This window comes from Leucopleurus acutus (genome assembly GCF_964270905.1).
Source record: "Leucopleurus acutus genome assembly, chromosome: 1".
NCBI classification, from domain to species: Eukaryota; Metazoa; Chordata; class Mammalia; order Artiodactyla; family Delphinidae; genus Leucopleurus; species Leucopleurus acutus.
In genome coordinates this window covers 186,720,819-186,864,997 of record NC_139142.1, presented here as the reverse complement: position 1 = coordinate 186,864,997, position 144,179 = coordinate 186,720,819, and positions in this window count along the sequence as shown.

Here is a 144,179-nt window from a genome sequence, read left to right as displayed (position 1 = left end):
AGTTCAGATGGCTTTCTGAGTGGGGGCCCAGGGGAACCTGCAAGAAACAGCGGGGCTGAGAACGTGGCCTCTGCTGGGACAGAACGAGAAGGGTCCTCAGAACTTCCACTTGCTCTGAATGGCATTTGTGGGGACGTGCCACCCCCGTGCCCCCTGCTCAGTGGTGGTCTCTCTCTTAACCCTTCCTGATAGCGTGAGGGATTCCCGAGAGGAGAAAGGGGTAACAGCTCCAGTCACATATAACGTCTGAGCCAAAATAAAGAGAGATGTGTTGAAAATGTGCGTTCTCTGAAAGTGAACAAACACAACCGGTATATACCTTCTAACCTAACACTTTGAATAGATGTAGGCTTAGGGTGTTTATAAAGATTTTTAAAGAAAGATTTCATGAAATAACTTCCAGAGTTGCTCTTATATATATTACCTCATGGTATTTTTCGTACACAGAAGGACTAATACGTTAAGCTTGCCTACATCTCAATGTGCTACATGTTTTACTCATTTGCTTAATTTGCTGGAGATTTCAACGTCACGTGGCTGCTAGAAGAAGGACATGGAAACGTTTAGAAGCAGGACTCAGGGTTTTAACTTCAAATGCCCACTCCCAATGCTCCTGCCAAGAAATAACAAAATATTTGTCTCTGAGATAGCTAACCTCCCTTCCACGCACAATCTACAACACATTGCGCTGGCAAGCTTTACGCATCGCCCTGTCCTATAGACGATGGAAATCTTTTTGCCTAGGTTTTCAGTTTTTGTCACAAAGATGAGAAACACCAGGAACACACACACTGTTCTCCAACAAATTAGCTTGTCTTGAGATGATTTTTCACCTACTTTAAGGGTAAGTGTCAGAGAAATGTTTCACTAAGAGCTGAAATTTCAAACGGAGACAAAAAACGTGGTTTGTAACTCCAGTGAGCATTAAGATTTATCTGCATAGAGCTCTCTCCCAGTCCCCAGGATTCAATGTCCAGAGGAAGAATAGACATCTGAGCTTGTCACCCCGGGGTGACAGAGTTGAGCATCTTCTTTTGTTTTTCCAGTTCCTTTCTTTCCCCCACGGACTCTGGATGCATTACGTATAAAACCAACCCATGGCTTTTCTGACATATTTTGCCCAAGCTGGCATTATACACACCTGCCAATCACCAATGAAAGGTGATTACTTATTCAGGAGAGAGGAGCTTTGAAGAACAGTGGGACATGGTTTCAAATAAATGACACATTTTATCTGTTTTTCAAATAATTCATGGAAAATACTGACATAAAGTGCCAATTATTTTTTGCCCTTGAATAGGGCTGGCAGTCTTATTGTATGCTTTAAAAGTCACTTACAATTTGCTCACAATTTTTTTTTTAAATTCCCCGTGGAAAAGGATGTACTTTCTTTGCTCTAAAGATTAAAGTTCAATTTGACTTCCTATTTTATGAAAGGGATTCTTAAAGACATTGCAGTCTCGTCCCCTCCTAGATATTACTACAAGTCATAAATTTGGTGATTGATGTGTAGAGGATAGCCTCCAGAGGCTGCACGCTGGTTAAAATAATAAAGTGCTCATTATCTACTGGATGCATTCGGGAGAATAGCGGGTGGTCATTGTTTACAGCGCTAACGCCAGCCACTCCATTGGAGAAAGCTCATTTTGGACCCAAGCTTCACGCCATGCCTGAGTGATTAGACTTCTAACAAAGCCAACAACAGACTTATTCTCTTTGTTTAATCTAAATGAGAATTAAGTGCTGCTGCATGACAGCTCAGGACCCTGTATTATAAAATGGTTTGCTAGATATGTTTATTGAAGTCTAGTGGCTGCAAGATTTTGGAGGGGGGCAGGAATGATACCCAGTGGAAGCACACTCTTCATTTTCCACCTTCCCAAGCTATGTTAGACTGAAGCCAATATGGCAGATAGGAGAAAGAGAGGTGGCAGTGTCCTTTGGCTTGTGTCAGGGGCAGCTGTGTCACTTGGACTCCCAAGGAAGCACACGGGCTCAGGAAAACAGTGGCCCATATATTTTCATTAAGGAAAGAGTATGCAACTAGTCCATGAGCCATCAGGGTAATTGACACAGAGCCCTTCTCCAAGAGCATTGTAGCTACACAAGCATAGGGCTGGTCCATGCATTAGCTGCTGACGTTCCAGTTGAGAGGGTCAAACAAACAAACAAAAAACACAAGAAGCAAAAACCTGTGCAAGACACTGTTCCCTAAAGTAGCCTCCTGGATACAGTTGAACAGGACTCTTTGGGACGAGCAGTAATTGTATCCTGGACACTTGGCAGGTCTAGCCACATACAACATAGACCATTCTAGCCTTGTACCTTAAAACATGCATTTTAGATGTGATCTAAAGAATCTGAGTTCAAATACACAAGCGTCAGAGTGCTTTAGAAAGGACTCATTGGGGTCTGGTGTAAGGACCAAGGCCAAAGCATTAACCAAAATGCTGGCTTCTAAGCCACTGCTCCCGTTTTAAGGACCAGCTTGTTTTTATGTATTTATTTGCGTTGCTGCTCTCCAGTTTCTGCTCAGGACACATTCAGTATCATATTTTTCTTTGAAAAAGATAGGTCATTCGTCTAAGACCAGAGGAGAGCCAGAGAGCTCAGGGTGGTCACAAAAATTATTACTGAAGTACAACAATCAACGTATTAATACCATCGGTATTGTTACTAGAAGAATAAAACAGATGCCGTGACCCAGGGTCATCATGGCAATCCTCATTGACTTATTAATTTATTGTTACTTCAAAGATGTTTTTCTTTTTTTTTTTTTTTTGCGGTACGCGGGCCTCTCACTGTTGTGGCCTCTCCCGTTGCGGAGCACAGGCTCCAGACGCGCAGGCTCAGCGGCCACGGCTCACAGGCCCAGCCACTTTGTAGCATGTGGGATCTTCCTGGACCAGGGCACAAACCCGTGTCCCCTGCATCGGTAGGCGGACTCTCAACCACTGCGCCACCAGGGAAGCCCAAAGATGTTTTTCTTGACTCAGTCAATGCAGCCTTGTGAATACCGATACTTTGTTTCTCACACATTTATCTGCTCATGCAATGGTTTCTACCAATGATGCTGGGCATTTTCAAGGTTCAGTGTAGAGATGTGTATGGACAGGCTGTTTGTCTATGACTTTCTGCTGGGATAATGGAGTTTCCAGGAGTGCAGGGCAGCATAAGTGGGAAGCCCACCCATTTCCTTACAAAACAATTCTCTACCTCTGTTCTCCAGTTTCAATAGCCTTAACTATACTTACCTTTTTTTCCTAAGACTTATCCAATCCCTCTTCATTCTGACTAATCTCTTTGGGATTCCTGCACCAGGTGTATAATCATTCTCTTAAGCCTTCAAGAATCTCTCAAGTTTCAGTCCATTGGTGGCAGATCTGGGTAACCAATTAAGAAATCTTTTTATACTTTCTGGAATCACTGTATCTTGTTTTATGATCCCCATTTTCTCAGAGTCTGGCTAACTTAGGAAGTGGGTAAAAGAAAACATGTACCAAGTCTCAGCTAAGAACAACATGAAGCTCATCCTCTTGGAGGAAGTAAAAAAATACCAAAAATAATAGAAAAGACAGTTGAATCGCTTTCATTTATTCCCTCCCAACAAAGCCTAGAACAAGAGCAGACTCTAGCTCCCAGGCAGTGAGGTGTAGCTCTCTTTGCCATTTTTGTCATGAGCCTTTGATATTCCACAGGCCAGGAAGGAAGTTAGAACCTGAAATCTGCAGAATCCGGGCCTTTAGAAAGCAGTGGAATCCTCCCAGGTGAGAAGTCAGGAGTCAGAATGAAGGGTAGCAGGTACAATAAGACAGAGGCTCAGCAGCTAGGAAACATTTCCAGAGTCCCATGCCCAGGTTTTAAGATCAGAAACCTGTCGACATCTAGAAACTCCATTCGTGATGCACGGGCGACAAGACTTGCCACTCTGCCTCTGGTGCAGACCCTTTGTATGGTTTTTCCTGCAGCAGGAGTCATTCTGGGTGTATATCCTGCCAAGGACAAGGGCTGAAAATAAAGGCTGCTGCTGATGGGAGTACAAGGGAATATATAAATGGCTCTACTGGGCAAGTATATTTGTGATGATATCCATTACCTAATATAGACCCGCTTCTTGTTATTTGTTCATTTATCCTTTGGCTTTACTGAGGTATAGTTGACAAAATGGTGTATATTTAGGTTGTACAATGTCATGATTATGTGTATATGTGTGTGTGTATATATATATGTGTGTGTGTATATATATATATATATATAAAATTATGAAAGCTCAGAATACATTACTACAGATTTCCAACTTTCAGTGATCTTTAAAGCCATCTGGAAACTTTGGCTATAAGTCACATCCAATCTTAAAGCACTTCATCCATATCAACACGTTAAGTTCTGCTGCTGGGTTTCTTCAGCTCCTTCTGAGCTTCAAGGTACAGGATATTTCCAATACTGTATCTGTTAGGTGAGCCGACGCTGGTTGTGAAACAATTCAAAGAAAAATTAACAAGGGAAGAAAGGAAAGTTTTTATTCACTTTCTAAGGGAAGAAAGGGGCCAGATGCACAGAGTGGCATCGGCACCGAAGAGGGGGAAGGGTTAGGTCTTTTACTGGGCTTCAAAGGGCAAGATGCTGGAAAAGGGGGTGGGTTTATGTCTATTCTGATCCACAGAAGTACCCGGGCTGGCGCTGTATCTCTATAGGATGTGGTTTTTCGGAGAATAGACTTGCAGTCTTTAGTGACTTTCCAGTTCTTGGGTGTCTGAAAGAGACTTAACAGTGGCTCTTGACAGGCACTACTCTATTGTGAACAATGATGGATGGTTTTACAGTATCATTATCTTAAAAAAGGCTATTTCTTCTCTAGAGCTTTGCCTCGTAATGACCAGGATCATAATAACCATTCCTGTCTAGAAGAGAGAATCTAGAGAGGAAGAGGGTGAGACAGAGCTCAAAAACAAGAAGTGGCTGGTATTGGAGATAGAGTTTTAACAATATGAAAGCAGAGAAAAATTAAAAGAGACAATAAAACATGCATGTACCTATGCAAACATACATTGGGTGGTTTCAGTGAAAATAAGAGCACCACAGAGAGATTCCTGGGCATCTCCATCCAGGCTGATGGAGGATGAGAGCCTGAGGAGACAGCTTGGGCTGCTGTAACAAAGTACCATGGACTGAGTGGCTTAAAGACAACAAAACGTTCTTTCTCACAGTCCCGGAGGCTGGAAGTCCAAGAGCAGGGTGCCAGCGTGGACGAGCTCTGATGAGAGCCCTATTCGGGGTGGAAGCCGTCTCCTTCTCGTTGCTTCTTCACATGGCAGAGAGAGAGAGAAAGCAAGCTCTCTCATGACACTTATAAGGGCACTAATCCCATTCAAGAGGGCTCCACCTTCCTGACCTCATCTAATCCTAATTACCTCCCAAAGGCCCCAACATCATCACACTGTGGGTAGAGTTTCAAATTACAAAATTGAGGGAGTGCACAAACATTCAGTCCATAACAGTAACTATAAGCTCTACTATTTCATAATGAACTCCAATTTCAAACAGGTTAAAAAATGGACATTAGGGAAAGCAAGATAATAAACGTATTACAATGTGCAGCCCTGTTGTCAAGAGGATAACTGTTTAGACTAAGCTTGTCAGAAATCAGAGCCTGATTTCTTCATTAGGAGCTGCAATCCCAAGTTGCAGAGGGAGGGAAAAGGGAAAAGGGAAGAGGGTGAGCCTATAATTGTCTCTACCGACTGTGACTGATTGCTAGGTCCATCTTTCAAGAAGCTGCATAGACTGTATCTGGTCAGTAGGTCTTGGGGAGAAAATGAGAATATTTATCCTCCATCTCCATCTCTCACCACTGAATGCTCTGCCCAGGGTGCATAAACCCTTCCACTCTTCAGGTTGTACTTATGTGGACTCTGGGCAGGGTTTCCCTTGGATGGAAGGTGAGAGGCACATGACATGGGAATGAGGGAAGGTGACATCAAGGTTGTGTAAAATAGTCCAAAACTGTGCAGAAAAGGATGATTCTCCACTTGATGGCTAGAAAAAGAGACAGATGAGGACGAGCTCTGAAGTGTTATTGAAGAGGTATCTGATTTAGTAACTAAACACAAAGGGCAGTCAGTCGTCTTTGAGGTCTTCTGTTTATTCATTCAGAAAGAGCTGTGGAGCACTTGATGTTCTTGACACTCTTCTAAGATCTTTGCACATATATTTCCATGGTAGTCTTGCAAGGCTGGCACTATTACACTGTCATTTTACAGACTAGGAAACTGGTATTTAAAGAGTTTTAGTACCTTGGTCAAAGTCTTATGCTAGTAAGGAGTATATCTGGCATTTGAATCCAGCTCTGTCTAACTCCTAATCCCATTTTCATTACGTGACATCAGCACCTCATACCAGACCAATGATATCAGAGTTTACTGGGAACGGATCTATCTATTGGCACTTAAAAAAAATCCCCAACTAGTTCCAACGTGCATCTAGGCTTGGGAATAACTGCCCTATCTTAAAAACAAAAAACCCTTAGAATAATTACCCACTGATTTCAAATATAAGTTGGCCTTCACTTGCACTCTGCTTATTTTATTACTGTGAAGATTTGTTGTATTTCAAAGTTGATAGGATAAGGGCTTCTGTGTAGGTTAGAAACCTATACAATAGTCAATATGCAGGCAGAATATTTATTAACCCCCTAACATTCAACACTATGTTGTGATCACATCTTTAACTTTTGATAACAATCTTTTGTTGTACTTTTCCTGCAGTGTAATCTCCTGAACTGTGTTGCTCCAACTTGGAATAAAAAAGAAATGCCTCTAGATTCTCCCTGGCAAAGATAAATCTTAGAAAATCGAATTCCAACTAGAGAAATCTGGTTTGGATCAAAGTAACTAAATCATTAATCTGGATCTTTCCCCCAAACTGGAGCCAACCCAAGTCCAAGCCATGATAAATATGTAAGAGGCCAGATATTTAGAAGGAGATTAATTCTTCCTTATTGTTGATATGTTTTTCCTGACAGAGGGGACAGAGACCAATGATAGAAGACTGAAAGGCTATGTTTGGGTATTTTTAGCCTGATTAAAACAAGGAATAATTCAAAATGTATTTCAAACGTCTTTTCCCACAGAATTCTGCAAAACTTCCAGCCTGATTTCTGGATCTGAGAAGCTTGGCCAAACGGTCTGGATACTGATGAACCTCTCCCATTCGGACTGAGCCTCCTAGTCAGAGGTCACACCCCATCCGTCTAAACAACATTTTTTTGTGAAACACACACAGACCACAGATGGGACTTGTATTTGGTGTCTTGGATGGGAAATGCCAGCAGTTCTCATGGATTGGTTGAAGACATTAAAAATCACACTGCAGTTGGCAAAGCAACTGCTTACCTTCTGAGCAACTCTCTCAGGTGACAGCAAACACAGGCTGGTTCTGAGTCACGGGACGAGGCGAATGTGCACCAAACGTGCACTCCCGGAAGGAAACGCTTTTTTCCAGCCCCCTGAGGCTGCTGCATTTTCAAAAAGGTTGGCTTTCCTGCCTCCCATAGCTGGGGTTGGATGGAGGGCAGAGGGAGGGAAGGAAGCTGGATGACAACTCAAATCCTGCAATTTCTCCACTGGATTCCTAAGAAAGCCTGGACTGATGAGCAATCTGGGGGCTGATAAGACAGAAACACAATCGCTCTCCTGGGCCCTTGTATCTTGCAGGGTAACTTGGACAACACACCCAACCCCATTTTGGCACCTCTGCTATAGTCTGACTCACTTCCTCTACCCAGAGGAGAAACAAGGACTCCTTGGACAAAGCCTTGACCTTCACAGCCAATGAAGCCAGCAATTCTTCAGATTTTGAGAATTTGGGGGGGACAAACCCCTCCAAACCTGTTCTCAGATGACGTTCTTTCACTATTAGCTCTGGGTCCAGTCTGAATTTCATTTCAGTGTTTTGGCTAATTCAGTGCCTTAGATGTAAAAAGGAGCTGAAATAATTGGGGAATAAAAACAAACAAACAAATGCACCCCTCCACCAAGATCTCCTGTTCCTTCCTCGGCCCTGTGACTCTATAGGTACAAACAGAGCCCAGGCGAGAGGCCAAGGTGGCCCACCCATGGCAGAACAGAGTCAAACCCATTTTATTCAATATTTATGAGCAAACTCTGCTTGATAAAATTGACACACTTGGCAAAGCAGATAGAAAAGCTGAGCAGAATTCTGTAGAAAGAAACTGGACCTACCCAATCCCTTACTTCAGCTAGGAAATGTTCTTCCTCTGAGTCACCCAACTGCCCAGTTACTGGAAGGCCCCAGTGGTCACTCCTGGCACACAGGGAATTCTGAACCAGTAACACTTCTCTGGCTATGAATTCATATATTGGGTTTAATTGTGACGAAATTGATCCCAAGTGCCTCTTTTAATGGCTTTTCCTCCTTTCTAAGTACACACTCCACCCTGTAAACTTGCACGCCAGTCACCCACACGTAATGCTCTCTCTTCCTTTAAGAACTGGCAATACATCATTTTTACTTGAGTCAGTGTGGATGACAACCCTTGGGGACAGGAAAATCCAACCAGAGATTGCCACTGGGGTCGCTGAATTGTAACTCAGCGGACACGTTTGGGACAACCAGGCATTCTATCTGCCACACTTTGGGGAGAACTACTAAGCTTGAAGATTCAGGAGGCAGATCTCAACGTTCAAATCCCAGCTTCACTATTTTATGTCCAGGGGCAAATTACTTAACCTCTCAAAACCTTAGTTAGTTCATTTAAAAAATAATTATAAAATCGTCGCTGCTGTGAGGATTAGGTGAGATCAAGTCTGTCGGGTTCTTAGCATCCTGTGTGTGGCAAGGGGTAGGTATGGCTCAATAAATAGAAGCTAGGATTATCATTTTATTATCATTATATGTCTTTAATCTTGACGGGATGCTACACAACTCAGTAGCATTTCCTGGATTCAACCAGATTTTCAAAAGGAAACTTCTCAATAATTCTCCTTATGACATTTAAGGTTGCTTCTCTGAGGTTTTAGGAAGATCTCCCAGTTTTCCTAACATAAAGGAGATCCTTTTCAGACTCCCTCTGACACCAGTATAGTTAGAGGGTAAAAACTGGGCTTCTTTATTACCTTATGATCCCAGAATCAGCCTGGGTAGTGTCGAGGGTCTGAGCTGAGATGAAGGGGCAGGCGTAGGCTCTCCACAGCCTCCAATTCTTGTGTTTCTGGGCTTTTTTGGACCTGCTGAGGGTTCCTCCCTGGCTGCAAAGTAGTGCCGGATGGTGACAACATCATCAGCTACGTTAACTTGCTTCCATCCCAAGGTTGCCTGATGGGGATTGTGAATGTCAGGACTCTGGGTTTCACGGTTAATGGATCTAGCTAAGTAGATGGAGTGAGTGAGCTTAATTGATTTTGCCCAAGTTATGGGGTGTGGGGCAGGGGCAAAAATGGGTTCTAGAGAGGAGTAAGCTTAAGGTTATCAAAAAGAGATGAGGCAACCTATTTTATAGAGGATGGATACACAGCAAGGTCCTACTGTATAGCACAGGGAATTCTATTCAATATCCTGTGATAACCCATAACGAAAAAGCACATGCAAAAGAAAGTATACATATGTGTAACTGAATCACTTTGCTGGACGGTAGAAATTAACACAACACTGTAAATCAACAGTACTTCAATAAAATTTTTTTTTTTTAAAAAGAGATGAGAAATCTAAGGATTTTCATTGTTCACTAAAGAAGACCTCAGCGAGGACACCCTCTAAGCAAACAACGAAACAAGATTAGAGGAAGGCCAAGAGATGGCTCTTACCAAAGATAAATGAGTGGAGACATATTGGGTTTGAAATGTTTGGGTCTTTCTTGGCAAGAGACATGCTCCCATCTTGCTATTGTCTCCTTCCCCTTTCAGCTCTCATTTTTCAAAGACAGAGATCATCCCCAGACCTGATTTGAATCTGATTTGCCAGGATGTGCCCTGAAAACATTTTGTCCCTTTCCATTTTTTCCCTTCTCTTTAATTTTTTTTAAATCACAGGTATGTAATAGAATCTTCATTCCTGAAAGTGATTTATTTGTGCTGACATCATCAAAATGTCACGACATGAATTCAACTTTGTGTTCAGGATGATTAAAAATACATATTTCTTATCCTTAAAAACAGGAAATCATGTTTCTCCTTTAGAAATGGACCTCATCCCTAAAAGAGTTGGACTCTGTTTGAAATTCCCAGCATATGATTTTGAGGATCATCTGAAAGAGTCTGTTCTTTTTTTTTCTTTTTTCACCAAAACGTTCCCATAAACGTTCACATTAAAAGCAGAAATGCCCGGTAAATAGGACAAAAACCCTGAAAATTTGACTCACATTCTAACTGTTTCAGTGTATCCAGAAAACATCTGGACCAAAGGTTTTTTTTTTTTTCCTCTTTAGAAAAAAAAAAACAAAAACAACCCACTCATTCGTTTATGTCTTTACATCTTAAACAAAATGAATTAATGGCTTTTAAACCTTTTGCACTAAAAAAGGAAAGTGCTCCCAGCTTGACAACTTAAATGATAAGTTGCAGCCCAATGTGTTTTGAAATAGACCAAACATAAATCCATCTTCAATAGGGAGTTTTAATTGGAAGCCACACTGACCCCTCACTCCAGCGGTGCTGCCACACAGCTTGTGATAATGAAGACGGACAAATTGTCACAGCTGCATGTGGCCCTACAGGATCTCCCCTGACCGCCTTAGCCACACTGAGGAACGTCAGGAAGGAGATACACGTTCCCAGGTGCAGGGAATCTACAGAGATCCAGTGCGAGCTGCTGCACCAGGGCTCCCTCCATGGGGGGTTGGGGGGGCAGCCTCTCAACAATGGGAAGAGGAAGGGGCAAAACCCATCTGAACAGCGGGAAGCCCAGGAAAAAGCCTCAGAAATTCAAACAAAGGAGGAGGAAGGAAAAAAAAAAAGTCTCTTCTCCTGGAGAATTCCCTTTTTTGCAGCTTGCTTAGGGATTAAGTTATAGAATCTTCTTGAGCTTCTAAGATTGGTATAGGAGGGGTTGCAAATCTCATCCAGAGCCCTGATGATTTTTTTTTCTGAAGAAAGTAAACCAGAAAACGAGTTTCTACTTTCAAGTGTGCTGTTGAACAGAGATTGTGAGATTGAGACCATTCCAGGAGAGGAAGTTTTAAGGCCAAAATTAAAATAGCACATTTGTTCCTTGCAATTTGACTTCAGAATCCCCCAAGGCTCCTTCCTTGGGAAGCCTTATTTTCATTTGAGAGATGTTGTGCACCATATGGATTTTTCTTTTTTTTTTTTGGTTTACATACGGCATTTGCCAAGAATGTCTTATGCGACACAGCACCTCATTTTCCATGGGGGTCCCAAGAGAGACAGATACCTTCAAAGCTCTATTTGCTTGGTAACTGTAAACATGCAGAATAAAACAACACCATTTAGCAAATAAAATGATACTCCTAACTTTTAAGCTGTGCGAATCATAATTACAACAATCTCAATAATTATTAGCCCTTAATGTTCAAAGAACACCAACTTTCATTTACAAGTGAACTAAAATTGGAATCCAGCCTTGGCATTAGCCTGTTAAGAGTCAGAGCCTCAACAGAAGGCATATACGTGCTTGAACATTTTGACTTAATTTCCAGGGGAATTCAATCAATGTGTCAGTTCCCACTGAACTTACAAGATGATTGACTGAATTGATTGGGCAAGTTGACTTGTTGTACGGTCACCTTGTAGACTTAGCCTCTGCGCAGATCTGGAAGTGGGGAGTTAGCTATGGGAAGATGGGACATGAAACAGGAGACAATCTAAAGTAGCTGAGTGTTCAAAAGTACCTCCATGAACAATAAAGAAATCCAGCAAACACTAGGCATTGGTGAAATACCTTCTAGAACCACATGCTACCCATTTTAGAAATATTTCCAGCATAGAGATGTGAGTATCTTATCAGCATACTCTCGGATAATCTTTATGGTTATATATATACATATATATATATATATATATATATCTTCAAAAGCGTGTGAAAGTAATATTCAAATTTCACTTCATATCCAGCTAAAAGCTTATGATCCATGATAAAAACAGGAAACACAATTCTGACAGAGAAAAATAAATAAATATCTTACAGTTTTGCATACCAATTATACTTTAATAAAACTGAAATTTAAGAAATATAGTAGTTAAGTGTTGTGTTATTCTCTGTAATTCTTCATATTTGTGGCTGGTATATTTGGCAGTTCTCAACGGAATGTAATTCACTAAAGTGGACTTAAAATGGAGTTGTGGAAGTGTTGAGTTTAAGAGGAACACATTCAATCCTCCCCGACAAGTTCCTCTAGACTCCTTTGTCGCTGGCAGTCTTGGAATAACAGACTGTCTCGTGATCTTTCAGCATCTTCTCTTTGGCACTCAGACTGAGTGCGTATTGCAGTTTGAATCTGGAAGACTCTTAGTTGTGTGGATCTTGGTTAAAGAAGAAACTGTCTTCTCTTCACTTACTAAATAGTCTTCAAGTTGAGAACAATTACTCTCGCTGTCTGACTTCATCTGCTGAATCACTAAAATCTCATCAGCTAAACGTGCTCGGAATGACAGAACACGCAGGGAGCCCGTACAGGGGCCCCGGCCCTCTGAAGATCTTGTATTTTGTTTGTTTGCTTTTGTAATTAGAGTACTCTAATCTACATTTCCTGAGGAATACTCCAGGAAACATCAAATATCACATATATACGTGCATACACATATATATACACACACAACAACCTTTAAAAATTATCTATATAAATAAAAAGTGCACAGTGTCTTATAACAATCATATTCACAGCACGTTATTAAAATACTCAGAAACCGGGCTTCCATGGTGGCACAGTGGTTGAGAGTCTGCCTGCCGATGCAGGGGACACGGGTTCGTGCCCCGGTCCGGGAAGATCCCACATGCCGCGGAGCGGCTGGGCCCGTGAGCCATGGCCGCTGAGCCTGCGCGTCTGGAGCCTGTGCTCCACAACGGGAGAGGCCACAACAGTGAGAGGCCCGCGTACCGCCAAAAAACAAACAAACAAACAAAAATAAAATATAAAATACTCAGAAACTTACTGTATTCGTCACAATAACTCAAAGAAATAATGGGAACAGGATGGGGGGCCAGGGTGGGGAGTGACAACAGCCAAACAGAACATACGAGTGTGAAAAGCCTTGTGGCAAACTGTCTCCCCAGTATTCTACAGGAAGTGTCTTGGGCCATTCAGTTCCTGTGTCGAATTTGTTGGCTTTTGTAACTACTAGCTTGATGGAAGCTCTGGAATGGTGGCAAAGTAGATGGATATCTAGCAAAAATAGTGGCACAAACTCAAGAAGTTAACACACACCTGTTTTAATTCACTTACCATGTGCCAGACCCCAGAGCAAGTGCTTTACGTATTCGACCTTATGATTTTCCATAGAGCGTGGATTCTGGGGTCAGAAAGAACTCGCATCCGTATCTTAGCTGTGGCATCGAACTAGCGGCGTGAACATGGAGAAGTTAGTCCAGTCTCTCCAAACGGTTGTTTGTTCACCTGTAACCAGGTACGGAACGCTGGCCGTTCCTGAAGAAAGCTTTATACACGCGCATGTGTGTGCTGAATCTCTATGGGCCACATTTCACTACGTGGGAGGGTTGTGTGCCTTAGGCTTCACAATCATCTTTCTATCCCCCAAATACCCCAGCTTCCTTGGTTTTCTCATGGAATTCATTTCGGAGGCATCAAATTATCTTCACTGTTCTTCTGAATTATGTCCAAATTCTCCATAATTCATTTTAGTTCCGTTCCAAGAGAAATACAGCTCCCTCACGCAGGCCTGTCTGAAGTTGAATTAAAGGGAGGGATGGGCATGGGTTTCTTGTGTGCAGCGCATCAGCAGTCTGACGCCCAGTACACCCCCGGGAAAGAGGTACCCTCTGTTTCAAATGGAGGCGCTGAGACACAGAGAAAAGAAACACCTCGCCCTCACATCACGTGGGCCCGGCAGCAATTTGGCCTTCCTCCGACCTAGTGTTCGTTGAACACCAACGCTCTGTCTCTACTTGCCCTCCTGACAAAACTACAGAACCACGCTCTTTGTAACATTAGACTAAGACGCTGGCTTTTTGTTTTATAGATACGTCACCAGTGTTTGAATTTTTGCGTCGCTAAGGGTAGATCGGCCTGGGGCAGCGTGCTGGGAGTGTCATGATTAGAACCACATTGAAGTAGAAATAAAGTACACGTGGTATTTTGCAAGCAAAACTACTCATTTCAAGTTTTTTGGCAAGGACTGGTTTCTGATTCCTTGGAGACTTTTATTTATTTATTTTTAAGAGATTTATTTATTATTTATTTATTTAATTTATTTTTTGGCTCCGTCAGTATCAGTTGTGGCACGCGGGACCTTCTCTGAGGCATGTGGAACCTTTCGTTGTGGTGTGCAGGCTTATCTCTAGTTGTGGCATACGGGTTTTTTTTTCCTCTTCTCTAGTTGTGGCGCACAGGCTCCAGGGCACGTGAGCTCCAGGGCACGTGGGCTCTGTAGTTGTGGCTCGCGGGCTCTAGTTGAGGCACGCGAGCTCAGTAGTTGTGGTGCGCCGGTTAAGTTGCCCCACGGCATGTGGGATCTTAATTCCCTGACCAGGGATTGAACCCATGTCCCCTGCACTGCAAGGCAGATTCTTTACCACTGGACCACCAGGGAAGTCCCTCCTTGAAGATTTTTAAACCAGTATCATCAGAACAACTTAAAACAGAATAAAAGAAAATTAATTCCTTAGTCATGTTATATTGGGGACCATTTAGGTGAAGTAAAGAAAGACAAATGTGAGTAAGGTAAAGGATCCTGGAAGCATCTGAATGCAATTCCTTAATGACATCTTGTGTCTATCTTTCATGTTCCAGTTTTGTATGTGTTGGCATGTAACATCCTCTAATGCGATAATTTACCTAGTAAAACCCTCTGCTCAATTTAGAGTTTGTTTTTGAATGAGGAAGATGAAAATAAAAGGTATCTCACTGCATCCGCACCTAAGACATCAGCAGAAGCCTGCTTTTACAAGTATCGTGCATATGAAAAACCACTCCAAAGGATGATGGTTTTATTAAGACATAAGAGGAAAGTTCCACGTTGTGACCAGATTTCTTCCGTGTCTCCAGCAAATATTGTTCAGCATCTTCCGGGTGGTTACTCCAGTTACAGATTTACCTCTGCCTTTGGAAATCTGGCTTTTCCCCTCTTTTGGTGGCATTACTCCCCGGAAGGCTGTGCCCACACCGTGATCTCCCCATGAGAGTGAAAGCAGCAGTTTCTTGTTTTAGAAGAAGCATTTTTAAGGTTTCATCAAGTCTGTCAAAGATAAATCCCTAGAGGTAAAATCTTTCCTCCACAAACAAGCTAATACCTACCCATCTCTGATCCCTCCAACTTCCCTTGGAGATAAGAGAATGTGGTTCCTTGAGAAGCAGGCCTGTCCTCAGAGGAGACCACAGTGCTTCAGGGGTCAGTCAAAAGGCTGAAAGTTCAGCCTCCAACTCCTCTGAGCACTTTGCCCTCATGTCAAGCTTCTCAGCGATGGTGACAGCTAACAGCCGGATTCTTGGTGACGTGGAAACTTGATCACCACATCAGCACACAGGCCATCAAAAATGTGACCCTGAGGTGAAGCCTCCATGTCATGTTACCTCTCCCCTCAGCCAGGCCACTACCCTCCCAGCACTGCTTTTCAATTTATATTGATATTCTTCTTCCCTCCTCTCCTGTTCCTTCACACGCGGCAGTTGACAATGGTAATAAATGTGTCCACACTCAAGGATGGGGCTGTGACAGGCTCAATAAGAAGTGGACTGATTTGTTGCTTTGGGGTTGAAAGCTCAGACTTTCATGAAACAAAAATATTATATTCAGGGTAATGATTTATGGCTCAACTCCTGTTTGATTGCAGACAGTAAATACTAGCAAACGGTACTTACAGCATCTCTAGAGGACATTAAGAACATACTCAAGTTTATTTTATACAGCAATTACTGATTCAGTATAAGCATGGACATTATTTGAAAGACATGATTTTTCCCCAATACCCCTTTGGAGATGATAGGGTTCAACAATGATTTTCACACGCTCCCACTTTATCCATGTGCCTCTAAAGGGCTCAGAGAAATCCAATGACAGGTCAGCTGGTGACGCAAAAGCTGATGCCCATCAACACTGTGACAAGGATGTCATTTTTTTTTTTAACCCTGTAATAACCAAGACCCCAGCCTCGAATGCATGGCCTATGACTAGCATTATCCCATTAAAATTTAGAAGCTACCAAGTCAGTCACCTCAGTATAAACTTGCTGACTGGGCTCCCAACGTGAACCTTGATGGAATCGCTTTGATTTCCTTGTACCTAATTTCTTCAGTGGTGAAGCAAGAACCGTCTGTTTCAACGGATAGTTTGGCCCTTGATCACACCATTTCGATCTGCTGGCCTTTTGGGGTGTCATCTTGTAACTACTCTCATCCCAGAGGGGGGCCTGATTTCTCATGCCCTTTTGACCACCCCCAAGTCTTGGAGCGCGCAAATGAGGCACCATTAGCCATTTATAACTGAAGCCCATACCGGCCAGAATGGAGAGGAATGACTCGTGTAACGTTTCCTTTATACTACAGAAACATTTCAAACCCAGGAGGAACTCACTTATACACTCTATAGCCAGTGCGCAGTGAATTAATTTTAAAGCAGTGAATTATATTTTTCTAGGATACAGATTTGATCCCTACTTGGAAAAGAAAAAGACCTTTCTGAAAGCTTCTATTGAGCTGTAGAAGGTGGATCCCAAAGATGCTCCTTGAAGTGCAGTTCAAGCAAAGTCTCCAGCAGATGAGGGGATGGTTTAGGAGCTGCTCTACGTTTATTATTATAGTAGGCGGCCACTTTCACTTCCCCATCTTGTTTGAGAGACTTCCCAGAAGATAGAAACCAATTAACTCTTTATTTTGGCACAGATCGTCCTAGGTGTTCTTTTAATGGGTAATATTCTTGCTAAATTATGGATGAACTTGATAGTAGGACAAATGCCATTATCTGAGTTATTTATTCATGCGACGTTGTCTGTAACATACTCACACTGGTTTTTCTCAAACTTCAGTATTGATCAATTGCTTTAATCAGTTGTCCAGAGGGATGCTAAAAGACTCAGCAATCGCAGCTTGAGTACCAACATCTCTCTCTGGGTCTCTGCCAGACTAACAGTGAAAACTGTGGATATTTTCAAACTCTTGGTAACAAGAACACTGAGTAGAAGCGGCTGGATGGCTCCATACACTCACATGGGTGAATGTACATCCTCCCTCCAACGCCACACACAGGAAGGCATCACTTTGACAATCCCATCATATTTTTGCTCACACATTTTGTTCAACTGTGATGTTAGTTGGAATGACTACAGGCATCCAGCTCTGCCCTCTCTTAATGATACCCACATATCTTTTCTGCCTTTGCTTTCAAACCAAGGCACAAGCTCTGCTGGCTCCCCAGAAACACACGGCCAAGACCTCAGTAGACAGTCAGTATTCTGTCCAGAGGCAATTAAAGATGATGTAGTTGGGGCTCTATTTTTATTTATACTGTGTAATGAGCCTCCAAATTTAAGAAGTTATATCCTAATCTCTATTAATATAAGGAGTTGCAGTATTGTGAGAGCAGTGGTCCATATTAGGTGACAAATTGATCATTTTTACACTTTCTTTCAGTGCCAAGATTCAGCACTTCCCAAGGACTAGTGCTGATGCAAATAGCAGGAGAGCTACCCCCTCCCTCCTCGTGCTACTGTGGAAGTGGGTTTCATTTGAGCAATAAGACCTGACAGACTGTGCATTTGTGGGCAATTTTGGTACACCTTGGGTGGTATTAGAAAGCATACAGTCAAAGACGGGGGCTTGAACTTCCTAAGATGTGCAATCATGACCCTGAAATGCACAGTTGGGCTCCTTTTTACAATTGTGAGACGGAATACATTAAAATAATGAAAATACGGAACAAAGACATAAGTGGTAATTGGTAGATGGGGGTATGAAATCTATGTCAAACCATCATAAGTCTTTGTATTTGGATTTCTAAAGGCATTTCCAAATGGTCATCCCTTTACAAAGCTTCACTGCTGTCTCATGCACAATGAGACCCACCGTCTACAAAGAGCTTCTGACCTGTTTCTCTACATGTCTTTTTTTCTTTTTTTTTGCGGTACACGGGCCTGTCACTCTTGCGGCCTCTCCCGTTGCAGAGCACAGGCTCCGGACGCACAGGCTCAGCGGCCATGGCTCACGGGCCCAGCTGCTCCGCGGCATGTGGGATCTTCCCGGACCGGGGCACGAACCCGTGTCCCCTGCATCAGCAGGCGGACTCTCAACCACTGCACCACCAAGGAAGCCCTTCTACATTTCTTAATGAAGTTGGTAAGATCTGGAAAGGTTTTGTTTGAGAAGAGGACTTTGCCAAGTGGGGTCTGCATTAGTTTTTAGACTTAGGCCAGAGGTCTGAACGGGAAAGAGGCACTTGGGGAGGACAGAACCCCTTTGGGTCAGTAAAGCACAACTGAGTAACTGCTGAGAAATTCAAGACAGTCTGTAGAATGATGAGCTCTGTGGTAGGCTGAAAAATAGCCCCCCCAAAATACCCACGCCTTAATTCCTGAAACCTGTGAATGTTACCCTACACGGCAAAAAAAGAGTCTTTGCAGCTGTGATTAAGTCAGGGATCTTGAGATAGAGAGATTATTCTGGATTGTCCGGTGGGCCCTAGATGCAACCACGTTTCTTTGTAAGAGGGAGGGTCTACACACACACACACACACACACACACAAACACACACACACACACACACACACACACACACACACACACACAGGAGGCGATGTTGCCACATGGCAGAGATTGCCGTGATGCAGTCACAAGCAGCCCAGGCGCGCCCGACGCCTCTGACAGCTGGAGGAACAAGGAAGCAATTCACCCCCAGAGCCTCAGGAAGGAGCTGGATTTCGACCCAGGGATACTGACGTCGGACTTGTGGCCTTCAAGACTGTGAGGAAATACTTTTCTGTTGTTTTATGCCTCCCGTTTTGTGGTAACTTGTTACAGTGGCCTCCGGAGATGGATCCGAGTCCCAGTGGGTTTGGGGCTTCTGGTCTTTGAGCCCCTGTCCCCCTCCATGTCCCATGACTATTCTTCAAGTTACATTATGGAGTTATTTCTAGATAATACTCTATCTTCAAAGAACTCAGAAGAATAAAATGTCTTCATTCCCATTCAGCTGCCGTCTTCCTGCTTCAGTTTTCTGAGGGAACCTCAGACCCAGGTTCAAAGCCTCCCAAATACTCCTTTTATAAGCCCAAGCCTCTCCTCACCCTGTTACCCCGACCCACACGGCCACGGTTCTCCTTCCCTTTCCAGACCTGAGGGTCTTCCTCGAGGCTCCTACCCAGCAGCCTCCTCCCCCTTCAAATAACCTGTATCTATTTTAACCCTTCTGTGCCATTTGCCCCAGAGATATCCAGTTCTGTAGCCATCTTCTTGTGAGGGCATAACCCCATGGACAAAGAAAGAGCCTCTGTATCCTCCAAGGGGCCTGGACCAGCTTCACACCCTGAGGGACAGGACTTCTCTGAATACATTTTCCTTGACTGAAGAGCATGAGAACCTTGCAGAGGCATGTGGACCCCCAGGCCTGGAGTCTGGCATCTTATATGATGAAGAAGGGAGAGCTCGGGCAGCTCTACAGGTCAAAACTTAAGACATCGCCCCCAGGACTTTCAAGGTGCCAAGTAGGAGATGCTAAGGGGCAAGACCATGGGGAAGGTGAAGGATTGCGGGGAGGCGGGGCTGTACTAAGAGGGTTCTGACCTGTGTGTGCAGAGCTGGGGAGCCCACAGTTTGTGCCACTGGAACAGGCCACCTAGAGAAATGAGGTCCACAAGGCCATGAACAAATAGACATCAGTGAACACATGCACTGTTGCATGGATGGGGGTAGCGCACACTTGCCCACCTCTGTCCACCTGCGTCACATCTACCCAGGAGAGTCACAGCCACCAGGTACAGAGCCCGTTAGCTTTCCACTTACTTAGAGGTCAGGGGCCGAGGCTGGACTGTGGCGTCCTGGGGACTGTCTTCAGGGCCCTCAGTCCCACTCAGGCAATTCTGTAGACAAATCACTTGCTTATTTCACTCACAACCGTTACGTATTGTCACAACAATTCAACACAGACTCATTTCATAAACTGTCCTCCCAGCGTAAACCAGGGATGACAGTTCACAGACTCTTGCACCCACCTGCACTCTGAATTCCCACAGAATTGATCCGGCTCATCTCAGAGCACTCCCATATGTGTCATTTATAAGAAGGAATTATCCTCCTCCCTCCTCTATCTGGCACGTGTTCCAAGACCCTGAAGAGCCCGTTGGATTTTTGGGTATCAGAAATCTGATTCCCGTTGGATGGAAAAAAAGAGTTGGCTGGACTTGCTACCCTTAGAGCTGCCACTCCGACTTGGCTGTTGGGAGGAACTGCCCCTAGTCAGGACTCAACAAACTATTGAAAATCTAGGAAAAATCTCTTTCTCCCAGGAACACTTCCCCTGAAGGTGTTTGTTTCACATACAATTTAGTGGTCTCCTGGGGGCCGAAAGGAAAAAAGAGATTTTTGTGTATTTGTTTATCTTTTTAAGCCTATGATGAAAGAAAATCCGCAAATAACTAGGGTATCAATTGAAATTTTTTTTTAGGTATAAACCTCTCCTTCACATTTAGGTAACAACTGGGGCAGTTCTAGAATAAAACTATTTAAAAAAAAAGAAAACTATTGATAAATAATAACATTCATGATGATTATAATATCTGATATTTATTGAGGCTTGGCTCTATGTCAAAGATTCAGACGCTCTTGCTTCATTCTTGCAACAAGCCTGTAAGATTGGTATTGATGCTATTGTTCACCCCGAGTTTACAGGTGAAGAAACTGAGGTCAGGGAGGTTAAGAGACTTGCCAAGGTCACACACAGCTGGGTGGTCGTGGAGCTGGGGCCAGAGCCCAGCAGTCTGTCTCAGAGCACGTGCTTGTTGGGATACACAGGGTAGAAAGCTCTATACTTTTGTAGCAGGTATAAATTTTAGTTTATACAGTCTGGTGGTTTCCCATCCATCAATCACCTTCACATCATCTCTAAGTCATTTTCACTCTGGGCTGGAGGAAAGAAAGGCGGAGCCACTGCTGGGGCTTCCTCATCACCACCTTCAGCATGTCTGAGCAGGGTCTGGGGATCTGATGATGAGACCTCGGGTGGCCAAGGTTCCTCCGTCTGCCTGGTGGCACATGGTCCCAGGGCACGGGATGAGCTCTGCTCTGCAGCTTCTATGCGAAGCTTGGGGCCGCGAGTCTTGGGGGCATCACCTGCCCACCTCCCCTGAGGCCCCGCATCAGCCTCAAGGTGGTGCCCAGAGCAGGGAGCAAGCCCTCACCTGCCTGAACTGGGGAGATCTGAGTTGCTCAGAGGGAGATCACCTCCCTCCTTCCCTCCTTCCCTGCCCTCCCCCTGCCTTATCTCCCCGGAAGATGCATATAGACACTCTCTCCTGAGTCACTGCACTTCTCAATGGCTGTAGAATTTTGACAATTTTTGCTTTCTTCCCTGCTGCAAATCCCCAGCAGGCACGGATCTTGATATCTGCTGAAACAGGTGAAGAAGGTAAGGGCAGAATACAGAGTGAAAACTTCAGCAAATATTGCAAAATACACACCTGCCGCATCTCCCCTCACTTATGTTCACACTTGTGTGTTGGCCTCACCGCTGGCCCTAGCTTTCACACGCACACAATCATTCCCATGTGGGCATAGTTTCACATTCTTTTGATCTTTAATAACACTTTCTTCTCCTATCAGGTGAGGCTTATATTATCTAGGCTTTGTCTCTGACAATAAAGATGTGTTATGAAAATACATTAAACATTCCTTGATTAAAATTCCCAACAAGTTGTACATTAGAGCTGATGCCCTAGAGGTAGTGGTTGGCGCATAGGTGACCAACGTTTTCTGTATGTCAATTCATACCCACAGTAATTCTTAAATGCCTTATAATTTGTATTTTTTTGGGGGGGGGGGTGGTACGCGGGCCTCTCACTGTTGTGGCCTCTCCCGTTGCGGAGCACAGGCTCCGGACGCGCAGGCTCAGCGGCCATGGCTCACGGGCCGAGCCGCTCCACGGCATATGGGATCTTCCTGGACTGGGGCACGAACCCGTGTCCCCTGCATCGGCAGGCGGACTCTCAGCCACTGTGCCACCAGGGAAGCCCTGTATTTTAATTTATAATTATCTTGGAAGATCTGATTGTTTGGAATTCGCAATTAAGCTATTCCAGTTATTCAAATCTTCAGAAAGATTATTAAAGGAATATTTAAGTGTCTCATTTTATGGAAATCAGGAACACTGGGCTATAGTTAAATATAGTTATTCAGAAAGTTGGGGAGAAAATCTCTAGGGAAGATACAGTATTTACTGTCCATATTGGTTTCAATATTGCCATGTGTGGGGCTTTTTAAAAAATATATTGTTTCTATTTTATCTTGTGTTTCTCTACCAGGAGTAAAGCCCTAGGCTGTCAGTGCATACAGGACATATGTGGGGACGCTTTCTGAGTAGACCTCATCTTCAGGGATCATTTTATTTCCACAGTTTAGTGCCTCCTTACGAGAATAGAGCACTCCATAATTTTTTCTGAAGATTCTATCAGTCTTGATCCAACGTGTGGGGTGATAAATGACAGGAGGTTGGCCACAGAGGAGAAGGAAGGCATGAATCATGCTGTCTCCTAGTAACCAGTCAGTAAAGAGCTTCCAGCAAGCATGTTAAACTGTTAAACCCCAAAGTACACTTACCTTTGGTATCATCTTTAGACAGGCAGTCCTAATCTATATCTGTGCTCTCAGCCTTCTTTCAAAACTTCCAAGAAAACAGAAAAAAATGGGATCCAGTATGCATACGCTTACCACCTCCTTCCAAACCCAAATGAAGCACACCTACCCGGAGAGTCCTTTCCCCAAGGGCAAGAGCCCCTTGCCCTTGATTTGCTTTTCTGTATGTTGCTTGTTATGTTGTTTTGAAGCAGTGTTTGCTATGTATTCTTTTTTGTTTACAGGAACGTTCCTCTACGTACTGATACTTGGTTCCATAATTCAGAGTAAAGGTCAGCAAGCATCTGCAAAATTTCAGAATAGAAAGCTGCAGAGAAGTATCTTTCTTATGCATCCCATCAACTAAAGATTGAATCTTAAATTTATTAAGGTTGTGGAAAACATCAGCTCTCCCTAAATGACAGGTAAGAAGGAGGAGAATTAAGCATATTAACTGTATTCTCACTGTTTCCTCCAATCTTTAAGGATGGGAGTTCTCAGGAATATGGAGGAAAACAAGAGAGTTAGTGCTGGAGCTTGGAACCCAGGGATATAAAGGGCTGCTGCAAATCATCTTAGAAGAACCTCTACCGTGTGGTTGCAAGTCTCTGAATAAAACCATCAGTTCTATAATGGTAGGATTTATTCTGGTTCCTGTTTTCTTCAAAACTCTATGCAGAGTAAGTGTGCAGGCAATGTTTGCTGCACAAATACACTTCCACTTTAGGCAAAAAGAATAGGCAATCTTTAGACAGAAAAAAAGGACTAACAAGAATGTTTGGGGTTATTCTTAGGGACTGTCTTAGGGTTATTTAGAGGCAGCTCTGGGATTTTCCCAAGAAAACGTTTGGCTTTTGGGAAAGTTGTCCCCAAAGTTAGGCTGTCTTGTAAATAAGCTACAAGGATACACACATATGGAATATAGCCAATATTTTATAATAACTATAAATGGAATACAGCACTTAAAATTGTGAATCCCTATGTTGTACATCTGAAAATAAATATAAATATTGTATGTATACAATATAAACATTGCACATCAACTATATCTCTCAACAAATAAATAAATAATGAAATAAATGGGAAAAAAAAGTTAGGCTCTCTTGGATAAACTGAACCTCAATCCTTCTTAAAAGCATCTCTTTACATTGACAATGTAAGCTTCATTTATTAACGGGGAAGAGTCCTAAGGTGGCCGAGAACTTTGATGAAGGTCATACAGAAGAGTGAGCGGTGGTGCTGGAGGCTGATGTCAATGTCATTGTATTTCCTCCTCTGGATGGACCTATCTTATTCCAAGCTTCAGAAGGTAATGATAAGGTTGTTGGCTTCTAATTCTTATTACCGGTATAAGAAATTAAATCTAAACTAATAAGGATGCACTGTATAGCAAAGAGAACTCTACTCAATGCTCTGTAATGGCCTATATGGGAAAAGAATCTAAAAAAGAGTGCATATATGTCTATGCATAACAGATTCACTTTGCTGTACACCTGAAACTAACACAACATTGTAAATTAACTCTACCCCAATAAAATTTTTTTAAAAAGAAATTAAATCGATATGGAAGAAAATGTTTTGCTCGGTCTAATTTGGTCTTTTTATTAATAAAGTAGCCACCTAGCTGAGCGCTTATTTCACATTTCAAACATAACATGAGTTTTTCATAAATGATCTTTTTAATCCTCCCCAAAATTCCGTAAGATGGGTCTTTTCTCTACATTCATCACCTGAGTCTTGGAGAGGCAAAGCAATTCACTAGTGTCACGAAACTAAGATACAGAGCTGAGATTTGAACCCAAGCTCTGCTGATTCTGGAGCTGATTTCTTTAACCACTCCGCTACATAGTTTCCCTTCTGGAAGCCTCAAGCCTGAAACAGGTTGAAAAATAAATTTTAGTGTTTATTAATCTAGTTAGAGAGTAGTTGTAGAATTATATGACAATCATAAAATTGTAGCTATGCTAGGAATATCGGAAAGCATTTAATCTTGTGGTTTTCAGACGAGCTTCCAGATTGCCCAGAGGTACTCAGAGCTGCCCAAGGGGAGAAAGGGGTGGAGGAGATGGGAAGGCCGAGGGCCGGAGCTCCAGATTTTCAATCCCCTTTTCCAAACACAAAAACTTCCCTCTCCTTTATTACATTAGAGTTCTACACAAGATTTCATTTAGGGGGAAATAAGAGATTCACCATTCTGAAAAAAATGAGTGACAATCGCTGAGCTAGTGATTGTGACAATCTTTCATTTTATAGGTGAAAAGACAGAGAGCTAAACAGTCATTTAGCCAAAGCCACTCTGTTAAAATTATAGCATCTCTGAGATAGAAGCACCCTTGAGGGTCATCCAGTCCAAACTTCCCCCAGCACTGGCCTCCCCTAAACTATGTTCACCCACACTGGGCCCCAAGCCTCTGTTACTGAGAGCTCATGGTCTACAGAATCTCCCCATCTTTCCAGTCCTTAGAAAACATTTCCTTACAAGAAACTAAAATCTGCCCTTCCATATCCCTAGGAGCCAAGTAGAAGAATTAAAGTCATTTTTCTACATGACAACACTTCAGATATTTGAAGACACCTAACACGTCCCCACTGGGTCTGTCATCTCCAGGTACAACATCTCCATTTCCGTGTCTGCTTCTCAGACTACATGGATTCTTTCAAGTCTGGTTGCCCCGCTTCAGAAAGGTGTCAGTTTGTTTATATTCCCTTTAATGATTCGAGTGGCGAATTGCACATAATACTTCAATAATATTTTAATTTGTTCATTAAGTCTTCTTTGAAACTTCTACTCTTTACACAATATCTTCTTAACTTCTCCAAGTTGGGTGAGGATTGATAGGCAAGAGAAATAATGTGGACATACTATTATCTACAGGCTGGGTTCACCCACACAGACAAAAATTCATGCCCACCTTTCCCCTCTGTTTCTTCTCTTTCTTTCCTTCTTTTTTTTTTTTGCAATCATTTTTAAAAATTTTGAGATACTTAAGAGATTCACATGAACCTGTAAGAAATAATGCAGGGAACAATTCATGTGCCTTTTACCATTTTCCCCCCAGTGGTAACATCTTTCACAACTATAGCACACCATCACAGCCAGATTATCGACATTGGTACAGTCAAGGTAAAGAACAGTTCCATCACCAAAGGAACTGTGCCCTTTGATAGCCACCCTCACTTTTCTCTTGCCCCAGTTCACTCCTTAACTCTTGACAACCACTGATATGTTATCCATTTCTATAATTTTGTTATTTCAAAAATAATATATACATAGAATCATGCTGTGTATAACCTTTCTTAAAAACATTTTTATTGGAGTATAGTTGATTTACGATGTTGTGTTAGTTTCAGGTGTCTTCCCTTCTGTTTCTTAAAAGGAATTCCTGACACCAAAGTAACCCCGGTGGCTTTGTGCTCCTTCCTAAGGCAAGCCTTTACTCTTTGCCATTAACACTATGCAGAAGGATTTATACATTTGAAACAAATAATCAGCTGACTACGGGGCTATGTTGAGTCAGATTTAGATCACTCTGCTCAAGCCACATCCATGCTGGCAGCTATCCTGTCCACGTAATACATGCCGAGATCAAGCCACAGAAAGTTCATTTGAGAGCAGGAACCAATTTTAAGTATCTTGACAGATATACCTGCAGGTGAGAGGATAAAGGAGAAAATAATTATAATACACAAAAAACATGTTTTGAATTTTATAAAAGGCGTTATAATCGGCCCTCACATAGCTCTGCTAAGGGAGGGAACGTATATACGTAATCTCAAATGACAAGCAAAATGCCATTAAACCCTGGGTCTGAAGTGTATTAGGATTTATATTGTCAAAGCAATAGCAAATTACCTTTCTAATAATAGATGGTTTTATTAAATATTAAAAGTGGTTAGTGTTTCCTTGAGTTCATCCTGACTTGTCCTGGTACATCCTGAGTGGCAGAGGAGTCAACCTGAAATGGAACATTTCCTAGAAATAATCCACCAAAGAGTAATCCGTACATGGATTTAGAGATGATTATATTCAACAGTTACTGCTATTTTTGAGCTGCTCTAAGTGGTTTACTGATCATTGCTTTTCATTCAAGGAATTAAATGTGCTTTATGTGTATCACCTTGTTTACTGTCACCACTGCCCTAGTAAATATAATTAGCTCTATTTTGTATTTGGGGAAAACGAAGGTTTAGGATTGTTAAGGAGCAGTATTTCAGGAGAGGAAAAGCACAAACCTCACAGAGAATATTCAGCAAGATTTAGAATTCTTGAGTATTTCAGTTGGAGAAGACTCAAGGATCAACTACTCAACCCCATCATTTTAAAGATGAAGACAGGGAATTCCCTGGCGGTCCAGTGGTTAGGACTCCACGCTTTCACTGCCGAGGGCATGGGTTCAATCCCTGGTCAGGGAACTAAGATCTTGCAAGCTGTGTGGTGTGGCCAAAAAATAAAAAATCGAAACAGTAAAGATGAAGACAGTGACGGTAGAACCACTTCAATGTTCTATGTAGTGAACTTCAGTGTTCTTCCACTTCATTTCCATTTCCTGAATGTGAAATGAGAATACTTACATTAGTTTTTTTTCTAATAATAGAATTCTCATAACCATTGATGGGAGTGTGCCAAGATGAATGGAAATGTCTGGCTGTCTGACATCTCGCTAATGGGCAGTGTGGCCCCCAGACTGTTGGGCTGGGTATAGAAGCCTGGACCCCACCTCATCTATGACACTAACCCTGCTTTCAGCAAACAGCTCTCAGACATACGTTTGGATCTCAGCATCTGCATCTCTAAAATTAGGGGTTGGACTAAATCTTATAAATGTTCTTAGAGCTCTAATGCACCACGATTCTCACTTTCTTTATATAATTTTTTTCGAATGCATAATATATACGTATGTCAAAGAGATGTAAATTCATAGACACTATAAAGAGAGGAGGGAAGCAGAAATTTTAAATGGAAGATCACATTATATTTGACTATATTTCAAAGGTAAGTGATCTCTAAAGAGGAAGATGTTGATTTGACATATTTTTTAACACTACATTTGCTAATAGACACTAAATTTTGAAGCGACTTGTTCCTCTTAGGGTATGTTTATTATCTTCATAAGGTTTGGGGAGTCTGTGTTTTCAAATAAGCATCAAATTCTCTTAGTTTAATATGTTGTGGCTACCCTTGTCCATGAGAGTGTTTCGACACATCGACTCCTGCAAGTCAGGGAAGAAAAGGGCGGGGGTATATCTCTCCGGATGAGTCTCTTTTGGTTTGCTTGGAATCTGTCGGTAGCTGTAATTCTCGGCTGGCAATACTACCTCATTCCTCTTGTAACCGATTATGTCATCACAAACAGAGATTTATGAGCCCCGACTCTAAAGAAACAGAAGGCAGGATGAATTATGAGAAGTTCCAGGTCTGCAAACACTTTCTTCAATAATTAGCCTAAGGTGGGGAGGAGGGAGAAATTAACCTCACTAAACTCCCATTTTACACAACCCAAGTAATACACTGCTAGCATCTGACTGAGCACAGAAATTCATCTTAGGTGATCCAGTTTAAAACCCATTTGTAAATTCAGTCTGAAGGGCTTCAAGTGAAAAGAATGAAGGGCTGGCAAATGCACAGTGGGGAGCAGGCTGCCTCTCCCTAGAACAGCCTGGATGGCTTAATAGGGCCTCTCCAGCCCTGATGGATGGGTCTGTGAGATGGCCCACAGGTACATGGGAAATGGTTTTGTGTTCCAAGAGGGAAAAGGTGAGTTCATCACCACAGCCACAGGCTTCTGTGTTTTCCCAGTGCAAACAGAAAAACCAACATGCAGACGCAGTGATGTGCTCATAACCCTTCATTGTGGCAGCGTGTTTGCAGGCCACTGAACGTAAGGACTGCACACTTTTACTTAGTGTGCCATTACTCGTGGACATTCCATTAGCTGTAAAAAGGCAACCTAATAGTCAACGCATGGTATATTTGTCCCCTCTCATAAAGGAGAAGGTATCTTGGGGAAAAGGCAATAGGAATCTATTAATCTACCAATGAATATTTATTGTGTCTCCACCATTTGAGAGAGATTATTATGAGACCTGGTAAGAAATAATAGCTAAAAAATATATAGAGTAGGTCCAGCTCTCAGGAATCTTCTAATTTTTCACAGAAGTAGAACAATCCTAAAATTTGTCTGGAACCATAAAAGACCCCAAAAAACCAAAGTAATCTTGAGAAAGAACAAAGCTGGCAGCATCATGCTCCTAGATTCCAAATTATATTACAAAGCCATCGTAATCAAAGCAGTATAGTGTTGGCATAAAAATAGACACATAAGTTAATGGAACAGAGTGGAGAGCTCAGAAATTAACCCATATATATGTGGTCGATTAATGTTGACAAAGCAGCCAGGAATATACAATGGGAAAAGGACAACCACATGCAAAAGCAAAAAACTGGACCACAGTCTTACACCATACACAAAAACTCACTCAAAATGGATTAAAGACTTGAATGTAAGACCTGAGACCATGAAAATCCTAGAAGAAAACATAGGCAGGAAACGCCTTGACATTGGTTTGGTGATGGGTTTTTTGGATTTGACAACAAAACAAAAGCAATGAAAGTAAAAATAAACAAATGGGACTCATCAAACTAAAGAGCTTTTGCACAGCAAAGGAAACCATCAACAAAATGAAAAGGCAACCTACTGAAAGAGGGAGAAAATATTTGCAAATCGTATATGTGATAAGGAGTTAACATATGAAATATATAAAGAGCTCAAACAGCTCAGTACCAAAACCCCCAAACAATCCCATTAAAAATGGGCAGATAATCTAACATACCACCTGTTTTTCCAAAGAAGATGTACTAATGGCTATTTGAAACATGAAAAGATGCTCAACATCACTAATCATTGGGAAAATGCAAATCAAAACCACAATAAGATATCACCTCACACCTGTCAGAATGGCTTTTATCAAAAAGACAAGAAATAACAAGTGTTGGTGAGGATGTGGAGAAAAGAGAACCTTTGCCCACTGTTGGTAGGAATGTGAGCTGGTGCAGCCACTGTGGAAAACAGTATGGTGGTTCCTCAAAAAACTAGAAAAAGAACAGCTGTATGATGCAGCAATTCCACTCCTGGGTATTTACCATAAGAAAATGAAAACACTAACTCAAAAAGATAGATATACCCCGGTGGTTATTGCAGCATTACTTACAATAGCCAAGATATGGAAACAACCTAAATGTCCATTGATGGATGAATGGATAGAGAAAATGTGGCATAAAAATACAGTGGAATATTATTCAGCCATAAAAGAATCAAATCCTGTCATTTGTGACAACATGGATGGATCTTGAGGGCATTGTGCTAAATGGAATAAGTCAGAGAAAGACAAATACCACAGGATCCTCTCTTATATGTAGAATCTAAAAACAAAAGCCCAAACAAGAACAAAACCCTAAGCTCACAGATTCAGAGACTCAAATTGGTGGTTGCCAGAGACCGGAGTGAGGGCTGGGCGAAATGGGTCAAGAAGGTTGAGAAGTACAGACTTCCGGTTATAAAATAATTAAGTCATGGAGATGTAACGTCCAGCATGGAGACTATAGTTACTAACACTGCACTGCATATTTGAAAGTTGTTAAGGAAGTAAATCTTAAAAGTTCCTCATAAAAAAATATCCCGTAACTATGTATCGTGATGAATGTTTACAAGACTTATTGTGGTGATCATTGCTCAATGTATACAAATGTTGAATCATTATTTTGTACATCTGGAACTAATATAATATTGTATGTCAATTTTACCTGAATAAAAATAAATGGGATCTTCCATTCTAGCTCAGGAGGTAGGACACATGCACACCAGTAGAACCAGTGATACAAGCAAAGTGTGGCGAGTCAATGGGAGTGATGGAGACGGGAAGAGAGAGGGGAGCTCAAAGGGGGAAAGAGACTGAAGCCTGTAGGAATCAAGAAATGCTTCCAGAAATTGCCTTTGAAAGAAGTGATCCTCGTAGTTGGATGAAAGTGAAAGCCTGCAGGGAGCTGTAAGTAGGATTTCAGACTCACCAGGAAGAGAAACAGCGAGAGAGACAGAAGCAGGTGGAAAGCAAGAGAACAAGCAAGGTGGTTTCTTGGGAGAGTTAATTAAGAGAAAGGTATTGAGGAGAGAATAAGGAGACATTCAAAGATGACACTGGAGAAGATACTGAGAAAAGAGAACGGAGATAAATACTTATTAAGCACCTACTATATACCAGTCACTGTGCTAGGCACTCTACATATGTTATCTCTTTTAATTCTCAGAAAGTTCATAGGACCAAAATCATTGTTCTCATTTTACTGATGAGACACTAAGGTTCAGAGGTACTGAATCTTAAGTAAATGGAGTCAGAAGTGAACCCCAGGGCTTCCCTGCTGGCGCAGTGGTTGAGAGTCCGCCTGCCGATGCAGGGGACACGAGTTCGTGCCCCGGTCCGGGAGGATCCCACATGCCGCGGAGCGGCTGGGCCCGTGAGCCATGGCCGCTGAGCCTGCGCGTCCGGAGCCTGTGCTCCGCAACGGGAGAGGCCACAACAGTGAGAGGCCCGTGTACCGCAAAAAAAAAAAGTGAACCCCAGTTCTTCTGACTTCAAACCCCAGCTTTTTCTACTATTCTCTTCCATGTTCCTATATCTAAAGAGGTGCAGTTTCACCATCTGTCAAAATAGGGCACTAGACTAGAAAAGCTCTAAGGAGCATTTTAGCTTCAAAGGACTATAAGCATCATTCTAAATAGAGAAGAAGGGACTTCCCTGCTGGTCCAGTGGTTAAGACTTCGCCTTCCAATGCAAGGGGTGTGGGTTCGATCCCTGGTCGGGAAGCTAAGATCCCACATGCCTCGCGGCCAAAAAAACAAAAAACGTAAAACAGAAGCAATATTATAACAAATTCAACGAAGACTTTAAAAATGGTCCATATATATATATAAAAAAAAAAAAAACCTTAAAAATAAATAAATAAATAGAGAGAGAAAGGAAAGGCAAGCAGAAACGTTACTCCAGGAAAAAGTGGGAAGATGGAGAGCTGCATGGAGGTCTGGAAGACAGTGTTGCTGAGGAATTCTGACTCACAATAAATTCACTCCGACTCTCTTCCTTGCCATCTTCCTTGTCCTTGTCTCTAACTAAGTAGGGGCTGAGAAGTCCAAGCCAGTCAGAAGTATCTCAGAGAGAGATACCCGAGAGGTGCCTGCCCCCATCAACCATAAAGGTTCATCCAGAAACAAGGTGGGTAAACATCCCAGGATCACCTCAAGAGGAAGACCTTTTCTTGCCTGCCTGGGTCTACTGCCAACCTCTACCTCACGGCCTCCCAGAACTGGTGGGACTTCAACGGCCTTCCAAACAGACATGGCCAGAAGTCGTCACCAGGGCCTTGTTTCAAGCATATTTCACTCCCCAGAAGACGACTAGAAAGAATAAGCAATTCTAATGAGAGACATATTGAGGACAGAAAGGTGTGAAATGGAGAGTGACGTGTGAATCTTGAACGTATAAGGAAAAGAGGGGTGTAGTAAAGAAAGCACCCCAGGAATCCCAGACAAAGTGTAAAACAACAAAAAAGGATACCTATACACTTCTATAAGTGTGTCAAAAATGACCAACTTGTTCACTGTGAAAGTGGACAGAGCTGGAAGTGACAGCCAGAGGTAAAGCAGGGTGGTGCTAACGCAGTGACGGACGGCTCCCCCGTGACAAGGGCAATCCTTGCATTTCTCAGGCAGGGTTGAAGACGAGTTGTGTGTCTGCATAGACTTTGTCTATGTGCCCTGAGAAACTTCTGGCTACTGGAGCAATAAGAACTGAAGAATTTCCTCTGTAGCCCTGGGCCATTCTCTGCTCCACTTGTCACATCTGCAATGTTTTTTTTAAATGCCTGAATTCTGTGGAGAGGGAAACCTAGAAAAATCCAGGAATGCAAGCTACTCAAGGTTCTTGCTCTCATGGTGCTGAGTCGGGGCACTCGAAGTCTCTGCAAAGGGTGCATCGAAATGTTGAGACTAATAAATGACGATGAAGGATGAATCCATGATTTAGCCTCTAAATGCCTTAAACTACTGGGGCAAATGAAACTCCAGACAACAGTTCTTCACCTGGCAGGGGCTCAGGGCTGGATTTGTTTCCTCAGATCCCTCCAGTAACTTTGGAAGTTGGGTACTAATGGCTGAGTGTGCAGTGAGACGGAGGCATTCACCAGGACCCACCTTGATATTATGAACTCTTTGAGGATGTGGCCTCAATTCATCAGTGTGAATATATCCAGGAAACGCCCTGGAGCAAATATCTTTCTTTTTTTCCTTTTTCCTTAATGGACATTTGCTTTGTCAGACTTGCATCTCAGTGGAGTTATAAATATAGAAATGAAATATTGATGACTCGTCTCAACTCATCCACAACTTGTGCGAGATCACACACCGCAGAGCTGCAGAGACCGAGGGGTGGAAGATGCCAGCACTTTCAGGAACTAAACTCTCTTGAATGGCTCTTTGGCTGAAATTCACTTTCAAAAAGCATTTTCTCACTAGATTATTTCGAGAACCAGAAGTAAGGTTTGGGATAGACTTTTTCCCATGAAAATTAGGGCCTTGTTGTCTTGCAAATCTTTTCCTTCCCACCCACAGAGCTGGTCAACCTCTATTCATTTGGGCACCACAGGCATGCAGAATAATGGTGGTTGCCCAGACGGTGGCTGGGAGAGGCCCACTGCCACCCAGGCATCAACACAGCTCTCAGCCGGGAATAGCAAGCAAGCAGTAAAAGAATAACTCAAGCTTGTTTTGATTCCAGGCAGAATGCAAATAACGCGTTCCCTAGATGTTAGGTCAAAACAACCACCAACCTAAACAAAGCAAGAGAAAGAAATTTCACAAGAGCAAGCAGCTACTGATTCCCCCAGACTTGTTCTTGGGCAGAAACTCTATTAGTTTTGTATGGGTTAGCCTGTTGGATGCCCCCTGAACCAAGTTATAAAAACCGGTATTTGGACAAATTGACATCAAAAGACTCCTGATATGATTCCTTGAGAAGGACACAACATTACTCTTGTGGTATTCCTGCCAAAAATTCACAAGCAGAATCCAAGCATGAGGAAATATCAGCGAACCCAAATTGAGGATTTTACAAAATAATGGACTTGCATTCTTCAAAAGGTCAAGGTCAAGGAAGACAAAGAAAGGGCTTCGAAGCTGTTACCGATTAAAGATACTAAAGAGACACAAAACCTAAATGAAATGCATAATCTTGAATTGCAGATTGGAATATGGATTGTGGAACAGACAGTGGCATTATGTCAATATTAAATGACTTGACTTTGATAATTGTACTATGGTTATGTAGAATGTTCTCTGTTCTTAGGGAACACACAATGAAGTAGTAACAGAGCAAGCATGATGTCTTCAACTTAATTTTCAATGATTCAGGGAAAAAAACCGACCTATCTAGAGAGAGAGGAGAAAAAAAGAGAGACTAAGATAGCAGATGGGACAAAATGTACAAAATTAGGAAGTCTGGGTCAACAGTATAAGGGAGTATCTTGTACTATATTTTTGAAAGTTTTCTAGAAGTTTGAAAATATAGCGGAAGTTAAAAGTTCCAAACAGTGTCCCCAGGATTGAATCTATCAGTGTCAGGACTATAATTATTAGCTTTTCCTTCAAGAGTAAGACTTAAAAATCCACCAGCAAGTTTCCAGCTCCTCTGAGATGGAGGAAGCACTCTCCACCCTGTCTTGTCATGTGGCAGAATGCACGGAGCAGCTGTTTGAGGACTCTGAAAAGTCAAAAGCAGCTGACAGATTGGGGAATATGTCTAAAATTGAAGTACCACTGAACCGGTGGAGAGTCCACCATTTTGTCCATCTTTTGGCATATTCTCTGACCTGAACTCCATGCAGCCTGAAACCTGGAAGTGGGCCTCAGGACCAGACACAGAGAGCTCCAGAAGAAGACCTCCAGTTCTGTCTCCAGGAACCTGAAGGGGAGCTCTTAACTCTCAGAGAAAGCAGGGAAATCCTGTTATTCTTTTTATCTTCTTTGTTTTTATTTTTTTCTCTGTTTCCTCACAACCTGGCCCCAGAGCTGTTCTGTGTTTGCACTGGTGGTGGTGGTGAAGGGTTTGTGCAAGAATATAAAACTCTGAGGGAGGAGACTGCGATCCCCAGAGGGTAGGCCAGCTTGATTGCATTTTTCATCTCTCTGTCTTCCTGATAGAGTGAGCTGCCACTTTCTGACTTGAAGACTGAAAAGGAGAGCCCCAGGGAACTGGAAAGTCCCAAGGTGGTCATGGAGAGGAAGAAGCTTAGGAAAACAGCCTTGTAAAGTTGTCTGTGAACTCCTGGGTTCCCACTTGAGTGGCTCATGTCTGGATCTACACCTACACAGCAGAGGCAGGTAGACCTTGAGATCTGAACTGTGGGATAGACCACCACCCCTGACCCAGACTGGCCTCTAGGTGGTACACATGGGTGACAGTCTGAGTAGCCCTGCAGAGGTTTGGAAAACCAAACTGACATTGGAATGAAAACTCAAATAAGGGTAGTCATAACTAACCAGATAAAATTTTTTATCTGCTGAATCGAAAACATCAAAATTCTCCACAGAATTTTGTCAAGATTCACAGCCCTATCTTATTCATAATGCTCAGGATAAAATTCAAAATTATGTGACATAGAAAGAACCAGGGAAATATCAACTCACATGGCAAAAGATAATCAACAGATGCCCCCAAAATGAGATGACACAGATTCTGGTTTCTCTGGCAAAGACTTCAAAGTAGCTACTATAAAAATGCTTGAACAAGCGATCACAAGTATTCTTGAAACAAAGTTAAAATAGAAAGTATCATCAAAGAAAGAGAAGGTATAAAGGACCGCATGGAAATGTTAGAACTGTCAAATACAATAACCAAAATAAAAAATTCACTAGATGGCTCAATAGCAGAATGGACATGACAGAGTAAAAATTCAGTGCACTCAATGATGGAAGAATAGGTATTATCCCACCTGAACAACAGAGAGAAAAAAATCAAAATTGAAAACTGGTCAGGGACCACGAAACAATTCCAGAAAGTCTTATTTGCATGTCATCAGAATTCCAGAAGGAGAAAATCAAGATTCAGAAAAAGCATCTGAAGAAATAATGGATAAAAACTTCCAAAATTTGGTGAAAGACATAAACATATAGATTTAAGAAACTCACTGAGCCCCAAACAAGACATAGCAAAAAAATTCTACACTCACGTACATTATATTCAAACTGCTGAGAACTAAGACAAAGAAAAAAGCCAAACCAAAACAAGAAATTTAGCAGAGATAAGTAATAAAATGCTCATAGGGGGACACCAATGCATATGACTGTAGTCATCAAAAACCTTGGAGGCCAGATTAAAAAGGAAGAAATAAAACTATTTTTACTCACAGTTGATATGATGATTTTTTTTGGCCATGCCACATGGCATGCAGGATCTTAGTTCCCTGAACTAAGGGAACTTAGTTCCCCAACCAGGGATCGAACCTGTGCCCCTGCAGTGGAAGCATAGAGTCTTAACCACTGGACAGCCAGGGAAGTCCCAATATGATTTTCTTTATAGACATTTCTGGGGGATTCACAACATTACTCCTAGAACTAATAAGTAAGTTTGACAAGATTTTAGGATACAACGTCAACACATAAAAATTAATTGTATTTCTACATAAAAGCAACAAACAATTGGAAACTGAAATAAATAAAATATATCACAATAGCTCTGAAAAAAAAAGTCTTAGGTATAAAATTTAACAAATCATGTGCAGAATCTGCATGCAGAAAACGTGAAACTCCAGGGAAAGAAATCAAAGACCTAAATAAATTAAGGGATATATCATGGACTGGAAGGGTCAACATAGTAAAGATAAATTGATATACAGATTTAATGCAATTCCTATCAAGATCTCAGCAGGATATTTTATAAACATGGACAAGCTGATCCTAAAATTGATACAAAAATTAAAAGGAACAAGAATAGTCAAAACACTATTTAGTTTTTTTAAAAACCAAAGTTGAAAGAATCATACTACCTGATTTAAGACTGATTGTATAAAATACTAGCAAACAGAATCCAACAACACATTAAAAGGATCATACACCATGATCAAGTGGGATTTATCCCAGGAATACAAGGATTCTTCAATATATGCAAATTAATCAATGTGATACACCATATTAACAAATTGAAGAATAAAAACCATATGATCATCTCAATAGAGCAGAAAAAGCTTTTGACAAAATTCCACACCCATTTATGATAAGAACTCTCCAGAAAGTGGGCATAGAGGGAACCTACCTCCACATAATAAAGGCCATAAACGACAAACCCACAGCAAACATCATTCTCAATGGTGAAAAACTGAAAGCATTTCCTCTAAGATCAGGAAAAAGACAAGGATGTCCACTCTCACCACTATTATTCAACATAGTTTTGGAAGTCCTAGCCACGGCATCAGAGAAGAAAAAGAAATAAAAGGAATCCAAATTGGAAAAAAAGAAGTAAAACTGTCACTGTTTGCAGATGACAGGATACAATACATAGAGAATCCTAAAAATGCCACCACAAAACTACTAGAGCTAATCAATGAATTTGGTAAAGTTGCAGGATACAAAATTAACGCACAGAAGTCTCTTGCATTCCTACACACTAATGATGAAAAATCTGAAAGAGAAATTAAGGAAACACTCCCATTTACTATTGCAACAAAAAGAATAAAATACCTAGGAATAAACCTACCTAGGGAGACAAAAGACCTGTATGCAGAAAACTATAAGACACTGATGAAAGAAATTAAAGAAGATACCAACAGATGGAGAGATATACCATGTTCTTGGATTGGAAGAATCAATATTGTGAAAATGACTATACTACCCAAAGCAATCTACAGATTCAATGTAATCCCTATCAAATTACCAATGGCATTTTTTACAGAAATAGAACAAAAAATTTCACAATTTGTATGGAAACACAAAAGACCCCAAATAGCCAGACCAGCCTTGAGGGAAAAAAACGGAGCTGGAGGAATCAGGCTCCCTGACTTCAGACTATACTACAAAGCTACAGTAATCAAGACAATATGGTACTGGCACAAAAACAGAAACATAGATCAATGGAACAAGATAGAAAGCCCAGAGATAAACCCACGCACCTATGGTCAACTAATCTATGACAAAGGTGGCAACGATATACAATGGAGAAAAGACAGTCTCTTCGATAAGTGGTGCTGGAAAAACTGGACAGCTACATGTAAAAGAATGAAATTAGAGCACTCCCTAACACCAAACACAAAAATAAACTCAAAATGGATTAGAGACCTAAATGTAAGACCAGACACTATAAAACTCTTAGAGGAAAGCATAGGAAGAACACTCTTTGACATAAATCACAGCAAGATCATTTTTGATCCACCTCCTAGAGTAATGGAAATAAAAACAAAAATAAACAAATGGGACCTAATGAAACTTAAAAGCTTTTGCACAGCAAAGGAAACCATAAGCAAGACGAAAAAACAACCCTCAGAATGGGAGAAAATATTTGCAAACGAATCATTGGACAAAGGATTAATCTCCAAAATACATAAACAGCTCATGCAGCTCAATATTAAAGAAACAAACAACCCAATCCAAAAATCGGCAAAAGACCTAAATAGACATTTCTCCAAAGAAGACAAACAGATGGCCAAGAAGCACGTGAAAAGCTGCTCAGTGTCACTAATTATTAGAGAAATGCAAATCAAAATTACAATGAGGTATCACCTCACACCAGTTAGAATGGGCATCATCAAAAAATCTACAAACAACAAATGCTGTGGAGGGTGTGGAGAAAAGGGAACCCTCTTGCACTGTTGGTGGGTATGTAAATTGATACAGCCACTATGGAGAACAGTATGGAGGTTCCTTAAAAAACTAAAAATAGAATTACCATATGATCCAGCAATCCCACTACTAGGCACATACCCAGAGAAAACCATAATTCAAAGAGACACATGCACCCCAATGTTCATTGCAGCACTATTTACAGTAGCCAGGTCATGGAAGCAACCTAAATGCCCATCAACAGACGAATGCATAAAGAAGTTGTGGTACATATATACAATGGAATATTACTCAGCCATAAAAAGGAAAGAAATTGGGTCATTTGTTGAGATGTGGATGGATCTAGAGACTGTCATACAGAGTGAAGTAAGTTAGAAAGAGAAAAACAAATATCGTATATTAACTCATGTATGTGGAACCTAGAAAATTGGTACAGATGAACTGGTTTGCAGGGCAGAAGTTGAGACACAGATGTAGAGAAGAAACGTATGGACACCAAGGGGGGAAAGCTGCGGGGGGGTGGGGATGGTGGTGTGATGAATTGGGCGATTGGGATTGACATGTATACACTGATGTGTATAAAATTGATGACTAATAAGAACCTACTGTATAAAAAAGTAAATAAAATAAAATTAAAAAAAGAAAAAGGCTTATTCTATAAAGCCACAGTAATCAAGACAGTGTGGTATTGATGAAAGGATAGACACATTGATTGAGCAGAATTGAGAGTCCAGAATAGACACACACATATGGCTTATTGATTTTTGACAAAGGTGCAAAGGCAATTCAATGGGAAAAAGACAGTCTTTTCAATAAATGTCTTTAGAACAATTGAGTATTCATCTGCAAAAAATAAATTGAACTTTGACCTAACTCTTAGACTGTATAAAATATTAGTTGAAAATGGATGATAGATCTAAGAGTAAAATGTAAAACCAGAAAATATTTGGAAGAAAACATAGGAGAAAATCTTTAAGATCTGAAGCTAGGCAAAGAGATTTTGCACAAGACCACAAAACTGGGTCCATCCAATAAAAATTTGATAATTGGACTTTGTCAAAATTAAATATATTTACTCTGTGCACAGAATTCAACCATAAGAAAACAAACAACCCAATATTAAAAATGAGAAAAATACTTAGGCACTTCACCAAAGAAGATATAAGGAAGGCAAATAAGCACATAAAAACGTGCTCCACATCAATAATCATTAGGGAAATGCAAATTAAAAGCACAATAAACCAGAATTCTATACTGATTAGAACATCTAAAATAATACCAAGTGCTGACAAGGATACTGAGCTACTGGAACTCTCATACACTGCTGGTGGGAAGATGGTCCAGCTGCTCTGGAAAACACTTTGGCAATTTTTCTAAAATAAATGTATATTTGCCATATAATCCAGCAATCCACATCTAAGCATTTTACCCAAGAGAAATGAAATCATGTTCATACAAGACCTGTACACAGATTTTACAGCATTTCTGTTCATAATTGCCATATGTCAGGAACAACTCAAATTTCCTTCAACATGCTAGTGGATAAACTACAGTACATCCATACAATGGAATATTACTCAACATAGAAGGAATGAAGTATTAATACATACAACCACTTTGATGAATATTAAAGGCATTACCCTGAGAGAAAGAAGCCAGTCTTAAAGATCACATACAGTATTACTCCCTTGGTATAATATTCTTACAAAGACAAACTAGTTACAGAGACTACATCAGTGGTTGACAGAGGTTGGAGCAGTGTAGGGTGTGACTACAAATGACAGTATGAGGGAGTTGGGGAACTACCCTGTTTCCTGATTGTCGTGGGGCTTATATGATTCTTTTTTTTTTAATTGAAGTATAGTTGATTTACAATGGTGTTTAGTTTCCAACGCACAGCAAAGTGATTCAAATAAATATATATATTCTTTTTCAGATTCTTTTTCCTTAGAGGTTATTACAAACTATTGAGTATTCCCTGTACTATATAGTAGGTCCTTGTTGTTTATCTATTTTGTATGTAGTAGTGTGTATCTGTTAATCCCAAACTCGTAATTTATCCCTCCACCGCTTTCCCCTTTGGTGACCGTAAGATTGTTTCTTATGTCTGTGAGTCTATTTATGTTTTGCAAAAAATTCATTTGTATCATCCTTTTAGATTCCACATATACGTGATATCAAATGATATTTGTCTTTCTCTGTCTGACTTCACTTAGTATGATAATCTCTAGTTTCATCCATGTTGCTGCAAATGACATTATTTCATTCTTTTTTAGGGCTGAGTAATATTTCATTGTATCTTCTTTATCCATTCATCATTGATGGACCCTTAGGTTGCTTCCATGACCTGGCTATTGTAAATAGTGCTGCTATGAACATTGGGGTGCATGTATCTTCTCGATTAGAGTTTTCATCTTTTCCAGATATATGCCCAAGAGTGCAATTGCTGGATCATATGGTAACTCTATTTTTAGTTTTTTAAGGAACCTCTGTACTAGGGCTTACATGATTCTTACATGTGCTCAAATTCATAGAACTATACACAAAAATGTCAATTTTATTGTACATATTTTAAAATTAAATATCAACTATAATTTACTTAAGAATAAATTTAGCTTCTAAATGGAAAGAGAACATTTAAAAGAACCACCGACCAAGGATTGACATTATGATATAGGTGCAATTCATTTTTATTGTCATATTGCTTTAGGCAGTTTGGCAAAACACATCCATCAGCAAGAATTCAGTCATTTTGGAATTCAATCATTGCCACCCCTATTCAGTCTCCTGCTGGAAACAATCAACTTAACAGCTTGTGAAGGAGGAATCTATCTTGCTCTGCTATCGTGGGTATTCTGCTGGCTTGGGGTATGGACTCCTGCAGAAGAGAGGGCTTCCTCAGGTATAGAGACTGGAGATGTTTCAAATGGAGGTAGGTGATGAGGGTGGGAAGCTGTCAAGGAGGACAAGCTGCCAAGTTTCCAACAAGACGGTGTAATCTTAATGAGTATCATACATAATTGTACAGAGTACGGATGCTCACACTTCTGAGGTCAGAGTTTGATCTCGTCATTGCCTCCGAGGTGACTGGATGCAGAGGGTGTAGTGAAGATCCTTCATAGCCTCTATGTACCCTTACATTTGTGAGCTGACGCCCTTTCTTGGAATCATCCAACTCCCTTTGCCAGATTCATGCTCAGCAAGCAGCCTTCTGGTAGTTCATTCATTTATTCATTCATTCACTATACGGCTCTCGAGCACCATCACTGTGACAAATATCACACTCGGTGCTGGGCATAACCAAGATAAATAATGCACATGCACTGCTTTGAGCAGCTCATAGATTTTGCTGCAGGGTAGAGAGTGTGATGGCCAGCTGACAGGTATTCCAGACCCTGTGGCAATGATTTTCCACCTTGTGATTTAACAAGATAAGGTTAGATGCAGTCAGTCATTCTCTTGTGAATTTGCTTGACCAAAACCATTTCCTCGAATTTTACATTAAGAAAAATATTATAAAACCCCAAGATGGGAGCCCAAACCGATTATTCCAATGAGGAATTGCCCACCTGTGAGATTCCAGCCTGTATGATCCACCTTAGAACCCAAAGTGACATTTATCCTCAATCCACACTCAGCAGTTTTATTCCAACTCTGATTTCTCCTTGTTTACTACATTATAGCATCTGTAATACAACATGCCATCCTCAGCAGGCTGCAACTGAAGCTAGGAACTGAGCTTCAGGCACGCTTGTGTTCTATTGCTCCACTCCATCCTCAGCAGCTAGTTCAGTGCTTTGAAAATTATACTGCAAATGAATTGCAATTTATGTTTATGTGAAAGCGAAGAGTGAGAGAGGAAGAAAGAGAGCGAGAGAGAGAAAAGGAAGAGAGGCTTAAGCCACTTGGAATTTGAAGTTTAAGTGCCTCTTAAGTAAAGCATATTTTTAATAGACTAGTACAAGAAATACACTTTTCAACGGAAAAAAATGGGCTCTAATTTTGCCTGGGACTCGTTAGCTTTGTTATCTTTATAAGGTAATTATCACCTCCAGCCTTGGTTTTCTCAACCATAAAATGAAACGATTGGGTTAAAGGATTTCTAAATCATTCCAGTACCCGTTGATTCCAGTATTTCTCAAGACAAAATCCTCTCTTCAGATCCTTCTCTGTTTTTGTTTTGTAATTTGTTTCCCCATTTCCTCTTGACACTTAAAAGGACTTTGTGAAAACTACTAGTTTTCCTAGTAGATTTCCTACAAACATCATATCATATATGTTTCCTATTAGGGCTTCTGACATTCCACATGTTTTTCAAAGGTAATTGGAAATACTGGAGACAATTTAAGGGTCATTATTGGGTTAGCCAAGAAAATAGCTAATGATGACTTTAGCTACCGGACTATTGAGCCGATCATATAACCCATTAGCTCAATTACGTAAATCAAATAGGAAAAAACATTTAGACTTAAAAAGCCACCCACTACTACCTACTATTTGCCTTCGAGCTACTATTTCATGGTGAATTCAAATTGTTCCTTCTATGAAAAAGAAAATGACCAGATCATCTGATTTAGCAGATATAGTGATGCACGATCACTTAGCATATATAATCATGAACCAAAAATTACATCACACAGCAATTTTAAGAAAACGGGTAAGACTAGACCTTCTGTGTAAACAGGGCATGAGCCTCTCTTGAGTGGTTTATTTCCCTGTACTGGGGCAGGTGCGTGAGGGAAGCATTTTGTGGTCTTTGCTTCCCTTAAGGAAATTCTTTCAATCCTGGAATGGTCTGTAGGTTCAGATTTGTGGGAAGGCAAGGAACTGGCTTTGAGATGAACATTTATGACTGTAAACGTCCTAATTCTAGCAAAGTTTACAGCATGTAGATACTGAGCAGGCACGTGAGCTTTCAAAGACCAGCCCTCCAGATAATGCTGACTTGAACTTGCAGTTTTTTATTACGCAAGTGGGCAGGTCACAGGATGTTCGAAGTGAGTCACAGGGAGAAAAGAATACCACAGCTCATATTATTTAATATTCATTAAGTGTGGTAATTATGTTCAGACTATTATGATGTTGCTGGAGAGAGCTGGTCCATAGAGTGAAGGTTCGAAAATGATGTAGTGCATATTTCATCCAATTATAAATTCAGCAACTGATGTAATCCACGATGTGCTGGCAAATGCTTGACAACTGGCTTCTCAGCATGGATTTCATGGTGTAGAGCATGGTGAAGACCCTCCCCTCAGGGTGGGTGGATATCAAGCTACCGATATGAGGTCATCTGACTTGCACAACTGCTGAAAATTCAACAATCGGCTCGTGCGAGTGGGAACAAACAGCTCCAGCACAGTTCTGGATGTGACCTGAGCTAAGGAATAAGGAAAAGGATGGCCTACATGTAATTGGAACTCCAAGACATTTATTTCTTAGACGACACACCTAAATGCTTATGTTTTTCCAACCTTCATCCCAAATTGGCAGAGGGTATTGGGTCACTTTTTCAGAAGACCCCTGTGAAGGAGCCCTTTGGAAAAAGGCTGGAATCGGGAAATCTACATTCTAAATATCAGCTGTTTATCATCTGCTGTGTGACCATGGGCAAGTCATTCCATTGCGCTGAGTGTCATACATAAAATAAACAGATTGCATATCGGGAAGGCGTAAGTTCTCTTCCATTTCTGCTGCTCCATATGCAAGTTAGCCCAAACTCAACTCCAATGCGGATCATCAAACTGGGTGCCAATAGCCATGTAGGTCCTGAACTATGAATGGTCACTACCCATGTAGGAGGTGGGAAGTCTCCAATGCTTCCCCAGGGACTTCCTAGGACCTTGATCTCTCCCTGAGAGAGGCTATTTTACTGACCCCGAATACAGGTAGGGACAGATCTACTATCTCCAAGCTTTGTCTTCCCTTCGACCAATGATCTCTCCTTATCTCAGTCCACCCAGTGCAGTGCTTCATCCCGAAACCTTTCTTTCCTATCTGCAGTTCTCCTTTCACCCCTATGTCATGAGGTAGCGATGTATAACATTATTTCATTCTCATGCTGAAACTCTCACCACCGAGCAACAGGAGACTATAAAATTTGCAAGATCAAGACGTGATTTAGGCCCTTAAGTACCATAATGTAAAAAACCTCATCATTTACTGCTGCTTATTCAACTGTATCTTAATATTCATTATTTCTATTGATACTTATCTATCTAAACATCAGCTCTGCACAGTCGAGTCAGTAAATATCTGTTGAATGAATCAATGAATGTCTGATGTTCTATCTATCTGTCTGAACAGACGAGGTGGTCACTGGTTCATTTGCAGGTTTCTAGTGCTATGACACATTTTTCCTATTTTATATTTTTCTTTACGTTCTCTGTTTATTTCTAAAGAATGGCAAATAGCTTCATGCACTGTGGGGGGGATTTGGGCAGGAAAATCATCCTCTATACCTGTCAGCTACCTTCCGGAAATGCCTGAACCGAGAGATCGGGAGGGGACAAAGCACGTTGCTCGATTGCCGACAGTTGGGAGAGCAGCCAGTGCCTCGGAGTGGGTGGCACTAGTCCCTGCTTCCATGCCCTGATCTGAAGCTTCTATAACAGATGTACTGGAGGCTGGAGAACGGGGTGCTCATTTGCGGAGGTGAAAGCTGGGGAAATGCAAGGGCCGCGGTAACAGGGGTAGACAGTGCCGCGGACTGGGGAGCCTATTGGTTCTGCTAGGTGGTTTTCCTTCAGAAACATTTTTAACCGTTTGCAAGGCTAGAAGCGATGGCAAACATTGCTAATTTACCGTTTCTCTCTAAGGCTAGAGCACTGGGACTAGACTGCATGGACCTTCTTGAAAATACTATCATTTTATGTTTATTTTTGAGTAGAATTTAACGTCCCACTTGACAAAATTAGCATCCCAGAAGCCTTTTATGTTGTTGCTGTTAATCATAAAAATGGCATGAATGTAATATAATTCTGGTGTAAAAAACTGAGTAGTTTTTTCTGTAATCAACCTGATGTCTTTTTTATATGTATAGTATTGAATACTTTTTCTTATTCCTGCTTTTGTTTTTATCTCTTTTTTCTTTTGTTTTAGTTCTCCTTTCTCCCACATAAGCCCACATCTTATATTCTAGTTTTCATATTTCTCCAAGTAGAAAAATCAATCTTAGGAAGTTGTAGGAATAACCATCTATTTGACATCCAAATACATTCTTTCCCAGGATCTTATGGTATATTTCCACAATAAAGATGGTTTTTAAAAACGTCCTGACAAAGGGGCAGTTAACCCACAATTTTCAAATCAGAGTTAATCCTTAACTTTATATTTTAATCAATGGGTATGTTTAGTTTAAACTAAATGGCTTCTCTGGTCTTTATTCGACCAATAAAAAGTTGAAATTATATAGATTTTTACTCCTCAAAATTAAAATAAAATGGGAAGCTCAAGAAGATGCAAAACATTCTGACTTTCAAAAAAGTTGGTAGAGAGAGAGACCATGTCTGTTTCTAATTACACAAACTAGTTAAGAAAAAGAATTTTAAGTCAGCTGATATTTTTCCTTTCATTATTTATGATTTAAACCAGCTCTTCTTTTTCCTTTCATTATTTTCATGACATCTAATAACTGGTCTGATTGAATTGGAACATTTGGAATGGGTTTGTGTATGGAGAACCAGGGTCTAGAAGAGTCACATGGTTCACTAACAGGAGTTTTATATTTTTCATGAAATACAGAACCGAAAAAGTCAATTTCTCTATTTCCTTAATGTTGATTCTCTGCTCACTTACACAAAATAATGCAAATTAGGTCATTAGTTATTGAAAATATTGTCAATTAAGAGAGCAAAATCAGTAATCAACCACACAAGCCTGACCTCCAATTGTATATTTCATTTTAGAGGAACGTTTCATCAGTGACAAACCCAATATTTCTGCTCATCACCTGGGTGCTAAATCCACTGAAAGGATCATGGTATAGAATCTTAAGTTGAATAGAACTTTTAAAAAGTTATCACCATTATACTTAATAGCTGCTGTGGCTTAAATAGTCTCAGAGGCCCTAGTACTGCAGCAAGTGGAGACCAAATCACGAAAGACACTGCCCTTGTACCTGCAAGGCAATCCATGCCCCCTTTACATAGGGAGTTCCCTTAGAAGAGAGTAATAAGATAGACGGCTGTTAGAAATGCTTCATGATCGTGAAACTGTGAAGAAATTAGCCTGGTAACAATCAGAAACAGCTTTTGTGGGTTTGGCCTTAGAGCCTGGCCTTCTTCTCTCTCATCTGCACACAAATTTATTAACTGCAGGGGTAGGGGTTGCCTCTACCTTGCATTCCTATGTAGCCATGAATTAATTCTCAAATGCCAATGCAAGTCTGTTTTCCTTTTCATGCATCATATGAGGGGAAACAGCTGGAAATACTACTCTGTGTGCCCCATGCACCCACTCAGCACAATCTCTTGTTCACACAGTGGGGTAAAGAGGTAGAGAAATTATTCATCCCCGTCTTAGTGTGTGCACTATAAATTGCCTCAAAATTGGTAAGGCTTACTGCGCTAATGAAAACATCCAAAAAATGGACAGAAAATAATAAAGTCTGTGTCTTTAAAAAAAGCACCTAAGTTTTATATTCCATCAGTCAATAATCATAGAACTTTAAAGCAAAAAGAATTTTAGAGATCTTGAAAAAAGTATAGGAGTGAAGATGTACTCATCTTTAAAGTAAAAACACTGAATTTGTAATCAGAAGATCCAGGTATCTCAAATGTTTTATGAACAAGGAAAGTTTCACTGTAGCTTATATGACTTTTATATGTTATTTTTCTGAATGTCATGATGACACCTTATAAGGAGTATTCAACAGGAACCAAGCTCTGAGAATACAGGACAGGGATCTCCAGGTTCTTGGGAGATATAAGCTGTGTTGTTATTTAATTTTTAGAAGTCTCTCACACTCTTAGAGGTGTTTTCAACACATTTAAAAAGTTTAAACTGGACTCAAATGAAATATATATAATAAAGGAATTCCACTGGAATTGAGAGAGGAAATCAAGAGAAATTTTTTACTCTGATTATGGAGTGTGTATTCTTTTTTACAGGGAGACTATATTCAAGTATAATTCGTATGGTAAAAAGCATTATTCAAATGAAGAATATACTCTCTTACATGAGAAAGTACTAAGATGTTTACACACCTTTACCTCTGGCCTAATACCTTACTTTGAGATAATAATCAGTACCAAAAAATACAGAAGCAGAAAAACGAAAAAGAGCACAATCACATGTGTTCCCCCAACCCTTCAAGTAATATTGTCTTAAGAATTTTGCATCATTTCTTAGTCAATTAGATTCATCCTGAGGTGTTTCCAAACACATAAAATCTGGAAATCTCTGCTGTAAGAAAGTAAAATAGAACTGCAGAGCATATCGAAACAAGATATCCCTGACCAAACAGAAAAGTTCTGAACTTATCATTCCTCTTGGGTAGACCTTCCAAGAGTATTCTTCATTGATATGAACAATTTACCTGATTGTTCACTGAGATTTGTAAGTAAGACACCAAAATACTTTCTTTTGATCAGTTAGGCCAGAGACCAGAAGACTTCCAATTATACTTCTGTCATTATTTTTGCTCCTAAAAGATGGTAGAATTCTGGGGAAATTTTAATCCTGCCATGGTGGTTAAGATAAAGCTGAGAATTTTAAAAGCTAGGGATGCCCCCAAAGATATTGATATTTGGTATCTGGGGCTTCCAAGCACCCAGTAAGCATCTGTGCTTCCTCGAGGGCTGGTCCCTAGCAAGTTGTTTATAAATATTTGTTGAAGAAGGAATAGAAGAGAGGGAAGGAGAAAAGAAAGAAGAAGGAAGGAAGGAAAGCTGATGGATGCCAGTATTTAAACTAATTACTTTGAATGAAAATGACAATAAAAGCAGCCTTATTACCACCCCACAGTAAGAAGGTTCTCAAGGCAGGGTTTTTCTATGACACCAAGAGCACAAGCAACAAAAGCAAAAACAAACAAGTGGGACTACATCAAACTAAAAAGCTTCTGCACAGCAAAGAAAACAATCAACAGAATGAAAAGGCTACCTACAGAATGAGAGAAAATATTTACAAACCACACATAAGATAAAGGGTTAATATCCAAAGTATATAAACAACTCATACAACCCAATAGCAATAATAATAATAGTCTACTCAATATGGGCAGAGGACCTGAATAGACATTTTTCCAGAGAAGATATATAAATGGCCAACAGGTACTTGAAAAGGTTCTCAACATCACTAATCATCAGGAAAATGCAAACAAAACCATGATGATACATCACATCACACCTGCTAGAATGGCTATTATCAAACAGACAAGAGATAAGTAAGCGCTGGAGAAGATGTGGAGAAAAGGGAACCCTGGTACACAGTTGGTGGACATGTAAATTGTCACTATGTAAAACACACACAGTAAGTAAAAATGGTAGCAATTGTGCTGGGATGACATGATTATGATATTTTTCAATCTCTTTTTTACATTGTTATGACTCCTTTTTAATGAGAAAGTATTCACAAATGAAATCTAAGGTCTCCGTCAAATACACGATGGTCGTGTACCATGTAAATTGTTGCAGCCACTATGGAAAACAGTATGGACATTCCTCAAAAAATTAAAAATAGAACTACCATATGACCCAGCAACCCTATCTGGGTATATACCCAAAGGAAATGAAATCACTATCTCAAAGAGATATCTGCACTCCTATATTCATTGCACCATTATTCACAATAGTTAAGATATGAAAACAATTACAGATGAATGGACAAGAAAGATAACTTAAAAAAAAGACATTTTCAAACAAACAAAAACTGAGGGAATGGATGCATTCGTTGGTGGCAGAACTTCTTCATAAGAGACGTTATATGGTAAAGGAGCTTCTCCAGGCAAAAGGAGTGTGACAGAGGTCAGAAACTTGAATCTACACAAAGAAATGAAGAGCACTAGAGATGCAATAAATGGAGGTAAATTTTTGTCTTATTAATTGCTCTAAAAATAACTTTAAAGAGTAGTAACAATTCCTGAATGTTTACAGAATATGTAAAAATAAAATTTATGACAACGCTGCAAGAGATTGGAGTGAGGAATTGGAAATACACCATTATAAGGTGCTTATCCAACACAAGGGAGTAAAACTTATTTGAAATTGGACACAAATTATGTGAAAATTGTATTGTAAATCCTAAGATAACCACTAGCAATTATCTTAAAGAAGTTAGATAATTCAACAGAGGAGATGAAATTGAATTATAATTGCTTAATTAAACCTAGAGAAGTTAGAAAAAGAAGACAAATAAAGAACAAATGGAACAAATAGAAATCCGATATCAAGATGGTTGATTTAACCCAACCATTTCAAAAATCACTAAATGTGAAGGGAGGAGGTGGACATTCAGACCAGATTCTTGCTTGAACCTTCAGGTAAAATCTTCTGGAGTTATCTATTTTATTCCCCAAACTCACTTTTCCAGAAAAGAACAGGATCCCTATGCGAAGCTGGTGTCCCTGTGTATCATCTCCTAGGAAACACCGCCAAGTGCAGTGACAGGTACCTAGAGTGGAGATTCTGGCTTGACCAGACTCTTGTGGGACAACGCACGATCCTGCATTATAGATATGTATATAGTGTAGATTATACCAGGGGCCTCTTTATTCAGGAAGAGAGAGCTGCCTGGAGAACAGAGGAGTCCAAGAGGGTTTTGCAGAGCAATAGGACTTAAGTTACATCCAGAAGTTGCCCAGTGGCATGCAAGCTGGACTGAGGGGAAGATGGCAGGATACCAGAATGGGGCCCAGGGGTATTTGATTTTGCCTAAAATTTCAACTCTACTAAATATTGCAGTGGCTGCTGACCCTACATCATCCGGCTGAAATGTGTTTGTCAGCATTGCAGACTTCCTATTTGCTGCTCTAGGGGTAGAATCTGAATACAGTCATTAAAAAGTCTTCAGTGGCTGTTTGATCCCTTGTCTAAAGTCTTTGAAATGATTTTCCATCCACTTCTTTCATGGTGATTTTGGAGGGAGGTAGGGCCTTTGAGTTATTCCCATTCTTACCTGAAGGTACAGCCTGTCCTTTTGTTAAATGTATTTTACAGGTATTTATGGAACAATTTATGCTGTCTAATCAAACAAATTAGAACACTTATTTTTGCTTTCCTCAATTCAGTCAATTGTTAATAATCATGTTGTCATTTTTTTTCCAGACTTGGCACCAAAACTTTATTCATTTTCCTTAGAAATTCTGTCACCAACCTACTATAAAAACTGTCATTATCTCTCAAAGTCACAGTCCTGACATCTGTTAAGTAAAGGTTTATTTTACACTTCAAAAGTCAATCTGCACAGCTGACTAAACTCCTTCAGAATTTTACAGCTTGCTCTTGTCAAATATTTGGGAAAATAAAATTTGCTTTTAGAAAAATATTTGGTTTTCATAGAAAAGAAAATACTTTTTTTTTTAATCAAAAGATTCTTTTGTTTCTTTCCCCAAAAAAGAAAAAAAAAAACTTTTCTTATCAATTGGTTTTTAGGAAAACATGTAAAAGAATTGGATTAATGTTTGTGTGTTTTATTTCAAGCAACACGCCAATTTCTTCTAACATCCTTGAAGGTTGAATAGGTCATCTAAATTCCAGAGAACTTATAAGAAGGAAAATCCCAGCAACATGGTTGGCCTGGAGAAGGAGGGGAGAGACTGCTCGCCTTCCCTCCAGCCTCTCTCCATAGCCCCTGCCTGACAGATTTGGATTTGACCATGGCTCTCTGTGCTGAAGATCCTCTCTGACCCATCATATCAATCCAGGGCTCTAGGAGACAAATCCCCACTTGCTTTCTAATGTCTCTGGAAACAAAGGAAGGTAATGAAGATCTAAAGGAGTATTTTCTCTGTATTGGGGTTTGTGCTAAGAACATTCCATGGGCTACTTTGTTTAATCCTTACAGTAGTCCTACAAGATAGATATTGTCTTTGTGTCTCATGTCAAAGCTTATGATTGGACTCTCAATCTTTGCTGCTTCCCAGCAGGCTACCTAATACCTTGTTCCATACTTTTACTAATATACTTTCTGTTGTTGTTTGGCATCTTGTGATTCCAAGCTTCAAACTTCTCTCTAGTGAGAATGCATGTCTCTGTAGCTATACAGAATTGTGAACCTGTAAATTCCTAACTGCCCCTTTGTGCTTTAGAAGTGTTTCCAGACAGACTCTGTTCTGAGGGATGCTACCTTCTTTCTCATTGGATCTACTTTCTAATATAAATAGAGGTGGGTATGAGCACGGAGTTTACAAGAATTTCTATTGCTGAGTTTAAGTCCAAAGCTTAAACAATTCTCTACTGCTTCTGACACAGAAGCCGTGAAACAGAAGATGCAATGTACAAGAAATCAGAAGACCTGGTCTCTGACACTTGTTCTGCCATTAATTAACCAGCTGTTTCACATCGGATTCTTCCATGGCATTCTCTTTTTGGTGCAAAATGGAGAGATGATAGTACTTACCTCTCTGGTTTCTATAAAAATCAAATGAGTGACGTGGAAGTAGTTTGAAAACTAAAGGATTTTCAGTGATGTTCATATTCAGCTTACACCTTCAATGGGACCCTTCAAAGCTTCTGTTGTCCTTAAGTTCAAAACCAACCTCTTAATCACTGTTCACTAGTCAAGGTTCTGGGTTGTAAGCAACTGAAATGAGTTCTGGTGAACTTAGACAGAGGGCGGTTTTTGGAAGATGGTAGCAGGCTCAAAGAATCCCTGGATGGCTTGGGAAATGAGAAGAATGGAGGGAGGGGGGCTCTGGAGGCCAGATGGAAGGACAGAGCACCAGATAGCACTGCTGCCACTGCTGGATGCCACAGGGTGCCACTGCCACGAATAAATGCTGCACTCTTCCTGTGGCTGCATTTCCTGCTCCGGATCCAGGGTGAGTAAGCGGACAAACGTGGGTCCCATGAGTATGCCTTGGATGCTAGGAGATGGGAGAAGGATGATCTCTCGGCTTCATCCTCCATAACAGGAGACTATAGCTATGGATACGATTGATGTCATGCACAGCGGGAGATGCCCCCCAGACAGAAAGGAGGGGTGGATGCTATATGGTGAAACTGAAACAAAAACAACTCAAACCTCCTGCATGATCTGTCCCTGCTTCACTCATCAGCCTCATCTGGCATCACCCCTTGCTCTACTGACTAGTGTTATTTCATTTCCTCTTTTGTGCCAAGCTCTTTTCACCTCCAAGCCACGCAACTGGGATTATCCACCGTTTCCTATCTTCTCCTTCAGTGAACCCCTCCTGAGCCTTTAAGTTGCAGCTTCATTGAAACTTCCATGAGAAATACTTTTCCTGCCACCACTTTTGGCCAAATCTAGGTTAGAGCCCTCCCCACTCACCCGCTGTATACTTCCACAAACTCTTGTGCTTCTTTTTCATTGCGCTTATAATTAAATAATCATTGGCATTATTTTGTAGATGTCTGTCTCCCTCACTAGATTACAAGCTTCATGAGTATAAGGTCTTTACCTATCTTATTCACACACATATCCCAGTTTCCAGTAAACACTCAATAAATACTTATTGGGTGAATAACTGAGTTAATAGATACGCATGTGAGGACTACTTACCAGCAACCTGAGACCCTGAGGTTTTCCCATTTACCCCAATGTTAGCAGCCATAGCCCTCTCTTCCTGCCTATGGTGCTGTGAGGTCCTGAAGGACATGACCGAGTGCTTGTTCCTCTTTGTACCCCTCTCACTGGCATAATTCTAGGAACATTGAATAAATGGATCAACAGGTGAATGGAGGGAGGCATGCATGAATGAAGCATCTGGAGTTGTAGCGCAAAAGCTGTTACTACTTTACTCCTCTGAGCCCCTCCAATATGTCTTGGATTAAATTCCTTTTGTTACTTCAAGCCAGGAGGAAAAAATGAGCACAAGCATCTTCTTTTATCAGCTGATCGATACGGACTAGGTTTCTGTTAGGTGTGACAGGGGTTAAAAGTAATTTTAAAACTTCATTTTCCCCTCTCCAAAAGCTTATCATTGAGGTAGGAAGACTGGTCAATAATACATGAGGAAGTAAACAATAAAGGTTGCAGACAGTAAACCAAGACAGTAGTAAAGGAGACGTTACATGTATCATTAAAAGCCACTAGAGCACAGACAAGAGGACTACTCATTCCGAGGACAGTGAGGTTTGAGCTTTTAGACTGGCCCTGCTTCTACACCTGACTACCGTTCATCCACACAGATACACAGACTCTTCCCAAAGAAACTGCACCTTTTAAAATAACACTTTTCTCCACCCTTCTATTGCATCCCCTCCCTGCCCTCTCCACCTTCGTAAGCACCCTTTGAGTTGTGGGTCCTGGAAACAATTACCTCCCTGTGCCCCAGGCTTCGGGAGGCTATAACTCTGTGTCTTTCCCAAGATACTGCAAATGTGAACCACTGTCAGCCCAGAGGCCCCATAGCGGCTGCTGCATAGAAGATCGTCCCAAAGGGAGGTGAAGGTATAAACGGTGATGGGTTAGGAGGTGCCCATTATTCAGTTTGGCTAGACAACTAGTTTATAATAGATGGTAGAAGTTGCCATTTTTCATCTAGTTTTGTTAACTGGAAATGGGTCTATCCTTGAGAATCTTTGATTTTCTCTGTGCACATTGGGCACTTAGCTTGGTCAGGAGTTTGGGTCAAGTCCGAGGACAGACTGACCAGTTTGAATTCTGCCACTTCTGTGTGTCTTTAACCTCTTTAAGCCTCAGCTTTCTCATCTGTAAAATGGGCACCATAAAAGGACTTGCCTAGAAGGCTTAGCGTGAACGTTAAAAAAGAGCATGCGTGCGAAGACCGCGCAGTCCCTGCTACAGAGGTAGCCCTCGGTCAGGTGTAACTGTCGTCCTTAAAGTAGCCAAAACCTCTTGGTCTGCCTTCTTCGTTGTGCGTGAGGGTATATGTCCCCCAGCTCTCTCACGTTCCTTCGCTCTTTTCCCACCACATACTTCACAGGGAAATTTCCTGACTGGACAGAAGAGTGCTGTGAACTCGCCCCTCCGCCTTGAACCCTTCACCAGAACGAGCAGATATGAGTCCGTCACCGCCAACAGCCGCAGGATGCCTTGCTGATTTAAGCTCAGCTCCGAGAGCCTGACTCGCTCATGGGATATGTGTGCCGTTAGCAGTAACCCTGGGGACAGGAAACACATCAGGAATCAGAGCAAGAAGTGTAAATATTGCGGAGTGAGCATCGCGCAGCAGCGTACAGCTTCATGATTGCTGCCGGGGCCTTTACGGCCACGTGACAGAAATCGACCCTCCTTAACCCTACTCGGGTTCATCTCACGCGCCCCGGGTAGGGAGGGGGCCTTTCCCTCTCCTCCGTGCTCCTGGCAATCCAGGGGCAGAGCAATTGCCTAGACCGATGACTCTGGTGTGTCAGTAATCAGGACGCTGAACTGTGCTCATCTCCATAAGATTAGAAGAAAAATTCCCAGCCGCAAGGTGGACATCGCAGAGTCTGTGCGAGCACACTAATCAGGAAAACAATTTCCACCTAGGCAAAGCGGCACCGAGGACAGCAAACACGATGTCATTTTCGGGCGATTAGAGACGGCAGCTTTCCTCTCTCCATGCGCGTTAAATTGGGTGCGTGCGGCGAACGGCAGAAACACCGCGTGGAAAGGAGAAAAAGAGACCTGTGATCCCGCTTTAATTAGCTTCTTCTCTGACATTAGTTGGGTCTCCCTCTGTCCACCCGTCCTAGGTCCTGTAATCATTGCTTACCACGGGCGATGGACGTATGTCCCTCCCGTTCTCACAGGCACCTGTCTGCACTAGGAAGCAGACCAAGCCCTTCCCCTCCCTCCCTGCAGATGGAGATGTTTAAGCTTCAAATTTCAATTCGGGCCCCTGGGTCTGAGGCCCAATTTGGAACAAGTTGGCATGGGGTGGGTTCTGGTGGTGTACTTTGTAATTGCATTATCCTGGGTGATGAAAATCTTTTCATTCTTCATGCATAAAAGCTCACGCTGCGCGGGGCACAGGCTCCGCACCGGGACTCTGAGCCAGGGCCCAGTTCCCTCCCAGGGCCACTTTGTCAGCTGTTCTAAGATCTTCTGTCATCTCATTGCTCTTAATTGCCCTTGAGCAGCACAAGGCTTTCTAATTCAGATTTTCCTAGAACAGCAGGAGGGAAAAATGGAATGATTGTAAAAGGGAGTTAATGATAATTGCTAATGTAGGTAGAGGTTTTTGTGTTGTTTAAGATAGTCCTTTAAATTTTGTAATCTTGACATAAAGAAGCAGAGATTGGATAAAGAATCGCAGTGCCAGGACCTTCTTGATAAGCCAGAGGAGAGGGAATCCATATGCTTTCTTTTCTTTCCTTGTTTTATGGAATCGACTTGCCCCAAAAGATCTCGCTTGAGTCAGAAATACAGGAGATGCCTGGGGGGGGCCCACCAGTGCATGTCCTGATTTCAGAGACTCAAAGGGGAAAAGAAACAAAAAAATTCAACCTGAGAGATACAAAGGAAAATTCATATGGACATCTTAGGAGATTTTAAATACCATCTACATTGCTGATGGCGGGTGAAATAAAGTATTAAAGAAAAGTGCTTACCCCTTAGGGAGTTCGAAATAAAGAGTTGAAGGATCAGGCCCTTGACATAGACTTTAAAAGAGTCGGGAGAGATTTTTAGCATCAACAGGTAATTTAATCCACCATCTTGATACCAGGAAAAGGAAGCTGTCTTCCTTTTCAGACAGAATCATTAACCATTTCCACCATTAAAGTGGTGTTTCAATTATGTCCATAAATGTATCCTTACACAATTTCTTGGTATAAAGAGACTATTATATATTGTGGTAGATGAATATTCCTCTTTCCTTAAATAGTAGTCACAAAAAATCCAAAGAAGTATGGCTTTTTGTTTTCACTGAATTCCCATTCTGGGCTCTTCTGCCCCAGTCCCACCCAGATGAGAATCCCAGCCCCTCAAGACCGAATGGCTTCTTGCCACCATTTTGGAGGCCACAGTAGTTTTCTCTAAGAGACCACTCATGACCTCAGTCCTGAATCTGCTGGAAGCTCTGTGGAAGGTCAGGCTCCCCTGTGGAGACCTCAGAAATGAAGAACCATTTCCCTGCCCTTGGGCTGTGAAGACTTTCAGAATGGTTTCAAATGCCTAAAGAGGTGTGTTACAGCCAGGCCCCTCTGGGTTTTCCATTTCAGTCACTCTCCTCTCTGAGTGCTCTCACATCTAAATTCCAGAAGGGGAACGTACAGCTCCAAGTGGCAGGGATCCCTTTGGGGCAAGTGGCAGGGACCCCTTTGGGGCCAGGGCAGACTCAAGTTTACAAACCCAGGTTGAAAGAGCCAGCACCTCACAGAGGACGAAGGGGTCCTAACACGAAATCCTCTAAGTGAGGGCTTTTCTGATGCGAGTGAAAGCACCTGTGTCAATCCCTGACAGCAACAAACGTCCTCCCTGAGGTCAGATTCAATGGCTAGCACCTAATGCAAAATATTCCCAACATCAAGGCTTGATGTCTTCTCCCAGTCCAGTTCTCTGACGTGATTAAAAGCCTACTTACATCACACTTGCTTCGAATCTGCAAGAAATGGGCACCCCAAGGAGTTATTAGTGTTATTTTAAAATTCTCTGGTCTTGTCAAAAACTCACTCATCGTCACACACATTGGGTAGCTACTCTACAAAGGCACAGTTCCGTGGCATGGTGGGAAATACGAGTGTACAAATACAGGCGTCACTTGATACCTTTCCCACTCAGAGTTAAAGGGGTTTGCATTTTGTTATCTAGCCCAGCCTCCTACTTGAAGGCAAGTCATTTCTGGTCACTTCCAAACTAGGTGGGAAGACAGACCTTATGGTTCATCACGTGCGTGAAAACCCTGGGAAACTTGTTTCTGGGAAAGTCAGCCAACAAGGTGAGAATGACAGTGGACCCCCGATTCTGTCTTGCACTAAAGAACACTTGAAGAGCCATTATGGGCCCCAGTCCCGGCCGACCGTTTCGGGTGGAGCTGGGCTGGGTTTCTAACATTGCCGCTTCCCGCTGGGTGGCTCTAGACCAGGGATATAACCACTCCAAGCCTGTGTTCTGAGCGGTGTCCTAGGGAGAATGATGCCGGGATGGTAGGGCTGATGGAAAGCTTAAAGTATGATCAGAGCATTTAGAATCATGCCTGGCACGTGATTAAGTGCTGGGTAAGTGTCAGCCCGCGTTGGGTCCTTGGGCCACCTGGGTCACATCTTAGGCACATACCTAAGACGAGAGTGACACTTGGGAGAGTGAGAGGGAACATTATTCATAATCACACCAGGACAGAGGCAGGAACTGGGACAGTCCCAGACCTAAGTCATCCTCACAAAAATCACGTCCTCCTTCCTCAGCAGAGGTCTTGCCTGAAGCTTCTGGAAGTGCCTCCCTTTGGAAATGAGGGTTGTTTCTAGTGTGGTCTCCCCTCTCTTGGCGCAGATGAGCCTGAGGGAGATCCATCCACTCTTCAACCCTCTCCCCTGGACCCCACCTAAGCAAGCCCAGCAACTCCGGCAAGCCATGCCCTGTAGCTGGTGCGAAGGGCAAAGCTCCTTCACGGTGTCTGGCCACTGGCTCCTTTCATCAAGATAAGGGCCCCTCCAGCAGGGAATTCTAGCCCGAGTAGCACTTCTGGCCGCCCAAACATGCCAGCCCCACTCCATCAGCCTGCAGCCGCTGCATCACTTAACGCTGCGAATGACAAAGACACTTCACAGAGGGGATGGACGGGCGTTAGAACAGAGCCCCTTGAGCTCAGGCAAGAACAAAGATGCTCCAGTGCTCAGGCACTGCCCTGCCCTCCAGGGAAACGCGAGTCAACATTTTGCTCTCGGAAATTGCCACATCTGCCCACCTGCCCCACCCGAACACACCTCCCACGTTTTTTTTTTTTTGAAGTTGATCTTCGCTGGAAAAATAAAAACCCAGCAGTTTGATGTAGTTCTTCTTTGTTCTCAGGCATAACCATACCAAACTTACTGTTCATAAAGTGAAGAATGAAGGGAAAAACACCTCTTTCTGACTATTCTCCCAGAGGAGCCCTTCGAGACGTAGAAAAAGTAAAATGAAATCAAACCATATTATTTAAACTTGAAACTGTTGGATGAGAAAAGAGTTTGTAAAATCTACTGTTTTATTTCCTTTCGTCCAGAACAATAACCGTCCACAGCTTTCCTAAGTCCATGTACGGCATTTTCTTCCCAATTCTCTGTGTTCCTTCCGCACAAAAATGTGAGTTAATAATACCTGCCTCCCGGCCTCTCGGGATTTTCTGTGCAGACTGATGATAATAAAATAACAGGAATAATCCGTGTTTATATGGTGCCGTACAGTTTATAGAGAAAGCGGTTTCACTTAATCCTCACAACGACCCAGTGAGGTGGGTAATATGAGATTCTACGCATAACTGTGGGTTGAGAGCCTCACGCTACAGAAAGCCGGGCACTGTGCTCATTGGTGGTGTAACTTAGCAGTGATGACAAATCGTGTCTATGTGCCTGATTCTTTCTGGAGGAGGGCTGGAGTCCCCTGTCAGCAGCCTGAGTAGGTCTCAGCCTCAGTATTTCAGCTTCTCAAGCAGCTGGGTGAACCGAGGAGCAGGGTTGGGGCTGGTGAAGGAAGAGCTGGGACTAGGGCTCCCCGGCTCATGGCCACAGCCCCCGGGGGAAGGCCTTTCTGGATCATGACTCCGCTAGAGAGGCTGTGAACAGTCCAGCTTCATCCCCCCCGCTCCCATGTGATCTCACTCCTGGCCCCCTGTCCCACCCACTGCCTCCCGCAGGGAGAGTCTGCCTGTCAGGTGTGTCCAAGGTCAACGACACGGTGTTGAAACCCACTTCCAGCGTCAGTCCAGAAACCCAGCAGGGTTGCAGTCTCTTCTTCCTGGGAGGCTTGGCACCGTCACTCAGACGCCACAAACCTCATCTCAGAGGTCCTAAGAACTAGGATGGAAGTTTAGTCCTCTGAAGAACTCAACTTCAGAGATTAGACTTCTGAAAGTAAATGGATTTTGCAAACAATTTCCAGTCTGGATTTCTACTCCTACATCAATACTAGGCCCTCCACTCTGGCTCACTATTCTCTCTGCTGGCGGATGTCACTTCTTCGAGGAGCCTGTGTCCTTCTCCAAGCTGGTTGCTCTCCCTGGGGCCCCCATGGCTCCTTGGGGGTCACCCTACTGCAGGAGTGTGATTCCTTCCCTTCTCTTTTACCTCCCCCAGGAGACTGTCAGTTTCTTGAAGGCAAGGACGGTGATCTCTTATCTTTCTATTTCAGACACTTAGCGCCTGGTGAAAAATAACTTTAGAATGAGTCAGTAAGTTTAACAAACGTATCAAAGCCGCCTAGAGAGGAGGGGAAAACAAACTCAACACGTTCCTGGATCGCCCGTCACGCGTGACTCGTAGGTGCCCATTTGGATTACCGTATTTGCCAGAATCAAAGAATACATCCCTCACCCTCAGAGTTATCCCTGCGTCATCCTATTTGTAGACTATAAGAGCATCATCCTTCAACAAGCTCGAAAGACTATTTTAAAAGCGGTTTGGGAGGGCACATGTGAATTTTTTAATAAAATCCTTGTTTGAGGAAAAAGGTTAAAATGATCATAAAAAAATGAGCTAACGTTTTCTAAGGCTCATTACCCTGCTTTCCTTGGGCCTGTAAGCACAGAATCAGCTCACCACCTTTGCCGGCTAAAGCTCCCGGCTCACACGGACGATTGGTCTACTCAAGTTGATGTGGCGGTTGAAGAATGTAAGTGGCACCAGGCTGTCACGACACAGTGCAGAGGCTCTGGGAATGACCCCCTGTCAACCTGGGCCAAATATGAATGAGTCATCTCCTGGCTTGATAGCCAGTGTCTGCTGCCGTGCGTTCCTAGCACTCATTTTCTATCGCATTTCAGTTATTTTAGACAAGTACTACTTTGGGCAGTTGATCATTATTTTTATTTTCATGAGGTTTAGGTGGCTGGGAAGAAACCTACAGCAAAAGAGCATGGCAGGAAGTTTCTCCGCAAAAGATTCATGTGTTATTACCTCTGGGTTATGGCTTCTTAAAACCCAAATTCTTAACTGTTCTGAGGTTAAAAGCTTCCTATTTGCCACAAAGTTGAAGGATGATGATTGAGCTGGTGTTGTTTTACAAGCACAGTTTTACATTTGCCCATCTCTAGACGGATGAGTCTTTAATTTTCACTGAGGAAGGTCATTATTAGAGAAGGAGATGCTGGATCCTGACAGAGCTCACTGGGGAAACGCAACTGGGGGATTATACTTAAAATGTACAGTCTACCTCTTCCCTGGAAATGTTCTTGGCTGGGGGTGGGAAGGGGACTGGCTGAGCCATCCAGATCCGGAAGTTGTATTAAGCTGCTTCTAGATCACCAGAGAAAAATGGAGGGAAAAACAAGAGTATGGTCATAACCGATAAACTTCTCCCTTTATTTCCTCTACTTTGTCTCCTGACAGATTTACTAGAAAGGAACTTTGTATTCAGTGAATCTAATCACAATATTGTGTTAATTTTATAATTATAGCTACCATTCACTGGACACATAACATGTGTGCCCCGGTGAGCTAAGTACTATCATTATCTCTGTTTTACAGATGAGGAAACCACAGCTCAGAGATGGGGTAAATTACATGCTTAGGGTCACACTGCTTGAAACATGGCAGAGCCAGAATCAACACAGAGGTCTGTCTGATGCCACAGACCACACTGTGCCCTCTTACTCCACACTTACTCTACACTTCTTCTCCTCTTTAAAGGATGAGGGAGGATGTCTATAAGTATTGAAGGACTTGATCTGTGTCACAGCACATTACTGGCACTGCTGTGATAAAAACAAAGGTCTCCAGACCCAAGGCTCTCATTCTGCTATAGCTCTGCAGCATTGTGACCCGGTGTGGCAACCATACAACCATGTACCTTTGATATCCTGAAAAACTTCCAATTTCATATGATTTTTTACTTTTTCATAAGAATTCTTTTTGTTCTTCACCTGAATAGTGTGTTTTTGTAGATTTCTCTTTGTTCTATCAATAAATTCACAACCAAGAAGTCCCTTTTTTTAGATCATGTATCTTAATTTCTGGTTGGAAAATATGACCACTCTGAACAATTGCCCTACATATAGATTTGGGACAAGTGTGCATGTGATGGGTGAATAAGCTATGCTAAGCCTGATCACAGTAGGTGGCACTGAGCTGGCAAGTGGGAGCTGAGGGGCTCTGAAAAGACTGACCTGATGTATGCAGCCCCATGCATCCACTGTCTTCCTGAGAGTCCGAAATTCCTGGCATTGGAGTCCCTTCTTTGGATTAAGGTGTCATGTCACCAGTTAACACAGATCCATGCGGTTGTTTATTGTCTCTAAATATCTTACTTCATTGCATTGAACCAGACAGTCAGTTGACTGGGAACAGGTGGGTTGAAGGGATGGGATACAGGGGAGGTAGATTTCAGCGTACGAAGCAGATTCAGGAAAGAATCGAGGCAGAGAAACCTACTGCCTGGTCACAGTCAGTCAGATAGATCAATGCCCAACAGGCCACTTTGAGTTGAGACAAGTAAATATTGGAGGAACAGAGCTTGCCAGGAACAAAAGTAATGATTCTCTTGTTGGCTAAGATGCTTTTAGGAAACATTCGTAAATAGTTCGGGTAGTCGATGGATGACATAGGAATAAGTACTCAAGGTAGAGAACCTGAGAAAGGACAGAGGGTCTAAGACAGGTGACAAGGGGCTGAAGACAAACCCTGTTGGTAAGTTTGTGAAATCCTGACATGGACCCCAGGTCATGGCTCCTAAAAGGGGCAGCCTGGTGCCTATCACACAAGCCCCAGAAGAATTCAGACCACGTGGTTTCTGGTGTGAGAACAGCAGTGGGGCAATGAGACCCACTGAGTCTGTAAAGGACACTCAGCTCCCTGACACCAGCTTCCTCGGTTAACTGCAAAGCAGGAGCAGCTGGCATGGCCTCCTGCAGCTGTGTTTCCACTGCGTGTCGTGGCACCGCTCCCCAGTTCAGTGTTTACCTCCAAGGGCTGGCGGCCCCTCACTCCAGAGGGAAGCAGGTGAAGAAGGTCACCATCCTCCAGCATCCCTTTGTGCCACCACCGCGTCCATCCTTCACCCGAGATTTAACTGGCCACACAACTAACACCGCATTCCCATCAGATGAGCCTTCATTTGTTCTAAGATGTGGATGAAGACGATTCAAATCAGAAATTAGGCCCCAAGAGTGCCTTGCTGCTAAATTGGTTGAATAAGTGGCAAGTGTGGTGAATCAGCCCTTAGTGAATTTAGAATGTGAGAATCATGGGGATTACCCCGGATGGGAAAGGAAGGAGATGAGGAGGCAGGAAGCCGGGTACCCATCCCTGACCTCCTGTTGTCGAGTAATCAAGGCCAATCATAGACTCGGGGTGTGAAGAGAAGGCTTCGCCAATCATGCAGAAAACGATATGTAGGCGAAGGAAAGCCTCTTGAGCACATATTTTGCCTACTGTGCAGGCCCATGGGGAAATTATGTAATAAGGAGAGGCACTGCGCAAACGAAGTGAAGTGTCCGCCCCTGGACCAGGCCCCACCCTCTCGGACTCCAGGGAAAGCCCTCCATTTTCCTAGCGCTGCCCGGGGCGCAGCTCCCCTTCCTGCAGTGAGCGGGCCGGTTAGCCTGCGCCTGGCCGCCCGGGGTTTATGCTTGCCCTCTGTGGCAACCATCTGGGTTTATTGCTCACATTTTACTCGGTGGTAGTTTATTCAGAAGCATTTTCCTGAACCCTGATTTCACTGTCAAGCCAGAGGCCATTTCTATGGTCCAAAGGGCACGTGCCTCTCTGAGAGTCAAACAGAGAATGTGCGTGCCTTTACCAGCTGCCAGGGAAACTGGCCACTCCCGACTCGCTGGGGAGGACTCACCGCGGAGGATGGCAGATCCTGGGCAGCCCCTTCTCCCAACGCCCGGTTCACGCCCGTGGTCCCCCTCTGCCCCACTGGCGCAGGCTCAGCAGATGCCAACCACGTTTAATGGCAGCCTGAGTTCAACAAAGATCATCACAGAAGGATTTTTCGTTGTCCTCTTTGTTTTTCGTTTGTTTGTTTTGCTAAAGAGAACAGCAATACAAATAAACATATATATGATGGCATTTTGAAGTCAAATATCTTATGAAAGTATTGATAAATACCATCCTTAATTTTCAGGGAACCCAGGCTGCTGCAGACCACCCCATTGAGGTGATGGAGATGGGTTTGTTCTCAGCTGTAGCAGGGTCGATGTGAAGCAAAAAAAAAAAAAAAAAAAAAAAGGATTGGGTAGCTTTCTTCAAGCTTTCTTGCTTCTTTGGGTGGGAGGCTGGACTGAAGTAAGGAGAGAAAATCAGTAATAAAGAAGCAAAACAGCTTGGGACCAGCTCTTGTGGAAGCACAGACACTCCTCTCTCTCTGGCGTCCTTGTCCAGCCCCGTGTGAGGACAGCATCGGCACCTGATCATCCCCGCGCCTTCCCAGTGGACAGACTTCATCCGCACCAGACACTTGGCCTCCATCTTTCCACCCCTCCACTCATCCTTCCATAGAGAGGACTGGTGAATGACCAAGAACAAGACAAGAATGTCTGGATCTCAGTTTTATAGGTTACGTGGGGCACTGGATTAACAATTCACTGGGTAAATTAAGAGTTTGGGATTAAGATAGATGCACTACTATATATAAAATAGCTAACCAACAAGGACCTACTGTAGAGCACAGGGAACTATACTCAATATCTTGTAATAACCTATAATGGAAAAGAATCTAAAAAAGAATTTATATATATATATATGTGTGTGTGTATACGTATGTATAACTGAATCACTTTGCTGTACACCTGAAAATAACACAATATTGTAAATCAACTATATTTAAATTTTTAAAAAAGAAGCAGAAAAAAGAATGAAAATGGCCGTCAACTTAAAAAATTCAGGACACTCCTCCAAGTTCCCTCCCAAAATAATTTGTAAGTTTTCTCACATCCAGGGTCATGTGATCTACTTCTTTGTGAAGACCTCCCAACAGTCACTCTTTCACGTAGCAGGGTGCTATTTTTAATTTTCTCCTTTGCTTTTCTGTATAATCTTTCAACATGAGGTAACCTGGGCCCAGGTAGGAAGAGGAAGCCTCCTGGTTAGGAGAGGTGCCTGGGTGGTGCTACAAGGCTCCCGGCTGACTACTGAGTTGAGAGCTTGTGGCTGCCGAGGGGCCTGGGAGACATGCAGGTTGGGCCAGGAGACAGATGGAAGATGTGTCAGACACTCAGTGGCATCTGTGCACCATCACTTTCTGGGAAAAAGCCAAATTTCCAGGACTCCAAATAGGCTACAAGTTCATCGTCCACAGTGACCCTGAACTCGGGCTCAAACATGAATCCTCACCACCAGCCAGAGCAGAATCACCACTAGGCCGGGGGCTTTGTTCCTCCAGTGACACAAGTCATGCTGGCCTCTCCCGGTGCCCCAAACAGCATCTCAGAGATGAGCCGGGAGACAGGAGAAGAATCTGAAAGCCTGAGCAATTCTACCAAAAAGATTGAGTTAATGTTCAAAAGAGACTGTCAGTTCTTGTTTCTGTCCAAGATTGAAACTTGAACTAAAGTTCATCTCTCTACCACCTAGCAGGAGGGCTCCCAGGTCGTAATAAAGATAAGATCTATATCTTGATATGTCCCAATTGTAGTGAGAGTAATTTTCTGATCATATGAGTTCATTTTTTCATTTATTTATTTAACAAATAATTATTAACCACCTGCTACATGCTGAGAATTGTGCTGTACACTCAGGATGCGACTGAACTCGGGAGAGATGACAGATTATTTTTGGTCCAGGGGAAAGAAACACTGGCTGTCTAGACTGACCATCAGAATAAAGAGGTCTTTATTTATTTATTTACATCTTTATTGGAGTATAATTGCTTTACAATGCTGTGTTACTTTCTGCTTTTAACAAAGTGAATCAGCTATACATATACATATATCCCCATATCCCCTCCCTCTTGTGTCTCCCTCCCTCCCACCCTCCCTATCCCACCCCTCCAGGTGGTCACAAAGCACCGAGCTGATCTCCCTGTGCTATGCGGCTGCTTCCCACTAGCTATCTGTTTTACGTTTGGTAGTGTATATATGTCCATGCCTCTCTTTCACTTTGTCCCAGCTTACCCTTCCCCCTCCCCGTGTCCTGAAGTCCATTCTCTAGTAGGTCTGCACCTTTATTCCCGTACTGCCCCTAGGTTCTTCATGACCTTTTTTTTTTTTTTTAGATTCCATATATATGTGTTAGCATATGGTATTTCTTTTTCTCTTTCTGACTTACTTCACTCTGTATGACAGACTCTAGGTCCCTCTGCCTCACTACAAATAACTCAAATTCGCTTCTTTTTATGGCTGAGTAATATTCCATTGCATATATATGCCACGTCTTCTTTATCCATTCACTTGTCAATGGACACTTAGGTTGCTTCCTTGTCCTGGCGATTGTAAATAGAGCTGCAATGAACATTGTTGTACATGTCTCTTTTTGAATTATGGTTTTCTCAGGGTGTATGCCCAATAGTGGGATTGCTGGGTCATATGGTAGTTCTATTTTTAGTTTTTGAAGGAACCTCCATACTGTTCTCCATAGTGACTGTATCAATTTACATTCCCACCAACAGTGCAGGAGGGTTCCCTTTTCTCCACACCTTCTCCAGCATTTATTGTTTGTAGATATTTTAATGATGGCCATGCTGACTGGTGTAAGGTGATACTTCATTGTGGTTTTGATTTGCATTTCTCTGATGATTAGTGATGTTGAGCATCCTTTCATGTGTTTGTTGGCAATCTGTATATCTTCCTTGGAGGAATGTCTATTTAGGTCTTCTGCCCATTTTTGGATTAGGTTGTTTGTTTTTTTGATATTGAGCTTCACGAGCTGCTTGTAAATTTTGGAGATTAATCCTTTGTCTGTTCCTTCATTTACAAATATTTTCTCCCATTCTGAAGGTTGTCTTTTCGTCTTGCTTATGGTTTCCTTTGCTGTGCAAAAGCTTTTAAGTTTCATTAGGTCCCATTTGTTTATTTTTGTTTTTATTTCCATTACTCTAGGAGGTGGGTCAAAAAGGATCTTGCTGTGATTTATGTCATAGAGTGCTCTGCCTACGTTTTCCTCTAAGAGTTTTATAGTGTCTGGCCTTACATTTAGGTCTTTAATCCATTTTGAGTTTATTTTTGTGTATCGTGTTAGGGAGTGTTCTAATTTCATTCTTTTACATGTAGCTGTCCAGTTTTCCCAGCACCACTCATTGAAGAGGCTGTCTTTTCTCCATTGTATATTCTTGCCTCCTTTATCAAAAATAAGGTGACCACATGTGCATGGGTTTGTCTCTGGGCTTTCCATCCTGTTCCATTGATCTATATTTCTGGTTTTTTGCCAGTATTATACTGTCTTGATTACCATAGCTTTGTAGTATAGTCTGAAGTCAGGGAGCCTGATTCCTCCAGCTCTGTGTTTCTTTCTCAAGACTGCTTTGGCTATTTGGGGTCTTTTGTGTTTCCATACAAATTGTGAAATTTTTTATTCTAGTTCTGTGAAAAATGCCATTGGTAGTTTGATAAGGATTGCACTGAATCTGAAGGTTGCTTTGGGTAGTATAGTCATTTTCACAATGTTGATCCTTCCAATCCAAGAACATGGTATATCTCTCCATCTGTTTGTATCATCTTTAATTTCTTTCATCGATGTCTTATAGTTTTCTGCATACAGGTCTTTTGTCTCCTTAGGTAGGTTTATTCCTAGGTATTTTATTCTTCTTGTTGCAATGGTAAATGGGAGGACTTCCTTAATTCCACTTTCAGATTTTTCATCCTTAGTGTATAGGAATGCAAGAGATTTCTATGCATTAATTTTGTATCCTGCTACTTTACCAAATTCATTGATTAGCTCTAGTAGTTTTCTGGTAGCATGTTTAGTTAGGATTCTCTATGTATAGTATCATGTCATCTGCAAACAGTGACAGCTTTACTTCTTTTCCAATTTGGATTCATTTTATTTCTTTTTCTTCTCTGATTGCTGTGACTAAAACTTCCAAAAAAATGTTGAATAATAGTGGTGATACTGGGTGACCATGTCTCGTTCCTGATCTTAGTGGAAATGGTTTCAGTTTTTCACCATTGAGGATGATGTTGGCTGTGGGTTTGTCATATATGGCCTGTATTATGTTGAGGTAAGTTCCCTCTATGCCTATTTTCTGGAGGGTTTTTGTCATAAATGGATGTTGAATTTTGTCTAAAGCTTTTTCTGCATCTATTGAGATTATCATATGGTTTTTATTCTTCAGTTTGTTAATATGGTGTATCACATTGATTGTTTTGCATATATTGAAGAATCCTTGTATTCCTGGGATAAACCCCACTTGATCATGGTGTATGATCCTTTTAATGTGCTGTTAGATTCTGTTTGCTAGTATTCTGTTGAGGATTTTTGCATCTATGTTCATCAATGATATTGGCCTGTAGTTTTCTTTCTTTGTGACATTTTTTGTCTGGTTTTGGTATCAGGGTGGTGGTGGCCTCATAGAATGAGTTTGGGAGTGTTCCTCCCTCTGCTATATTTTAGAAGAGTTTGAGAAGGATAGGTGTTAGCTCTTCTCTAAATGTTTGGTAGAATTTGCCTGTGATACCATCTGGTCCTGGGCTTTTGTTTGTTGGAAGATTTTTTTGAAAAAAATAAGGACCTACTGTATAGCACAGGGAATTCTACTCAATACTCTGTAATGGCTTATATGGGAAAAGAATCTAAAAAAGGAGTGGATATAGGCATATGTATAACTGGTTCACTTTGCTATACACCTGAAACTAACACATTGTAAATCAGCTCTACCCCAATAAAATTTTTTTAAAAGTCAGAGTTAAAAATGATACTATGATTGCCACTATGTGAAACATGCACAATAAGAAGAACACTGGCAGCTGGGGCGACATGATTATGGTATTTTTCAATATCTTTTTCACATTGTTATGACTCATTTTTAAGGAGAAAGTATTCACATACGAAATCTAAAGTCTCTGTCAAATACACAATGGTCATGCACCGTCTCATAAGTGACAGCTGCACTTCAGTGACTGGGAACTGGCTTTTAACTAAGATCTATCCGGAGGATGCTGAGTGGTGTGAGGCATGTCGGAGTAGCAGCAGCGCGGAGAGAATAGTCACTGCTTCTTCCGGGAACCACATTAGGCAGCTCCCTATTGCACGTCGGACTTGGCCACAGGCTTCCCAGAACTCCAGCATCCTGGTGGAAATACTCTCCAGAAAGCATGGAAAAGCCAAACCAACAGAGCCAGGCTGCAATGTTTTGAATTGGATCAGAAGGACTGAGTGTGGTCTGGGTTTCACATAACACTTTTTTTTAAAAATTTTTATCTATGTTCTCACTCAAATATTATTGTTGTCAGTGTCTCTAGGATACACTCAGCCTGGTTGGATTTAATATAATACTATTTGGTTACCTTTTTTCAATGTTATATAAATGTGACTATTCATAAGACTTATGGATTCTTTCCTGGCATTTGGAAAGGAGTCTGCCAGGGTCCTTCACCTAAGCATACTACTCAGTAGAAAGTCCCCATCTTTTTACTCAAGTAAAGAAAGACAAAGACCTGAAAGCCGCCAGGAAACTGGGCCTCCCTTTTGTTTGTGCTCAGCAGTTTTGATCCAAGACTTCCCGAGAAGAGAGACGGCACAAACCACCCAGGCAGAGGGCGTGAGGGCAGCCAGTTTTTATATTGCTCTAATTTCCTTGGGAGGACCTCCTGGGTGTGACCTCTCGGCTTTCCACAAGAAACATGGGGACCCTGATGCCCCTATTTTAATAAATAAGTGGTACCCAAAGCCCTCTGATATCACTTTATAACCGCCCCCCCTCCACGAAAGGAGGGTTTTCCCCGCACCCCCTTGAGCCTCCAGGACCCCAGGTGCCTCCTGAGCCCAGGGTAACCCAGCTTCACCTCCTGCAGCGGTCTCGTTTCCCTCAAGAGCATGTATGAGCAGAGAAGAAACACAGTTGCTTCCTTTGAGCGGTAGCTCATTACTCAAAAGGAACAGTTTTCCCTCTAAGAACTTTTCTCTGCTTCTTTGTTACTAAATAATAAGTGCAGAATATAATGAAGTTACACAGTTGATGTATTAATGAGGACATTGAAATTAGACTAAAAATTCATAACTACTAAAACTTACATCATCTTCTATTTTGTCTTCTGACAGTCATGTGAAAATCCCAAGGATATCAGATTTTATGCATCTATTATTGGCCTGGGCAAGATTGTTTCTGTGGAATCACACCCTACTTTGAGGAGGGGCACCAGTAAAGCAGTTTCAAAATTGCTTTGCAAGATGCAAAGGGAAAAACTGTATCAAACCTGCTATTTGCTGCAAACAGGCATCACATTGGGCGAGCATGTCTTGAGTTCCAAAGTCTAGAGAGTGCTGCTCTCATGGAGAAAAATCTAGAACTTGGAAAACCATCATCCTTTTTAGGGCAAGGTCTACAGTAGAGAAGAAAATTCTATCAGTATATATTTCCACTCTATTCCTTATAAACTACCACCATCTGTTTCTTCAACAATTTTTAAAATATAAAGTACTATGTAAGCTACCATAAAATTCCAATTTAATTCATATACATCAGGATAAAAGGGCTGGAAGGTTTTAGGCAGGGTGAGGGCAGGTATGATAACAAGGAAGGAAATTCTGGTGTTCTAGCCCTTTCTGTGCAGTGTGACTTAGATCGGCGTGTGAGTGCCTTCCTTGGAGCCTGGGTAACTAAGTGAGCCCTAAGACGGCCATCATCCGGAGCAGTCTAAGGAATGTTGTTCTTCATAAAACATTTCCATCTCAAATTCGCAGCTGCTTATCTACAGCTACTATTCCTTGGTGACCGAGGAGAGCTTTATCACTTGAGTCATTTTGTATCAAGACCAAAGAAAATGAACAAGTATAGTGTTTTCAGCCAGAGTCCATTGTGATTATTTTATTATGAGCCTACTTCATCACTAACACGAGCTACATTCAGAAAGAAGTTCCTATACAGTCCTAAACAGCATTCTTAATCTATAAGAGAAGTAATAATGGGGCTGTTATCCTATCGGTGTGTCAGAATACCAAAATAGCAATTGGAGTCCTTTTTCTCCCCCGCATCTTGTAGAGCCAGAAGTTCAAAAACAACGGTGGTTGTTGGCAAGGGATTTTACTGGGTATGATTTCACCATCAAAGTTCAAATACACTTTCTCACATTTCCCATGCATTTACCTCTTTCTCCAGATATATAACTCCACAATTTTCTCTCTGCATCCTTTATTGTTTTCTAAGGAATTGATAAGCCTCTGTCTGCTAGCTTCATCTCTAAAGCCTCTTTTCTAGTTACAATATCTCTTTAGATGTTCAACAAAGCAGAATCAACCAAATTTTCTAATGAGACATGTCAGAGTTATTGTGAGAACAGAGGACAGCCTTTCTCATAGCGTTGTCTGTTATCATTACTGCATGCATAAAAATGCTTAACATTGGAACTCTGAGTAAAATAGTATTTGGAAGAAAATCAATTCTCTGGTGGGAGCGGAGTGGAGAAGGGGAGGAGAGGGAAACATCTCATCAGAACTTACAGAGGCTGGGGAGGAAAACGTTCCCCTTCTTCTGGGTTCTTTGGCTAGTCTAATAATTAAATTGACATAAGACAGATTAACAGGGGAAAAACAAATTTAATTTGTATGTAAGGGCACCTATTAAATATGACTCCCCGATGTGACCAAAGCAGGCAACTTTAATACCTTTTGGACAAGGAAACAATAAATTTGTGAGGAATTGACAAAACAGAGGGGTTTGATCTTGTGGTAGTAAATTAGTGAAGAAGTAACAAGGTTTGTTTATGCAGGCTTCTTGGCACTAAGTTCCCTATTTCTGGTGATAAAGATGCCTTTTATCCTCCTGGTATAGGGAGTGTACCTTCGCATAGGAGATTTGTTTCCTGCTTTCAGGGGGGACAAAGGAGGGTCAGAGTGCCCTTGCTGCACCTGTACTTTTGGGGTGGCTTATTTTGCTCCCCTTCAGCTCTGCCTTTGAAACTGAGTACATAGGTTGCTCTATTGAACTGGTCTCTTAGTCTTGAAAATAAGTTGGTTTAGCTAAACAGTTGTGTCTCATTTTAGGAGGTGGTGTTGTAGGTGGACCTCCAAAGTTAGTCCTATACGGTGTGAGCAGCTCCATCAGGTATTTAGCAAGTGACATTTCTATGGAAACAAAAGAAAAACAATGGTTAATGATCTGAGCAGACTATAACCCCAGTTTCTGAGCTTTGAAGGCAGCCAGTCCAGAAGATTTCTCTGGACTAGAAGTATCTTTAGATGGAGCGAGGGTGGCAGTGGCAGTCTGACAGATTTTCCTGGTTTGTAGCTTGAAGGTCTCAGGTGGTCTTCCTGAGTGATCATATAGCAACAGGCATGATTGTCCACACGTGAGCTGTTGTGGTGACCTCTCCAAAGTTTATATCAAATTGTCCACCTTTAGCTTCCGTGGCTTTGAGAAAAAGGCTGCTTTAGTTCTCAATGATCCTAAGTCAAAGAGTGAGAGAAAAATTGGAAACATTAGTTTGTAGAGTTGCAGCCAAATATTGGAGGAATCTAGAAGAATTCAGGATCCTGTTCAGTTTACAGGTAGAAAACAAAACCTCAAAAACAATGAACAGAACTAGAACCTACTATCTACAAAGGTGTATTATAGTTTCTACTAAAACATTTTTTTTCTCTCTACACAGAAGATGCTGTAACTGGAAACTCAGGCCAGAAATAGAGAACAGGGAGTATTCCAACAAGATTACCAAACTTCCAACTAAAAGAGAAGTCTTCTGCTAGTTATGACAAGAAAATTTCCTGTGCTGTCCCTCAAGGAAGATACAGCCACCATTAAAACCACATCATTAAAAAAAAAAAAAGAGCCACACCATGATGAATAGAATTAGGCTCATATGCTTTCAAAACCGGTAAAACACTACAGCTTCTCAAACCTTCTAATGTAATTATTCATAAGGGAGGATGGTACATATTGTACATGCCCAAGATCTTTGGGGGTAGTGTCTGATACCTTCTGTAAACCAGAAATGTATTTATAATTTCTTGTTTTCACTTTAAAAATAAGAAAAAGCTCTGTGAATTGTGCTTTCTACCCCCTGTGTTTGTTTTAATATAAAAATAATGTTTTGGGCTTCCCTGGTGGCGCAGTGGTTGGGAGTCTGCCTGCCGATGCAGGGGACACGGGTTTGTGCCCCGGTCTGGGAAGATCCCACATGCCACAGAGCGGCTGGGCCCATGAGCCGTGGCTGCTGAGCCTGCGCTTCCGGAGCCTGTGCTCCGCAATGGGAGAGGCCACAAAAGTGAGAGGCCCGCGTACCGCAAAAAAAAAAAAAAAAAAAAAGTGTTTTAAATTGCCATTTGTGTGTCCCTGGCATACTATGGGGTATAAGTGCCTCAATTTAATAAGCACCAAGTGGAGGACATACTGACCTGTACAAAGCACTTGGAAAACTTGCTAAGATTTAGATTCTGATTCTGTACATCCAGGATGGGATCCCAGATTCTGCATATCTAAAAAACTCCCAGGTTTCTCTACACAGCTGGTCCAGGAGCTGCATTTTGAGCAGCGAGGCTGTAGACAAGCAGATAGCACAGAGTGATCTCTGACCAGCAGCTTCAGCACCTTCTGGGAACTTACTAGAAATGCAGACTCTTTATTAAGATCTACTGAATCCAAAACTCTGGGGGTGGGGTCCAGAAATCTGTGTTTTTTTTAACAAACCCTCCAAGAGGGCTTTTGACTTAGACTACTTAACCAGGGCAGTAAGAATTAAGTCCGCCAAGAGTAAAGGTTATAGGTGTTCGGGTCCTTAGATACCTGTGATACATGAATGGCTTGAAGATCCATGCACGTGAATTAAAACCAAGAAAAGAAATTTCCTGGAACGGATTCAGGAGCCAAGATCCAGAGCTGAACTCATCGCGACCAGGGCAACACAAACATATTGCACAGTAAAGACCCAGAGGGGATCACCTAGAGGTGTATCTGCAGAGGGGATTTGGAGGAAGGTTCCAAGAGGAAATGAAAGCCACCAGGACCATTTTGTCCTCCTGAGGCTTGGGTTTTAGATACCCGAGTTCAGCTTTCAAGCCCAAGGAGTGGGTGGGAGGGGGCCTGGAGAGGGGATGGGGAATATTCCTGCATAGCCAGTGTGCCATTAGATTGTAATTAACTTGTGATACAGAACACTGATTTCTACAGGTTAGCAGTTACTCTTTGGGGAAGCTTTGTTTTAGAGTCTTCATCAGTTTCCTAAGGGAAACTCCCAACTTTGTCCTTTATTGTCTTCTAAAGAATCTTATGAACTTTTGCTTCTAATGGGGAAAGAAATATGTCCAAATCTAGATGGAAATAGCTATAGAGAGAGTACCAGGGGTCAGGTCTGGGGAGACCACAGTCCCAAAGAAGGTAGCAAGAGCCTGTGGTGAGACAATCAGGAAAATTCTAAGCTAGCCTCTGGCTGCCGGGAGGTGCTCTCACACAGTCCCTGTGTTGCTAAAGCTGAGCTGCCTCATTACAAGAAAAACCTGGAATTTCCTTCAACTTGGGCTAAAGCCAGGACTGCAGTCCCCAAATGTTTGGTATTAGTGTTCACAGATGAGGTGTTTTCTGTAGAGATATGAGGTGCGGCTTGTGACTTTATCATCATACTTCTACCAAAGAGTAAGTGACCATCATTGCTTCAGCAAAGGGTTGTTTTTTTTCTGTTCTTTTTGGTGTTTTATTTCCTAAATTTCCAGAGACAGACTTTAATTCTTAAGTGGTCTCTGTATAACATGAGCTTTGAAGGACCCCTGAGAGCTGCCTTTCCCCGAAGTCCCCAAGTGGCCTCTGACCCTTCCTCTGTCCTGTCTGCAGGTTGTCCCCACCTCTCCCCCAGATGGTGGCAGCTGGCCCTGGTGCACCAGAAGGTCCAGAGAATGTGATGCGCTGTGTGAACAGCCCTGGCCTTAGGTGAGGTCCTTGAGTGGGTCGGGCTGTAGGAAGCAGGTTGTGGGCTATCACAGACCCTCGTGAGCTATAAGAATCAGGGGTTTTCTTCTTGTCCTGGCCCCATTTCCTTTCTTCATCCTCTCTCTAGGTCCCTGGATCTTCTTCACCAATTGCCACCCCCCCCCCCCCATCCCAAATGACTACTTTTGGAAAAGAAAGGTAAGGGTATAGACGATTGCTCTGAGAGAATTTGGACAAAATATTGGGCTGGCCAAAAAGTTCGTTCGGGTTTTCCATACGATGTTACGGGAAAACCTGAATGAATTTTTTGGCCAACCCAATATATTTATATAGAAACATACATATAAACGGATTGTGGAATCATCCTGCCCCTGGAATGCTTCATTCAAAGAACATAAAGATTTAAGTTAAAGAGGTTAACCCCTAAGACCTAACAGGATATTCAGAACAAGAACATTAAATAATTAAACATAGCTATCAAATTGTTAACAGGCACTAGGTACTCTAATCTATAAGGAGACAAAACAGCCTATGTGCACACAAGTGACCTCAAAGCCACTTTCTTAACAGCTGTTTCTAGTTATGCCAAGTTTTTTCTACATTGTATCCACTAGGTTTTCTGAGAGACAAGGCTTCAGTCTTAATGAAGAACTTAGAGCATAAATCAGACACCCAAATACAAACATTATGAAGATAAAAATTGAACTACACCATTTGTTTTATTGTATTTTCAAAAGAAAATCTCATTAACCAGAATAGAACATACATTTCCTCATTTTCACCATATGATGCATAACATTTATTGAACAATTACTAAGGGAAAGTGCTATGCTAGTTGCTGCAACTACTTAACATAATTCAGTCCTTACCAGGTCCTACATGGTAGAGGTGGAAACAGGACAGGAACTAATTGAATGTCAGTCAGTTCCCCTGGAATGAATGAACTGAAACCAGTTAATCTCCAGTTTTGCATCATCACCCCATTGTATCACCAGAATGAGTTTGTGGTTAGCTGAGCCCAGGTTATGTGCCTGGTCCTTGGCTCTGTTGTGATGGGAGAAGAAGTTGGGAGAAGGAGTCTCCAGGGACATAGATGCCTTCCTGGCAGGAAAGCAGTGCCCCTGATCTGTGCCACCAAGGCTGTGCCCCATGGTGAAGAGGGAACTCCCTAGGAAAAAAATCAGAACACTGTTAAAAAGGCAAAATATTGGGTACTCAGGGAAGGAAAAGTGTCTGCTTCAGAAACACCAAAATACGCTCAAAGAGGTGAAATGAATTGCCCAAGCTCACAAGACTGCAAAAGTTTCACCTCTGGACTAGAAGACAGAACATCTGAAGCTGGGTGTACCTTCTATTAACCGTAACTTTGACACTACTTTGAAATTACTACACAGAAACCAAAAGGAACAAAAAGGAAGATCAATGTGTTTTAATTCATTGATTAGTTTCAAACTAACCCTTTTCCCCCACCCTGCACCCTGCCTCACTAAGATAGAAAATACTTTAGACAAGCTAGAACCCTAAAATGACAAGCTTCTGTCAAGAAAGCAATAAGTAAGTAAATGGTGAAGGCTTTGAAAGGATCATACAGTTCTGGTTTCAAATCCTACCTCTGATACATAGTAGCTTGTGAGTTTGAATTATATTATGTACCTAAAGTAACTGGCGTGGAGCTTTTCCCTTAGTAATTGTTCAATAAATATTATATATTATAATATGATTATTTGGAAATGTTCTGTTCAGATGAATAAATTTCTCTTTTGAAAATGCAGCAATTGAAGGTGATATTCTTGACTTTTGGATAAGCAAAGATTTCTTAAAATTTCTTAAATAAAACACATCAGCACTCATCAAAAAAGATAAGTAGAATAAACTGAAATACGTGAAAAATTAAGAACTTATGCTTATCAAATGAATTCATAATGAAAAGGAAAGCCAAGAGTGGGAGAAGATATTTGCAATACATATAACTGGCAAAGGACTCATACCCAGAATATACAAAGAACACTTTATATTATTTATCTATTGCTGCAAAGCAAACTACCCCAAAGTTAGTGGCTTAACACAATAAACATTGCATGACTCCCACAGTTTCTGAGGGTCAGGAGTCCAAATGTGGTTTAGCTGAGTGCCTCTGGCTCAGGGTCTCTCACAGGATTGCAGTGGGGCTGTCAGCTAGTGCTGGGCCATCCCAAGGCTGGACTAGGGGACGATCTGTTTGCAAATTCACTCACCTGGAGGTAGCAGGCATCACATGGGGCAGCTCATGACATGGCAGCTGGCTTCCCCCAAGCAAAGACTCTGAGAGGCAAAGAAAGATAGAGAAAGAGATAGAGAAAGAGGGAGAGATAGAGGGAGACAGAGACAGAGAGAGAGAGAGAACCAGCAAGACATAAGTCACCATAATTTTATAACCTAATATCAGAGGTGATATCTTGTTACCGATTCCAAGCTCTTACTGCTTGCTGCCCAACTGGTCAATACACTGAGAGATGAGTTGTTGGGGCAAAGAGTAGCAACTTTATTTGGAAATCCAGCAGACAAAGAAGATGGTGGACTAGTGTCCTAAAGAACTGTCTTGTCCAGGTTTGGATATAGAACAAAGAAGGGGAGGTGAGGAGGTAAAGTAAAAAAGGCGATACGTTGTTGGAACTTATCCTGGTTCTGGCCAGACTCCTGAGGGAGGAGGGGCTGTGTTAATTTCTTCCTTCAGACATTTCACAGGTGGGCTTGGCCAGGCTATTTCCTGTGAGCTTAAACAAAGGTATTTTAGCTTAACACTCAGGCATAGGAGTCAACGTTCCCAGAGATGGGATATTATGTATACTTCAAGCTATACGCAACATCTCTTTAGTGATTTGTAGCAAAAGCAATCGAATACAAAGGTTAAAGTAAAAGGAAACATTGGATATGGAGTCAGATTTGTTCTTCCCTGTTTACTTCTTCCCTCATTACTTTTGCCATGTAGTCACTAGGCTCAGTCCACACTCAAGGGACGTGAATACAGGAGGTAAGAACCATTGCAGGCCATTTTAGAGCTGCCTACCACACCTTACAAATCAACAAGAGAGACAAACAGCACGATAGAGAAATGGACAAAGAATTGAACAGCACTTTACAAAAGAAAATATTGAAATCATCAATAAACATAGGAAAACATGCTCATTAGTCAGGAGGGAAATAAAAATTAAAACCACGATGAAATACTTCTACACAACTGACAGAATAGCTAATGATAAAAAGACAGAATACCCCAACTATTGGCAAGAATGTGGAACAATTGGAATTCTCATATATTTCTGGCCAGAGTGTAAATCTGTCCAACCACCTTAAAAACCTGTCTGGCTTCCCTGGTGGCGCAGTGGTTGAGAGTCCGCCTGCCGATGCAGGGGACACGGGTTCGTGCCCCGGTCCGGGAGGATCCCACATGCCGCAGAGTGGCTGGGCCCGTGAGCCATGGCCGCGGAGCCTGTGCTCCGCAACGGGAGAGGCCACAACAGTGAGAGGCCCGCGTACCAAAAAAAAAAAAAAAAAAAAAAAAAAAACCTGTGGGGCAGTATTTATTGAAACTACACTACACATATCCTATAACCCAGCATCTCCATTCCTAGGTAAATGCCTAGCAATTCTGTTAGGCATATATGTGTACACCAAAAGACATATATGAGAACATTCAGAGCAGCTTTATAATAGCCAGAAAACTGGAAACCAATCAATATTTATCAACAATAGAATGTATAAATAGGAGCATACAATTAATTACAATAAAGTGGTGAGGAGATAGACCATGGCTATACCTTAGCAATAGAAACAAATGTCATGAAATAATGTTAGGCAAAAGAAATGGTCAGAAATATATATTTACTGTGCAATTTTACTTATATAAAACTCAGAAACTGACCAAACTAATCCATGGTGAAGGGATTTCGGAGAATAGATAGTTTTGATGGGACTTAATGACTGGGAAGGGGCCAGTTCAGGGAGTTTTACGGGTCTGGTAATGTCCTATTTTTCCTGATCTGGTGATAAGGATGGTTAACTGTGAAAATTCAATCTGCTGTATATTTATGATTCATGCACTTTTCTGTATGTATAGTGTATTTTAATAACATTTTTACTTAAAAAAATAACAGACTTTCTTCCTGTTATACTATCCAGAATGGCAACTGTGAATAAAACTTACTAATACATAAATCTATTGAAATTCTGTGTCCATTGGTGCTATGCCCTGAGGCTTAGTCTCTAAGGTCTTAAATATCAAGAATTAGTTTTTAATTTAATTCCTGGAAACTAAGAATTCACTAACATTGTTGAGTTTTCAGTTTCCTTTCTTCCTCACGGGAAGCATTAGAAATGTCCTCCAATTTGGAGGACAACAAAAGCTGATCTGTGCTTTCCATCCTTAACGAGTCCTCAGAGCCCCATTCTAATACCTCAGTCTTAAAATGATGAACAGAAGGAGAAGAAATAAAAGGGAGGAAGAGTAGAGAAATAAGCAAAATTCGAAAGGAAAGAGATAAAAATGTGGGGTGGGGTGGGGTGTGTGTGTGTGTGTGTGTGTGTGTGTGTGTGTTTGATTGAGAATCAGGAGAAACTGGAGGAGGATTATGGAAATAGGGATAGAAGGAGGAGAAGATAGGAAGAGCAATAAAAGGAGGGATTTAGGACAGAGGAAGAGAGTAGAGCCTTTTCTTAGCCGTATGTTGAAATTTCAAATATGCTGTCCTGTTGATACCACCATGTGGAATACGAGTCTCGATTCAATTCTTCAGGTTTGGAAAATACAGTCCTGGCTGAAGAACTCCAAGCTAGTCAATGTCAAATAATTTGCGTGTACTAAATGTTCATGAAGAAAATAAAGCCATGTAAGTCTTTGATAAAACTTTTTTTTCTCCCATGAAAATGTGAGGGTGGCATAAAGGGATGTGGCAGCAAAGAGTATGACAAAAATTTGGCCATAGGTAGCATCTTTATGACTTCATAGAACCTAGGATTAGGAATAGACATCAAAATTCATAAGCCTTACCCCAAAGTTGAAACTTAAGTTCCTCTTTCATAACTTTCAAACGGAAGAATCCCTCGAGAGTCTGTAACTTGGTCATTTCCATCCACTGCCTCCTTTCTCTAATACTATATGAGATTGATTTTTCCATGAGATTTTGTCATAGGGAAGAACAAATCTAACTCCATATTAGATCTGTTTCTTTTACTTTAACCTTTGTACCCTATTGCTTTTGCTTCCAGTTAGGAATTTTGCCTATAGCCTGAAATGTACAGGATAGCCCATTCTCAAGGCTCTGACCTTTAAGGATATGACACTTTTCCATTCATATAGAGATAAAACGTTGCAGAACAGAGAATAACATTGATCTTGTCAGAGGTTTACAGGAACATCAGGACCTGACCTACGCATACAGCTGCAAGAAAGAAGGATTCCAACACCTAGAAGTCTGCAACAACCGACAACACCCCTCCCTCACCTGGCCTTTAAAAATGCTTTGCTGAAAACCTTCAGGGAGTTCGGGGTTTTGAGGGGTATGAACCACCCGTTCTTCTTGCATGGCCTTGCAATAAAGGTTTCTCTGTTCCAGACTTGGACGTTTCAGTATTTTTTGGCCTCACTGTGTGTTGGGCCCACCAACTTATGTTCAGTAACAATTTGAGGTCCTATGTTCTTTTACAGCTTGAACACTGAGGGCTGTAAACAAATGTACGTGCAGAGTGAATAGCTGTGTTCAGTACTTTAGGGGCTGTAAATATTTTTGTTTTTAAGCAACTTCATGTTATAGTTATTGAAGAATAAGCATCCCATTGGCCAACCCAGGGAGGCTGATGCTCTTTTAGAAGCAAACTTTACAAAAAAGAAGGCCATCTTTCTGCTGGTATCCTTTCCTGCACCCTGCCCTCCCTTTCACTGTTTATCCCCAGTTTCCAAACTGTGGTCACACACAACTGATGAGGTGAGAAGCCAAATTCTTATCTTTACCTTTGTTCTCCTTTTTCTCAACTTAGAAATTCTGCTTCAGAATGGACGCTTTCTGCATGCATCCAACATAAAAAAATCACTTAAAAATCCACCGTATTCATGGCTCTCCGTGAGAGGTATCTGCTTTTGCTGAAGGTTTGAAATCATTAGTTTTAAATTAAAATTAATGTTTGACACAGAGTAGTACAAATTAATGTTTGACACTGAGTAATATTAATGTTTGACATCTCATGCATGTTTCCTGGGAATTGCACGTAGATGGTTAAAAACAATGGTTTTTCCATAAACTATTCTGTGCCAAGGAGTTGCTTTCTACAGATGTGAAAAGTGTACATGGATGAATGCCATCTTTGAATGTAAACCTCATGGACTCGTGTACATTGTGCTGGAGTCACAGTGGTAGATCCAGGAAATATTCAGTTCGTTGGACCTTTTCTAGTAGTTTCCATTTACTTTTTATCAAAAGCAAAAATCAAAGCTATTTTCAGTGCAAAACCAAATTCTAAACAACACTCACCAGAATTAGCCAAGCCACATTTCATCTGAAAATCACCTGCAGAATTTAGAAGGCAATTTAGAATTAGTAATTGGTGTTTTAAATGGATATACTGAGAAAATGCCGAGGCGATGAGTCAATACTTCTGAAAGAAATTTCATTTCAGAATTTTCTGAGTGAGGGCTCCAAATTATAAGCCTACCTACACATTAGCTCATGGATGATAGAAGTCAGTTCACCCAGACATTGATTGTGTGCATAATTTTAAAAAGAATAAATACTACTTTGGAAATTGCTCCGGTTCCTTCTGCCAAAAGGAACACCCTTTCTGGGCACATCGCCACTAGATAGTTGCCCTGCTTTCTTTGTGACTGTGGAACCCTGAAACACTGTTTGCAATTTTATGAAAGGATTCACTGACTCAGAGGATAATCAGGGAAAACTATTGGCTATTAAAATGTAGAAAGGTGGACCTGAGGATCCTTAAAAAAAGTTAGCCTTTATCTTAATATACTGTTGACCTTCTAGGTATTTATTTAAACTTGAATCCTATCATCTCTCTCTACTGCCACACAACCAACATTTCTTATCAACTCTTTTTTTAATTATTTATGTTTATATATATATATATAGAGAGAGAGAGAGACATATAGTTGATTTCAATGTTGTGTTAGTTTCAGGTGTACAGCAAAGTGATGCAGTTATTAATATATATATAAAAATGTATAGTATTTTATATATATATATATATATACATATAAAACTTTTTCAGATTCTTTTCCATTATAGGTTATTACCCCTTGTGCTATATAGTAGGTCCTTGCTGTTTACTTATTTTATATATAGTAGTGGGTATCTGTTAATCCCAAACTCCTAATTTATCCCTCTCCCCACCACTTTCCCCTTTGGTGACCGTAAGTTTGTTTTCTATGTCTGTGAGTCTATTTTTGTTTTGTAAATAAATTCATGAACCTTCAAGAGCTTCTTAAACAGCTGAGGCTCCTGGGAAAATCCATCCCTAGAGCAGGTATCTATTACGATGACAAACCTCTGGGCCCCCCAATATGGAAACTATAGGACCTGTTGGTTCCTCAGTGCCACACTGGGGCTCAACACTGGTCTGTTGCAGACAAGTTGGACATTCAAAGCCATCAGTAGTGAGACAGGCCTTGGGAAGAGGAAGTTCACGCTGCTGGTCTTGTCTGTAGCCTGTCTCTGCCACCATAGCCATTCTGTTCCTGGGTCTATCCTGTGAGATCTGGCTGGCTGATGATGAAGCTGACGAATGTCAACTGGCCGAGTCATTTCGTCTGCTTAGTTATTCGGGGCCCCTTCTGTGGATGCTGTGTGGTGGGCATTAAAGTGTGATGCAAACATCTGTACACTCTGTGCTGACTTGGTTTATTGTCCATCCACATGTCTCTATCCCAGATCTCCTTGCCCCCGTCTTCCCGTCCTTTTCCTTCCTGGCCACTGCCCGGTAGTCTGTATTCTCACATCAGGCAACGTCAGGTTCAATGCTCTGCCCACTGGGGAAATTTTCCCTTTCTCCTGCTTTTTAGTCACCCATGAAAGTGGCCATAATGCAGCCCCTGTCCATTGTTGACCTGTACCCGCATACGGAGCCAACCTATCTGCAAACCAACCTTGAATCTTTCCTCCTCCTTAGGTATGGAGTAGGTACACTGGTACACTCCCAGTGGGTGACGAGGGTTTGGGGTTACCTCATGCAACTGACATGTGCCCTCTGGTCCTGTGTGGACTTGATCTTGGATGCCTCACTTCCGTCTTGTGGTGGACTTTCTGGGCCTGTTGACTTTAGGACTTGGATGGTCTGAGAGAACCCAGCTCCTAATGGGACGTTCTGGATTCATGGTCACTGGGTGCTTCATAGTTCAGCATTCTAGCTCTCACAGGGCCAGTGGCATACTAGGTTCTGTTTCCTTCTCTGCTAAGGATGGCCTGGCTTAACTCCAGAATCACACTGGCCTGTGTTGTGACCCTCCTACTGGAGCTTAGCATAAGCTCTACACTGCAACACCTTTGCCCACTGACACTTCCTATAGCAGAGGATCTGCTTGATCGGATGATCCCAATGGCTGGGCTGAGGGCATCGTGGCCTGGGCCTGACGCAGTGTTCTTACCCACTCTGGGTGCTCTTCAAAGCTGGCAGCCTTCTTTGTCACCCAGTTCATGGGCTGGAGCAGTTTCCCTAGGTGTGAAATGTGGGACAGCCCACATTGCAGACACTGCTCTCTTCGTATTTCCAAATGCAGTATCATCACACCCACCACAGCTTTGCATCCACAGGGACATTTTCAAGGGTCACTGCCGGTGACCTATTTAGCAGTTGAACTGCATCTTGTGCCAGGGACCATACATGTGCTCCTTTCCTGCCAAGACATAGGTAAACTCATTCTGTGCCCCATCTTGCTGCCTGTTTGCCCAAACCACTCTTGGTACTATTTGTGTTAATCCAGACCCTCTGAGAAGCAGACATAAAGGCAGGGTTATGGAAAAACATGCAAGAATTTTATTAAGGAAGATGTCTGTGAGAAAACGATTAGGGAGAGAGCCAGAAAAGGCTGGGAGAGAGGACAGAGTATGAGCCATGTGTGAGCCCCAGTGAGGGAAAGAGGGAGGGTAGGGTGTCATGCAGTCTAAGGAAGCCTCAGCAAAGATGGCAAGGATTCCTTGAGCTTAAATTGGCCAAAAGAGGAGTTCTATGTCCCCAGAAATGAGTCGTCTTTAGTGTCCCCATAGCACTCAGTCCTTGACTGGGGAGCAGCCCGTGGCAGGTGTGATATTGCCCCAAAGGAAGCAGTGGATTTCAAAGGGAAGCATCTGGGGCCCTGGATCAATTAACCTCCCTGTAGCAGAAGGTCTAGAAGGCACAGTTTCATATCTGCCATATGGATTCAATGTAATTTCAATCAAAATCCCATCAGTATTTTTTTTTTTTTTGCACAAACCCATGAGCTGGTTCTGAAATGTACATGGAAATGTAAAGGAATACCTAAAATAATTTGGAGAAAAAAAATAACAAAATTGGAAGACACATATCACCTAATTTCAAGACTTACTATAAAGCTGCAGCAACCACATATACATCTAAATCAATGAAGCAGCACAGAGTCCAGAAATAAATACATGCACATATGGTCTATTGGGTTTTTTAAAGGTGCAAACATAATGAAGAACTGTTATTCCATTCAATAAATGATGCTGGAAAAATTGAATGTTGATGTGCAAAAAATGAACTTGGACCCTTACCTCACACCACTTACCAAAATTAACTTGAAATGGATCATAGATGTAAAAGTAAAGTCAAAAACCAAAACTTCTAGAAGAAAATATAAGACAATATTTATAACCTTGGTTTAGGCAGAGATTTCTTAGGATATGAAAATCAAGAACTATACAATAAAAATTTTATAAATTAGACTATCAACATTAGAAACTTTTGCTTTTGAAAAGCATTGTTAAGAAAATGAAAAGCAAGAAACAGACTGGAGGAAAATATTTGCAAAAAATATACAGATGGCCCCAAACTTATATTGGTTCAACTTACAATATTTTCAATTTAACAATGGGTTTATTGGGACATAACCCCATTGTAAGTCAAGGAAGATCTGTATCCAGAATATATGCAGAGCATATAAAGAGCTCTTACAACTCAATAATAAGACAAACACCCAATTTTTAAAGGGTAGGAGGGGCAAAAGTTTTGACCACACACTTCCCAGAAGAAGATATATGAATGACAAATAACATAAAGATATGCTTAACATCAATAACCATTGGAAAATGTAAATTAAACCACAATAATATACCACTACATATGCACTAGAATATATAAAATGAAAAAGACTGACAATGCCATGTGTTGCTAAGGATATGCAAACACTGGAATGCTCATATATTGCTGGTGAAATGCAAAATGGTACAACCAATTTGGAAACCACCTTGGCAGTCTCTTATACAGTTAAACATGGACTTAACATATGATGATCCAATAGTTCCATTCCTACATATTTACCCAAGATAATGAAAAATATATGTTCACACAAATACTTCTAAAGTTCATCACCACTTTATTTATAATAGTTCCAAATTGGAATCAATCTGTATCTTAGCATATCCGTATATTCACACAATGAAATTACTATTCAGCAATAGAAAGGAATGATCTGTTGATAAACCCAACAACATAGATAAATCTCAAAAGGACTATGCTGAGTGCAAAAGACCAGATAAAAGACTGTATGATTCATTCATATGAAATTCTAGAAAAGGCAGAACTATAGTGGCAGATCCGTAGCTTCCAAAACCTGGAGATGGGAAATGGAGATTGATAGAAAATGAGCACTGGGGAACTTTTTGGGTGATGGGATTGCTCTATATACCATCAGGGTGGTGGTAGTTACAGAACTCTACAACGTTTGTCAAAATTCATTGAATTTTACACTTAAAATTGGTGTATTTCATTGCATATAAATCATAGCTCAATAAGACTGATTTTTAAAATTAAGAGAAAACAAAATAATGGCAGGTAGGTACATAAAGCGCACTTGGAATAAGATTAAGAAAAGCTGACGCTTACTGAAAGGACCATGAATTTGGTTCTAAGATTTCTAATTGCCCTCCTGAAAATGGTAATCTAGCCAAAATGTACTGGTCTTGGTTTCAAGACCAAGTAAGAATTCCTCTATACATAAAGCGAACACCATTTGAAATCAGAACAACATTATTATAATACATTCAACAGTGACTTTGCAGCAGTGCACTGTCTATCATATTGACCCATTATACAGGCAATTCTGTGAAGCAGTTTGGGAACATAGTCATTAAAGTATTGTAAATAAGCAGTTCTTTACTGAACTGTATTAATCCATGGTGAGATTTCAGAGTACTGTAATCTTCAATTATTTTTTTTTCCTAAATGTTATTTCTCTCAATAGGGCATTTAACAAACATTGGCAATGAGCTCAGGGTTGCATTTCTTGGCAGTGATATACACTATTCCATGGTGCCGCCAACCCCCCTCCCAAACATTTGAGCATATCATTGAGCTGGAGATACAGGGGACCTGTGGGTAGAACTCAAGCGCTCTAACAAGGGAGGACTCTGTTAGCTTTATCCTTTGAGCAATATTCTCCTTTTGTATTTTCACATGAGAAATATACAGGGATTAATGGCTTTTAGCTGTTACCTTCTCTGCAGCCTCTCAGAGATTAAGGAAACCAAGCCAGTTGTATGTTTTTATGAGGTTCAAGTATATTTAAAAATGAAGGGAATTCCCTGGCGGTCCTGTGGTTAGGACCCCGTGTTCTCACTGCCAAGGGCCTGGGTTCCATCCCTAGTGGGGGAACTAAAATCCCAAAAGCTGCATGGCATGGCCAAAAAAAAAAAAAACCCTAAAATTTTTTTTTAAAATTTTTAAAAAATTAAACAAGTCTCTAAATATTATAATAAATACAATGTTAAGAATTAATAACTTACTATGAATTAATAGTTTGTAAATATTGTCAGTGTATCTGTGTGACTGCATGTTTGTTTGGAGATAATGTCAAAACTTTACATTGAAGCCCCCCAAAGTCCGCATTCCTTTTTTTTTTTTTTTAATAAATTTATTTATTTGTTTTTGGCTGTGTTGGGTCTTCGTTGTTGCACTGCAGGCTTTCTCTTGCTGCGGCGAGCGGGGGCTACTCTTCGTTGCAGTGTGCAGGCTTCTCACTGCCGTGGCTTCTCTTGTGGAGCATGGGCTCTAGGCGCATGGGCTTCAGTAGTTGTGGCACACAGGCTTAGTTGCTCCATGGCATGTGAGATCTTCCCGGACCAGGGCTCGTACCCGTGTCCCCTGCGTTGGCAGGCAGATTCTTAATCACTGTGCCACCAGGGAAGCCCCCAAAGTCTGCATTCTTAACCATCACGTTATAGGCTGAACTGTACAAAGATGCCAATTGTTCATCTGCTACCTACAAAATGAGTAATTTCATGTGGTTCCCCTTAATAGAATGCTGAAGTTGACTCCAGCTGTGTTCATTTGAGTTTGCATATATGGGACACACTGGTTCCTACTGCCATTCAAGAATACACATCAACCTTTTATCTGAATTTGGCAAATACAGTATTTATAGCCAAGTGCTTTTTGCTCCAGGGCAAAGACATTTTAAAATTCATGTCTCCTTTGTGAAGAGGTGGGAGGCATAGTAAAGCTGATGAGGGCTTAACAAAAAGAAAAGTTTCCTAATGATTAGAGCTGTCGAAGGGCACTGATGGCCACTGCGGACACTGGTGGGGGCCTTTTCCCTGAGAGGCACCCTCAGAAGTAGGACCTGCTATTATCCAAAACCTTTATTGAGGTGCACTTTCTCAAGGCGACTCAGCCAGAGCAGGAGGTGGGCACCCATCCCGGCTTGCCCACAGGGTGGTAAGCCTGCTCTGCTGCCCGTTGTACTGGGGACGCTCTGATTTTTATCTCAGATGCCAACATTTAGAAATCAAAAGCAAGGGAATTCTACTGAAAAACAGAGAAAGTTCCTTTTGTTCTAGTTGAAAATTTTTGTAATTTAGAAAAGATTTAGAGAGAAATAATGCTATATCCTTAAGAAGCCCGTGTGGAGAGCCCTTAAATTGTGTAGCCTATTCTCATAAAGACAAATTCCTTTCTGGCCTCCAGCAGGTTACTAAACCATCCTTTCTTCCTTCCGGACAGAGCCCATGGGGTTCCTTAGATGTTCAGCATTGAGATTTAGTAGCATTGAATTTGCTGTAAATTGACTCTGGAGGGTAATCGGATCATGACCACTGCCCTCATCTGCATTTTATTGGTTCATGGTGCTCACCTGTGTTCACCTTGGTAACAAAGCCTCATGGAGACCTGCTCTCAGCAGTGGCCAGATCCCAGGGCTCTGACTTGAGCTGGAAGCCAAAAACTGCAGCCCACATTCCACAGACCAGCTCGGTTGGCTCCCCCCAGCTAGTAGGACCACCAGCACGAGCAACGCCCGAGAAATAAAATCCAACGGACCTCGAGCCTGCACGGAATGAGACGGAGCATTTTTGCAGGCTAGAATGTTTCTCTTCCTTCCACACCATGTCCACACACGGCTCCCCTGAGCTGGATGAGGATAAGCCAGTGTCCCATTAACTGTGAAGTTTGGTTTCACTGATTACAGGTTGCAGTGATCACCGGGCTCAGTGGATCCGATCTGACTTCTCCAAAAGCCATTTTACAAGGGGGCTAATGTATTCGTCCCTTGCTTACCCTCATCAGTGGGGCATTCAGTGGTAAGGATCAGATCGGAAGTAATTTCTTAGATTTTCTTCCAATGTTTCCAAAGAGAGGAGAGATTATCTGCTTCCCTCTGAATCTTCCTGATGGTGTGGAGAGCCCTGGGACAGCTGGGATGGGGGGGTGTCCTGTTTGCAACTACTAATCATACGTTGTCATTGGCCAGCCTTCTGACATGTGTCTCAGCCAGGAGGCACGGGGTTTACCCCTCGAGAACACCATCCTGTTTCGTGGCTGTTCTTAGATCTCTGGAGCCAGGATCAGGGTGAGATGCCCATCACTGCCTCCCTGGTCCTATCAGAGGCTGATACATCTTCACTTTCTGCTCCTTAGTTTTTCTCTGGCTTATAGCTCCTGAACAAAAGCAGCAGACAAGAGTCTCCTACACAGCAGAAGTGACCAAGAGCTGGACCAAGCACTCGGGGCCTCCTCCCCGCAAAGGTCTGCACTGCTCCACACTGGTCACGTTCTCTTTCCCTGCTCTCCTTGCCTGCCGGGCAGCCACGAGGCACATGCCACCTGCCTTCATTTTCCTGCATCACCTTACTGTGCTGCTCCCAGGGTTTGGAATAATAATTGCTAGTGCCCTGGATTGGATCCCCTTTGCATTGTATTATTCACTCCTTTCAAGTTTCCCCTTAATATAGTTCATGCTCAAGGCTGCTGTCTGGGTCTTTATCACAGGAGAATTTTCAGGTGTTTGGTAATTAAGAGAAAGAACTATGGAAAGTTCCTTCCTCTGCTCCCAGCCAGGTCAGAGGAGAGGAGAAATCCGCAAATATTAAACTGATGCCAGCCATCATCTTAGAATAAAGGGGACGAAGCAGAAACTACTGCTTTGTGTCAGCGCATGTGTATATTTTATTCAGTAAAAGAAACTGCTGTGGGCCCAAACACCCCACTTTTGTGTGTACACGGCTGGCCTGGCCTGGAGGATGGATCTGAGATTACATTCCATGATGTTGCACCACTATGTTCAATAACCACGTCTTCTTTTCACATCCAGATCACATTAGGAACCCATTTACTTTATTCAAAAAAAGTGTAAGCTATTCAGTCCTGAGTCTCCGGTTATCGCGGGCGTTCGTACATGACTGAGCACGGTGACTAAAGCTTCATATGAACATTTTGAACTGTGATTTTGACTTTTTAACCTGGGGCTCTTCAACTTTCCTAAAGGGAGAAATCCAGTTGATAACATCAGACCTTATGGTATCATATTAGCTATTAAAGAAAAAAAAGAAAACAATAAAGAGCAAAAATAAATGAAATAACAGCAGCCAGGTGAGATAATCAAATCCATCTTCCTCCCTTCAGAGTGAGAGAGGAATGTCAGCCCATTTCTCCTTGCTCTTCTCCTTCTCCTTCTTCTTGTCCTTGCTCTTCTCCTTCTCCTTCTTCTTCTCCTTCTCCTTCTCCTTCTTCTTCTCCTTCTCCTTCTCCTTCTCCTTCTTCTTCTCCTTCTCCTTCTCCTTCTCCTTCTCCTTCTCCTTCTCCTTCTTCTTCTCCTCTCCTTCTTCTTGTCCTTCTCCTTCTCCTTCTCCTTCTTCTTGTCCTTGCTCTTCTCCTTCTCCTTCTTCTTCTCCTTCTCCTTCTCCTTCTTCTTGTCCTTGCTCTTCTCCTTCTCCTTCTTCTTGTCCTTCTCCTTCTCCTTCTCCTTCTTCTTCTCCTTCTCCTTCTCCTTCTTCTTGTCCTTCTCCTTCTCCTTCTCCTTCTTCTTCACTGTGTAAGCTTCAGCTCTTATTTCATTTTAAATAGCTCTCCCATCATTGCTTGTTTTACAGATGTGAATTCGCGGAATGAATTAAGTTTTGCTCACGGCATTTAGTTTAGTGCTAATCTTCTTCTCAGAGGAATGGAAATGAAAGGGGAAAACATATTAGCAAAGAGCCTCCACCCTACAATGCCAGGTCTGTAATGAAGTCTAAAGATGCTGAGAGAAGAGCACCGCCTAACCAAAGTAGGTCTATTACAGCCAGGTTTTGACATTTTCCCTGAAGCCTACTAGAAAGGGGTAAGAAAAATCGCTGTCAAGACTCACTTGAAGGGTCAAAGTGAAATGAAAGTTATTCTTTAACGTGGATGAGGAGTGGAAAGATAAAGTGCAGTCATTAAGGGAAGCCAGTAGGTGACGTCCCCAAAGGGGATGAGATCCTGGTCACGGAACACTGTGGAAAGAAGCCACAAAGCTCAGTCCCAGGTGGACAATAGTTCGTTTCTCTTCAGTGGCCCCGTGGTGTTTTGGAAGGAGCAACCAAAATGAGAGTATATCCGCTTGAGCCTGGACTCTACCACATTGGGGCGGTCTGTTTCCTCACTTGCAAAACGAGAGGAGGTGGACCTCAGAGGATTACATCAGCCTCCAAGGAGATGGAGAAGCTGAGTCGGCTTCCCAGAGGGTGCAGATAGAGAGAGAGTGATCAGGTGGTTGAAGGTGCAGTCGAGCAACTATGACTTTTCATGGTCCGGACCATCTTTCTTGGCGCACTCTTTAAGAGCAGAAAGTAGAGGATGGCCAACTGTGCTTTACTGGATGCTTTACTGGATGGTAGAAGGATGAGAAAAGAGATTTTTTGGTGTTTTTGGTTCTTACCAATTTCAGAGCACTTTGATAAATTTGTTGTTTTTTCTTTTTAAATGAAAAGTTCAGAGAGAAGCAGCTAGTGTCATTTTTCGAAGAGGACAGCTGGTCAAACGATTCCTCTGTTTAAAATCTCACTGTGGTTCCTCAACCCCTTCAAGGAGAAAATTCAAATTCCTTAGAATGATATGCCTGGCACAAAGTGGCTATCCTACTTTGGTTAAATGAATAAATGAAAAACTAGTACCACTGACCACTAATCCATGGTGACAACAATAACGAGTATAAAAAATGAAGAAATATTGATACTACTGCCCAGACCCTAAGACAACTTTCTTGGCTTCAGTGGAAGATTCATGTGGGTGACAGGAATGCCAAGGACTCTCCAGAACTAAAAAGAGAAATTCTCTTTGATTAATGAGAAGGATTGAGAGAGAATTAAAGAGACCAGCTTCCACACTCGGTGGCTGAGTGTCTTCTTACACATGGTCACTGGAAAACCATTGGACACCTGTGCTATGGGTCTCTCCCTTGGTCTGAGAAACATCATCTTGTGTCATCCCTTTAAGTTCCTACTGTTCTTCTGCAAAAGCTGACCAACTCAGAATTGCAGCCCATTAGGAGACAAAACTAATTTGATAAACTCCTTTAAATGGAGGCATTAATGGATGGTAATGGCTAAATTGGTGAGGAAATCCCAAAGGGGGTCATCCCTGTGTATGAATCAAGTCCCAGGGCACAAAATGGAAAATTGCCCAGAGACACCTTGACAGCCAAGGAGGAAGCAATCAGCATGATTTTCTCCTTTAGGTTGGGATGGGGGGAAGATTCTGGACGGCCCACCCTCAGAAATACAAGCCTAGCTCAAGGGAGGCAGAAACCGTACAAACCCTGTGAGAGCTGTAACTGTGAAAACCCTGCGTTGTCTCCTCATTGGTTATTTTTTAAACTAGATTGAGAATGTCTCTATTTCTTTAAAAAATTCTGTCAATATTTGCTTTATATGTTTTGAATTTTGTTACTGGGCCAAGTTGAATTGTTATACCTTTTTCTCTTGAACTGACTTTTTAATCATCACCTCTAACAAAATATCTTGTCTTAAGCCTTCTTTATATGATATTAACATAGGTACATTAATTTTCTTTTGGTTGGTGTCTGTATGGTGTATCTTTTTTCCATCTTTTTTTTTTTCAGTCTTATGTCCTAAGTATTATGAAGAGTTTGTAGTTGCCTTTCCTATCCTGTCTGAAAATCTTTGCTTGGCTTTTATGTAATTACGGATATAATTGGATTTAAGTTTATCATCCTGTTGATTTAATTGTTTATTTACTTATTTTCATTTGTGTTATGATGCCACTCTGCCAGCTGGGCATTCTGCTCCCTCCCTTTTTTAAGGTGTTGAATGTCAATAGTTACCATACACAAGATAGCAGTCACAGTAATTTAAAAGTCTCCTACTCAAGCAGGCATATGTAAAGCAAAGGGGAGTCCTGGGTAAGGGATCAGGCCCAACAGCAAAAGTGATCTTTGAAGACTGAGGAGAAGAGAGAGAGAGCACACAGACTGGGGGACAAATATTTATAGTACAAGAGCTCCACAATGAGATTTTCATATGATGCTAGGGAAAGTCTAATTTCAGGCAGCCAGTTCCAGTCTGGGAGATCCAAATGGACATAGCAGGGTGCTGTGCAGGCAACTTAATAAAGTGCAGCAGGAGTGAGCACCAGTTACATTTACTGTTCCCCATCCAGTAAATTCAGATGACTATCAGTTTTCACAATTGCTCTGTAAGTGTTCACTGGCTTCATTAAATGACTTGATTTAAGTGTGAGTTTTCTGGGCGTGACTCAATTCTACTTCTCCACAATTTGTACCTTCTGGTGTTTCATTCCTTTATTGCTCCCTTCTTTCATTTTTTTCAGATTAATCAAATATATTTCTAATGTTTTCTCCTTTCTTATTTAGTTGTACATCATTGTATAATCTGCAGCCTTAACTTACTATAGTCCACCTTAAATTAGTATTTTTATTACTTCCCAAACAATGCAAGCATTTGGTATTTTATCTCCATTTACTGCCCCATTATTTATGGAGTATAATTTACATCTATGTGTCGTTAACCCACAGATATTATTGTTGTTCTTTACTCTTCCTCCAGTTTTGTGCTCCCTTCTGGAATCATTTTCCTTCAGCTTGAAGAAGTTTCTTCAATGTTTCTGACAGTTCTAGTTGTCTGGAGAAAATTTTTCTCAACTTTTGCTTGTCTGAAAATGCTTTTGTTTTTGCCTTCAATTTTGATCTCCATTTTGCTGCCATTTTCTCATAGAACGTTAGCTTTTTTTTCTTTTACTTTAGCATTTTACAGATGTCATTCTATTGTCTTCTGGCTTCCATGATTCTTGTTGAAATGTCAGCCATCAATTTTATTGTCCCTCATTTAAATGTAATGTGTTTTTTCCTCAGGCTACTCTAAAGATTTTTTCCTCTGTTTTTTAGTTTACAGAAATTTGACTGTGATGTACCTAGTGGTGGTTTCTCTGTATTTATTCTACTTATGGCCCTCTGAGTTTTGTGAATCTATTGGTTTATGTCTTTAATCATTTTGAAAACCTCAGCAATTATCACTTCAAATATTTCTTTGAAGCTCTTCTCTATCTCCTCCTGGGATTCCATTCACACATATGTTAGACATTTTACTAAGCCCTACATTTCTCTTATGGTTTATCTGTTTTCTCCATTCTCTCCCACCCCCCTCAAATATGTGCTTCACTTTGTTTCTTATTGATCCATCTTTGAATTCATTAATCTGTGTTTTACTGTTTATTGTCTTATTTTAAACCCATCCAAAGAGATCTTAATTTTTAATACTGTATTTTCCATTTCTGGACAAGCCATTTGATTCTTTTTTCTGGATTACAATTCTCTATTGATGTTCTTCATTTTCATCCTTTGTACATCTTTTCCTATATTTTCTTTAACATATTAATAATAATGACTTTAAAGCCTTATCTCTATGTTCATGTCTATAGGTCTCCTATTGCTTCTTATTTTCTCCTGAGTATAGGTCACATAACCTTGTATCTTCATTAGTCTAGTAAGTTTTGAGAATATGCTGGACAGTATCCATTTAAAAAGTCATAAAAGCTCCAGATGACATCTTTCACCATTAAGTATTTACTCCTGTTTTCCGTTTAGGTAGATAAGGTAATGGGGTATTCACCTTGATCCAGTTATAGACTGAGCTCACATAGGACTGGTTAGTAGTTTTAGTGTGCCTAACTTCATTTCTTATACAACCTTTTTTTTTGAGGAAGGAGAGGGGAATGGCCCTTCTGAGATTTCTGATTAAGACTCTGACAGATCTCTGTCTACTCAGTCCTGGAAGACTGCAGGGAATTCAATTCCGTACTTCAAAAGTTTTGGACTTAGTTATTATGTCTCTTGCTTCCCTCTCCAATACCCTACTTCCCCTCCAACTCTCCCCAATGGCTCTGAAATCTAGTACATCAGTAAATTTCCTGAGATGGAGACAACCTGGGTGTTTGAAGCAGGCCACCTCCCTCTAGTAGAACTTTCTCCCCTAAGCTTCCTAAGATTATGGAAAATTTCACTGTGTTTTTGAGAAGCATTTGGCATTGTTTTCCAACCACCTATCCTATTCCAGTTATTTACTGCTGCTTAGCAAACCAGCCCAAAAGGTAGTTGCTTAAAACAATCATTTCTTTTGATCATGAATCTACGATTTGGGCAAGTCCTGATAGGAATGCCTCATCTCTGTTCCATGGGACATCAGCTGGAGTGCCTCACCTGTGTTTGGAGGGATTTGGTCCTGTGTTTGGAAGGATCTGGTTCCATGATGGCTTACTCACATCTGGTAAGTTGGTGATATCTGTCAGCTGGTAGCCTAGCTGGAGCTATTGGCTGAGATTCCTCTCCACATGGGCCTCTCCATGGAGCTGTTTGGATATTCTCACAGCATAGAGTCTGGGTTCTAAGAGGCAGGGAATGGAGGCTGCAAATTTCTTAAAGACTGGACTTAGGATTTGTTACAGCACCACTTTTGCAGTATTTTATTTGTCAAAGCAGTCACTTAGCCTGCCCAGATTCAAGGGTAGGGGACATAGATCCCCAACTATCAATTGCAGAAATGTCTAAGAAGTTGTAACTCACCACACTCCATGGCATCCCAGAACTAAATAAATGTCCTATGAGAAAAACAGACCACACTTTTAGATCTCCTCCATTTCTAATATGTCATTTCAGCCTTTCACAATCACCAAAAGTCTCACTAGTTTCTCTTGCCTTTAGGAGAGTGTCTCTGAGTGGGTCACTCCAAGTATAACCCTCAGTCTGGGCCCAGAGTCTGAAAATATTCTCAGAGCTGAATTACTCACCTCTGAATGGCATTCCCTTGGCTGGGATTCAAGACCATCTTTGCTGCTTCCAAAGCTCTTCGGCAACTTGAAACCATGGTTGTTATTGAGACTGCTTAGTACAACATATTAAAGTAAGAAAAGAAGAGGGCTCAAGAGAGAATCTCAAGAACCTCCAAAGCTAAAGAGACAGATGTGAAGATTAGACTGAGAAACACCAGCCAGAAGGATAGGAAGAAAAGCAGGAGAGGGCGGAGCCACAGAAGCTAAGGTTGAGTGTTGAATATGTGAGAGTGGTCTCCAGTGCCACAGAGAGGATGGTAAGATAAGGAATGAAGCCTGCATTGGATTTAAGGACAGAAAGACAGGTGCAAGGAGTGTTTTGGTACAAGGATGGGTGTAGAAGCCAGAAGGACATGGGGTAAGAAGTAAAAACGAGGTGATTGATAAAGTGAAGACGAGGTGAGTGGGCAACTCTTTCAATAGATCTAATTGTGAAGAGGAGGAGAAAGATAGGGTGATACGTAAAAAGGGACATGAGGTTGAGTGGAAGTTTAATTTTTTATTTGAATATAGGATAAACTTGAAAGTGTCTGAATGGTAATGGAAGGAGGCCAATAGAAAGGAAGGAGCTGAAGGACAGGAATAAAAACGCAGACATAGAGAATGGGCTTGAGGACATGGGGAGGGGGAAGGGTAAGCTAGGACGAAGTGACAGAGTAGCATTGACATATGTACACTACCAAATGTAAAAGAGATAGCTAGTGGGAAGCAGCCGCATAGCACAGGGAGATCAGCTCTGTGCTTTGTGACCATCTAGAGGGGTGAGATAGGGAGGGTGGGAGGGAGACGCAAGAGGGAGGGGATGTGGTGATATATGTATACATATAGCTGATTCACTTTGTTATACAGCAGGAACTAACACAACATTGTAAAGCAATTATACTCCAATAAAGATGTTAAAAAAAAAAAAAAAAGGAAGGGGCTGAAGCTGTAGAAGACAAAGGGGTAATAGATGAACAACAACATCTCTTGAGAGGCAAGAAGAGATTTTATCCAGAGAAGTGGTGGCGAAATCATCCCTAGGCTAGGGTTAGCATGGTGGGAGTGAAGAGGAGCTGGGTGAATTCTTCTCTTCTATTAAATCAGGAAACAAAAATAAAGAATGGGATGCCCATGCAGCTAAGTTTTGGGTAGGGTAGCAGAAAATGGTGGGGGGTTCTAGAAAATTATTCCATTTACTTTAGTGAAATAGGAATATAGCTCCCTGCTAAAAGTGTGAGAAGACACGCAGAGAGGTAGAAGATTTGAGAAGAGATGAGGTTTGAAATAAGCACTGTGGGGAATAAGAAAGATATATAAAGATTACTACTGGGCCGCTTTGAGTCTAACTGAGGTTATAAATCAGCATCACCAACCTGAGAGGTTTTTGATATAAGGAAACATACAAGTCAAACAGTTAAGCTAACTTGGAGTTGGAGTTTTAGGGAGCATGTGTCACAGAAGAATAATAGGCCAAAGAAACTGAGAATTTTGGCAAACAAGTGCTTGAAGCAATGCTCCAAGTAGTCTAGGCTGGAAGGATGGAAAGTTATGATAAAGTGGTAGAATGGAATAAATTAAAGCAATCAGAGTTGCATGCATGAGGTCAAAGTTCAGGAGTAGTGAGAGTTAAGGTAGACGTTCATGGCCAGAGAGGAAGACGTGGAAAATTAAGCTTTCAGAGGCAGAAGAGTTCAGCGTGATGGCAAAGCACACACAGCAGACACCTGAGCAGGTGGCTGAAGTGAGGAGGTGATAACAGGCCACTGACGCTGAGGGAGTCTGAGAGCTTCAAGGTTTGGTTGCCAAACCAGCAGTACAAATGAAACAATAAGACATGCTGACTGGATTAGAGGTGTTGATGGGGACCAAGAACCAGATTCCCAAGTGTGTGACTGAGAGGTCAGCCCAGGGAGCAAGTAAGTGTCAGCAACAGAAAGAGCAAATGAGTGTTGGCATAGATGGGGCAGTACTTCCAAGCTGCAAGAGAGAGGACCAGCACAGTGTCGGAAGTGGCATTGGGCTTCCAGAAGGAATGAGGACTCCGTCTTCCAAGACTGTGGTCCATGGAGTAACCACGGGTCAGTGGGCAGCATCTTTTTATGGGGAGCACAGGCAATACAGTAAGTCCCCTACATACGAACCTTCAGGTTGTGAACTTTCAAACGTGCGAACGCACGTTCGCATGTCTAATCACGTAAGTTAGTTCACATATCTGGCGTACATTGTCACGTGTGCCCATCCTCTACAAGTAGTTGTGCTTTTGTGTACTTTACTGTACAGAGTACAGTAGTACAGTATCTTTATTTTTTGCCTGTTTACTCGGTGCCAGCGCCTGTATGCCAGCTGCTGTACTGTACTACTGTACTTTTCAAGGTACTATACTGTATGATTAAAAAGTTTTCTTTATTTTTTGTGTTTGTTTGTTTGAAAAGTATTATAAACCTATTTCACTACAGTACTATATAGCCGATTGTGTTAGTTGGGTACCTAGGCTAACTTTGTTGGACTTATGAACAAATTGGACTTACAGAACAGAACTCATTCATATGTAGGGGACTTACTGTAAGGGTCTTCAGGGGTAAACCAGCTATCAGCTGCAGCAAAGAGAAGCTATTCCTGATAGTGTCATCTGTCTTCTGCTGTCACGGGGACTAGACGGGCCTCTGCTGAGACAATAGGCTGTTTTCAGATGTGTGCTTATGACAGCTACCCTGACCAAGAGGGAGTGTGTCCGGCATCACTCCCTCCAAACCCCTCACCCTTCTGAAGATGCCAGGGAGCCCCCAGGCCCTGGAGCCCCCAGACCCTGGAGCCCGCAACATGTTCACTCAGGCAGGGCAACCTTCCTGGGGAGTGGTCCCCTGGCCTGGGCAACCAACATTTTTCTCCTTCCCCCTGTTCTCGTTCTCTGCTAAAGCATTATGACATTCATTGTCATGAGTTAGTGCAGAAAGAATAGAGGCAGACTTCAGACATAAATGGACATTCAGTTCATGAAAGACCAATGGCTCAGAGTGCTACCAAATTAAAAATTCACTTTGATTTTGACACAGTAAGGTGAGGCAAGGACCGTGTCATCCCATGCTCTCCTGATAGCTTAGGTCTGTGTGAGCAGAACATGGCAGCTGTGCTTCCTACTGACATAAAGGTGATGCAGTTTCTGCAAAACAAGATCAGGCATCTCTGAATTAAAGTTGCTCATTTGGATGTCACTGGTTTTATAGGTTTGCTTCTATTTTGTTTGCAGGTTTTTTCGAAGCATAGGTACTTTACTATTTAAATAACATTATCATTCAACACTGGAATCTACGGATTATTTTTCTGGAAAGAGGATCTATCTGTACATTCCTCTACTGTGAGAAACAGTGACACAAAGAAAGCCCAACAGTACAGAAGTCTCGGCTGAAGTCCAAAGACAGCAGTTGCACTGGGCCAAGCCTTGCAGATCCTCCATGTTTGCCTGGGGGGCTTGAGGATGAGATCATAGGTCTTTAGAGTCTTCTCTCCAAATGCCTGGGAAAGAAGAACCAGTTTTGCAAACACTTGTCTTGTTCACGCTCTGCTTTCGGTTACTAAAGAAGGGACGGGAGGCGGGAGGGGAGAGATGATTTCATCTGTGTCTGGGGGTACCCTGGGGAACATGTGTATGGAATTACACTGACTCTTACGAGCACTTTTAGTTTGCTATGCCAGCAATTCAAGGATGGCAGACTGCAAGATACCCTAGACTATCAAGATGGCCTCCACTCAAAGTGCTTGGAAATGCCACTTGTAATCTTAAAACAAAACCCACCTTCCCTCTTCAAGAATAGTCAGCAGTTTAATTATGCTAAGTACTTTTCACCCCAGGAGGCTTCCAAGTTGCTGTATTAAGCAACAGAGTAGCATTCTTTTAAGGCTTAAGGCTATACATTTAGAAAGCTGATAAGCGTCTCACATCAGAAAGCCTAAAGTCTTTTAGGTAATTTCCAAGGATTGCATTTTACAAACGCACTTTCCAATTCAAGCAAAGAGGAGCCCTAATACCCTAGCTCTTTATAAATCCTCCCTGGCCTTGCTAAGGTTTCCTAGATAAATATGGATGGGGACTTTTACCAACAAAGACAAACATTTGGTTGAACATGTAAATGCAATTGTTCAAGCTGTAAATTAAATTCAATTATGTACAGAGAGTAGTATCTTAAGCCTCCTGCTAATTATACTTGTGAGTTTCAACTCATTAAACTAGGATAATGCTCAGAAAGAAGAAATCTGGCAGCCGCCGGCCACGCATCCCACCGGCCTGTCCTCCGTAGTCACTGGAGTTCTGCGTGTTGGCAAAACCATTGGATATACAAAGAGTCTAAGAAAAGTAGAGAGAGACATGCGGGCTGTGATGATGGAAAGTGTGACCAAGGGTAGGGCTGATGTGCACCCCACAAAGGTATCGAAAAATATTGCCTCAGAGTACAAAGAAGCAGAGGAGGCCTTGCGAGGGAAATGCTAATACTGAGAGGTGATGAATCTGTCTTCACATCCAACCGACTGACTCCCAGGGCAACAGTCCAAAGCCAGGCAGATTCCATTGCTCCTCTCCTTGGTGGAGCCGTTCCGCCCTTGGCCGGGGTTCTCCCCAGGAAGCAGAGCTGACTCAGCACTCTGTTGGTCACTGGGGCTTTGTCACCTCTTTCAGCATTGCTTCTCCCTCTTGCTGTTTACTCTCACCCCGACTTCGACCCCTTGGTGACCGAGTTACCCGATAAGTGCATTCCTGGGAAGGGGAAATATGCTAACCAGGCCAGGAATGTTTGCAATTTTTTAAAGGCCTCATGGGGAGCACAGTTTCAGCCCAGAGAACAAATTGCTGAGGCTGAAATTTCAAGTGTTCATCAAGGAGATGTGACCAGAGAGGCAGCCCTTCCTACAACCTCCAAATCACAGGCTGTGGGTCACTCCTACCACTCGGCTGGCCCTGATCCTAGGCGGAGGATTTGTTCAAAAGATGTTGATCCTAAAAAACAGGCATTGTACTGGGCTCCTGCTCTGGAGAAGATCTTAGAGAGAGAGAGAGACATGCACTGCTTGAAGAGCAGAGAGACCTCTGAGTCCAAATTCACTTTTAGCCAAAGGATTTTGTCATATCCTATACATCCAAGATAATCGCAGATATTCTTCACAATGTTTTGAAGACTTGGCACTGAGTCCCTGTGTCAGTTATCTATTGCCATGTAACACATTGCCCCCAAACAGAGTGGCTTAAACAAAAATCCCTTAATCAGCTCATTATTCTGCTGAGCCATTCTTGCCTTGCCCCGATGGTCTCTGCTGGGCTCTGTCACGTGACTGTACTCACTTGACAGTGAGGCTGGCTCGTCCCTATGGCCTCACGCACACGGCTGGCGGCTGGCTGGGTGTCGACTGGGATAATATGGGGCACTGGGCCACGTGCCTCTCATCACCCGTGAGGCTAGCCTGGGCACCTTAGCCTGGCAGAGGCAGGGCTTCAAGCGCAGCTAAGGGGCAAGCCCCATGTGCAAACACTTTTCCGATGTCTGTGTCAGCTTTGCTGCTGTCCCACTGGTGCGAGCAAATCACATAGCCCAGCCCGACCCGTTGTCAGAGGGTCTACCCAGAGATGTAGATATCAGTGCATCTCTACTCATTGAACTCAGGTAATGTTAAGAAAAAAGGAATTTGGCAACAGCGAGAGGGACCATTACTGGAAATATCAACCCAAGCTACACATGATACATACATGGCTTTAAGCAAAGAAACACAAATCAGGAGTCCTGCCCTCTAAAGCAGGCTTCCCAGGCTTCTGAGTTTCTTAGACTAATGACATTTAAGCAGGGATAAGGGACATGGGAGGAAAGCATAGGGTCGTTGAGATTTTTATTTGGTCGACAAAGAATATGAAATAACAGGTATTTACTGTCTACCATCCCAATTATTTTGATAAAAGAAAGGACATATCAATACCAAAGTAGGAACAAGGCATCATTTTAGACTATGCTAGTCCTCTAAATAGAATAAATTCAGTTTTATGAAAAGCTACCTACATTGCCTTCATTTTTCTCATTTCACTGAAGATCAATGGAAACCTCAATTAGAATGGCCCTAGTCAGGTGACTGACATCTCGGAGTCACTGAGCTAGAGAGAGATAATAGGGTACCGCAGGCTTCGCTGATGAGTAGTCATTAACTGTGTATTGAGTGTGCATAAGAACACCGTCTCCGAGTTTGAAGGATTGAGAGGAGGGGTAGAGAGCAATTTTTCTCAAGACGTTTGTAGTCCAGCCTGGAAGTAAAGACTAGGCACTCATATAAATGGTCAAAAATTTGGAAAACAGAAACTCTGAGTGCAGAAAAGAATTGCAAAATTAATAGAGGTGAGCCTGGAATATGACTGTGGTACTAGCTCAGAGGCAAGAGAGAAGAACCACATTGCTAATTCATTTCCCATTTAATTCATTAATCCCGGCTTTTACGTGGAAGCTTTCTAGAAGGACCTTGAAGAAGATTTTCTTACACATCTCCAGTGTTCTGTCTTACCAGTTTACATTACAGCTCTGCCGGGCAGGAATGCGTCTACTGCTAAGCTGTGAGCATCAGTAGCCTGGGCTGCCCTGGTTGTGTTAGCAATGCAGTCCTCCAGACGTGTGTCATTTTTACCTATCTGGCTGCGCTGATTACACTGAAATGAAGGATGAGCAAATAGAATTTCCAAGTCCATTGCTTTCTAAGATACTTGGAATGTGTTTGCAGAAGAGATACCTATTGAGGTGGCAATAGGCACGTGAGGATGCTCTCATTCTTCCTCTCTCTGAGAACCTGTCGGCACTTTCTCTAGCGATGTAGAGAGTAGGTGAGCCCAGGATAGTTTTGCTTGGGAGGTTTTTCCTAATTTCTTGTCTGTGTTCCTGCTACCCAGCACAGCAGATGGGAGAGGCTCTCACTGGAAGATTAGCCCACCAGAAGCTGAAGAGTAACCACTGCCAAAATGTCATCACTTCATTGTTATTCAGTGCTATCCACCTCTCAAAGTAGATGCCTTCTGTAGGAAACCACCTTTGGGGAGAAACCTAATTTTAATGGCTATAATACAAACATATTCAATGCAGAAATAAGACCCGACACCGCATTATGTTGTTCCTTTTCATAAATATCATTCCCTTTCAAGGCTTGCCTCTTAGCCAAAAACGAGGCGCAGCAGCTCTCCTCCGTCACTGTTTCTAAGCGAATGGCTCTTCGCTACGTAGCGCTGCGGATTTGTGAGTTTAGAAAGATCTCGGAAGTTCCAGATCATGTCTCCTTCACTCTCATCGCTGAGAGAAAAATAGGCCCATTTTCACTGGAATGATCTAGTCCAAGTTTGTCCCTTTTCAGATTAGAAAACTGAGACCCTAATACCTAATGCAAGGTTTAGAATGCAGTCCTTCGAGATGTCAGTGTGTTATTCTCTGACATCTCCTCCTCAAACTAGGTTCTGCCTGAGGAAAAAGCCCCCTGGCAGAAATACGTGGTGTGTTGCCACTTGTCCTGAAAGCCTCAGAAAACACTCCCCCAGAATAGAGCCACCTCCCTCCATAAACGAAGGCTTTTTGTTCACCTCTTGTAGCTCATTCACACAGGAACAAGTTTTTTTCCCCACAATCACAGGTTAGCAAAGCCTGGCTCCTGGGAGCATTATTTCAATTCAAAACTCAGGTTTCTATAAGGAAGAGAGTCAGAATTCAACCAAGAGGTGACCTCAGTAATTTGAAAACCTAATCAAAAGGACTCCTTCCAAAGTGCTTTGCTCCAAGTTGCTTTCCTTTAACCTGGGACATCTGTCACTCCTATGCATGAAGTCACCCACCTGTGCAGCTCTTTTAAATCACTAGCATATACCATTTTCAGATAAGCAGAGACTATGCACTGCTAGGGGCTTGAATTCAACATCAAAAGCTCACGTCTCCCCACCAGGCTTTAACAGGAGCACAGTAGCCACTAACAGCTCGCCTTTATTGCTCTCCAGAAGTGACTAACTCTCTGTGGAGGTCACCAGGATCAGAAGGCACAGAATCAGTCTCCCCTCCCATGGTTGACAACCTTCTCCCACCCCTGGACTCCTGTGGTCCTCAAATCACACTTCAGTTTTAACACTTAGAAAAACGATTTGCAATTCCTTCTTTGCATGGACACATTTTTTCACGTGGATATAGGACCCAAATCCAGATTTCTTGTTATCTACGATTCTCATAAAGGTGATCAAGTAAAAATGTTACTCTCAATTCTGCGGTGAGTGTCCAGTTTTCCCACTTTTGTCTATCATGACTGCAGCAAAATTTGGGTGCATGGAAAACCACGTGTAGATCAGTGGGACCCCGGGGCTACATAAGGCATCACAGTGTGTCGAAAGAGAGTGACAGCGTGAGATGTCTTTCTAACATTTGTAAGAATCGTTTGTCTCGGCTTTCCATGAGGTCATCACCACTCTCTAGCTTGTGTCACATCTGGCGATGGTTCAAGGGAACTTCAAGTTTCCACTTGTGGGGGTTTGCCTGTCAGTTTGAAACCCAGAATAATCTGGAGATTCTCCTTTAAAAGCTAATCCAAATTCACTACATTTTGAAGTAGTGTAACTCTTGGTACAAAATTGCGTTTAAAACAATTGCTGGTCTCTTGGTCACGGGTCTCACTTACCATGGCTTTGATGAATCTTCTACATGATCAGGGAAGATGGAGGGATGACAATTCCTCCCCCATTTTCAGTCCCTGCCAGGTTGGCAGTGGTCACCATTTTCCCTGGGCAGCCCCTGCTCCCAAGATCACCTGCAGTCATCAGGGAACATCGTGAACACACGTTTCACCTGCTGGCCATTGTGAGCCGATTCCTCAAACTGCACGGTGTCTGAAGGTCCGGAGGTGACCTCTCAGCATTTCAGGAAAGCAGCTAGATCATGCGAGTTAAGCCACACACAGTACAGCACTGGGTCAGAACGTGGACTGGACATACATGCTGGGGCAACTGCTGAGATGGGGAAGGAACACGGCGAAAGCACAGAAGGGAGCTTTCTCAGAAGGAGGTAAGAAACGCGTCAAGACGTGTGCGGTGCAGTAAATGGAGAAGGGGTGGGTGATATTGATACAGACCAAGGTTCTTGGCCTTCCCTACTCAATGGAAATTGACTAGAGGCCAGACAAGAAATTCAGGCAATGCTTTATTGGGGCGCCCGCTGCGGCAGCGGGGAGCAAGAAACAATTTCCCCTGCTCACTCCCCGAGTGGCGGGGCGAGCTGGCTCCTTATAAGGGATGGGGCTAGGGGCTCGTCCAGGGCTCAGGCCAGACCAGGGGCTTAGGTGGTTTGCCCACCGCTTTGGTGGCGCTGAGTGCAGGCGGCGTGTACTGTACCCTGCTTTTGCTTCCGACACCCTGTTTTTGCTCCCGCCTCTTCAGAAGTGGCAGTTGGGTTTTTTTGTCTTTCTGTATCTTTCTGTCCAGAATTTGCCCCACTGCACATGCACGCAGTTATTTTTAGTCCCTTATAGTTTCTTTGTATTTTGTTGCTCAAGGAGACCTTTGTCCAGGTGCAAGCATTGCAGCACTGCAGCAAAGGGTCCCAGGTCCCAGCCTGTCTCAGTATGGATCTGAAGAAAAATTTCCCAAAGTAGGGAAATCCTGTTGGGTTGAGTAACATGAAGAGAAACTTGGCCTTGAAAAGGGTGCTGTCTGCAATCCTATGTTTCTTATGCTTTGTTAGTAGAAAAAGAAATTATCGAATAAGTAAAATTAGGCAAACATTTTTGTCAGCAGAAAAATACATGTCTCAGTCAGCAAGACACGCAAAGACACAGGAATAGTAAGGAGGAAGAAACTGCCGAGCTGTGGCATGTTGCAAAGAGGAACTGGAATGGGGTTTGGTAGGGGATTTGTACAGTGAACACGGAGTGAAGGTACGGGGCAGGGTGTGAACAGTGGCCCACGGGACTCACTGAGCCTATGCACCAGGAGGCAACTTGACCTTCTACCTCTCCAGGGGTCCTCGAGGGCATGCTTGCCACTCCCACAAATGATTCAAATCTTCAAAGACCCTCAATGACTCTACTATCTGCCTGATGCCCCCTGAGGGAGGAACAGCAGAGCTCCTTTCCAGGAAGCCTCCAGAGCTGGCCTGAGGTTGCCAGAAAGGCAGCCTGCTACCTGGCGTCCTGCGCTTTCTCCCCCTTCCTTCATACAGAGACTTGGAGCTTCCCGTACCCAAGAGGACTCCAGCAACATGAACCGTCCTTGTTTTTTTGTTTTAATTTTTAAAAAAAATTTTTTATTGAGGTATGGTGGATGTACAATATTTTATGTTACAGGTGCACAATGTTGCACAATATTTTAAACTTATACTTCATTTATAGTTACTATAAAATATGGCTATATTCCTTGTATTGTACAGTATATCCTTGTAGCTTATTTATTTTAAACATGGTAGTTTATACCTTTTAATCCCTTACCCTTATCTTGGTTTCTGTGCCAAAAGACTCATTGCTTTCTCAACCCATTTCTCATTATCTAACGAAGTAAGGAAATAAAATAGCAAACCCAGCTGCACCAAAGAATAAAAACCTGACAAGTGATTTCACTCTCAGACGTATTTTCTGATATTGTAAGAGCCTCTCCACATGCTGGCCACATCCGAGGCTAGTGAGGGATCTGTATTCGAGGCAGCACATCAGTTAGAGTGATGATATTTTCAGTCACCTGTAATTGCTAAGCCTGGAGATGAAGAGGGTACCTGGTCCCACACCTGGCGGGTCACATGGCTGACAATGGTCTACATCTGTCCTTTGCGGTGGTCACATTTTTACTTTAGGAAAGCACTCCGCTCTACTAGAATGTGAATCTTCAAGGTAATGACTTTCTCCCTTTTTGTTTCTCTTAGGGCAACGCCTGCCTTAAGCATGGTGGAATAAGAGTGCTCAAGATGGAACTTTCTAGACCTTGGAATTATTGCATGGAAAATTATCTCCTCAAGCCATCACCCCATTAGGGTCACGCACTGAGCAGTCACTTTGCCTTCAGCAGATGATGCCCGGGCAAACATGTCAGTCAAGAGGGATAAATCCTAATCCACTCACAACTATTATCTATCATGCTTGCCTTAGGTTCTCACAATCGTTGGCCAGGCTATGTTTGGGAGTATTTCTTAGTTTCTTAGTTTACATATATTTTCATAAATATTATTTGAGCTGATCTTCACAACAACCCAAGAGACAAGTCGATATGATTTCCCCCTTGCTGGTGAGAAATCTCATACTCAAAGGGTAATAAAGTTAGAATGTGGCAGCCAGGGTTAGCACCCAGGTCTCGTATGCCCTTTCCATCTACGTTATCTACAGCTAAGTGTAGAAAAATGTAGAAGGAAAGAGAAAGGAACAAGGGGGCCCATGGGGGAGGGGAGAAAGACCAGCCAGGATGCTGAGGAAGTGGTGGGGTAGGGTGAACCTGCAGTTGGGGGGAGGGGAGGGAGGGGGAGGGGGGCTGAGCCAGGGATGAGGGAAGGAGCAGTGGCTAACACGAGGAGCCACGTGAAAGACCACCGGGGACCACAGCGTAAGTCACCAAGAGAACTTGCGGAAAAGCTTCTGTGGTATTTGGGGCTTGAAGGAACGTGGTATCAGAAAGAGCGCCCTGGACTGGGCATAAGAGAACTCCCATTGGCTGGGCTCTGCAGAAACAACCCCGGGCAGGTGACTTAACCACCCTGGCCCCGGTGTACTCAGGTATAAACAGAGGACTTAACTCAGATCCCCTCTGATGTCCTGGGAGGTCTCCAACAGCTGTGACCACGATGCATGTATGAGGTGAGAAGGAGGGAGGCGGGAGCTGAGAGCAGCGGAGGGTGATACGGCCCCAAGTTAATCTACTCCAGTTCCTTATTTCAGGGTTTGTTTTGAGCCATTCTGGGCAGAGCTAGACTCTGGTCTTCGCGACCTGGGTACGAGATCCCAGTGACAGCGCTTGAATGATATCTGTGATGAGAAAGGGTGCTTTGACCAAAGGGACTAAATTTAAACCATTTCCTCAAAATGGAGTGTCTTTATTGGCATCTTGCAGATGCCTCAAGGAGCAGGACAGGATAAAAGGAATTCTGAGCACATGAATTAGGAGCCGCCCTGATGCCCTGGGGAATTTGTCCCTCTAGGGCTGTGCCTTGGGGCCGAGACACTCAACATCCATCCAGCCTTCCATCAGCCACCTTTGACCAACACTAAAAGCCCGTTCCGGAGAAGGGAGTGAGAATAATTTCTCTCCTATTAGTCAGTCCTCCCTCCTTCCCAAATGTGGTGCTAGCCATTGGGACTTGTAATTGCAGACATCACCCAAGGACTATGGATATAAATTTCACAAAGGGCAAGACCTTCCATTATGAGTGGGAAGATGGCTTTAATTAAGAAAAAAAAAAATCAATATATTGTTTCCAATCATTAGAATCCCATGTCAGTGGCAAAAATCAATCCTTTTCATATGAAAATGCTTACATTCACACTCGGATGTTATATTACACATGAATCATTGAGGAAGGCGGGGAGGGGGTCAGCCCGAGGCCCAGGACGGCCTTTGCAGAGAGTCAGGGACTTTTTTGGACAACTGTGAACAAAGAAATTCTACCCAACACCACCGAGATTTGAAATTCTGTGCGGTGGAATCTCATCTTGACAGATTCTCTCCTCATTCTTTCAAATCCTCAAACGAAAGCAAAACGAAAAAGAAAAGCTGAAATCCCATTTTAAAGAGTGGGAGCGTTTTTGTTTGGCAGTCATCTCTCTCCCTCTGCCATGATGGTCAATTTTCACCACCGGGTTCAACCAACAAGCACCAGGGGATTCTAATGTTCCAAAAGGGCTCCATTTTAAAAAAGATAATTTATCTGTGCATGCAAGAAAATGCCCTTGATTTTAATCATCAGCAGGATTTGATGGTCTCCTCTGGTTCCCTGGGAAGTAGCAGCAAATGGAGACAGGGCCGATCTGCCTGGAGAGCATCACGTGTTACTGAAATAGACTCGGCAGCATGCAATTCCCAGAGGGGCTATTCTATTTCCCATACAACGTAATAATGATCTTATGAAGAAATTTTACTTTTATGGAAACTGTTTATTTCTAAGAACATTCAAATTTCAGGCTAAGTGTGAAGCTTCCCTAATAAATAAAAGAAAACAAGGGTCCTAATTAAAAACATTGTTTAAGGAGACACTTGTGAGATAAAAGAAAATCTCACTTTATAAGGAAAACTTAATTATGTATATTGCTGAAACGCACAGCAGATTATTCAAGCCAATTTCCCAGACTCCTTGCTCCTTGTCATTATTTATGCTCTTGAAGCCCAATTCTTCTGGGTCCCGTTTCCCTTCACTCCGGTTCAGCAGTTGCTTCCTTTGAAGTCAGTGCGAACCAGATGCCCAAAGGGGAGAGAGATGCCTGAAGAATATCTAGCCTATTTGCTTTTCCTTCTCATGTTGCTGGGTTAGAAAATGATGGAACCGTCTTGCTGTCTGTCAAGGGCTGCCCAGTTTGATTTCCTGTCCATGTGGACAGAGCAGACATGCTTGGATACTGCCTGGGCACTCATCAATTAGGGCCAGGAAAATGTTTTTATTAGCATTTGAGGACATCATGGGGCTGGTTTCAGAAGCTCATCTATTTACCACTTCCTGAGTTTTTTCCTGCCTCTGGGAACTAGACGCTACCCAAGTTATTCCTTGCTGCGAGCGTGAGCCTGGAGTCAGCCTGGCTGGCTTCGCATGCCCTTGTTGTCCCATTCTGTGACCGTGGGAAGTGACTTTACCTTCCTGTGCTTCACTGCTTCTTATACAACTGGGGATAATCCTAGTACCCATCGGATAGGGGCTTTTTGGTATTAGGTCATCAAATTCATGCAAAAATCCTTTCTCAGGTAGGTACTAATATTATCCCCATGTGACAGAGAAGGAAACTGTGGCTCAGGGAGGAGAGTTGCCCAACACGGAGCCTACAGGAGGGTCTATGAATTTGATGACACGAAGTATAGCGCCATCTACATAGGGAGGGCACAATGCATGTTAACACGTGTCATAATAGTTCACATCACCCCAGTGACATTTTAAAATAGTGAACAGAGGGGAATTCCCTGGTGGTCCAGTGGTTAAGAATTTGCACTTTCACTGCTGAGGGCCCGGGTTCAATCCCTGGTCGGGGAACTAAGATCCTGCAAGTTGGGTGGCCCGGATAAAAATACAAAATGATATAAAATAAAATAGCGAACAGAAAAGTGACTACAGGTAAGACTCTGGGGAACACCACGAATCAGGGGACAGGTTGAAAAAGAGGGAAGAGAGTTCTCAGTCATAAGGACACACCAAGCAGCATTTAGCGTTTGTTTACTGTGCCCCCAGGCACTGTGCTGAGGGCGTGGCTTGTTTTCACCCACTTCATCTTTATAACAACACCGGGAGGCAGGGAAGCATTGTACACCCCCCCCACCCCACCCCCCACCCCGTTCATCGATGAGAAGACTGAGGCATAGAAGTTTGGGAAATTTCCCAAGGGAGCCCATTTCCTTAAGCATCACAATCTGTGGTCCAAAGGGCTAGAGGGTGAGGCGGAGAACGAGAGACAGCAAGCATCATAAGACCAAGGAGGCGGCCGCACTTATTCTTGCCTCCTTCTACTAACTTCCGGTTTTGTTTGTTCTTCTTTCATATGATATCGCTCATATGTGGAATCTAAAAATAAATCGTACGAATGAACATATTTACAAAACAGAAAAAGAGTCACAGATGTAGAAAAACCTATGGTTACCGTGGGGAAGGCAGGGGGGAGGGATAAATTGGGAGACTGGGACTGATATATACACACTACTATATATCAAATAGATAACTACTATGGACCTACGCTATAGCACAGGGAACTCTACTCAATGCTCTGTAATGACCTATATGGGAAAATAATCTAAAAAAGATTGGATATATGTATATGTATAACTGATTCACTTTGTTGTACAGCAGAAACTAACACAACATTGTAAAGCAACTATACTTGAGTAAAAGTTAAAAAAAAAAAAAAAAAAGACCAAGGAGAGAGCCAGCGGTTGCAAGGCCTGAGCATTCTCGGAAGCTGCTTAACAACTTCAATCTGGAAAAAAAAAAAAAGGCTTCCAGAAGGCTTTTGCATGATACTAGGGAAAGGTTTGACCATCTTTCAACTCTGAACTCAAAAAGAAGAATTTATTCCAGAATATTTGGATGTCACCACTAATTTTAAACTTTCTTTTCCTTTTGAGGGGTTGGTGGAGGGGAGTAATCAAAACATTTCTTGAATTAGAAAAAGCTTAAAATAAAGGAGGGAGATCAAGATTTCATTGTTATGTATTTTTTTGTTTGTTTTGCAAAACGTGTACCCAGTTAAATGCAGTTGGGCAGTTCTGAGAAGAAATTAATAAACGGGGTGGAGGAGATGGGGAGACAGAGGGAAGAAAGTGTTCCCAAGCTGAGGTTTTGTTTGCCAAGTTTCAACAAAGAACAAAGCTTAGCTCTGAAGGAGAAGCTCTTGGGAGACAGAGTTTAGAATAGTAATACAAAGAGAAACCCCAAACGGGTGAGCTGGGGAGACGTTTCTCGAAGGCAGCTCATCCTCAACAGGTGCTGGCAACATCTGTAACAAGACTATCCATGATAAAAAGCTTCTCATACCTTAATCCACATTACACTACATTCACAAACACATCACCATCTTCCTCCCCCTGAGACGCAGGAATAAATAATATGCTATTAAACTCACATCTCTGCTTTCCGCCTCTAAGAACATTCAAAGTAAAAAGAAAAAAGGTAGGTTCCGCCACTGCCTAATACCCAGGGGAACGCAGATTGTAAACATAGAGATACATCCGGGGTGAGCCCATAGAAGAAGGCCTTGAATAAACAACCCATCTATTAAGAAACCTGAAGATGCAGTCAGTGGGTCCTAGGAAAGATACAGATAATGGAGGAATCTAAATTTAATTCCAATGTTGTTACTATGATACAAGTGCCCATGTTTGGAAAATAGAATTGATTTCCTCCAGAGACGCATGATGACAACATCAGAGCCTTCATTATGCATCCATCCATCCACCCACTCATTCATTTGTCCTACGACAAACATCCATTAACCATTTACAATGTGCCAGGCTCAAAAGTACAGAAATCCAAAATCTAGAAAAACTCAAGGAGACACTACGTGTCACTGTGTGTGACAAAGGTGAGTAGGAATTGGATATTCTCGTCTTCTCACCTTAATCTACCCACCGTTAGTATGGGTCTACTGTAGAATTCAGTTAACCCAGTTCACGGTGTATCTGAAGGCAGAGCTTGGTAACTTAGTACATAACCACTCTTCATAGAAATATCATGAGGTGCTTGGGTTTCATGGTGCTCGTTCTTTCAGTCTGTAGAAGACCAAAGCCATAAGCATGGCTTTGGCTTCCTCACCTGTACCTCACCTTTGACTCATTCATTCCTGCATCCATCAGGTGTATGTCCCTCATCTATCAAACACCAGACAGTTCTTGGTGCTGTTGGTACAAAGATGAGGGAGATGGACTCATTCCCTTGAAGGAGTTTATCACTGAGTGGACGACAAGAAGAAAGACCAGGACAGCTTCAAGAAATGCTTCGGTGAGCTCAGGAGTCTTGCACTTAATCTGAATGACAAGCAGCCACGTGGAGTGAGAGCGGAGAAAGCCGTCGTGGGTGAAGGGAGTGGTGCGAACCGTGGCGTAGATGGCGAAGGCACAGCCTGGCGTGCTTGGGAAACGGTCAGCACATGTTCAGTCAAGGCCAGGTATGCGGGTCCAGAGTGGAAGGAGGAGGACTGGGGAAGTGTGAGACGGGAAGACCCACCAGGTGGTAGTGCTGGGGGTGCTTCCTTGTCCACGGAGGTTTCCCTGCTGCAAGAGCTAGAGATTCCTTTACCTGTGACGTAATTCAAACCTAACTTTCTTGAGGATTTTTTATTAATTAATTAATTTATTTATGGCTGTGTTGGGTCTTCGTTTCTGTGGGAGGGCTTTCTCTAGTTCTGGCAAGCGGGGGCCACTCTTCATCGCGGTGCACGGGCCTCTCACTGTCGCGGCCTCTCTTGTTGCGGAGCACAGGCTCCAGACGCGCAGGCTCAGCAGTTGTGGCTCACGGGCCTAATTGCTCCGCGGCATGTGGGATCTTCCCAGACCAGGGCTCGAACCCGTGTCCCCTGCATTGGCAGGTGGATTCTCAACCACTGCGCCACCAGGGAAGCCCTCTTGAGGATTTTTAAAAAACTAATACAGATTGAGAAAGAAATGTGGAGGATCTGAGAGATAACACTTGAGATTGCTGTTTTAAAAGATTCTACAGTTTATTGACTGAATACATGGGAACATGCCAAGAAATTGCTAAAAGTAAAAAGCCTGTAATTTCAAAATAGTTGACCTAATAATTCTATTCTGCAAAAGAGAGTTTATTGTAATTTACCAAACGAACATGGATTTTTTTTTTTAATTAGAGGATCATTACCCTGCAACAAGCCATATAGAAGATGCTTTTTGAATGTTGAAGTAAAGAATATCAATAAGTGCACACGGAAGAATAAATAGAACAATGTAAATCTCATAATTTCTGTGAGAGAGAATGTGTATATATATATATACACATATATACATACATACATATATATATATACATATATACATATTCACTAGTCTATTTTTATGCTGGTACCATTTTAAGACTAATAATGCTACCCAAACTGACAAAACAAGCAGGTTACATAACTGACAAAACAAGCAGGTTACATAATCCAATTCCAATTTACAGAAAAAAAAATCTTGGATCAAACATGAGTCAAGTAAAGTTTATTTATGTATCATACACAGAAAGCGCACTTGAAGCCTCATCTCCAGGACACACATAGATGCACACATATACACAGACACACACATACATACAATACACACATCCACACAATACACACACACATACACACATGCACATACACACAAACGCATACACACACATACAGTACACACATATACACATGCAATACACACATACGCATGTATATACACATACACACATACAACACACACATACGTATACACACAATACAAACACATAAACACACGTGTACACACATACACATACACACAGATATACACATACACACACATTTAATGATACAATGCACTTAGCATCACTTTGGGTGTTTTCATATCCAAATATACTCGACACATTTAGTCTGGGTCTATCCCATAAATAAGCATTCACAGGAGTGCCATGAAAAGTGACTCAGATTTGATTGGCTGTTTTGTTTTACTTTGCTTCCTACATGAGACTCTGCTAAGGAAGGGGCAGAAAGAGTGCTTCAGATCCATGTCTCCAGATTTCATGGGACATGCACTCTCTTGCATCTCCATTTTTTTTTTTTTTTTTTTTTTTGTGGTACGCAGGCCTCTCACTGCTGTGGCCTCTCCCGTTGCGGAGCACAGGCTCCGGACGCGCAGGCTCAGCGGCCATGGCTCACGGGCCCAGCCACTCCCTGGCATGTGGGATCTTCCCGGACCGGGGCACGAACCCGCGTCCCCTGCATCGGCAGGCGGACTCCCAACCACTGCGCCACCAGGGAAGCCCTCCATTTTTTTTAAAAAAATGCCCCTTTTGTCTTTCTCAGACATGCATCTTCTGTGTCATCAGCCAGACTGTCAGCTCCGAGCATGGATCGGGGACACGTCTCAGGACACACCAGGCCTATGACAATCACCACCCGACCAGCTGACTTCTGACCAGGTCTGCAGTCTACAACTTCACTCTTGGTGAACCGAAGACAGTCACCTAATCTCATTCCATCTACACTGATATTGCTACTGCTGGCAGGCCTTTTCCAAATTACTGGACAGCTCTTCCAATGGATCGCTTGCTTAGGTGACCGGAGGGAACATTTTGATCAACCTCAGACCTACCAGAGGATGATGGCTCTGGCTTTTTCACAAAGGCGGGAGACCAGAGATACTGACTCAAAATTTCCAAGTGACAATCACATTTGCTTGGTTTCAGGAACATCTCAGGGTCATTTGTATTAGACCTGAGTGTCGCTTTCAAAAAAAAAAAATAAGTACGACATCCTAGGCTCAAACCTCGACTCTCCAAATAGCATCTCTAGAGGTGGAGCTCCAGAATCTGGATGTATACAACGTTTTCCAGGAGGTTGACTCGTTCACTGAAGTTTGAGGGCAACTACCTCATGCCTTCAAGAGAATGTTGTTCTAGACAGAAGGACAGATCCATTTTCTGAAGAGAATGGTATCCTCAGAGAAGCACCCAGTTCTCCCAGACGGTTACCATTCAATCTCTTAGATCCCAAAGCTGAATATTTCCCCTCCTCTGACCATTTTGAAATTGTACCCCATTGTTTATCTTTCATCCAAATGATCCTCAACTTTTCAGTAATTACCAGTGCGTTTCCAAGGTGACAGGATGTTTCTGAGGTTTAATTCATGAAGGCTTGGAGAGCATCTGGAGAAGTTTTGTATCAGCATTCAGTATTATTATTTATTTGTAATGCAATTTGAGAACTTTCTCTCCATAATGGGCAAAAATGACGAGTATCCGTTTCATTCCTCAGGGTACTGAGGAGTAAAGATCTGGCTATAGGAAAGCAGGGAATTAGCCCCATCTTTGCTATAATAACCACCAGCCTGGAGATGAAATAAGAATATGTTAGCTGCAGGTGGAAGGTTATCTGAAGCCCCTAAATGGGGCAGCTGCTGATACACTCATAGCTGGTATAAGCAGAAAACCAGACACTCAAACCCCTCCCCCATTTCCCTTTAAGACATCAGCACAAAAGCCCAGAAACGCCCAGTGTGTGAAGATGTCAGTGACAATAAATATTTTTTTCAGTTAATGGGCTTCAAGAATACAGAGATTTTTAACGTTAAGACAATTACCTAATTTCAACTCCCCACTTGCTAATTTACTAATTCATTAACTCTAGGAAACGGCCATCCTGCAAGATGCTGGCCTCCCGACAATGGAGTTGGTCTTGGCAAGGATTTATTTCCAACAACACCAGGGACAAAAAGCAAGAGATATTTTTGAAGCATAATAAAAAATGGATTAAAGGGAATAGAAATAATTTATCATGTGCAGATGTGCAGAAAGAAAAGATAGTGGCTCTGCAGTGCGGTTTTATAAAAACAAAACTATGGTGAAGGCGTCTCATCCAATCACCCATTTGTGAACACAGGGCTCTAGGTGTCTGATGAGCTATCAGGTGTATTAGCTTTCATAAAAACTACATCATCAAAGGAATAGTCAGTAAATTTCCCCTCTTCTGACTAACCCATCTAGCAACCTTGATGAGAAGAGAAAGCAAAAAAAAAAAAAAAAAAAAAAAAAATCTAGCAGGTTCTTTGTTGAAATCCAAAGGCTGTGTGCGTGTCAGTGCCTCTCTAAGGAGGTTCACAGCTGCCGAAGGACTTGAAGGTCCTCTACCATTCTGCTCTGTAAGAAAGGATGAAAGAGATAAATCCAAGAAAGGAAGGAAATATGAATTGAGGTATGACTTGCAGCTTCTAGAATATGCCAAGGAGGAGAGCACTTCCAGAAAATACTTAGGGGTACTTTTCTGCATCTCAGAAGGATATGAATTACCAGTGAGTCCCACTTTCGTAAAGGGCTAACATATTTTATTCAGGGCATTTACTTAAAAAAAAAACACAAGAAAAAGTGTCGTGGTTTTCAGAAAGATTTACAATCAAAATACCTATTTTGTGCTTGTCACACTCTTAAAGGTGCCCTTTGATGAGTAATTTATTAATCTTTTTCTTTCAAGTTAGTGCTTTTTCTGTCTTGTTCAAAAAATATTTTCATACCTTAAGATCATGAAAATATCCTTCCATAAAACCTCCCAAGATAACTTCTAAAAGCTCTACTCTTTTGGCTTTTACGCTTTGGTCAAGACTCCATTTGGAACTGATTTTTTTCCACTACAGATATTTGTTTGTCCCAGAGGTTTTTTTTTTTTTTTCCAGTACGCGGGCCTCTCACTGTTGTGGCCTCTCCTGTTGCGGAGCACAGGCTCCGGACGCGCAGGCTCAGCGGCCATGGCTCACGGGCCCAGCCGCTTCGCGGCATGTGGCATCTTCCCACACCAGGGCACGAACCCGTGTCCCCTGCATCGGCAGGTGGACTGTCAACCACTGCGCCACCAGGGAAGCCCTGTCCCAGAGCTTTTTAATTACAAGACTGTCCTTTCTCCACTACTCTGAAAGGTTACCTCTGCTATACAGCAAGTCTCTGTCTGTATATGGATCTGTCTCTGGATTTTCTCTTCTGTTCCACGAATCTGTATTCTTATCCTTGCACCAACACCATGTTGCCCTGTGCTTTGGTTTCCGAGGTGCCTTGATAGCTGGTAGAGCAAGTCCTCCTTCTTCTCCTCTCCCTCCTCCTCCTTCATCATCATCTTCTTCTTCAGGAATATCTCGGCTATGTCAGTTTGCCTTTGCTTTTCCACATAAATGTTATAATAAGTTCACCAAATTCCATTAAAAAAGAGAAAATAAACTATTGATATTTTAACTGGAATTGTATTACACTATAGAACAATTTGGGGAAGAATTTAAGTCTTTGCAATATTAATCTTCTAATACATGAGTACTCTCTGTGTATTCATTTAGACTTTCTCTAATTTTTCTCAATTATGTGTTATGATTTTCTATGTGGAGGTACCGTACATTTTTGTTTACATATATTCCCGTGTCTTAAATAATTTGGGGGATAATTTTTGATAATATTGTAAAAGCAGTACATATACACAGAAAAATATATGTTATATATTCAGGACATATTTTTTTGAAAATGTAAATAAAATCAAAGAGACAAAAAGCCCAGTAGGAAAGTAGCCAAGAAATTGGAAGAGTCCTTCATAGAAGAAGATACCCAAATGGTGAATAAAATCATAGAAGGCCCTCCATCTCTTCAGTCACCAGGGAAATGCAAATTAAAACCACAATGAAACTAATAAGAAATTGACAAAATTAAAAAGATTGACAATGGCAAATGTTGGCAAGAATGTGAAGCAAAGGAGAACTTTCATAGACTACAGGTGGGAGTGTCAAGCTGCTTTGGGAAACAGTTTGATACTTTTTATTAAAGTTGGTGATATCCCCTGTGACCAAACAATTCTAACCTAGAATCTGCTAGACAAACATGTGTATTTTTTCTCCAGAATTCATACGCAGGAACATTCACAGGAACATTCTTGATAATAATCAGATACTGGAAGGAGCTTAAATGTCTATGGCCAGAAGAATACTAAATAAATTGTGGAAAGTTCATTCAATGGAATATCATGGCAGAATTAAAACCAACAACGTCCAAGTACACATAAAAGCCAGGTAAATCTCACAAATGTAATGTTGATTGTAAGAACCAGGCAGAAAATAATAAAAATTACATGATTCTATTTATGCCAAATGTATATCCAATTTAAAAACAGGCAAACATCATAAAGAAATGCAAGGTGCTAAATACCACAGAAATTAGTCTTGAAAAAGAAGGGACATGTGATGGGGAAAGAGAACCAGAGGGCTTCCAGGGTGTTGGGGAATGGACTTTTGCTGAACTGTGTGATGATTACAACTGTGTGATGATTGTTTTTATAATCTTTGAGTAAGACATAGATTTTCTGTTTTTCATAATTTTCTATATGTGGCTACATTACAAAATGCTGACAGTAAATAAGATTTTTACAATTTAAAAAGCTTAGAAAATCACAAACACACACACACACACACACACACACACACACACACAGTACCTGATTCTTCAGAGTTTGAGGATTGTGTCTGTAGGCGTGTAATGCAACATGGAGGTTATATGCTGGCTCATGAGTATTTCAAATCTTCAATTGCTAATTTACCAATTCAATAACTTGAATAAAGCTACAGAATTAGAGAGTGTCGACTGAAAAAAAAAAGGCACAACCTAAAAGTTGGGAATTATGTTTTATTTGGGTGGATGTTCTGAGGACTCAAGCTAGGGAGGTGCCTCTCAGATTCCCTCTGAGGAACTGCTCTGAAGAGGTAGGTAGGACCCAGGATATATAGGAGTTTTGAAACAAAACCCAAGTATTCGAACATCAAAAGATAACCGTTAATTTAAAACAAAAAAAAAGGAAATCTCAAGTTAATACATGTAGCACTTTTCTATATATGGGAAGATGCAAGAGTCTGAGCTCATTGAAATCATTCCTTTGATAGGCACCTTAGCTCTCTAGAGCAGGTATCCTGCTTTTCTCCATCCTGAATCCCCTCAGGGTGCACAGTCGGGGGTGGCTGCAGTGGCTGATGGCCACAACAGCCTTTGATTACTGATATGGTGGGCAATATTTTTCATCCAGCAGTGTGTTTTTGAGGTCACTGCTGTAGGTGACGGGATGAGGGCAAATCCTTGGGAACTCTTCTCCCAGAATTGTCCACCCAAATGATGGGGGCAGGAGCATGTATCTGTCACTGCTCACTAACCTTTGACTGAGGATGGTGCCAGGAGGAAGTGAACCCCAGGCTGTTCATGTATAATAGGCAGTGTGACCCCCAGCAGGGGTTGGAGGAGCCCAGGGGACAGAAAGGAAGAAGGAAGCCTATGCCTGAGGCTAAGGCTGCTGGCGGGAAGTGAGTGAAAGCCTTACTGCCTGTCCACCCTGAGATGGCTAAAATCAGAGGTGAGCTTGTGAGTCATGGAACCAGAAGCACCAGGAGCACTTGAACACATGGATTTGTTCTAGGAAAGTTCTAGAAGGTTCTAGAAAAATGTTAGAGAAAAGATGACTAAACAGTCATGATTTACTTGTGTGGCTAATTATTACCAACCCAGCTACAAAAATAAAATCAGCTTGAAGTTTCTGTTTCCTTCAGGCTCCAGACATTTTATAATCCTGTGATGAATCATAGTACTAATAATAAACTATTTGAGACTTAAGAGTTGCTTTTATTTTTCTTTCAACTCATAGCAAATTATTAAATTTGAAATAAAAAATAAAAGGCTTAAAAAAACAGTCAGTATGTAGAAACATTAAGAAAATGAGGTACTTCCCCTGTTGAAAAGCCCTTTAGCACCAAACAACAATGTGTAGATCTTGTAAGTGTAGGGGAGGAAAAGAAAAATTTTTTCCTCTATCCTCTTATATTTAGTATCTGGGGCCTGCAAATTAAACTTACAAAAGATAGATTCACAGGAGAAAAGGCATAAAAATTTTATCTGATGTTAATATTTTAATGTTACATGCATGGAAACCTTCATAAAAAAGAAGTGAAGTCCCAGAGAAGGAGTTAGACCTGGGGGCTTATACATCATTTTCACAAAGGGCAATAAATTTGTAGAGGAGTGACAAGGGAAAGGAAAAGGGGATTGGCTTCTAGGAGCAGTAAATTGTGGGAAAGTAAATATATGGGAAACTAAAGGAAGATAAGGATTCTGTTAGTAAGGTTCTTTTGTGTGAACCCATCTCAGTGCTGACTTTTTGTTTCTTGTGATAGTGGATGTTTCTCCTCCTCCTGGTATGGGAGGGAAGGGAGGAGATCTTCTCAAAGAGTTATTTATGTCCCAACTTTTAGGCAGATGGCAGAGGGCAGAGAGCTCTTTCTGAGTTTGCTGCTTCTTAATTGCCTTCAGGTCAAAACAATCCTTATGCCAAAGTGGCAGATTTGAGGGTGGCATATTCTCATGCCCTTCATAGGTAAAGCCCACTCTCCATGCATTGTTTCTTGTCTTCCTTCTCATCACAAGTTAGGGCAATTTTGCCAGAGGACACTTTAAACTTTGAGTGTGGCTATTTTTCAAATCTCTGCACCAGTAACACCCAGTTCAGTACCCTGTCCTCTTCCACAGGCTGAGCAGGAGAGGAAGAAAGCATTCACTGTTTAGGGGATGTTCTCCTTCAAGTTCATGCTTGTCAGGGTTTCCCCAGTCATGCCTTCCTGATATCCCCTTAGCCTCCTAATGTGTTCCCAACTGCCTTCATCAGTAAGAGCCAGTGCTGAACTATGATTCTCCTTTAGGAGATAATACCTGCCTTCCTTCCATTGCCAACGGTTCCGCTTGCCAGAGGGCCAAGCTGATAATCTCGTTCAAACTAACTTATTTAAGGCTGGCCATGGCAAATCAGGTCTCCTTCCAAAGTAGTGTCCATATTTTAACATGAATGTTGGTGTTGTAATCCCTAATAAGAAATAATACAGAAATTGCTGGAACTGTGGCAGGACCAAAGGGGGAGATTGCAAGGGTCATGAAAGATTTTGCCTCCACTGCCCACCCCTGAGATAAGCCTTCCCTGGGCCAAGAGTTTTGCTCCCAAATGCCCCTCCCACTGGGAACCTTATTCTTCTCCTTTGTTCTTTAGCTCAGTTAGGATCGTCATCACCAAGCCAGTTCTCAACCCAGGAACCATGACATCAATCTCCACTCTTTCCCTTCCCTAACCCTTCCCCATGCCAATCCTGCCAGCTCTCCTGCCTAGGCGCCTTGTCCAGTCATACTTTTCTCTCTTTCAGCTACTCCAACTCAGGCTTCCAGAGAGGTCTTCAGGTAACTTGTACCTGATCAGGATGCCGTCCGCTTACGATCCTTCAATGTCTCCCCGTTGCCCTTAAAGTCTTCATTCCCTTTCATGTGACCCATCTGCCTGTCAACCCCATCTTTGGCCACCCTCTCCTTACCTTGGAGACTACATCATGCTCCCTCCTGGCTCCAGGATTTCACACGTATTCTTTCTTCCGCGTAGAAGATTTCTTTTCCGTCCCCTTCTCCTGAATATACTCAAAGCTTATCCTGGAATTCCAGCATGAGCTTCACTTCTCTCAGAAGCTTTCCTTGACCCTCACCAACTCAGATTTGGCCAGATGTCAGCCCTGCACCATCCCCTTGCCCTGCCAGGTTAGTCTCCTGTGGCTACTGTAAAATTGACCACAAACTGGGTGGCCTCAGACAATTGGAATGTATTCCCTTTCATTTCTGAAGGCCAGAAGTCCAAACTCAGTGTTGGTGGGTGGCGCTCCCTCCAGAGGCGCTAAGGGGAGGACCTGGCCCTTGTTTCCTTCAGCATCTGGTGTCCAGCGGTGCTCCTTGGCTCGTGGCTACATCCCCATGTTCCACCTTCACATCACCTTCTTACTTATAGGGATATTTGTGATGACATTTAGGGCCCACCTAGAGAATCCAAGATTATCTCCTTATCACAAGAGCCTTAAGGCAATCACATCTGCAAAAGACCTTCTTTTCCAAATAAGGTAACACTCACTTGTTCCAGGGATTTGATATGGTTACATGGGTGCAAAGCATTTTCAACCTAACACATCAGCACTACTCTAAGTGACCCCATCATTGCACTTCTTATTTTTCCCTTGTTTAATTAGTTCCCATCTTATAGACTCATCAAGCTTGTTTGCCTCTGATCCACAATTGAAAAGAGCAGTTCAGATCTCTTCAGACAGCCAAGTTCACTAAATATTTAATTTTCGCAGCCTCCCGAAACAGATCCTCTGCATGGTCCACCTTCATGGTCAACATCCAAGTATCTGCCCTCCTAACAGATTCTTCCCAGGATGGAGGCTAGAGGGAATTCCCTCACCAGTTCAGGAAGATTCTGACCCAGCAGATGATCCCTCCTGAACAACCAGTCAGAGCAGGGAAGGTCTTCATACCTAACAGGGTGGACTTGACCTAGCCCAACTTGCTGCTTCTCCTGAAGAACCTCCCCAGGGAGTTGGCATCCCTCCTGAAGACCATTATGCAAAAGAGCACAGGTCTGACAGCACAGACCCTCGAGGACCACAGGCCGGAGTGGGTTCTTTGCATCCCCACTGGGGCCAGTGGTGGCCTCGTAGTCCTGGGCTTTGGTAGGAGGGGTCCCATAGACTTACTGCTGTGCTTGCCATTGCTGGCCTCACCCAGGGCATCTGATCTGTCCTCCCTCTCTCAAAATTTTCCAGGTCCATCACCTCACCCCTCAATGTCCTCACCAGCAGACAAAATCCAAACTCTCTTCAGTCTCTTTAGGGACTCTTTGGGCAAAAATAATTTCAGTCTTAAATTCAAGTGTTTATTCCAAGGCTTGCTTCCTTCTTTTCACACCTCAGCTAAGCAGCCAGTATCTTGTCTCTTTATTATTGAGGATCACCAGTTACAGGGATCCTGAGTCTGTGACATCGTTAAAAGTGTCCCTCACACTTTTAGGGACCAGAGGAGGGTGTGCCCCTGATTTGGGACACAGAGTCAGGACTTCCTACGTCCTTGTTCTAGAGTGCACAGATACCTTCAGTTGTATCCTGTAGACCCTGTAGGTTTTAGTCACATAAGATCACACGAACATAATTGTTAAGCATGCGGTCTCTGAAGTCACTCAAGGACTTGATTTGCATCTCAGGTCCATGAATAATTCATCTGTGTGATCTTGAGTACATTTCTTTAAGTCTCAGTTTCCTCATCTATGAAACGATGTAATACCCACTTGTTGTGAGTTTTGAATGAAAACACCCATACATAACAAAGAGGAATTTCTCCAAGATTCTTAGAATGCAGGAGATGTTTTGGTCCTCTCTACTGATGACAGGCTTTGCCAGATGGACATTTTCAGGGCAGTTAATGGGCAGTTCTCCCTGCTCCTCACACAGAACACCTCTGAGAGCTGCAGTCCAATAGAGTCTCCATAAAGTCGGCTTCTGAGTGGAATTTTTTTTTTCATTTGCTCAGGAATTGGAGAGCAAAACCCACCCATAAGTGTCAAGAGACACTAAGTGCTCCAGAGCTTAAAAAAATCCAACCATATTTATTAAAGACTGAGATTGCCTGCAAGGAGGAGGGACAAGCATCTTCTTTCCTTTCTGGCTGCTTGCTGAGCTAGTAAACCTGAGACCCATTCTGCTGCTGTCTGGGACGTGCAGAGGAATTGGATGAGAAATTTCTTGAGAGAGCTTGGCATGGGTCCTTGGGCATTTGGATATGCAGGTGAACATTGTTAACAGATAAACTACATATTGAAATATTGAAGACTTTATTTGAGCAAAAATTGATTTGAATCAGGCAGCCCTAAAAGAAAGAGATGCCATGCATACCATCTACAATGGAGACCTCCATTCCAGCAGAAATGGAAGCTGACGAACCAGAGAGGATCCAGAGACATTTTCCACCACGACTGTGCCAGCCATGATAAAAGATGTTACTCTATCCTACTATCACTGCCTGCTCTTCCACCTCTCACCTTTGACAGGAAATAAGGGAGAGGTGGGTGCATATCTCAAGGCAGACTGGGTGCTGGAGTGGGAGGAGGGAGGAGAGAGCAGACAAGGCACCTCCTCACTCCACAGACCCCCGGCCTCCCACCAAACCTACACCACGGGAAGGGGAGGTGCTGAGATTTAAGTTGAATTTGAGGTTGGCATATTAAGCTGGATAGGTTTTATTTTTTATTTTTATTTTTTTTTACTAAATTTGTAAAATTGGAGTAAGTTATACATAACATAAAATTTGTCATTTTAACCATTTAAAAGTATATGGTTCAGTGGCAAATACATTCACATTGTTGTGCAACCATTACCAGAACTTTTTCATCATCCCAAACTGAAACTCAGTACCCATTAAAAAATTACTCCCTATTCCTTCTGCCCCCCCAGGCTCTGGTCACCTCTATTCTACTTTCTGTCTCTATGAATTTGCCTATTCTAGTACTTCATGTAAGTGAGATCATACGATATTTGTCCTTTTGTGTCTGGCTTTTTTCAGTTAGCATAATGTTTTCAAGGTTCGTCTGTGTTGGAGCATGTATCAGCATCTCATTCCTTTTTAAGGCTGAATAAACTGTATGTATATACTATATATTTTGTATCCATTCATCTTTTCATGAATATTTGGGTTATTTCCACCTTTTGGTGAGTAATGCTTTTATAAATATGGGTGTGCAAGCGTGAGTTTGAGTCCCTGTTTTCAATTATTTTGGGAATACAGCTAGGAGTAGAATTTCTGAATCCCATGGTAATTCTGTGTTTAATATTTTGAGGAAAAATCAAACTGTTTTACACAGTGGTTGCACCATTTTACATCCCTAAATGCACCAGCATTTCAATTAATCCCCCTCTTCTCCAACGCTTGTTTTCCATTTTTTGGATAATAGCCCAATGGAAACAAGACTTTCTCCTTGACCTAATTTCAGTCAGCCTCCTCTGAACTCTCTTCTTGACTAGGCCTCTTCCTTGGGTCCTATCTTCACCCTGGTGTACCTAGTCCAGTTGTAGCAAAAATCCTACTTCAGTTTAGTAAGGATGCCCCCACACTTGATATCTGATCAAGTTCCTCATCCCTCACCTTTGATGTCTATGCCCTTGACCTGCCTTCAGCAGGAACTCTGTTAGGTCGGTTTAGCAAGAATCCCTTCCCCTGATGTTTCCTCTTAGTAACATTCCATCCACTGACCCCCTCACCCTACTGATGGCTACAAGTCCCCAGCTGTCTTTTTTGTATTCAAAATCAAGCCAGCTCTCTCCCCTGTTGCAGTAGTCTTGACACTCGTCACCAAAGACCTGAATAAAGTCTTCCTTACCATTTTAACAAGTATCAGAAGAATTTTTTTCTTTAACAACAGGTGTGAAGTGGTATCTCATTGGGGTTTTGATTCACATTTCCCTAATGGTTATTGATGAGCAACTGAATGGGCTTTTGATATCTGAAAGTATTTGGAAAATATGGCATGTGCCCCAAATTTAAGGGACAGGAAAGAGATTTTTGACAGAACACAGTTAAAGTCAATATATTAAAATAAAGAGAGAGAGACAGACAGATTCATGTTTACCTCTCACCAAGGTAAGACTTCTCAACAAAAAGGTTCCCCCCCTACAAACCTCCACTCTTCTCACCTACAGGCAACCATCACATCTCTCTCCTTTCACTCTCAAAGCCCAAAGTCTCCATCTAACTGCTCCTTCCCCCTCCCCAAATTCCAGGTAATCCCTGGTTGGACCTACACTGTTTAAAGGCCAGGTTCTCTGTGGGCAAGGAAAACCTAGGCCTTTAGCACTCAACTAACCTCTTAAGACATGGACACACAACAAGAAAACTGGATGATAAGTGCGTACACAGAGACATCACTTCTTCCTGACTCCACCCCTGAACACTAATCTTATATCATTCTTTTATTTGCATCCAAACAAAAGCATCTACCCCTGGACAGCAGGATGACTAGGGGAGGCAAATCTAGTTTAACGGATGAGAAAGATGAAAGTGGCCCACCAAGAAGGCAGGGCAATGTTGGTCCTTGGAATTGCAGACCTAAGAACTCTCTCCAAAGCAAACTACTTCACAATACCCTGTGGGGTTAATGTCTATTGGCCTTTTATGAATTGTATTAATTACACTCTTAAGCTCCATGCAAATTGCAAAATCATTTTTTCCAATTGAGTTAATAAAGCCAGTCTAGTACAGGCACGCTGTCTTCAGCAGAAAATTAGCCTGGCATACTGTTTGTAGATCACAGAAATTCGGCGGAGGGATGGTGTTCCTGGGTTATGATTGCAGCGCGTGCTGGGATGCCTGCTTTGTGATTTTTCTTCTGTGTGCGTGTGATCCATTTCCTTCTGATGGAGCTGGATGTGCAGGGCACTGTCACACTTTCTGATGGTGTTTTATCCATCACTGGGGAGCTGCAAATTCATTCTCAAGGTCTCAATCCTGAGAGATGTTATTATCACTTGGGAACTTTCAGGGAAAACAAGACTATCTTTGAAAGTGGCTGGCCGCTTCTGACTGATCTCACCTCTAATAGTCTTAGTGTCCTTTCCTCATGAAACCCAGGCAGCAAAAGAGAAAGTATGTCCTCTCCCCTCCTGGCTGTCTGCAGAGGAACCCTGTAGGAACCGAAATTCCTCTGCGTTTTCTGACCTTGCGGTCTGGAAAGCAGCTGGCCTGAGCCATTCAGTAGGGCCTGTGGCCCTTTTGCTTCCCTTATATTATCAATCTTGTTGGGAGGCTTAGAAAAAGATGTCACTTCCAGGCAAAGCAATTGCAATTAGTTACCCCTCTGGGAATCACCCCCTTTTGTGTATTATGGCCACCGGTAGGTAGCTGTTACCTGTCTACTGACGGCTTGTGTGGGACAAAACCCACACACCGGTTCCTGGTGGCCTTTCCCACAAGGACAAGTCACAAGATGCAAATAGGTGGTTTGCCATGTGCGTTTTATAAGCTCCCTATTCTTTATTTCATAACCTTACGGCTATAGCCATGGTAGGAATGAACCCAATGAAGAAAATGCACATTAAAGCAAGAATGGCTGTTAATAGTTTACTGCACCCTCTCCCAGAAGAGTTACCTTTATTCAAAAAAGACTGAAAATGTTGAAATATTCCATACGAGGGTTAGCCAGAGAGGGAACCGTACTTGGGTGAGGAGATTTCAGCTTGGGCCTCTCAAGCAAGACAGCTCTGGGCCCTCTCGTCAAAGCAGGAACACGTCAGCCACCTCCGCTCGCCAGGGGTTGGGGTTTGGAAGTGGTTTTGCTGCTGTGCCGTCCCAGGCACCACGTGACTCATTGACTACACTTTCCCTCTTTCCGCCGCTTTCCGCCACGTGGATCCATCCTCTTCCATTGCCTGGAGTTTGAAGCCTCAGTTAGAATTCTTTGCTTCACTTTGGTCTGGTACTGAGCCTCACCCTGTCTCTGAAGGTGGAATTCTCAGCTCCACAACGCCCACTGCCGACTGGGGTCGCCTAGGAGGGGACTGGTTCTGTTCCCTCCATGACCCTGACCCACTGGGAAGGGCCTGTGTTCACTGAGCATGAGACTGTCTAGCTTCCCTAGAGGCTCCAGACTGCATCTGGGCTAACTTCCCAGTCCCTGGCACTGTCTATCCCCATTTATTCCTGTCCCATGTAGGTGGTCCCTGGAGGTCCCAGCATATCCAGTATCTTGAATCATCCCAAATGAATATCAAATAAGCCTTTTCAGTATGGTTCCTCAAATCATATGCAGTTGATCCAGGGACTAAATACCAATCGTTACACAAAAATTTATAATTACCATCTCATTTTATCCTGGCAACGATCTGAGTGAGGCAGATAAGTTCGGCATTACTATTCCAGGTGAGAAATAGTGATAGGTGAGCAGATGGATGTTCAACATGTCCTACTCAGAATCACACAGCCAACTCGTGATGGAGCGTTGGTCCCAGTATCTCAACTCCCCTTCTTGTCACAGTGCCAGGCTTCCCTCCTTGCCCATCAAGGTCAATTTTAATCTAGAAATGGTTCCCACAGGAGAGCATGGCAAACTGAACTCCATGCTCCACCGGCTAAACTTCCATTCTTCCAGTTTTGCAAATGGAACAGGACTTTAGGCTGCAGTTTTCAGGAAACACGGGAGATGCCCTGCTGCAGGCAATTTAGATTTGGGACCTAGAAATAAGGAGACCCTGTGGTTCCACCTTCAGCAGAGAACCCACAGGGCTCCTTGTTCTTGGTTCCTGGTGACAAATCCTACCTACTCTGGGGTGCAGCAGGCCCTGCACACTTGCCAGGCTGCACAGATGACTCCAAGGTGTCCTAAGGGAGGTGAAGCAGGGCATGTGAGGCTAGGCCAGGCAGGTACATTGAGTGTGGTGGTTTTTAAAAGGGGAGCGGCTGTCCCACAGTTGATGGGCAGAGGTCTGAGTGTGGTGGAGGCTACAAGTTTTTAAACTCCATTTCCATTCCAAGTCCCAAAATAAATGTGATTTACTTACCTTTTTTTTCCTTGGTTAACCTTGATCTTATTTTACCCAGTGCAGTTTAGACCAGGCGTCAGCAAATGTTTTTCCTAAAGGACCTGCTAGTAAATATTTTTAGCCTTTGAGGACCCTATTTACGTAACTGAAGGGTGAGGCTGTGTTCCGATAAAACTTTATTTACAAAAACAAGCCGTGGGCCAAATTTGGCCTGGGGACATGGAGTGCCAAGTCCTGGTTTAGATTGATGTTGTCTGTGCATTTTTGAAACTAAAAAAAGTTACAGCATTCATTATCAGCAGGGGGCATCCCCATAAACTCCTTCCATGCTTCCTCAAAACCATTATTCCAAGCGTAAGTGTCTCACTAGAAATGAAAGTCCACCGAGGCCCAGTAAGAAAACCTTCTTACTGAATTCAGGAATAAAATCTCTGTTTACTACTCCAGGTCCAAAATCAACTTACTGCTTGAGTAAGAGAGTGTACCTCTATTAAAGATTTGATTAATGGAGACAATTGGCATATGCAAGAATTTTGGAATGTGAGAAGCTTCACCTTTTATTGGAAAAATGCGATGGTTTTCATTCTCTGACAAAAGTAGATGCTTTATCTAAACAACCCGATAAGTAAAGACAACTATGACAAAAAAACATGTGCAATCAATACATTTTAATTAATTTTTCCAAATAAAACTGTTAGCTCTAATTCCTTCTATACTATAAATATGTTAGATCATAAATAAAATATGAATAATTCTGTATTATCAAGATTCAGATTTATTCATATTTTATGATTTAGCATATTTATGATATAGAAGGAATTGCAGCTAGTATTTATAAAATTAATTTAAAGTATATGTGCTATACATTATTATAGAATATGTGTAACTATATATAAATATATGAGGACCTCCTATCTATCTATCATCTATCTATCATCTATCTCTCTATCTGTCTATCTAATCTCTTTAGCTCTTTGTGAAAATGCTGCTTATAGGACAATACTCAGTCGATTAGGGTGTGAGGGTCTGAACACTCCTCTGCATCTTTGTCTCCTGGCTGGCAGGACCCTGGATCTTAACTTCTTTGTCGTCCCACCTTTCAGAAGTGAGGGATGTTATTAATGGGAACTTGCTGCTCAGGAAAATGGTGTTAGGCATGGAAAAAAAAAAAAAAAAGAAAGAAAGAAAAAACCGCTAGAACCTCTATGCTCAAGCAATCAGCTCCTGTGTGTCATGATAATGGGTTGACTTTCTAGGGGCTTGGATTTCTTCTGCAGGCTCAGCCTCAGCGCAATCAGGTCCAGTGGCTCTCTTGTCACACCACGCGGTCCTAGTAGCCATGTCTTCACGTACATTGTGCGGAAAGAACACATTATAGCTGCACAAGCACCATGCCCAATGTCCTTTCCTGTGTCGGACTTTAGTAAAGATATTGAAGCTAGATGCGTCAAGGCCGAAGGTCTGTAATATACAAGAATTTATGAGGCAGCATCCAGCGAACTCCAAACAGGATGAAAAGGGGCCGAAGGTGAGGAATCCCAGAGGGACGTCTCTACTCCATCTTCCTTAAGCTCATCCTCACAGAGGAAACAGAAGACAAACAAAAGTTCTTCAGCCCTCACACTGGGGATGGGCCGATAGAGCATCCTTACCCCCGACCACCTGACTAAATCTATACATGGACCTGAAGGTAAGCTCTTCCCAAGACCAGATTCAATTTAAGCCCCAGTTCGGTGCCTTTCATTAACTATCTCTGTAAGAATTTGAAGTTCTGAAATGGATTGCACGTGCTTGGCATTTTTGTCAACGTATGAAATGCACACTTTAAGCTTGGAGGTGCCCCTTCCTGGTTTCAGCTGGTCATTTAAGCAAGTTCTCCAAGTAAATGCATATCCTGAAGCATGAGGAAAAGGGCTAGCCTCTCCAATTCCTTTAGAGGTTTTCAGCCATCCTCACTGAAATAAATGTACTGGAAACAGCAGAAGTAGAAAATAGCACAAAGACGATATAACGTTTGCATAAAGAACCCATTAGGAAGGTGTGCCAATGGAACGACTGTGTGATGTCGCATAACAAATGCACGCTTTGGTTTAGTTATTTTAAAGATTCTGTTTATCTAGTAGTTTTTTGCATTTAAAGAGCATGATGCTGAATGATTATCCATCCCTGAGATGCCAGCAGTTCTTGGAAAAGGATTCACAGAATGATTAAAAGCATAATAAAAAAGAGTAAATTCCGATGTAATATTTATCCAGCATGAATTTTCGGCTTAATACATCCAAATCCATCCCATCCCCCAATTTGCACAATCACAGCTTAATAAAGGACATATTTTAAAATGTAGGCTGTTAGAACAGTGAGAGAAGCCAGAAACAGAACCACAAAACTCTCCCAAATGTCTCCAAGATGGAGACGTACAGACTCGAAACTGGATGGAGATTTCTAGGTGTTGCCTTTTAAGTTCCTCTCAAAGCGGGGAGCTGAAAGGTCCTGGATGGCCCAGCAGGGGTGGTCCTACAAGAGTATGAAATTCAAGAAAACTAAGTGTAGATGCCCAAAAAGAATATGGAGAAGGCAGCCTCACAAATAATGCAAATTAAAAGGAGAAATATTGTTCTAAGCTATCAAATTAGCAACAAGTAGGTGGTCCCTTAACTGGGGCCCCTGTAGTCTCATCTGAGATGCAGCCTGAGTGCCAAGCCTGAGGCAAGTGGAGTCTCTCCCCTGGTCAGGACCTTCTGGGCTCCTTCCCACTAGGAACAACCTTCCATCACCTGCTGCCCACCGGCTGTGGCTCCAAGCATGAGCTCACCCCTCCCCCTCTCACTGCCCTGCTCACACCAGCCTCCTTGCCAGCTCTCAAAATGATGGGGCAGTGCCAACCTCAGGGCCCTTGTCCCTGCTCTCCTGCTTGCTGGAATGCTGTTTCCTTGGAACGTCACAAGGCTTCGTTTCATTCTGTTCTGGGCTCGGGTGTCATCTCCTGTCTAAACTAGGTAGATGGACCCATCCAGAGTAGCATCAGCCCGCTAGCCTGCTTTACTTTCTTTGTAGGACTTAATGCTGCACAGCGACATACTGTGACTGTATTTATTTATTTTTGTCCGTCTTCCTGCAGGATCTGAGTGCCTTGAAGACAGGAAATTCTGTTTGTTGTTGTTTGTGGCTGTTATCTCAAGGGCCCAGAACCATACCTAACACACGGTAAATAAGTGCTGATGGAATGGACTTAAATGGCACGACCTGGGTAGGCACGACCGTAGGCTGTTCTACCTGTGTTCCCATTCCAGGACAGTGGGGAGAGGTGTGGGTACAATCAGGATGGGAAATAATCTGACAAATGTTATCAAACACCTCTAAAAATTTTCTATCCTTTGACTCCGCTTTTAGAAATTTACACTAGAGAAATACTCAGAGAGCCGTACAGGAGTTTACATATGAAGACATTTATTGCGGTGTTATTTATAACAGTGAAAAATGGAAATGGCTGGAATAAATAGGGAAAGAGGTCCAAGAGATAGGTGATATATGTATACATATAGCAGATTCACTTCATTGGACAGCAGGAACTAACACATTGTAAAGCAATTATACCCCAATAAAAAAATAATAAAAAAAATTAAAACAACAAAAGAAATAGTAATACTGGTAATGAAATAGAATGGCTACACTGATTGAGAGCAGTTATTAAGTGTCGGGTAAAGTGCTAAGTGATTTAACTGTTCTGTAAACGAGTTGTGTCCAATTTGCAGGTGAAGACACAGAGGTAACTGGCCCGGGGCATCATTCACGGGCCTTGGGAAAAACTGGGACTCAAGTTCTTGCTGGCCAGCCTCAGCTAAGAAATCATAAACCGCCTGAATTACAGAGCTATGCTGAGCGTTCTGTCGTACTCGGGAGAGGCTGCCTGCGAGAGAGGAGAGTCAGGGGCACACTGGAGCGACCAGGATCTCAGCGGTGCTTTGAGCATCCCCAGCTCCCCTGGGCCGTGCACAGGGAACTGGATCCCTCGGTCCTCTGAAGTTCGTTGTGTGCAGCCTGAGGACTTTGCAAACATTTCTCCCTGACCTTTAGTAGATCAACATTAAGCAAACAAACTCTTTCCTCTACCCCCGCCCTCCCTTTTTCTTATTGTTGCCAGGGTCCACGGTTTCCTCTCGAATCCCTGAACCATTCTCCGTGGAGTCTCACTCATTTCCTGTCCGGGGAGCCTTGGCATCTGATCCGCGGGCCAGAAGCAGGCGGAGGAGCCGGCAGCCCCGGGCTCTGTCTCTCTTCATTGGCCTCGGGGAACCCACGGGCTGCTCTGCTCTCCTCGCTGCACCCAGAGCCGAGCCCCGGGTAGGAGGCCACTGGCCCTGCCCCCAGACCTGTGGCTGGGTCCCCTTCCGCCCTCGCTCCACCCCACCCTTGGGCCCCTTCCCCAGGAGGAGACTCGGCGCCCCAGATCCTGCAGCTCCACTGACTCCCATCCTCAGCGCCAGATGGCCTGCATTCACTTTTCCAAGTGGCTCTGCCTCTAATTCCTGGGCTCACTTTAAGATTGTGTCCCATCCATGTTTTCTCCTGCTACATTTGAAATTGTTTTAATTTAAAGCTGATACTGCTCAGCTAATTAATCGAATTTCTGCCAGCCACACCACCCTCCGCTGCATTTCAGTGTATGTGACTGTGTGTGTGAGTGTGAGTGTGTGTGTGTGTGTGTGTGTGTGTAAAAGGGAAAATTCCTTTCACATGGCCTCTTGTCCCCAGAAATCTGAAAGTGCCTTTGTGTTGGCAGTTGTCCCAGAAACACCACCCTCTGCCCTTTTCTTTGGCCTATTCTTAGGGTATGTTGAGAAAAGCCCAAGGGTTCCTGCACTGCTGACTTTCACAACTGCTACGAGTAACAGGGCCAGCTTGACCCGGTTAGGGAAATCCAAATTTACCCAATGGAGGACTCGCTGGAGTGGAATTATGACTGTTTCCCTTGGACCTTGGATCCCTTTCGTTGATCCTTTCGTCACCTCCCCTCCCACCATCCCCTGACCTTCAGTAGCGGAGGACCCCTGACTATAAGCAGAGGTTCCAGACCATTTCTTCTTTACCTGCCTTAAGTGTCAGTTCCTTGGCTCCTTTCTGGGGAAATAAATAATGTGATCAGTTAATTAAACAAGCATTCAGAGTTGATGGGCAATAGTAACCTCAGGCAATAGCCCTAGCACTTCACATTTTACTGTAGCATCAACAACATCTTAATCCAAAGGAGTCCTTCATATGGGAAATTCAACCCCACAGAGTGGGCAAATATTTTCAGTCACCCCACTTCTCAATTTAGTTTGTTTTTGGCCTCTTTCCTGTGACTTTAGACCACAGGGCAGTGCCTCCCCGTGAGGGTGGCTCTGACCTTGAACCTGAGCAGGGCTTGATCTTGGAGGCAAAGCCCTGAAACTACTCAGGACTGCTATGCTCACCATGGATGTTTCCCTGGGACCAGGAATGTTCAAACCAACAGATCCAATGAGAACCTCAGTATGGACCGGATTTCTAGCAGCGAGAATCAACCGTGAATTTCCTCCTTATTCTTTGACTTACATTGAGGTTTTCTTGAAGCAGGTTGAAGCAGGATAGGCGAGGAACTGTCGTGAGGCCAGAGGACGGGGCCTTCTTTCTAATATTGTTTTTATTGATGAATAGTCATCTCACTCCATTTCCTGGCTCTCTCCCCGGCTGCAGTGCACTCAATTATAGTCTTAGGATTGTGTGCTACAGAGATCATTCTGCCTTATTCTTTTAGAAACTGGTTGGAATTTCAAACAAAGGGGAGTGTGTTTTTAAGGAGGAAAGAGAGGGAGGGAAGACTCCTCTGTCTTTCTGGCTGCAGACAAATGACTATTTGGAGAGCTTGCGAAATCTGCCAGGCTGCTCTCTTGGTCCCTGTGTTCATTTCTCCAGCTCCAAAGGATGCCCTGAGTCTCTGCTAGAAGACTCTGCTCCAAGGAACTGCACTCCCGGTTACTGGAAAGACAGAGGCTGCGTGTGGACCAGTGTGCAGGGTAGACCTGGCCCCCATGGTTCTTCTACACCAGAAGGACCAGTCAACGCAGACAGAAAAAACCGTCAAACCAATCTGCCAGTGCCAATAGTTAAGAAGGTGAGTTGATTCATGTAATCTCCGGGTGGTAGAACGGTCAGTAGCCAAGAGAACTAGGTGTAGTTTTTAGCTCTCCACTTGGCCAACTGTAGGTCATGAAAGACAACTTCGCATCCCTCCAGGTCCTAGTCTGCTAGTTGGTGGAATAAGGCTAGGAACATCGGAGCTGAAGATGGGGTAAAGTGTCAATGGTGAAACACGAATCTTACTTGTGAGGGTTACGGATACATAACCAGTTGATCTGTGTAATAGGAAGTAGTTTGGTCTTAAGAGAATGTCCCTCACGCCTGTCCCACACAAGGGAAGGCACCCTGTCTGGCCCCCAAGCCTGAAGGGGAAGAGAAGATAGTGCAGGAAACTGGGTGGCTTGGAGAGTTGTGTGCCCCTTCCTAACTCTAAAGGAAGCCACACGTTTCCTGTATAGTTTTGTAGGTGCTGTAGCATCACTGTGGGGTCCATCCTGAGTCAGAGAGGCGGTCTGTGCTTCTCAAGGATGCAACACCTCTGCGAAGGACCATCTTTCTTACACGTACAGGGCTGCCTGCAGGGCCTCCATACGAGGGGCCTCATCAGGCCGTTCCTTTTCTGGTGAAGAGGAAGGAGCACATGATTTATGGTAACATATGGACTGTGATTTATTTGCTGGTGCCTCGGCTTCTGGCAAAAGAGTATTAGCTGTAATAACCACCAGCTAAGCATTTCTCAGCTAAACTTCACAGGCCTGTGAACCTGAGGGATTAGCTCCCTGCACCAGGCTGAGTGGCCTCATCCAAAATTAGTTTCGAAGACATACCTTGGGGATTCCCAGTGTCAGTTTCTTAATTTTAAAATAAAGCCCCAGTTTTCTTAGTTGAGTCCTTTTATGTTTTCTTGTTCCTGAATGCTCCTTTGACACCAAAGGTATTGATATATTCTACCCTGCAGGGAAATCAATAAAAACTTTAATCACAAAATTAAATAAAAACCAAAGCTACTGACATTACACGGTAACACTCACTGAAGCAACAACTTCAAGTCTTATGGTTCTCCTGCGGCTGGACTTAATATTTGCAGGAAAATCAATATCATCTTTAGAGTAATTTGGGATGCATCTTGTCGTCACAGAAAACAAGTTCCTGGTAGACTTTACTAAAAAGGTACGAATGAGGCATCAGAATGTGTTTGTCCATCCAGAAACGGATGAGGCCTTGATAGCAGGAAAAAACACAAGTAGGGTGGTCTCAAATTATGTTGCCAACTGTGTCCCAAAGTGTGTCAACATCCAGGGCTCAGGGCCACCTTCTACAAACATACTCTGCTGCTCTTGTCGATGGGTCACAGGACTTTCCTGGAATGATGAAAAGCTTGGGGGAGTACATGAGTTAAAAGGCCCCGGAAATGCTGCCCACGCTTCAGAGAACATATAGTAATAACACCCATTTGTCTTATGACCTTAGTTCTGTTAGGTAGCGAAAGGTCCTATTTCATGTTTTGAAAAAAAAAAAAAAACTTTTGCAAGTCACAGGATCATAGAATCAGATGTAACATTAAGAGGCCTTAAGCTCAATAGGTCTGACCTCTCTGGAACACGGGGAGCCGCTGTAGTTATCCCTGAGGGATGCAATTCCTCTGAACTGTCATACTTCCGGTCTCATCATTCAGCAGCAATGCAGATCCAGAAGCATGTGTCTGTATACAACGTTTTATCTTCATGAGCCACACGCTTTCCAGTTCTAATGAATTATTAGGCTACAGGCTTGTTCTCCTCCCCATAACACAGTCTGTGTGGTAAGCCACAGAGCGTAAAGTGAAACCATTGGCAGCCCGTACCATTCATATCTTCTCAGATGGGGAAGTGGTAACACGCTTGCAGTGAACTTTCGGAGAACCCTGAGTTGCTGCAAAGGTTTATCGGAGTCTAACTCAGTATGCTCAGTACGCTTCAGTCCCCTGTGCTCTTGTTTCAGAACTTCAAAACACCTTTTTCCCAAGACTTGAGACGGCTCTCTCGGAATACAAAGCAGAAGCGGAGTAGGCGGCCCGATCACACGTGGCAGGAGCCCGCTGGATGAAGAGTAGACATTTGGACAGTCAGGAAATGAAAACCAAAGGATTTTCCAAGGGTGAGACCAATCGTACACCCAGTCAAGGTCAGCGCTTAGGGGCCTGGAGTCACCAACTTTGAACCCGCAGAGCGGGGCTTAGAATCCGGACACTGAGCTTAAGAACCATTTTCCAAAGCAAGAGTCAAAATCCATGGCTGGATGACATCACCCTTGGGAAGCAGGAGGGCTCGACATATGAGATGACTGTGAATCGATAAGATGCTCAAGGTCTAATATCGGGGTACCACGTATTAGAGGGATTGCTGGTCAGGGACACTGCCCCAGGGACTGAGGTAAGAGTCAGGTAGATAGAGGTTCTCGGGCTCTCCAGGCCAGTAACTGCAAAGAAATCGGGGTTATTCAGACACTTGCTGGCTTCTGCGTCGGCTCCCTAGGTCATAGCCCTTCAGTTCTAACATTCTTCTCATTTGGAGCAACTTCCCTGATTAAGCAACTAAGGGCCTCTTCAGTATAACGTTTTGTTTTGTTTTTTTAATGTTGAGCCTTCTTTTAATTTATTTATTTTTATTTTTGGCTGTGTTGGGTCTTCGTTTCTGTGCGAGGGCTTTCTCCAGTTGCGGTGAGCAGGGGCCACTCTTCATCGCGGTGCGCGGGCCTCTCACTATGGCGGCCTCTCTTGTTGTGGAGCACAGGCTCCAGACGCGCAGGCTCAGTAGTTGTGGCTCACGGGCCTAGTTGCTGCACGGCATGTGGGATCTTCCCAGACCAGGGCTCGAACCCATGTCCCCTGCATTAGCAGGCAGATTCTCAACCACTGCGCCACCAGGGAAGCCCCAGGATAATGTTTTAAAGGCAATCTGTTCCAGACGGTTCTCCTTACGTGCATAGCCCACACATTCACCTTTTGTGACCAGGGCTCCCCCGGCAAGCCTACCCAGCCACTTCTGCCCCATCTTCAATCCACACTCCCCAGCCGAACCGCCCTTTCTTATGCTAAAGGCAAACAAATAACTACAGCAAAAACCATGCATATTTCTATCACTGAGTGTAACAAATGATATCTGAAAGTTTACACCATATGAAATAGTCAATAGCAGTCTTTCTGGACATAAAAATTGGCTTTGAACCAATTTCATATGGTTCAAATGAATAATTCTCTCTTTCTGTGTCTATATCCTCAGCCTGACTATGATGAAGGACTTTGGTTTTCTGCTTGTATAATCAGCCTTTAATACATCCTGGCACACCATTGGTCTCAGTTAATGGCTGATGGATGAATGATTAAGTTGATCCCGGGCTTTCGGACCCTGGCCATCTTCTTGGGGAGACGGCTGGGGCCGAGTATCTGACAGTAAAGGAGTTATATGACCTAGAAACAACCCCTCCATCTGACAGACTATAAACAGTACACATTTCTCTGGATAATCTACTTCCTCAATAAAAACATGGCTACACTGACAGATAAACACACTATTTTATGCCCTGTCCCAGTGACTTTTCTCCCAGGTTAGCATGTCCTCAGCACCTCACAGGATGAGAGCCAGGCTGGGGTCTTGCCCTTTTGTCTGCTATTTACATGTGGTCAGCTGACAACAAAGGCCAAGGCATGTCGGCTGAAGACACTGGCTTTAAACATTACTGTACAGCATCACACGTGGCCAATATGTTTCCTGGTTAGATGCTGACAGCCGTACAGTTCTCACTTCCTTCTCTAGGTGTTGACGGTGTCGAGCTCACAACCGTGCTGTTTCTCTTGCCACACTTGATTCAAGGATCAAGTAACTTGAGAATTCGTGATCAATCTGCTTTAATCATCAACTTGCAACATTTCTGAGGAATCCTGCAGAAATGTCTTTAAGTCAAGATATTTTCATAATGATTGTCTTTGGACTTTTTCCAGAATCAGATGAAGACATTCTTCCAACCAAACGTAGGATCATTTCTAGCACAAAACCTTCTTTTAAGCAAAGTGACATCACCTAAAAATTAAGACCAGTATCTTCTAGGAAGGAAGAGGACAAGGAAAAGCATCCTGCTAAGAAATATTTGAAGATGATTTTGGCTAAAAATGATGTTCATTTCAAAATACGTACATCGGCTTTAACGACTCTTCAGTGAATCTATGGGTAAAATTAGTGCATTTGTTTTTCGTTCTGCTTTCACCATTTTTTCTCTCTTTCGGTGGGCGTTGCGGGGTGGGTTGAAAAAGTCAGCAAATTTGGAAAAATAAAGTGCTTGATCTTAATGTTCAATTTCATTCCTAAAGTCGATGGGTTAGTTGCTCTAATGACTGGGCTTCTTTAAGATCTGCTCAGAGTTTAAGAGTCAGATACTGTCCACAGGGAGGGCCAGGGGCAGCAAGTGATGTGTGGGGAGGGGGTGTTGTGAGCCGGGGGGCCATCGCCGTTCAGACTGAATTTCAGTGTCCACACTCCTTTGGCTCAGGAGACCAAAGACAGAAGCCATTTGAGATAGAAAGCTCCATAGGTTTGTAAAGGCATATTTTACACCAACGAGTTGATCTGCACTTGACCTTCCGATGTCAGCACCTTTCCATGAGGAATCAAATCAGATTAGCAGTTTCTTAGTCCTGAGAGCGGTGGGTGGGTTAAGTGATAAACTACGAAGCCGACTTAAAAGTTTCGAGAAGGCAGTGAAAAGCAGAGTTCCGCTTAGGGACCTCAGAGTTTTGTTTCCCACCGCCCCTCTGGGTTTGCCTGATTTAGGGGATCAAGAGGAACAGGTGGTGAGATCTGCCGTAACGTGTAGCTTAAGTCGAACGTGTTCTATTTATGTTTGGATTTAGATGATGTTGTAGAAAACCTAACTCCTGGTTTCCCAGACTCTGTCCGCCTGGGGATCCTCTGGGGCTTGGGTGACAACAGTCCCAGTGGTGTCTGCTGCTGGGGCCACACGCTGCTTCATTACTGAATTCCACCTCCCTCTACGGAGGGGACCCAAGGGCCCAGGCTGCTTTGTTCTCCTGGGTGGTTGCCACTGTATCCCCGTTCACCTGGCAGGTGTTTCTGCTGAGTCTGGCATCATGCTGCATCACCACCGAAAGTGTCCCCTCTCGTCACCTGCTAATGTCCTAAGTAAGGGTGTACGCACTTCCAGCCTCTCTATGCAGGACGAGTTCTTGGATTTCTAGGGGCAATGATTCACTTCCCTCACTCTCATCCAGTTGGACCCTTCTGTGCTTCTCTCTTTGTTCGAGTCGTTTTTTTTTTTTTTGGATTTTTGAATTTTATTGTATTTATTTTTTTATACAGCAGGTTCTTATTAGTTATCCATTTTATACATATTAGTGTATATATGTTCAAGAGTCTTAAGAGTACTTTTTTCTTTGAAGTATAGTTGAGTTACAATGTTGTCTTCATTACTGCTGTACAGCAAAGTGATTCAGTTATACATATATATGCATTCTTTTTTTAATATTCTTTTCCATTATGGTTTATCATAGGATACTGAATATAGTTCTCTGTGCTATACAGTAGGACCTTGTTGTTTATCCAGCCGGTATGTAAAAGTTTACATCTACTAACCCCAACTTCCCACTCCTTCCCTCCCCCAACCCCCTCCCCCTTGGCAACCATCAGTCTGTTCTTTTTTTTTTTTTTTTTTTTGCGGTACGCGGGCCTCTCACTGTTGTGGCCTCTCCTGTTGCGGAGCACAGGCTCCGGATGTGCAGGCTCCGGACGTGCAGGCTCAGCGGCCATGGCTCACGGGCCCAGCTGCTCCACGGCATGTGGAATCTTCCCGGACCGGGGCACAAACCCGTGTTCCCTGCACCGGCAGGCGGACTCTCAACCACTGCGCCACCAGGGAAGCCCATCATCAGTCTGTTCTTTATGTCTGTGAGTCTGTTTCTGTTTCATAGATAGCTTCATTTGTGCCATATTTCAGATTCCACATATAAGTGATATTATATGGTATTTGTCTTTCTCTTCCTGAAGAATCTTAAGAATCTTAATTGAGTGTCCTGAGGACCTGAGTAGCAGTCTCAATATTCCTTTCACCAGTTCTCTCCAGGATGTGTGGGGAGCACAGGGATTTTATGCATAGAAAAATCTGCTTGATACACCAGAGTTTTCAAGTAACGGTTACCTTCCCGGACCCACATATTTGACATGACCCTCAAAACAATTGCAGATCTTCAAGCACCTAGTAGAAACCTCCCAGGAATAAAATTCAACAGCTCTGTTTTTATGGAAAAGGAAATGGAAACAAAAGTGGTCGTTATATAAATAGTGAACGATTTGTAGGGATCAGTTATTCATAGAAATGGTCCAGTTAGGCGAGGAGGCGGTGAGTTACTTGTCACTGGCCTGACACAGAGCTGCCTGGTGGGACAGAGGCCTCTTCCAGAATCGAGCAATAACACCTGTGATGGAAGAAAAACAAGATTTTCACTTACCTTCTCCAAGGAAAAATAGGATTTCCTTTAAAAGGAGTTCTAACTTTTAAGTGGGAAAAAAGTAACTGGTCAAGAGGCAACTATGTTTTAAAACATCCACTTAGATGTATTTTCATATGGTTTTTAGTAGACACATCCCCTCAGGCTAAAATAACATTTAAAAGAAAATCTTTGAACAATGTGTAAATGTTCAGTAGGTCATATAAATGCATGGGCTTTTATGTATTTGACTTCTCAGCATGTGAGATGCTAGGGCTGCTCACCGTTATTTCACAATACCCCAGGACTACTCTGCTTGGCCTTGAACAATACCCCAGGACTACTCTGCTTGGCCTTGAATTTTAATTTTGGAGTGATTTCTCACAGAAGTCGGGAGATTTATGCAGAAGAGAGAGACACACTTGATCAGGAGTGCTAAAGTTTCCCTCCAGAGAGCATACAGATGTTTCAAGGCAAGCTCTCAGGATTTTAAAGGGCTTGCTAGGAACCAGAAGAAGCCCTATGGGAGGGATTGGCACAAGCCAGAGCCTGGGGCTTCAGCCTTGAAAGAGCAAAGGCTGGGAATTTAGAAATGGTCCCCAGAGCCAACTTCCTGGAGACAATGAAGCTAAACCAGCATGTTGGAACCAAGGCCGGCCCTCAGCACAATTACAAGTTTGTTCTCAGCACTCCTTTTCTTCATCATCCCCGTCCACGTGATACCATTATGCTCCTGAGATTCACATCTGAGAATGAAGGCCCCGAAGTTCAGACCACGCCTCCACAACCACATTCTGTTCTGAGCCCCTGCTCTGAACCCTGGCTGCCCTGGTATCTGTGAACCCATCCAGGCTCATGGACTATCTTCCACTCAGAAGATACGTTCATTTAAAAAGGGGCACCTTGGAAAAGCTATTTGCCTTCATCCAAATGAATTCAATCATGGAAACATTAAATGCTGGCGACTCAAGTGGGGACCTATTTGGAAGACAAGATGGGCCCCTTAAATCACATGATGTAAATGGCTCTTCTGTCACATGCAAGTGTGACCTGCTCTTACACTCTGAGGTCCTTTCTGCATCCCCAAGACATCAGAGATCAATGTCAGCTTTATCACTAAGAGCTGTTCTCGGTCCAAGAGCAAGCAGAAACCTTTCTCACTCAGGTTGTCAGAAAGGACAATCTGAATCAGCAGAGGGTGAACCGTGGAATGTGTTCCTATAAAATGCATACAATTTATAGATCTCGATTTTTTTCAAGTCTAGTAGAGGTCCTCGGGGAGCTTGTTTTAATGAACTGATAAGAATGATTTGTAATTCAGGCATTAATTGCTTGTATGTAAATAGCTACTTCTGAAATGCTTAAGGGTCTGTCTGAAACCAGTTTGCTCCCTTTACACCTTAGCCTGCCACTTAGTTTGCATTTGCAGTTTACTCCCAAACCCTTTATTTTGTTGCTCATGCAAAGGTAAATTTCAGCAAATTAATCCATATATGAGATCCAAATTTCTGTGGTTTTTACCAGAGTTGCTGGCTTTGAGTCCTGGGGTATCTGGTGTTTTATTATGACGAATGCTCTGTTTTAAGGCACATGTAAAACATGCAATTTTGCTCTCCTTGCTTCGTGATGCTAATTTTAGCCAAGGCTGCAGTTATAAAAATCTACATAAATAAATACATAAATAAATAAAATCTACAAGGCTTCCTGGAACTACCACTTTCCTGAAACAATACTTTCCAGAAATGATTCTCATTAGCGAGCGTTCCATTGGCTCCAGTGGGCAGTTTTATAGATGGTTTCCATTTGCAGTGACTTGTTCACACACGCATCTACTTTCATAAACACACACATACACATGCGTGTGCTTTGTTAGCTTGTTGGCTTTGGTATGCGCCATCCACAGTTCAAAATATCCTGAAACCGCATATTAAACATGGATTTGTAGGGGCCTGCTGACACTCTGAGCACATATCATGGTGGAAATAAACAGAGCTCTCGTTTAAGAGATCTGGTTGCTGATAAATCTGTAATCCCTTTTATAACATTTCTGTACATTGAAAAATAGGGATCCAAGATCCTAGAAATACACACAATGGAAATCCCAACGGCAACGAAGGGGATATTTTGCAGGTGGCCTCTTCAGTCTTGGGAAAGAGTTGACTTCCCATGTAGCTCTTCCAAACAGCTGGAGAAATCCACCCCCAGTGTCAATCAGATTCCAGCGAGTAGAGGTCAGCACTCACATCTGGCTAGCTCAGTTTCCTGCAACATACCCTCACATTCTGATCCTTCCCGCACGTGTTCACTCTCCAGGAAATATTTTATTTATTCCACCATCTGCAAAACAAGATGGCCTCTGGAGCATAGACAAGGGATGGACCTCTTCTTCCAATTTGTCTTAGGTCAGTGAACAACTGTGCAGCAGAAAGGAATATTTCTGCACTGACAGAGTGATTAACAACACTCACCTCTCTTTTGGGGGAGTTAGGGCTTTTATTACGTCTCCTATGAGCAGAGACGAAGCCATGAACTTGTAGCGATTTTCTTTTACAGGGTGAGAGAATGAGAGCATCATATCAATTAATGTTGGCACAAGAAAAATGAAACTCAATAGTTTTCTATGCCCCAGCCTCGGGAAAGCACTCACTGTTGGAGTTATCCAAGAGACTCATGACAAGCAGCAGACTCATCAGAGGTCCACACCACTGACTTTCCATCATGAACCCTCTTCTGATCCAGAGGGAGGGGCTGCCAGGAGACCTCAGGCAATGGACAGGCTCCAGACTTGGGGACTCTCTAAAGATGTAAATTTCTGTTTGTGTTGGAGGAGCACCCTCCAAATGTTGGCGGACCATGTAAGGATTTTTCTTTTGTTTTGGAACTTGCTTGAATGGAACCGGGCTCTGCTGGAATTCTCGTCAGAACAGGCTCTCTCATGGCTTCTACCATTTCCTGTCTCTGGCCAGGCTGCAGCAATCCCAGCAGAGCTTCTCATAGTATTTTATCCTGTCTGGACTCCGTTCCAGTACAAA